The sequence below is a fragment of the Vanellus vanellus genome, assembly GCF_965231255.1.
Source record: "Vanellus vanellus genome assembly, chromosome: 2".
NCBI classification, from domain to species: Eukaryota; Metazoa; Chordata; class Aves; order Charadriiformes; family Charadriidae; genus Vanellus; species Vanellus vanellus.
This window is the reverse complement of record NC_138906.1, coordinates 79,268,935-79,393,360: the sequence shown is the minus strand read 5'-3', so window position 1 is coordinate 79,393,360 and position 124,426 is coordinate 79,268,935. Positions and strand designations below refer to the sequence as shown.

Below are 124,426 nucleotides of genomic sequence, written 5' to 3'. Positions count from 1 at the left end.
CTCTGCAAGGCTTATAGCATACCTGGGAGTAGCATCACTAAAATGTCGTAATTTCTACTTGTCTATTCAGGTTCCCTTCCTTTTATCATATTGATGGTATCTGAGCAACTACACCCCTGTGCCTATTATAAAACAGAACCTTGCTGAAGGATGTCTTTGTGCTAATCAGGCATTTAATAGAGCTATAGCTTTATCAGATACCACCATTCAAACTAGGCAGTAGTGGCCCCTCACCACCACCCTTAAAAGCCATACACAGTGACTGGAGAATTCACTTCTGCCAGCACATGATACTGGACACGGTTAAATGGCTGCAAATTCTTCATGTGGAAAAGTTATTTCTGGAGTTTGTAATATATATTATTAATAAGACACTTAATAATAGTGACTGGAAAATTGAAGTGTGTTTGACCAAGCTGCCTGAGGTTTCTTGCAAGGAATGCTGAACCACTCCAAACCTTTCCCTGCTCATTGCAGGGGGGGTTTGACTAGATGACCTTTAAAGGTCCCTTCCAACCCAAGCTATTCTATGATTCTATTCTATGATTATAAGCTACTTTTCCAAACCTCTTTCCAAATGGCTGTTGCCCTTTCCAGTCCATCAGGGATACTTTTGACCTGAAAGGCACAGGCTAGGGCAACCTCCCCACAGCCTGCCCAGGGTGCTGCTTTGCAGCACTCTGGCTTGGAGACGTGGGCACCACAGTGCTCTGCCTGGCAGGATTTGGCCTAAGAGGATGTCCATCCTCTGCTCCCCATGATGCTAAATGCCACATTCACTTTGGCTGAGTTGCAGTAGTATCTCTGGAAAAATCAAACTCATAATCCCGTGGCAGGCACAATCACTGCTGAAGCAAGGGGAGTACGATCCCAGGTGCTGATGGGAATGAGTCCCATTTCAGACTGAAAGATTGCCGTGAAATATGTTTCTCCTCTCTTCCTCTTGCCTGGTGCTGTCTTAAATTCCAGAATGAAGAGTGAATTGTTGCTATACAATGAATGATTTCTCCCAGAGCCTGCCATACAAGTTTACTCTGCCTTTGTGCTGTGGTGTCAATCATCTTGCTGAGTGGGAAGGTTGAAGCAGAAAACAAATCACATACTAACAGCTTCCTAACATCCCAGTTTATTTAACCTGTTTACATGGTGAAAGGTACTACTTTATGTACAGTTGCTGAGTCCACGTCAGCAAAATGTTGTAAGGGGCAAATCAAAGAGCAGCATCCTTCCCCCCCAAATCCAGAGGACGAACTGCTGTTGTTTAAGTGGTGTTGCTGATCACACATGGTGTCCTTATCTGAGGAGATGGTGCAGGAGAGATTCCTCTCTCTTCCTTTTTTCCTGTTCTTGTAAGGTTTTTTATACTTTCTGATTTCCTTCCCATTTTCACTGTATATGGGATGATTTACTTGAGCTGAACATATGTTATTTTCAGTCTTTGTTATGCCTTCAAACCCATTCTACCCAGCGATCAGGTCTGCACTCCTCAGTGAGCAATGTGCAGTTTTCGCATGTACAGTCAAGGGGTTCTGCTGTCATATGGTGTTTGTACCCTAGGGGGTTCCCATGAGGGTCCCCCCCTTGAGAGACCCTAGCAGATACTTTTGTTTCCCATTGCTCTCACTTCACTAAGTCTGGTTGCCAGTTTTTTCCTTCTGCTAGGCATCAAAGCTGGTTGTGGCCACCAAGTGATAAGTGTCTTCTCTGCAACAAGGCTTGCTAGCCCTCTGGTCTTGTCTTCAAGGCCCTCCAGCACTCTTGTTGCATTGTCAAGCATTTGTTGTGCTTTTTTCTGTAAAATGTGAGCATACATGATCACAAACATTGGGAAAAATGCATTATTACAATTCTCTCCGGCTTATGAACAAGGCAATGACAGAATAACATTAAGGAACCATGTTGTGGTAGATGAGTGTGCCAGTGTGTCCGCTAGGATGTGTTTTAACACTGCTTTTTTTCTTGTTCTTCTTTTGGCTAGCTGGCTTATGTTTGGGGTTTTTTTTTTGGCTGAGGATTACCACAGCCCTTATGGCTCATTCCTTAGCCTGCCTGACCACTTGATTGATCCTTGGGCATTGCTTTAGCTTTTACTTGCTTCAAAGTTGACAGGTCTGTCACATCATGCTTCTATTGGCAGTCTCAGATTTCTATGCATTACATGCATACAAATACAAATACACAAAATTGCTCCTGATTTCAACTTCCTGGGAAACTGTTAGAAAGGTTCCCAAGGAAGGCAACGGAGTTCAGGAGTGTTGGGGACCACCTGTATGAGCTGGATGTATACAAGCCAACGGGACTTGGCAGAATGCATCCAAGGCTGCCGAGAGGGTTGGTCAACGTCAGTGCAAAGCCACACTTTAACATCTTTGACGAGTCATGGAGTTTATGGGAAGTCCCAGCTGACTGGAAAAGGGCAAATATTACACCCATCTACAAAAAGGGCAAAAAAGAAGATTTGGGGAATTACAGATGAGTCAGCCTCACTTGAGTCCCTTGAAAAATTATGGAATGGGTCCTCATGGAAGCTATTTCCAGGCATGAAGGAGAAGGCAACTGGGAGAAACCAACACCTGCCTCAAATTAACCCTCTCTTACCTTCAGCAGTTCACTGTTTACTTTGTCATTGCTTCCATAAAGACTCGAGAGGCTGACCTTATTCGTGAAGATCAAGGCAAAGAAGGCATGAAGGAAAATCTTCAGGTTTCCCTCTGTCATTTGTAACTAACTTGCCAACCCTACTCAGCACTGGACCTACCTTTTCCTTGTCCTTCTCTTTGCTAACTTACATACCATATGTTAGTACTTTCTTGCTACTCTTGCCAGTTTGGGCTCCAACTGGGCTTTAGGCTTCCTCTCTGCATCTCTGCGTGCCCAAGAGGTATTTCTATATTCTGCTACGGAAGCTTGTTCCCTTTTCCATCTCTCTCATGTTCCTTTTTTGCATCTCAGTTCTCTCAATAGCTCACTGTTTAACCAGGCTGGTTTCTTGCTGAGCCAGCTTATTTTCCTCCTTAGGTGGATGGACTGCTCTTGGGCTTGGAGAAAGTCTCCCAATATTCCTGAACACCTTTGGCTTCCAAGGCAGACTTTTCTGGGATACCTTCTAACAGTTCCCTGAGCAAGATGAAATCTGCTCTTATGAAGTCCTGGGGCTTTAATCTGCTACTTACCTTCTTCATACTCCTTAGAATGGTAAACTCTGTGATCTTATCACTGCAGCCAAGGCTGCCATTGTCAGTCTTCAAATGGTCTGAAGATTTCAGCTGTTTCTTTCCCTATCAGGTCATCCATAGCAGACACCCACCACAAGCACTCCCTTGATGGTGATACCTCTGATTTTGACTCAAAGGCATTCAGCTGACCTGTCCTCTTGCCCATGTCCTCAGATTGCTCTTTTGCACACAGCATAACCCTTCCTCCTCTTCCACCTTTTCTTTCTTTCCTCAGAAGCTTGGAAGCTGTCACTTTTGTTCTAGTGGAGCTATTTCCTCAGCTGGTTTCTAAAATGACAGAAAAAATTACCATTTCAGCGAGCCCTCCACCGTTGTGCCTTTGTCTGGTTGTAGGCCTGAAAGCTTTATCTCGTGCCTGGGGATGGGCCATCAAATTTCCCACCTTTAGGAAGGGAAGGGTGAGAGGCAAAGGCTGGAGCTGGTACAAAGAGGAAAGGCTGAAAGAGCTGTGCTCCCTCTTCTCACTGCCCTGTGAGGATGGGGGCAGACGACAGCAACTTGCTGCTGCTGGAGACGACCCCTGCCCCTCTGGCAGAGGCAAGCTGGGTAGCAGCATCCCAGAGGCTTTGCCGTCCCCAGTGCTCAGCACCAGGTGTTACCTGGTGACATCTGGGTCCCCTTTCTCTCACAGGGGAAGGAGCAGCTGGCGAGTGATCCGGGGTTTCCATCAGACAAAATCAGCCCTGTTTGTGTCTCTCTCTCTCAAAAAAATCAGCGTATACAAAATGAAGTTAAATTGGCCATAGGCTACACATGAGGACCAACCATTTCAAATGCAGAAACTCTTGCCCTAATAGGCTGTTCCTATTGATCTTCACTGGATTTTAATGGCAGGCTATTTAAGCGAAGTCTCAATTATTTGAAGCATCTTAAATGAGGATTTAGAAGGGGTTTTTAGTATGCAGGCCTGCCATTACAGGTCTCAATTACTTAGCCTTTATGAAGCAGCTTTCTTGATTCTCTTTGGTTTTGATCAGTTCTAACATTTATTTCTCTCTCTTTTAGTGTTGTAGGCGCTTCTAAAACACAGAAGTTCCTGCTCCCTGTGGGAAATAGAAAACACTGTTTCCCCAAGGACATTTGCTTTTTTGCATCATTTCAGTACCTCATCAGGTTTTTTGCAACCTTAGCTGGCGATAAATGAGCTAGACAACAGATGGCAGAGCTCATGTTATAACACAGAAAATTTTTCTTTAACAGGGGTGTCCACTTAAAAATGCAGCTGCCCACTGGTGCACGGCCAAATTTCCTTCTGAGGACACCCTTTGAATGTATTGGGAGAATGGGATGGATGCAAGTGGCTCTAATGATTGTCTCAGCACGCTGCTTGTAAATGTTTCCTGCACCCCCTGTTCTTTTCATCCTCACTCTGTGGATCCAACCTGTCTGCTGGATGGGCAACACTTTGTGGCTACGTTAGAAGCCTATCCAGTTCATCATCTTCACATACACAAATAATAATTGCCAGGGGTTTGTCCCCTTTGTCTGAAAGAATACTCTAAGTATGACAGAGAGAGGTACATAAAAATAAATCCACCTCAATAGGTTATTTTCAGTCAGGCTAGCCTGCTATATTTAAATGTTGATGCACTTTAAGTCTGTTCTCTTCACAGTCGTATTCTTTGTCAGGTCCCATTTGGGTCTACTGCACTAAAGATTTTTATCTGCTCTGTAGTAAATTTTGCAGCTGGTGCTTTGTTGATGAAAAATACTAGAAATTAGTTTTTTTGTTCTTCTTCAGTAGAAGACTGAACATGAGGAAAAACAGACTCAAGAATTCTGTCCTGTTAACCATTTTTAAAAGTCTTGAAGACTTGTTTGCTTTTGGATCTCCATGTTTTGCTGAGCAGTGACTTTGAGAGCAAGCACTCTTCCATGCCACCATTTTGTTCCCTCACAGTGCAATTTTTTTGCTGGAGACGGCCGAAGAGCAGGATTGCCCTAAAGTAAACATAGAGTCTATTCCTAAATAAAATGTGCAAGTGGTTCCTTTACTGGATGGATGGATGCACAAAGCTTTGCCCTGCTTTATTTTGACCAAAATCTGCCTGCTGCAGGGACCACAGTGCCGCTGACATGTTTCTCTTGGAGTTCATGTGCATACACTAAACAAAACCAATCACAGCAACAATTTTTTTAGTTTGCGTCTAAATAATAGCAGCTGACTATGTTTCAAACAGCAAAGACATGCTTGGGTTTGGGTCCTTTTTTTAATTTTTGTCCCTCTCTAGTTTTCTTTCCCTCTCCTAAGCTTATCATTCCTTTTTTGGTGCAAATACAAAGGTCATGGTTTTCAGTATGGTAGGTGACTCATTCTCATGTTTGAGCAATGTGATCAAAATGGAAACTTAGAAGTCCCAGTGTGGCGTGTATTCCCTGCAGCCAGCGCGCGTGAAAAATGCCGTTGGGGATGCTTGCTATCCTGAGCCGTGCCAGTATCACGTAGGATTGCTTGTGTACTTCTGTGTGTGAGATCAAAAAAAAAAAAAAAAAAAAAGAAGCTTTGCTTTTAACCTGACAGTGCTGTATAGGAATAAGCAGATTACTTCTTGCCATTGTGTAGATGCAGGTTAACACCTTTAGCAGCCATGTATATATGTGTATACATGGGAGATGAGACTGTGCCTAGAGAGGCTGAGGGAAATGGGGTTGTTTAGCCTGGAGAAAAGGTGGCTGAGGGGAGACCTTGTCGTTCTCTACAACTGCCTGAAAGGAGGTTGTAAAGAGATGGGGGTCGGTCTCTTCTCCCAAGTAACCAGTGATAGGACAAGGAGAAATGGCCTCAGGTTGCGCCAAGGGAGGTTTAGGATGGATATTAGGAAAAATTTCTTCACCAAAAGGGTTGTCAAGCATTGGAGCAGGCTGCCCAGGGAAGTGGTGGAGTCGCCATCCCTGGAGGCATTTAAAAGACGGGCAGATGTGGTGCTCAGGGCCATGGTTTAGTGGTGGTTTTGGCAGTGTTAGGTCGATGGTTGGAGTCGATGATCTTAAAGGTCCCTTCCAACCTACGATCCTGATAACTCCTCGAGGTTGGGACCAACCACGCGCTGTGGCGATACCTCTTGTGTTGGCAGTCCTCGTAGTGCGTCAGGGTGACGGACCCCCAAGGCATGGGGGCAGAAATGGCGGCAGTACCCTGAGCTCAGCTCACTGAGCCCCAGCCCATCCCCCCCCCCCCCCCCCCCCAATCCACCGCCGTTTGCAAACGGCGTCCATCTGCAGTTGCTGCAGCAACACTGTGCTCTGGGGGAGGGGGGTGGGGGTGGTGTCACCGCCGCTCTCGGTCGCCACTCACCGCCACACACGCTTTTCCCGCCCCCCTCCCCGCCTCCCGCTGCCTCCGCCACCCACCGGTAGCTGCCGCCCCCGCCCGCCCGCCCCCCGGCCGGCAGCGGCCCGCCGCGCCGCTAGGTGGCGCTCCAGGGCAGGGCCTGCCCTGAGGGGAGGGCGGCTGCCGCTGCCCGGCGGGAGGAGGGGAGCGGAGGAGGCAGGGGGGTGCTGGGGTTGCCGGGCCCTTTCTGCGAAGGCTCCTGTCCTCGGGGAGGGAGGTCCCTTGCCTCGGAACGGCACCTTTAATATCGCCTCGGTAAGCGGGCGAAAGAGGGGGGAGCTTGCTTTCTGCGGGGAGAGTGAAGCGAGGTGCATCCAGCTAACCCCTCTGGTCTGAAACTGCACCTCCTCCTCTCTGGCCGTCAGCCATCATCATAGAACAGTCACAGAATGGTTGGAAGGGACCTTAAAGATCATCGAGTTCCAGCCCCCCTGTCATGGGCAGGGACACCTCCCACTAGACCGGGCTGCTCAAAGCCCCATCCAACCTGGCCTTCAACACCTCCAGGGATGGGGCCTTAACAACTTCCCTGGGCAACCTGTTCCAGTGCCTCACCACCCTCACAGTGAAAGATTTCTTCCTGATACCTTCACCTCACCTGGCCTCGCCACCGGGCAAGGTCATTCCTCTGCAAGCTGTGTGAAACTGCAGAGCCACAAAGTCAGAGGGGTGCTGAAGAGCCAGCCCGAAAGCGGGCATAGCTGGACATAAAATACTATATAACCTAACACACCCTTAAAAATAATCCAAAGATGGAAACCCTGCGGCATCCTACGGCAACGTAGTCCTGCGGGTCACTATCTCTACTGCTAAATAATTCCTCCGGATGTCTAAATTAGGCCATAATTCTGAATTAGGCCACACCACTACCACAGTTCAAGCCTGTGTTCTTGTTTTCAGGCCACTATATACACAGAGAATATATTATTCCTGTGCTCTTTAAATACATCTTTTAATCTGTTTCACCCGTTGACCAACCCTTAAGTGAAATGTGTAAATTCTGTGCCAAAAGCCCAAGAGTTTGCTGTCACGGAGCTTAACAAAGGTTTATAAATAGGGTAACTGGGATTCTTCAAGGAAATTTAAAGAATATGAATGTAAAGTGGAAAATGTATCTAAATCCCTGAAGCAGCTTTGAAATCGTTAGCCAATGAGGGTAAACACCCGCAACAAATAACATAACTGAAATCAGAATGGGAGGAATAATAACTTATGAACAGATGCTGATGGTCTTAAAATGAGATCTTATCAGCCGTCAAAGTCAGCGGGACCTTGGGCTGTGTGCGCACAATGCACATAATTATGTATTTTATCAAATGGATAAACTCAGGAGCTCAGCGAGCTGGGCTGCAGCCAGCACTGTGTGCCACTCACTAACATGCTTTACAAGAACAGACATTCAATTAGTAGAAAACAAAATCTGAAGAGGAAATGATTGGTTTTATCGGTTCTGTGCCAGCTAGAAATTAAACCTTTGAAGTCAAAGACTGTTTTGTGCTAGTATTAAAGCTTTCTTATCTGACTCTTGTGATATGGGGGCAAGAGTTGCCTCCATTTGAAATCCTTTCCTAGAAGTCTTTTCATTTCTGAGCTGCCTTTGAGAGTAGGAATTCTGGAAAATAACTTTTCTTAACAGAGAAAAAGAATCCCTGAAATTTACTGTATTGAAAATCACAATATGGAAGTAGTTTTTGGCTGTTGAGTCTAACCTGGACATACTTCCCTGGAGTGAGAATTGCATTCTGTGTTATAAACTCTACACAAAGAAAATTATTTCATTTACATCTACTGTAACCTCTGTACTTTTGAGTCTGCATGATGACAGTTATATTATTAAAGATGGAATACCCTTGTGTGTATTTTCCCATTGCCATTTCTGTAAAATACAATGTATGGATAAAATTTAGCTTATACGTGAAGAGTGTACACATATCCTAAAAGGGAAAGCATTAATATAATATTGTTGATTTGTGAACAAAGACTACGTGTTGAGGCAAAAAAAAAAAAAAAAGCATGGAAATATAACACAGCTACTATAAAAAGTTAAATTTTTAAAGCAAACATTGGAAGCCAAGTAATATCCTGATAGACTTTCATTGCACTAGCAGCTATCACACAGTGTTAAAAATGAGCAGAATATTTGTGTTTAGATTCAAATTTCATTGAAAACAACACAAACAGGACTTGGTTTTGCCTACAATAGCTTTTAACAGCAAAGCAGAGGCTTTACTTACTGTTGGTTAAAGAGTGTATGTTGTGATGTAATGCTGATAAGTGGTATTAATAGTATGCAGAAAATATGTAGTACTAAACCCTAAAGAAAATGCGGTCATTCTGAAACATTTTTTTCTCTGTTTTCCCCAAAGTTACATGCATATCGATTTAAAGACAAAGGCATCAGAAATGTTTCCTTGCTGAAGATCTTTTCTCACTTCCTAACTCCTTGAAACCCCAGGGTGAGGCATTTGGTGTCTCAAGGGAGGCTGGTGAGCCTCAGATGCTTGTTGGCCATGGAGAAGTCTGGCAGAACAAAAGGAGAAATGGTGAGACAGAGGGAGAGGCATCAGGTGCCCAGGTGAAGCAGAGGAAGAGGAGATGAAAGGCTGAGCAGCACCAGCAATAGACGACAAGGAATTAGTTATTGGGAGCAAAAAGAAGTAGACAAGGAAGGAAGTGAACCCAAATACAATGGATTAGATGGTCATGTGCAGCAGACCACCTCAAAGTCAGAAAGGGCAATGAGGTCCAGCTCAGGAAGGTGGAGATCCAAGGCGGTAACCGCAAGGGCTTCTCTGGCCCCAGCAAAACTGTCACAGCCTTTGGCAGTTGTTCAGACCCCTGTTTCACATGGCCCTCAGGATCAGTGCTGCTGAAGAAAGACCAGGATTTCTGAAAGTCTGTCTGCCAAAAGAGGAGAAACTTCACTGGAGGGAGCAGTAGCAGCACATCCTCTCAGTTGCGTGGGTCTCCAGGTGTGTCTTCCAAGAGGCAGAAGCACACTGGGCAGCACCTATAAAGCTACGACCTGGTTACACCACACTTGGTTTCAGAGCACATTATCCCTTCCTCTTCTTTTCTATACAGCAAGCTACCTTTAAACCAACCAACAGCATCTAAATTACTCGCTGAACCAGTTACACCTTGCAGCATTTAGGGACTCCTTGCTCTGGCAGAGGAGGATGGGGCATGTCTACATGGGCACTGCGTGAGATACTGCCACGTTCATCCTCTGATACACTGGTTGTTTTGTTCAGAGCCCAGGCAGCTATCACCACAGACCACCACACTTTCTCTATAAAAAGAGATGGTTAGGAGTTTTTTTCAGTTCTGTTTCTGATGGGTTAAAAAAATAATAAAATCAGTTGGCTTCTTTGTGTTCAAACCAGCCTCATTAATCCAGTTTTGTAAAAACCAGGTCTCATCACACAAAGCCCAGGCTGCTCTTTTGCCTCTGTAGACCAAAGCAGGGTTTAATGTCCCGAATATCAGGGAATGACACTGGGTACAGTGTTCAAACCTCCGTGTCTGACACTGTAAAGAACAAAACCTTACTTCACCCTGCTCCTTGAGAGACAGCTCACACAGAGGGCTTAAAACCCTCATCCCAGTAGGGATGTACCTTGTTCGCTGAGTTTTGAGTAGACTTATGTCTTCTTCTGTCTTTCCCCATGCTAGTTTTCAAGTCAGCTGTGAATATTTATAGTTCTTTTCACATAAGTTCTTGCCATAGCACTCAATAGATATAAATGAAGTAATCTTAGCTCCGCTACAGAGAAAAGATTCAATGTCACTTTTCAGATTAACAGTGAGAAAGACATGTGTCTGCAAAGAGCAAGACTTGAAGGCTCTCTTTTCCCTCCCTAAATGGATGTCTGATTAGAGCAGCTTATCCTCTATTAAGGTTGACACGGTACCAAAGACGTTATGTGCAGCTCAGGGCTCATGGATTCTGCAAGCAGCCCAAATACAATGTTCCCGTTGAAATCATGAGGTGTTCTGCACCTAGCAGCGCTGCTTATGTGACTGGCTCACATATGAATTTTGGCACATGTCAAGAAAAACGGTCTTGTAAAGGTCTTACAAAATTGAAGTCCGTAAAAAAAAAACATCATAGTGTTTCCTCACCTGAAATTTTTGCTCCTCCACTAAACTCCTGCGTTGCTAACAGCCCTCTTACCCCTCCTGTCCCCAGCGGGAACCATGCCCTCGCCTGTCCTCTGCCACTGCCTCAGTGGCTACAGCATTAACATGGCAACTCAGTGAAAGTGAGAAATAATCACCAACACTTTTACAGGGAAGAAAGATCTAAAGATGGGTTTAAATTGTCAGAAGGGAAATTCTTCACAGGTGAAATGCTAATTGACTTCTGAGAAATTTCTGTCTGGCTTAAGATTGCTTCTCTGTTTTCTGTTTAACACAGTGATGCTCTCGGCTTAACAGATATACATTGCTGTTTGACACACAGTGATGTTTCACATATGTACATCACTGTTTAACATACAGCGATGCGCCAGTATTCTGGTGGATTGTGGCCCTCAAAACAATGACTTTGCTCCTCTCTGCCAAGCCGATATGGTGTGACCCCATTCCTCTACCTGCCCTGCCATTTCAAACACTGCCCAGCTAATAGTACCCAACCAGCAGACAGTGGAGATGAGCTTGCTGCACCACTGTTGAAAGGTCTGAGCCATGTGTTGCCCATTGGGTGGGAAAAGTCTGTAATCTTTCCAAAGTGTCTGACAAGGTCACCATGTTTCCAGAAGGTCTTGCTGCTCAGTCCCGTTTGCATCTACATGGAAAGAGATAAATTTTCTATCAGTTAATTTAGGTGAACCCTGAGGGCTCTGGTTTCCCACACAACTTGCAATCCTGCTTGAATCTGATTATGTTTTTGACATTCATACTTCCTCTGTAGATTAAGGTTTTGCAGCTCTGACCTATATTCACTAAGCAAGCAGCTGCAGCTCTTTTATCATCACGTGCTTGTTACTACCCTCTTGTTGATGGCTTTCAACCCCATAGCGAAGCAGAGTGGAGCATGTACCCCGACTCCTAGCTGCCAGACCTCATACATCTTGCTGCATGGCCCCTTCTGTTCGGGTTTCAAGCTAAGGTTTCAGCCAGTGATGTGGGGTATGCCAGGAGTCAGCGCATACTCCTTCAACTGACTGCAGTGCGGGTACAAAATAGGAAAGGGTGGCCAGGTGGTAACCTACTAGACTGCCTTCACAGGATTCTCCAGGGATTTACCTTGCACAGTCTGTGTAAAAGTCTTTCCTTTTTTTATGTAGTGCACTTCCTATCTTTTAATTTGTTGAATATTCCCTATTCGTATCACAAAGAAGGAAAAGGAGAAGCTCCTGATCTCTCTTCTCCAGATCATTTCTTATTTCCCTTGCCCTCAGGTTCCCTCCTACTTTTCTGCCTCCCAAAGAATACAGTCTTGCTCCTTCAAATCTCTCTTTGATTGCAAAGGTTTCTTATTTGCTATTTTTTATGAAATTCCTCCAAACCTTTATGATACCTTTTCTGAAATCTTTTGACCAGTGAATACACGATATTATACCTGAGTCTGCCCAGTGCTTGGTCGTTTGAAATGGTCTTAAAATATATATTTTTATTTTTAACTTGCAGCCCATTCTTTAAACTTCCTAATATCTTGTCAGCATTTTTGATTGCATATTGAGCAACTATCTTCATTGAGCTATGTATTGCCACCTGGGTCGCTTTACAAAATTGAGGCAGTTAATTTAGAGCCCTTAAGGTGCCTGAATTGCTCTCACAACTTCTCCAGTGTCTATTACTTTACATTTACTGAGACTAAATTTCATTTCTGTTCATCTAACTAGTTCACCTCTGAAGATAAATAGCAAAGAATTCCAAGAGGGCAATTTGCTGGGAAAAATATGGCCTTATGTTAGTTACCAGCTAGCCTGTTTAATGAGAAAAACATCCTCAGGAAAACAAAAGTCTGTGCAGACTTCACTCGAGGAGCATGCTGAGGTGAAAAGGTGGGGACCTTCTGGTTTAGACACTCAGATTTCATATGTAAGCAATATAATAAGGCAGTGCCCTTTATGGTCGGGAAGATAGTGTTGCCAGGACTAATGAATGATGCCTTTCATTTGCCGAACTGGGGCTGGTTAGCTATTGTAACACCCTGATCTCACAGGTATTTTTAATGAAATGCAACAGATGGAGCAGTGGTGCTGGCTTTCTTCTGTTTCCCGATATCTGCAGTTTTGAGTCAAGTAAGAAATGAAGGCTTTGTCCTAGCTACGTAGAGAAAATTTCTGGGTAGGAATAATCCTGGTGAAGGATATTCAGACAGCATGCCGATCCAGCTTTTCGTGCAGACTTATTAACACAGCTTTTCCTGCAAGCCAGAAAAAAAGTCAGACAGACATTTTGGGCATAAACATGTCTTTCTAGCAGTCTTGGATGGTTCATTTTCAAATCTGGGAACACCCACTCCTCCCTGCTGTCTAGAGCAAAGAGGTCACTGGGATGTTTCAGTGCACTTTAATGACTTTCTACAGGGATCACAACCCACCATAAACAGCCTGAAAGCTGCTCACCTTCTAACATATTAACTAATTATTCTGAAAAGCACCAAAATAATCAGTAAATTACAAGTGTGCATCATTTTCTAATGTGTTTTGTTGCACTAGAGTACATGACATCACCAAGGTGTGGTGTCACTTGTGCCATTAAAGTCGTGATATTTAGGATGTGAGCGTGTTCAGGCTCACAGTGATTCTGTTCACCACAATCTTTTCTCCTCATGTATCCCCCTCTTCAGGTAGAAAACTGAGGATGACAACTTGTAGCTCCCAGCTCCTTCTTTTTTTGGGGGGGCAGGGGACAGGGACAGGATACCTTACTGTGAAAACAGCTCCAATACAAATACTGGGCATCCCTCTTTGAGTATTTCTAATGCACTCTGGCCAATAATCCTGCTGCAAGCAGATGTGAAGGACTAATGCACCCAGATGTTTACACAGCCTAATGCTAGGGTATCCTTCTGCCACGGCCGCCTTTGCCACTCGCTGCCCCACGGTGCTGTTGTACCCTCTGCACCTGCCTCTACTTTACGGAAAAGCTATTTTAGAGCCTGCCAAATTCAGTAATGTTGATCTATTTCTTATCCCTCTCCCTGTAATATCTAGTTGCCGTAGTTACCTCATGTATCTAAGGCAACCAGATGTTACAGACGGAGGCACTGAAATAGCATCAACAAGTGCAAAAATTCGTTTAACTAGTTTGCCCGAGTTAAGCCACTCAGGGTTGTTTCCCTCTCGGCTCCATAATTTGCTATCTCCTCTGATCAAACCTGCTGGCCTGTTCCCACCTTCCTCCCAAAGCCATTTGGGACTCCCCTTTCCCTGGAGTGATGGCAGTGGGATTGCTTGACCATTTTATCAAGGGTGTACTTATGGGGCAACAACATATTGAGGATGCAGCAGTGGGGAGCAAGGGGTGTTTACAGTTAGCGCAGAACTGGAAGCGATGACCTGATTTTATTCAGTTTGGGAAAAATCCACTCACAGAATGAGGAGGATTTATCTCATTACCTGTTTTTCTGGAGTAAGAAAATGCTTCCAAGTCAGTCAGATGGTTTCCACTTTCTAAGTACTGCCCCATGAGAACCTGGTGACTTCTAAGACAACAATATTGCTGTTTTCAGGGCTAAGTTTGTCAAACTCAGGCAGCTAATCCCTGTTCCCACCTGATTAAGGATCCCACTGAGCCAGCAAAGAGAAATGTAAAATGCTTCTTATGTTTCACTATTTTCCATTATAAAATAGCAGCTGCTTCAAGTTGCCCAAAAAGTTGAAAGACTGGGATGAGTCTCCCCACAGGTGTGGTGCAGCACACAGGAGGCATCAGAAATGTGGGAAGCACAAGCTGCTGCAAGAAATAAGAATGACAATGACTACATGTGTCCCAAAATAACTGTTTTAGGATAACTACTCTGGGTAAGTAACATTCTATATTCTATATTCTATATTCTATATTCTATATTCTATATTCTATATTCTATATTCTATATTCTATATTCTATTTACAAGCTATAAGCCAGTCCCAAAGGGAAGTGATTTCCCAGGTTGTGTGCAGGTCACACAACTTTTAAAGATTGGCATGCAGGGATGGTTATGTGTCCCCTCCCTGCCCTTCCATGAGGCTGTGTGATGGATGGAGAGGCACATGCGTGCCAGGTGATGAAGGAGAGGAATGTGCGCTTTGCTGTATGATGGGTAGGAGCTGTGTTACCAGACTGAAGTCAGAGGTGTCACCAAAACCCTCAAAGGGCTTTTTGGAGCATGGAGCCCCCTAAACAATTTTTCTCCAGCTGCATGCAGGGCTGTAGGGGTGGCTTTGCTTCTGCTTGCAGGTGGCATGCACAGGCAGGGCTGCTGCTTAGCTGATGCCAGCTGTGCCTGGCCAGAGGGTACCTGGAAGAGCAGGGTGGCTGCTGTGCCGCAGGGGAACCCCAGAACAGAGAGACTGCCTTGAAGAGTGTGAGATGGAAGCAGGCTGGGGGAGGTTCATCAGCTCTGAGCGTTTAGTGTGCTTAAATTCATTTTGGTTTAAACATGGAAAAGAAAAGTAATCCAGGCTGGAAAAGGAATAGCTGAGCTGAGCCATGTAAAGTTTTGTTGTGGTGTTGTGGTGTTTTTTTTTTGGTTGGTTTGGTTTTTTGTAATAAACTATAATGGAAAAGGAAGGGTTAAACATGGAAAACTACTAAGCTAACCATGGATGTATTAAGGGGAAAAGTAAAATTAATTCTGTAAGCTGGTGCCTTTATTCCTGCATGAGTTTCATCTTACAGCTGTTGTCTTTCAACTCCTTCATTTTTTCAACGTCTCCGATTTCCATGTGAGGGCCCAGGGAGAGCTCCTGAGCAATTAATTTCACATGGTAAAAGCACCTTCCTCTCAAGGTTGTAAAAGCACAAATTAGACATAACACCCTTCTAAGGCACCTTTCTCAGGATCGAAGGAAGCAGGTGTTTAGTGTTACATTAATTTTAAACCCATAATTAGTGTAACTTGAATCCTGGACCTCTTCCAGTTTAATTCATTATATTCCTCCAAAAGAGACTCCCCTGCTGACTTCACGTGAATGTGGCAGGCCAGGTTCTCCAGCTACCCAAGCCTTTTCTTATGCTGTTCAGAGTGCAGGAAATTAGGTGTCCCGGAGCTGCCATAGGGGTTTCTATATGGCCTCTGTAATCGAGGTGTGGCTGACATAGCCTGTGCTCCAGCTGCCCATTGGCTATTAAAGTGATGGCAGTGGCCCACAGGTGGTTGGTATAAGAGAGAGTTGCCCTTAGCTCCTCTCCTTGTTCGGTGAGTACCAAGATCTGAGCTCGTTGGAAGCTGCTTTAGTGAGGTTTCTGCTGTATGCTTTCCTCATTCTTGAGCTGGTGGATTCTTTTGGATTCCATGAGTTTGATGGAGAATTTTTTATTTCCCCAGTCTAGCTGATGTGAGAGTACTGGTAGGGCTGCTTCTGCCAGAACGGCAGCTACAGCTGTTGGCAGGGAGGAGGTATTGCAAACACCTTTTATTTTACCTGTTGCAGGGAAATAAAACACCAGGGTGAGCACTGGATAGAGCAAATCGCATTGTTATCATAAATGGTGTAAGGAATTGCCTTGGAATTTGCCCTCTTGGAAGCAAATTGATATCACTGGGAAATATTTTATGTTGGAAGATGTGAAGTGCACTGGCTGAGCCTGGGGTGAGGCAGAGAAGAGGGTGCAAACAAACCATACCTTGACTCACTTTTGATAACCACAGTGCTTCTGCAGTGACTATTAATAAGCAATGCTAACAGCAAAGGGTATTTGGTATCTTGTGTGTGTGTTTCCTCTGTGGGAAGCTGGAAGGAATTACAAGGGGGGGCTCCAGAGGAGCTGTACCTGCCAGGGCGCTGGCTGGGGCACTTTGGTACAAGCTCACAGCCTAGTTACGCATTCAGTTGGTGTGGGTCAAACCTGCCTCTGAGTTAGGGCTAAATATCAGCTTCCTGATTTAACCCTTGCTTTGTACAACTGTTGTTTAGCAAAATATATCTTGGATGTGAGCAGAAGTAGAAAGGAATAAGAGGGGAGATGGGGTGCAGGAGGGAAGACTTTGCATGTTTTAGCCAGGATTTAAACTTAGCTGAACCTCAGTTGATCAGAAGGACACAGGATAAAAGCCGTAAGGTCAATGTAAGGGAAAATGAAGGCCTGGGAGGGGGGGGCGTTGTGGAGGGAGATCATAATGCTGGAATAGGCTGGAGGATTTGCTGTCTGACACACAGTAGAAAACATGAAGTACCATAACTTACTGGATATTTACTGAACTTGGCAGGGTATGCATTAGGCCTGCATGAGCAATTAGTGCTGATTAGTAGTTCCCTCTGCTGGCTGAGCTAATGAAGTTATTCAATTCTACAGGTGTATTTCTGATATTGCAAGGGTGCAGTTAAGTTGAGAGATCTCCAAGGATCTCCGCACATGAATTAACAAGGATGGCTACATAAAGCATTGCCATAGGGGAACTGTGCAGCAAATAATAAAAACATGCTTCACTCTACAGCCATGAAACTCTTCTCTGGTAATAAAAAGAGCAGAGCAGCCACAGACTCTTGTTCTAGGAGTGATTCTGACATGCATTTCACTGGATGATTCAGAGCCATTGCTGATGATACTTTGCATTGGGTTGGCTGCTGTGTCATTTTGCAGGTTTTTTTGGTGTGTGTATGTGTGTACATACTGTTTGTTATGGGGCTATAAGCAAGGACATAAGTCTACCCATTATTTAAATCTTATAAAAATATTATTTTAAAAGACTGCATTTTTTAAATGGAGCAAAATACTCTTCTTTTTCTTCAAGGAACAATAAAGCAGATCATTAATTTGTCTTCTACATCTCTTAGACAAAATGGAGATGTGGTGACTTACGATATCATTAACAAGTTATGAGCTAATTGGTATACACCTCTGAAGGCTTAAGTAACCCTGAAATGAGAAATGAAGTCAGGTTACCAGCTTCCAAGCCATGCTTCTGTCTGTCCAAATGGTTCTTCCCGATGTGGTTCCTCAGGGAAGGAACTTGCTTTTCTCACTGTGAAGCTGCTGTCTGCTTACAGACTTAAACAACATCAGCTGGAGTCACAGCTCAAACAGTGATCCTATGAAAACATTTTTACAGACAAATGTGCTTTTTTACCTTCTATGGATTTTTTTTTTTTTTTTTTTAACGTGGGCTGTGAGTGAAAAGCCCTGGCTGCTCTTTACATTTGTGCCATTAATTTGCCAGGTGCTTTTGGACACCTCTGTCTGCTTCTGCTCTCTGCGGAACAAGGTTACTGTTAACTCACCTGTCGCAAAGTGCTTTACAAATAAACATAAAGAAGGCTATGAAACTGTTAAGTAGTTGTTTTCACTTCCAGGGAAACTGGCTGGAGCCCGGTGTCTCAGGCGGCCAAAGGCTTTCCATGAAGAGATTCCTGTGGGTTTCTGTGCAGAGCCCTCCCACCTCCCCTGCCACCACCCCTTGCCATTCAGCCAGGAGTCGGGTCTGAGGCGAAATGACTGCATTCTCCCCCTGCCAGAAAAATCCTGGTCTGCTCTGGCCCCGACTGCAAACTGAAATATGTGCTTCCCGTGCCGTGGCCTGAGCTCCTCAGGAAAACTTCAGCTACATCCAAAGTAATAACAATGCAAGCATCCCAAGCTAAGACTAGGATTACTGTGGGAACAACTGGATGCTGCCAGAGAGAGCAGCCGCCACGGGAGGTGAGGACAGCCAAGCTAAACAACCACTGTCTGGTCCCATGTTGTTCTCCTTGGGAGCAGCAGCCCTCCCACTGCTCGCCATCAGGGCACCCTGCTTGTTGGCCCAGCTAGCCAAAGGGCAAGGGACCCCTTCTACACCTGGCTCTGCTGGTGCCCAGGCTTTGGGCTTTGACTCGCCCCAACTGTGTGTGATGCTTGAGTACACCTGGCTGTGTGTACTATAAATCACTTTCGCTTTCTTACTTGTACCGTGGGAATTTGCATACAAAAAGCCCCATTAGCTCCAATCAAAGGATATTTAGATTACTGGTGTTAAACAACCAGAAGCAGACAGTCAAGTTGTGAATTGAACATGTTCCCCAGCTAAAAGTGAAACACTTGGTGGTGTCATAGGAATTTTTTACTAACCTGTTAATAATATTTATACTGCTTTTCTTGCTGGGTTTTCACCAGTATGTTAAAATTGAATTTCTGTAATGGAAGGAAGTTTAATTTCAGGAAAGGTAAAATGTCATACCATTTTCTATTTTAAATATTTTTACATAAGGTGTTGAGCATTATTTACAGATGCATTATGACACCATTATCAAATGAAATTAATTTGATTTATACTGCTAGTAATATTAACCAACCAGATGATAATGGTAATAGAACTGCAAGTGCAACTGCTTCTCTACAAGTCCTCATCCCCTTTGTGGTCCAAGCTACCAACTTCTTTGCAGTAAAGACTAGGTCATAGCTAGTTAATCACCCCTAAGTAACTCCTGATTTACTGAAGCACAGTCAACGCTTAACTTACTCATTGCTTTATATGTCGGGCTACTCGAACCATTAAAATTTAACCCAAATGGGTTGGGAGGTTTCATTAAAGGGGATAAAACAGAGACTAAGTGGAGCAAGCACATGTAGAAATAAGTTCTTGATGCATGTTTGCTTTCCGGCATGTACCCATACTTTATATATGTCAGTCACAGGGGAAATTCAGAAGTCCCCATGTGAAAACTTGGGAGTGTTGGTATGCAAATGGAGAAGCACTAGTAGGTAGTGTCACCACTTCCAGCATTTTACATGAAAAGTGGCAGTACTCGCACTGCAAATGTGGCATGCTGTTTTATACCTTATCAAGCCATTTCAACCACTGAGTGTATGTTTGGGGTATATGGATGGATCAAATTGAGGCTAAAAGAAGCACTTTCCCTTAATTAAACGATGTTTAAATCAGTTGTTCCTTGAGATTTGCTACTGAATTAACTCCTATGCTGTAAAAGGGATTTTCAGTTCTTCAGGATGGGACAGAGCTGACTCTGAGATGCCTGCAGTAAGAAAATACTCAAATGCACACAGGGAGGCTCAGGAGGAAGTAAGCTGGGGGAAACAGCCTAGGAAAAGGGATTCACTGGCAGCAGCAAGGAGGAAGTGGGTTGGTTTTAAGCAGCAGTTTTCCACCTTTTTCCATTTGCAGACCTGCGAGTAGCTAATTTTTGCCTCCTGCCAGTGGGCTGGGAGGCCCCTGAGCAGCAAACCTGGACAGGGCCCAGGAGCCTGCAAAGTCCAGCTGAAAACCACACTGGTAAGGGCCTCGCAGTTGCCTTTGGAGCAGTCCTGCCCTATGCTGAGAACCTGTACGGCCAGGCACAAGGATGTGACTGTGCCAGCAGGGTGATGCAGGAAGGTTTGGGTCTGGATACAGGAGGGGAAGGAGAGAGCAGACAGGTGGGGAGATGCTCAGCTGAGAAAGATGAGAGAAGAGGAGGGATTCCTAATAAGGTGCAGTAAGAAATTTGCATTGGATTTCAGAGACTGACATGTGCTGTCAATAAACCTGTGTGTTTTAGAGAGAAAAGGAATGAAAATTCATTCCAACAACCCTAAAAAAAAAATATCCTTTGGAGCAAAGCTGTATTTAATTTGGTTATAATCCCCTGAATTGAGATATATTTCAAGTTGACTGAAGACTCCCAAGCACAGCTCATAGAGGAAACCTGATCATTTTTGGCAGAGGGAAGAAAAACTGTCTGTTAGAACTAAGTTCTCGCAGCTGGCACGTTTATCACCCGAGATCAATGAAAACCAGAGAATAAATAAAAGCAGATTTTGAAAATGAACGGAGTGACATTCAGGCGCCAAAAATCTTTTCTTTAATTTTTTTTTTCTGGGTCTCTTTTATTTTTCTGCCTTGGAGAAAATTAAATTGAAATGTATTTTATTGACAAGCCTGTATCTTATTTGCAAGACTGATAAATGAGTGGCTAATGTCGTATAGGTCTCAGATTTGCTGCCCCATCAGACCTATTTGTTTGCCCTTCTAGATGCAGACACTTGAACACGGTGTGTCCTTCAAAGTGGGACACAATGTTCTGCTTTAACAGGAAGCATGTGGCCCAGTTTTAACTACATAGCAGGACTTAGACGGGACTAAAATTACTAAGCAGCATGCTGATGATTTTATAAAAGTTAACTGTATTTTCCTAGGGTGACTTGGTATATCTAAGGGAAAGATAGAGTAAACAATATGTTTGTATTTACTAACAAGCCCTGGAAATTTACTTGGAATGTGGACAAAGTTTTGGAGGTACAGGGGGTGAGAGTGCCCCACGCAGACACAGCTGTATCGCTCCCAGGATCTTATGCAATGTAGAAACATCCTTGATTGGTGTCCTGGCATGCATCTTCTTGTGCCTTTCTTTAGATTCAAGTGTACTGGAAGAGTTGAGCTTTTCTCCAGCGTCTGCCCCACCTGACCTCTCTCCTCTGTTTTTTTTTTCCTGTATTGAACAGCACAGGATTTTATTTCCATCCCCTTCAATATTATTGCCATATGTTGTCCATCTTCCTTCTCTCCATCTAACTGCTTCCACTTGGCCTTCCTCCTTGATTTTGATTCTGAACTCCTTTCTCCCTCGCTTCGCTGTCTCCTGTGCTCATACTCTGAGCAACACCATCCCCATCCCCACCAAAAGGGTTAATCCCTTGAGCTGTTCTCCACTAGACACTGCCGCCTCCACTTTCTAAAAAGTTTCTAATGAAATGAACACCATCAGTTTTTCTCTGATGCTGCGCTTCTTACTTTAATGGAGTTTACTGAAGTTTACTAATTAACTGCTTTCACTAGCTATCTTAAAGCACCCTGCTTTTTTATGGTGCTGATAAAAAGAAAAGACAAGGGCTAAGCCACCAGGGTGCTGAGACCAGGACATCTCACACAGATCAGTATCATTTCATTGGTTCCATGTATTTCCCCATTTATTGTCCATTGCATCTGGCCTCATATCTGTGCTGTAAACTCATCCTTTTGTTCTGGGTTTGTGCTGAGTAGAATGGGATCCACACCCTTGACTGAGGAACCCAAAGGCTTTCTGTAATTAAATATTTAAGAAGGGTGAGAGTAGTTGAAATCTATCCATTACTAACTCTTGTTATGGCTGGAGTAAGATTTTAATACAGAAATCAAACACGGAATTCTTTTATTCACTGATGTTTCTGTGCTTTTTGTGTATAAATTTATGCTTTAGTATGAATGGTTTACAGTCTAGGTAGGTTTGGATCTATATTTCTTCTGAGAAAATAAAATTAAAAAAAAAAGATCAGTGTGGAAAGGTAGAATCTGTTTGTGTAATACACTGTATTTGAACTAGAGCCTGTACAACAGCTGCTTCCAGTAGATAGATAAATCATTACGCAGAGAAAAAATTACAACAGTTTTGTGTGCTACATTTATAACCAGAACTCCATAAACTCCAGCAAGGGAGGGGAAATTCCAGTTGTGTCTTTGACGAAAGAATATGAAGACATTATGTGAAAGATACCTTGAAGCAGAGCTATGTGGTACTCAACCATCCTGGCTGTAAGAGTGAGAGGTCAGCACGCCTGGTAGCAGAGGCCTGTCGACCTATCGATTTTTTTTTTTTTTTTTTTTTTTTTTTCCTGAGAACAGCACCACTCCATTGAAGTCCCTAGATATTACTAGAAAGGTGTAATGCAGGGGGAAAATGAGCTTGGATGAAACAAAGGCTTGATTCAGTGAAGTGTCATGATAGAAGTCATATTTTTTCTAGGTGAAAGAAGGGCTCTTATCAAGACTGTCTCTTTAATTTCCCCATAATATTTGAAGCAGACTCCTAGTATTTAATGAGCTGCTGAACACAATGACAGCTATAATTTGGCTAATTAAAAGCGACAGGCAAAGATTCTTCCCCAAAGGCAGGAAAAAACCCACTCATTTCCCTTAATAGTTGGTTGGCAAGTCTGAATTTTCTCACTGGCAGGACCTAGTGAAGTAATTCTCCGACCAGATCAATGCCTGAGTCTGTTTGCAAGAGCACATCCTGGCCGTCCGATGAAGTGCCATGCAGAGATCCATGAGGTAGCTATGCGCCGGCTGACTTTGCAACCTGGAGCTGTGTGGTGGCATCCTCCCAGGTACCAAGCAGCATTAGATGCACTGGGAGGCAACAAGTCTCCACCAGTCCGCCGATTCTCTGTTAGTCTGCACTGCCACGTTTTTGTTGCTCTCATTACCTGTGGCAGCAGGGTTAGAGCCAGTCCATGTATGCATACATGCCAGTCACGCCACATATGTTTCCTTTATGCTTTTGCTGGACAGTTTATTGTTACGTCCAGTAGAAAAACATCTCATCAGTTTAATCCCACCACCTCTCCCTAGCATGCCTTCTGTCACTGCTTCCCTCACCTCCCCCCCCCCCATTCATTATCCCATTCTTCAGGTTCACATTACCTACTCACTCTAACTTAAAACTAAGCTTAAAATTTGGTCAAAGCGGCTTTCTTTTCTTGCTTCCTGTTTCAAGCTATTACGTCAGGGAAGTTAGATTTTGCCAATCTAACTCCAAGCTGGGAATTACTGGTCTGAGCTGTGCTCAAGCCTCTGTGGCTTAAACCAGGTACTTAACGTCTCTCAGCACGGAATCACAGAATCACAGAATCACGGAGTTTGCAGAGTTGGAAGGGACCTCTAGAGATCATCTAGTCCCACTCCCCTGCTAAAGCAGGATTGCCCAGAGCACATTACTCAGGACTGCATCCAGGCGGGTCTTGAAAATCTCCAGAGAAGGGCACTCCACAACCTCCCTGGGCAGCCTGTGCCAGTGCTCTGTCACCCTCACCGTAAAGAAGTTTTTCCGTGTATTTGAACGGAACTTCCTGTGTTCTAACTTGTGCCCATTGCCCCTCATCCTGTCACTTGGAACCATTGAAAAGAGCCTGGCTCCAGACCTCGACTTGCTATCTGCAACACAAGATGAAAAAAGGCCCACCTGGCTTACCACATTGCTCTTTGCAATTTGTTGTAAGATCATATGATGGAAGGTTTCGTAGGGACATAAAATGCTTTTTTTCTGGGTGCTGTTAATGGATCAGCAGTGCATTTTTTGTAACTATCTGTTTACACCAGTCAATAACCAGTGTAAAAACCAGCACAGGTGAGTGGTGGCAAGCATCTTGTGCTCACATTGCACTGCTTAAAATAGGAGTGAAAACCAGTGATTGGGACCGAATGCCTTTGTGATAGTATCCCACTCCTCTGTCCTGTGTATTTTTTTCACCCTTTATCTCCATGAAATATATCCATTACCTCTGCCCAACTGTTCAGTTAGTTTCTGCTTTTCTCTGATGTGTATCGATGTCACTTTGTCCTGACCACTTCTCCTATCAACCTTCCCATGTTGGTGAGCGTTACGGCTGTCAACTGATTGCTCTCAAGTCCCACTGGAGTGCTACTGTGTCAGAGCAGCCTCTTCCCTGCCTGCTGGCAGCTGAAAATGATTATTCAGACAAGGATGCAATAAGTTTTACTGTGCTAGTCCAAAGGGAATGGACGCCTCTTGGAACGGCAATGCATTCATAACTCATCCAAATCAAGTAACTCTGCCTCTTACAGCTCTTTAAGTAGAGAAAGAAAACTTACCTGTGCATTAGCACATACAAAGGGGGTATATATCCATGCTCTTCCGTTAATGTCTCTGAAAAGGGAGCACAAACAAAAATATTTAAAGTCCTCTGATCTTTCAGTCTTACGGGTGGGCTGGGATTCAGGAAAGGCTCTGGATTTGCTTGGATTTAAGCAAAGAACATTGAAGACAGAGAGTGAATAGTTCAAAGTATGTGTCATAGGGGATGAGGCCGCTGCCAAATCAATTGCTAGTTTAAGCTCAAAGGTGATACCTAATTACTATTATGTCTGTGATGTCTGCTTGGTGGTCTCTGCAAAAAACAAGTTTTGAACTTGAAGAGATTCCCAGTGTAGAGCTAGCAATAGCTCTAAAGCAACTAACACTGACCCAAGCCTGCAGATTTCACACGAGGCTTAGGAAACATCTTGGGTGTATTTCTGTGACAGTTTAAGCTGGTCTAAGTCAGCACTGGAACGAGCACAGTTCCAGCCAGCCACTTGCTTTGCCCCAACACAAAGTTTGTCTGATGGTGAAACAGTTCAACGAGCAAACCAGAAAATTAATGGATACAAAACTGAAATTACCAAATTGGAAAAAAAAAAAAAAAAAAAAGATCCAGTAACCTTTTTGCTTACTGAGCCACCCGGACCAATTTGCAGTGGGATCAGGAAAACACCAGCAGCTGCCACTGCTGTCCTGCACCCTTACACAGCTGAGGCAAGTGGACTGGTCAGAGGTGGGAGCAGTGCTCAGGCCTCTCGCCTCAGCGCTAGAAATTAGTTGGCAGCTTCTCTTGTCCTGTGCTTTCTCCTGTACCTTGCTCTCCTTCACAGCCTTTCCATCATGTCTCTCTCGGTGTGGCTGAAACCTGCCTGGTTTCCGTTTTTCTTTTTTTCAGCTCTGTTCTCCATAATTGCCTCCTGTAACTGATGCAACCTGCTTTCCTGTCAGCTACTTTTTCCCTCCGGTGAGGTCTGAGGTTTGAAAGTTTGAAGGACTTTGCCCCTCCCTTGTGCTGAAGACAGCATGAGGCTAGGCGACATTTTCCACCAAAAATATACATGCCCATTATATCTATAGAATCAGTATACCTATAGTATCCGGAATTTGCTACTTTTATGGACTTTCCAGAAGGACAGGAGTTCTGATATGTAAAATGATGATCCAAAGGATGGGGCAGGATCTATTTCTTTCAACGGTTCTTATTTTATTAGCTGCTCCTTGATGACACCTATGCTGATCTTCATAAGCTTCTTGGCATAGAAAGCCACATCTGTAAAAGTAAAGAGTATCCAATGCGTACACTGTGGATGTATAAGCAAACTTCATTTGAGATGATACTCCCCATGTTCTGAGTTAGTCTCATTTATACAACAGCAATTTGGCACCCTTGTAGTCGTGTAAATGGGCTTTAAAGAAGACACAAGTATAATTTGTAGCTAGCCTCAGGACATGAATTCCCTCCCACCGTTTGAAAATGTGTTCCCAAGCTGCATTAGGTTTGGAAACGATTTTTATGCAACAGAGCAAAATTGTGTTGAAGCATCTATGGCAAGATTGAAAAATCCCAATGTTTCATTTCTGTTTGTGTCCTGGTCGGCAGTAAGCAGGTAATGCTATTTTTCTGAGACCATCAAGAATTTCATCACAACTAATGCATCCCTGCAAATCATTTCAGCTTTGACAAAACAACATTTTTCAATGCAAATTCATTTTATTGGATGTTCTCATTGGTTCCAATCATCTCACTTCCATTCTAAGTTCCTTTTCATATGGCTACAGTGCAGTAAGACAGGTCTTCGTGTTGACCAGTGACAGGGTCAGGCAATGCAGGTTAGGAATACAGAACTCCTAACATAATGCCCTGCTTCTGCTGCCCCACTTACAATACAATTTGATAGAGCATTTAGTTCAAATAATTTTGTTTATGAAAAACAATACTTTTCAGGTCTGACATCATTCTCTGATTAGCACTGAATGCAATGCAGTATAATTTTCAAAAGCTTTGGTTTCTTTTCCTTTCTTGTTTTTTTTTAAAGTCAAAAGTTCTGATTGCTCCGATCATCCTTAAAAGGGGAGATACTGCTTAGGGATAAATCAGTCTACTTCAGCGCCTGAGAGCGCTGTCTCACATTATCTCATTGGCAAAGTTCCTGAAGTTGTATTTTTAATCTGCAATTAATTGCACACTATGGACCAATTCTGCCAAGCTTCTCAGCCTAAAGCTTTGACGTAGCCACAGGAGAGACAAGCCAGTGGGAAGCAAGCTATTAGACCTTGCCTACTGGGTCTTACAGCCAACAAGAAAACCACCACTATTCTGATGACACTGCACGGAAGGGTAAGTGTGTATTCCTCAGATAATGCTGTTGAGGTTTTTCAACCGGCACGGGTTTTTTATTGCAAACAAATACTTTGGCATAAGACAAAACAAGAGAACTGGCAGTGCTAAAGCATGTACCAGGTATGGATGTCGTTGCAGTGGCAACTGTAGATGGTGGTCAGTCAGTCTTTGGCTATCTAGAGGCAATGAGGTGCAGCTGTATTTCTCACTTCTGTCATTAAACACCCTCCTTTGTTCAAAGTTTTCACAGTGCTTTCATCCTCTCCCTGGGGAAATCTGCCTAAATAGAAGATCCATTTCACAGACAGGAGAAAGGAAGACAGAGACAGGAGAGGGTTAGTGCCACAGCCCCAGGCGGGCTGCGAGACTCGCTCTGTCCTTCGCCTCCTTTGGAGCATGCACACTCCTCTGAGGCACCGTCCTCACCTCCCCCTGCCCCACCAGACCAATGGATTTTACTTTACCGCTCAGGCATTCTATAGGTCTTCCAAATAACTATTCCCACTCCTGAGCATGATTCCCGTTTACATATTTTTCTTCCTTGATCTCTGTTCACCATTAAAGATCCCTTCCTCTGGAAACTTTCTATTTTCCCAGTTCTTCTCCTCTCCAATCGCTCCCTCCAGCCATCACTCCTGAAGGTGGAATTGCCAAAGAGATTACATCCACTGGGAATAAATTCCTAAATGATGAGGCTTAACCATGTTGTTTTCAATTTCTACACCTTGAAAAAGAACGCAGTAATTCCCCACCGGTCCCCCGGGAGAGAGTTAATCTTAAGTAAACAGTGTTTGAAAAGCACTTTGCAGATGTGTCCAAGCGTTTCCAGAGATCTAGCGAGAGGAAACCTCTTGTTAAGCTGCATGTCTCAAGTCAGTTTCAACAATTATTTTCTTTTATGGTTGCGAGCTTATTTTAAAAGGAAAAGAAGTGTTCACTTTTTTTGGCACTTGCAGTTTGAAATTCATGTCTCTGTCACGTTCCTTTGGCTTTTCTCTCGTGTTCATTACTATGCTCTGTGTGCTCCAAAAGCACGAGCTCCAAGGACAATAGAATTTTTAAATTAGTCAGTGTGATGTTCAGAGGAATTGAGTGAGCTGGGAATCCCTTGGAATTCATTAGATGCCAGATTTAAGCTACATAACCAAGCTAGATGTTCGCATTTCAAAGATTTTTTTTGAAGTATTTAAACAGAACGTTCAGGACTGAAGAAGGGCAATCCCCAGAGAGCCTTTAAAATGCAAAAGGAAGGAAAAGAAAGAATTGGGCAAAATTATCTTGCAACTGGCTTCCAACACTGATTAGTAATTAAATTGGTTAAAAGTGAAACTATTTAAATGGTTTAAAATGCAGGTACAGAACAACCTTTCCCAAGGAGCTGGAGCACTGTTTTAGGGATCCTGCAAAAGGCTGCAACAGTAAGTCATTTGATTTAACTGATTTTGCCACCTTTTCTCTGGGAGGTGATAAAACTGGTTGTCAAGATAGATAAGAATGCTGCATTGTGGACTGCGTGCTCACAACATTTTCCAATTTAAGCCTTCTATCATCGGGGCTTTTTCATCATCTTCAGGCAAACTCAAAGTATTATGGTTTGCTATTCTTTTGGTGTCTCAAAGTACTCCAGGCATATTAAAGATAGAGAAAGCAACATGTGTCCCTGACTAAGAGAGAATTTCTTAATTACTGTTTTATTATGTATCTTATTACTTTCTAGAGGCTTTGATCAATGCCTTGGCCACTGCACAAGTACAGAGGAAGGCTCCGACATGGCCAGATGAGTTTGTCACCAAAATGGATGATTCAAGCGCAGGGTAGAAGAAAAGAAAGTTCTTGAATGGGGTCCTAAGGCAAACACAGTGGTCTACACTGGTCCTGAGCTGGCCAGCTCTGGAAGCACCTTCTCCACCCTACTTGCCTCATCCACATTGTCCTTGAGGCAGCCTGACTTGCACAGATAATGTCTTCCCTTGCAGCAGGCAATATTGGGACCTCTGTGGGAAAGACACTGAGCAACCTTGTTTGGCCAACATTGCAAGAGCAGAAGGGATGGCTGGAGCTGGAGGGACTAAGAGATTTGGCACACGTCACAGCAAGAAAACATTATTTGGGCTAAGAAGAGATTTATTAAGAGAATGACTTTCAAAGGCCGTCAAAAGGCATCTGAAGCTCATTGACATCCAATGGTAAGTATTTAAGGAAGAAGAGCAGTTGTGAATAAAATGTCACAGAGAGGAGAAAAAAAGGGATAAATGCAGAAAAAGTCAGTAAATCTTGAATTGTTTTATTGAGAAGAAGATGCTAAGAGATTTTTTGACAGAAAAGTTTTTAAACTTTTGGCCACTTTAAACTTATTAATTAAAAGCCAACCTTTTACCAATGATTTTTCAGCCAGGCTTTTTAGTTCTTCAGAGCCTGTAATACTTTCCAGATTTCTGGGAAAGAAAGGGTATTCCTCTTTCAAATACCGATTGCTCCTTTAATACCTGCTAGAGAAAGCTAGGCATGACTAAACTATTATTCCAAGATTTAGTAGATGATTGTGGATGATAATTATATCCTGTTGAAAACATCCCTTGAGGTAGGGATGAAATGGGGGCAGGGTGAAATGGGGTAATTTGTGACCCTTCATTTGTCTTTGATTATTAAGGACAGCTTTTAACTGAGGACAAAAAAAAAAGTTAATAAGGCTTTGGGTGTCAACCACATGAAGCATCTCTCTCTGCTAAACAACGCACAAGCATCGTCACTTTTACATGCAAGTTCAAGTGAAGCACGTGCGGGAGTGCCCTTGCTGAACTGGAGTGGGAATGAGGTGAGTGAGCACCCACTGACATACGGAAGATGCCAGGTATCCTCCACATAAAAATGACTCTTATTCCTTCTGAAAAAGAAATATAGCTGCTCCTGAGACTGGGCACTACCACCAAAATAACGAAACCATCCGACCAGAGGAGGGCCTTTCGGTGGGAGTTTGTGATTCCCCAGGGGTGAGGCTGGAGACTGGCTGAGCTGAGGGCAGTGCTGCCCTCCCACGGGCTGCATCAGTAGCTCCAAGGATCCATGCTGGTGTTCAGTGCGCAGAGATGCTTTAGGTGTTTTCTGTACCAGGGTCCCCTACTTCAGGTTTGCTTGAGATTTTGTTACTGAACACCAAATTTGATGCCTTGGTCCTTTAAAAACCACTGAAGTGGGGCTATTAATTTCAGTAGGAACAAGAGCTTATGTAGGTTTCTTTTTTTTTTTTTTTCTTCCTGTAGGAGGTATCCACTTGACTGATTCATCAAATTACTTCTTTTTTTCCAGAATAAATTTTGTGATGCTTTTCTCATATACCCCAGATTGTAAACCATCCCGCTTACATGCCATAAATTCCTGATAAATACACATGACACTTAAAGAGCTTCCACAAATGTCATTATTTCAAGGCAACCTACTCATTCTTCAGAATTGTAAAGCCAGAAACACCTCCAGTAAGAAACACCTACCCATCAATAGATTTCCAATGCATTGTTTTATTCCTAAGAGGTTGCCAAATGGAGGATGCCTGCTTTACCAGCAGGGATTCACACCTGAACTGAATACTGGACATCCCCAAAGAGCAAATAGTAAAACTTTGAAGGACAGAGAATTTGAACTATGGGCACCTCAATATAAATACATGTATTGTGGGGCAGAGCATGAGGAAAGTGACAGTTGCTTCTTTGGATTTATATTTTTTCACAACCTACTTCAAAATAACTGAATGGCAGTGTGTAGCACCTGCATTATTTCAGGTTAACGCATGCAGCGGATTCAAACAAACAACAGTGTACCAAGGTGAGCTTCAGCATTTTTGAACAACAATGTTGCGCACCCTGAGCCAAACAAAGTGTGTGGAGCTGAAGACAAACGAGTAGTCAAATGAGCAATAGCTGCTGACCGTCTCACACCTCCAGTAGCACTGTCAGCAGTGCAGCTGAGAGGTTTTGTTTTCACCAGACCCACCACATCTCATCCATAGTTGCTCATGACAGCAACTCTCACCCAAGGAAGCTCTCTCCTTTTGTGCTTCATCTGGGCTTGCTGCTGAAGACCTGCAGGGTTGTGGCACTGACAAATTGTTTCTGGCAGTCGCAGCAACAGTTTCTCTTTGGAGGGCTTTGATGGGATGTAAGCCACGCTCAGCGCAAGGGGGTTTCCCTGGCTGTAGGTAAGATGCTAAGCGAGGCTCGAGCTACGCAGAACACCACGCTCTGAGTGCTGACAGCGACCACTTTGCACAGGGACTGTGAGAGCTGTGTGTCTAATTTGGGCAGCAGCAGATGGATCGTTTAAGACAGAAAGAGACTGGCACTACCAGCAGAGCGAAGGGATAACGTGTTCCTTCTGCAGCACAAATCTCACAAGTGACTCATGACTCTTCTGCAGCTCACACTGGCATCCCTTGGTCTTTGTGACTGTGACTGCACATTTTAAAGGTCAGGATGTAGTGCTTCTTCCCCCAGTACCTTTGAGTCCATACTGGCAAGATTTTTTGCTCTGAAGACTGTGCAGTGCATGCAATGGTTCCTTACGGTTTGATCGGCAGGTTGCTCTTCTCCTCCTCCTGGCCCAAGTGGAGAGATTATAAAATAACCTAGCCAATAAACCCCTCAGGAGGGTTTGATTCCCGGGTGCTCGTTGCATACATAATTATCATGTACATGACTAATATCAGGCAGGCCTGGTGCTTAGGCTTCTGCGTGCCTGAGCCACACCCACATTCCTCCTGTGAGCCCTCATTTCAGAACAGATTTCAATTAACTTTCATCAGATGTTTAAGGTGGCCTAAGTCTTTTCTTCTTTGTGTAGGTGTTTAAATTTCACCGCCTTACACTTAAGGACGTCCTTCAACTGCTAACTAGGACTGAGACTGGTTTGGGCACGTGATTAAATGGTCCTCTGTCTAATGGTCTTATTTAAGTAGGACTTGCTGTGACAGCAGCGTTCTGGCATTAGCTGAGCTGTGCGCGCAGGTTGTCCATGTGCACAACTTCGTGTGCTGCTCATTGTGAAAGCACACCGTGATGGCTCGCCTGGAACTCCCTGCAGTCACAGGCGTTTCACCACTGTCCTTGCTGGAATATTAGAAAGCCCAAAGCTGAACGGTGTTGGAAATCTCATTGCTTTTCTCCCCAAAACTGAATTGTCATCTAGATCAGGGAGTAGCTTTCTGTGAAAATTTCAGTTCTGGGTACGATGTATCCTGGTACCGTGCAATTTAAACCAGCTTGAATTCGGCCGTGATCCAAACCAGTGCAGACTCTGATCGGTGATAGCAAAATCCCACTGAGCATTTCCACCGGTGTAAGGAAATCGCTGGCCAGAAGATCCAAAGGATAAGAATATCCCAGTGCTACTGTATCCTTAGCTCTCCTTAAATTCTCTTGATGACTTTCATTTGTTGTTTTACATGGAAAAGTGAACCAATACAGACTGCCATGTGTACCACAAGCTGGAATGCCATGCAGGTAAGGCACCCACTCCATTTGCCCAGAAGTTGAAATAGGCCCCTCCGTCTTACCAGCTTGGTAATGTTTCCATCTTTCATATGTTTCTGAGCTGCATCCAGCCAAAAATAGTAATAATTCACCTTTGACAGTTATGTAAAAGAAAGACTGCAGCCTCCATTCAGTTTCCCTTGAACGGTGAGCTGAAATTTGCAGCCGTGTTTCGTAACAGTACCTCTATGGGCGAGCTTGCCAAGGAGGCCTGGGATGGGTGACCTTTGCAAATGAATAACCACCAACTCTGGCTTTAGAAATAGTCTTTCATAATGAAGTTGATCCTGGGAACACACCCTCTGCCTACACTGAACTTATTTTTCTGTAACTTTAAATCCAAAATGATGTTTAAACTCTTTAAACTGTGCTTAAAATTCTATGTTTATTCCTGCACAGGATGCTAACGTAATCAGGAGTACGGGTCATCTTCTACATTTTACTAGCCATAAAGTCCTAAAAATGCCTGACTTCATTCCATAAATGCATATTAAAAACATGTAATTTCTTAAACATATCTTTAGTTTTCAAATACAAGCTTGTTCAACTCCTGCTGAAAAAGAGGCCCAAAGAAAGAATAAACCAGCTCAAATATTCAAAACCCATCAGAGAAATAAGAATAAAAAAATAAGTAATAACAACCTATTGATTTGTCAGGTTTTATTTTTAGTGAATTTCAAGTTGTCATGTTCTCAAGACTTCTTCCAGACCTCAGGGCTAAAAGGTAGCTACCTCCTGTTTCACGAAAAGTAAGATACTCAAAAAAATGCCAACTACCATGAGATAAATGACAAATCATGAGTCAGCAAAACTGCTCCAAAGCTTTATCAGGGAACTGGTATTTTCTTCCAGGTTGTTTTTTGTGCGACATTTGTGTGACATATTGCCTGAAACTATTCCCTTACGCCTTGGGACTTTGGCTGAGAGACCTGACAATAGTCCACATCACTGACAATGAATTAAACACATTTGCAAACTTTGTATAAAGAGGCAGTTGATCTTCCTACAGTCTGGAAAAGGGGAGGAAAGGGAATAAAGGCAGAAAGGAGGAAAGGAAGCTTTTTGTTTCCCTATATACATATCTTCTACCCTATAGGATGGGAATCCATGCAAAGATCCTCACTGAGCATTTGTTAGAGCTTCTTGTAAAAGTGAGAACACTAATAGTAGAGACAGTAGCCGGGGAATGGTACCAACATGAAAAAATATATATTCTGATATATATGAAATATATATATATATATCCTACAGCCTCCCAATCTGATTTTTAAATGGGCCACAGATTAACCTCATTAACATCTTTACAAACCACTTTTAGCAGATCCTTAGCAGTGGTTAAGGAACAAACAAATGGAGACTATGAAACTGGTTTTATATGTCTCTGAAATTGATGGAAAGCCTTTGACTGCTTTGGTCAGAAGACAATATTGAACAAAAAAAAAGATAATTTAAAAACCAAAAGAAATGTACGTGCGTAGTGTTGAAGGTTACTCTGTTAGTTCTCCTTTAGCTTCAGCATTCAGTGCAGTGTCCCAATGTCATGCTTTTTACTCCTCTTAATGGCTTTCTCCCTTCTAAAAGCAATGCTGGAGAGGTTCTAGGCCTGCTGAACAAAAACCCCAAAATGCCAACGACCTCTTTGTTAAGACCTTAGTGAGGGAGGCCGTTACACTCAGAAGACACATTGTGGCTGCCTGTACACAGTGCTGTGACACACAAAGTACAGGAAAGCGGGGCTCCTGGGCTGGTCTGTTCTCCACAGCTCATTCATCCAAACTGGGATGGTCACAGCCGGGCGTAAAAGCTGAGCCAGCAGCCTGCGGCAGCCAGGTTAACAGAAGGATCTATCAATAAGGACAACAGTTCTTGATCAGGGCTGAAGCCTCTGTGTGCTCAGGAGGCTCCGAGGGGAGCATGACCAGGGGTCATGCTGGTGGAAAGACAGCAGGTGGAAGGAGACTCAGAAAAGTCACTAGTCCTATCACTGCAAATCCAGTTGTGGTAATGATGACTCTCTTGGACACGGCATCTCACTCTGTGCAGCACATCTCTGGCCTTGACCTGGGGTGTGGGACCAGACCCCTGCTGTGCTCCAACCAGCACCGCTTCCCTGAGCAGGGGAGCAGGGCTCCCGAACCGGCAGCGCCTTCCTGCCCGCTCCTCCGCCTGCCCTGCGTTGCATCAGACTTCATCTGGCTTTCAACTTAGATAGAGACTGCAGACATATTTTTCCCTCTAAGGCTCTGTACCATGCTCACCCTAAATCAGCATGACTGTGGGCCCGACAGTCATTAAAGATGTATGCAAGCTATACTTTTTTTAAGAAAATTGGATTAAAAAACCTCAAGGCCAGCTGCCCTGGGTAAGTAAAATTTTACAGTTACCTCTCCTGCTGTGCTGGCTTGTCTGTGTCTGTGCGTTTTCCCGCGGTGTCCTTTTTCCATTCACAACCCTAAGTTTCACTTTCGTTTCCCTTGGGCGCCTGAGTTTCAGTTCTCTTTCCGCACCGTCCTCTTCTTGCTGCCACCTCCCTCAGCTACATAAATACTTGTAAATCCACTTGGGATATCTTTGTCTTCCTTTTGCTTTCTCTTGCTGTTCCTTTTCCTTTTTTTTTTCCTGACTTCACATCTTTCAAATCTGTTTTTCTCAAGTATCGCAGTTTAAGTCATTAAGAAAGGGGAAATTAAGAAGGGCTGAGTTAATCAGGTTCTTAACCTTATTTGTGAAACTAAGTATCAGCTTGGGAACTGTCACAAATAAGGATGGGTTCAAGTACTCTCTGGACTCAAGGAGTGTATTTGCAACCACTACCCTCGTGCGCGTGCAATTTATCTTACCATTGTGAATTTATGAATGGATTGGTGGACCTTCTCTTTCTGTCATCCCCATCCTTCCCTTCCCCCAAAATTAAACACCTTTTTCACTCTCTGTGGAGTCACCTGTTTGGAACCATGACGTGTTTTATTTGAATCACTTATTGTTAAAGTATGAAATGTGATTTCTAACATTCATATTGTAATTCTGATTCTGCAAATTCTATTCAGACTAAATATCCGTTCAAATTATTAAGCAGAAACCTGAAGCCTTGTTTCTGTGCTTCCACGATTCCAGCTTGGCACATCCCAAGACAGTCACAGTAACTTTTCTTTGGAAAAAAAACATCATGACAATATGACAAGAATTACTGTAATTCTAGAATTACTACTTCGTAATGACAATGTAAGAAAATATTATCCTGGGGTATTATGATAGCTGCTTTGACTAATAACTGTAGGGTTTTGGAACAATTCACAGGCCCAGCCAGGCCCTAACCAGCAAACAGCATAAAATAAAGGAGGATAAAATGGGTTTATGAGGCTTCCTGTGCATATTCTTCACCTTCCTGGTCCTGGTCCCAGCAAAGGGGTGGTCTGGGATGAAAGGGTAGGACTCAAGACCTTTACCACTCTCCACTGCACTCCTGTAGCCACGTGTCCTGGAAGAAGCCAGGAAGACAGTGACAGCCCTGCAGTGATGCTAATGAGCAAGGAGAGCTGCAGTGAGTCAGGTTCAAGTCCCTTTGTGTTACTAGAAGAGGGTCAAGCAGCAATTAGGAACGTATAAACCTAACATATGGTGCCTACTAGCTAGTCCTTTTTTTTTTTAAATGAAACACATATGCTTGCTGCATATATATAAAAATGCAGGATATGGCTTAGTCTAAAACCACTATTCAAGACTGGTCCATAGCAAACCTGAGTGATGTGTACAAGATTATTATAATCTGCGTGGCATTTACCCAGTTGTTCAATAAGCAGCCTCTTTAATTGTAGTACGATCGGCCTCTGGACAGATAGATAAGGGGGAGTTAGCACTGGCAATTTATACTTTGTTGCTGTAAGCAGTTCAGGGATGCTGCTTTGCATAATTGTAATTAAAACACATTTTATTTTTCACTGTGTTGTTCAGCAAGCCACAGGCTTGATTCTGTTTTCAAATATACTGTCTTTATGTAAATGTGTGTGAACCGAAGCAAGGAGCATTCCAACTTTCTGATTACTCAGTCTACTGCTTAATCTTGTAATTGTAGGCTCTTCGTCGTCGTGGATCGCAACAGTTTGGAACAGAACAGGGAAAATGAGAATGAAGCAAGCCTGCTAGTTCATGACAAGCTGTCCCTAAGCCATTTCACCATACTTTTTTTCTGTAATATTCCCTGTATTTCCCCACTGCAAAAAACTGCCTAGTAGATAGCCACACGATACTGCAACAGTAGTAGTTTAAAAATAAAGACATCTTACAATAGTAATGTTTTCAATTACATTAGAAATGTAAAAGCTTGTAGCAGCCATGTTTCTGTCATTAGCATTGTTCTGTCAGCGTGGTACAGCTCTGGGCCCAGCCCTGCCAGCTATGAGGAAATCCATGTGCCCAGCACACCGCAGCCCAGCCGTCAGTCATCACACGGCCTTAGCGCTGAGAAATCTTTTAGCTCGAAGATAGGGAGATTTGTTCCTCCACTGGTCTCAGGTGAACCGTTCCCAATCCTGTGTGTAATTGGGTCTATTAGGCAAACATGGAGTTGCGCCAGGTGTCAGGCCTGGCTGACACCTACCCGAAGGGCCACGGCTCCGCGCCCACCACCACCCCGCGCAGCACGCCTCCGCCGCCCGGGGCACAGCCGCTTTCCACTCGTTCGGAGGTAAAAAACAGCCCCAGCAAGAGCTGCCTCGCCTCAGAGGCCCGCGGCCGGGCACCACCCTAATGCCAGCGGCGACGAGGCCGAGGCTTCGGCCCCGGCGCCAGGCCTGCCTACCGGCAAGAACCGAGCTGCTGTGCGGCCTAGGTGCTCGCCGTGCGGCAAGAGGGAGCCCCCGACTCCTGGCTGAGGCGGGGCGACTGCCGTAGGCCCCGGCCCACAGCGCGCAACACTGCCCTACCCCGGCGCCGCGCACGCTCGCTAGCGCGCTGACGTCAGCGGCGCCGATAGGCGGAGAGGCGCGCTCCGCCCGCCCCCTACCGGCCGCGCTCCGCCCCTCCCCCCCGCCGGGAGCTCGGGCTCAGTCCGCGCCGGCTGGGGCCGCGAGCGCCAACCGTCGCCTCTGGCTCTGCGCGCGCGCACACGGTCGCTGGGGAAAGTGGCGGGGGGAGGGGAGAGGAGAACCGCTGCGGGAGCCGCAGACGACGACGACGACGACACCACCATCGCCGCCGCCGCCGCTAGCGAGGCCCGCCCTTCCCCCACCCTCCCGCCTACTCCCCACGCGCGCGCTCGCTCGCGCACGCCGGGACCGTTGCTCTCGCGCCGGCCGGGCTGCGGCAGCATGAGCGGATCCCCCTGACCGCCGCCCCCGGTCGCGTCCCGCCGCCCCCGGCCGGGCCCCGTCCCGTCCCGGAGCCGGGCCCCATCGGATGCCCGCGTTCCCCCCGCGCCGAGGATGCTGAAGATGAAGCTGCCCCTGAAGCAGACGAGCCACAAGGCGGCGGCGGCGGAAGAGGCGGCGGCAGCCGCGGGGCTGGGGCTGAAGGAGCCCGGCGGTGCCCTGGACTGTCGCCTCCAGCTGCAGCAGGTGCCCCGGGCGCCGGCCCGTGGGGGCGCCGCCGCGGGGAGGGGTTGCGGGCTGGAGAGGCCGAGCCAGCTGCACGGCTTGGGGCCGGGGCCGGGGCCGGGGCCTGGCCCGCCGCCCCCCCCTGCGGCGCTCACCGCTCCGGGCGGCGGCGGGCCCGGCTCGGCGGCGGCCCGCACCGACAAGGAGACGGTGTACGAGTGGTTTGGGCTAGTGTTGGGTTCGGCGCAGCGGCTGGAGTTCATGGTGGGGCTGCTGGACCTGTGTAACCCGCTGGAGCTGCGGTTCCTGGGCTCTTGCCTGGAAGACCTGGCCCGCAAGGACTACCACTGCCTCCGCGACTCGGAGGCGAAGGCCAACGGGCTGAGCGACCCCGGGCAGCTCGGCGACTTCCGCGACCCGGCCGTGCGTTCCAAGCTCATCGTCTACCTGGCCCTGCTGGGCTCCGAGAACCGGGAGGCCGCCGGCCGCCTCCACCGCCTCCTGCCCCAGGTGGACTCCATTCTGCAGAGCTGCCCGGCGCGGCGGCCTCCGACGGGCGCTGCCGAGGAGGAGGGGGCTGAGGAGGAGGAGGAGGTGATGGTGGTGATGGACGGAGCTGGAGAAAACGGGCAGGCCGGCCTCCCCGCCGCCCAGGGCCTGGGCTTCGGCGCGCAGGAGGAGCTGCTCCTGCTCTTCACCATGGCCTCGCTGCACCCGGCCTTCTCCTTCCACCAGCGGGTCACCCTGCGGGAGCACCTGGAGCGGCTGCGGAGGGCCTTATGCGGGGACCAGGAAGAGGAGGGCTTCGGCCGTCACCAAGCCCAGGTAACGCCGGGTCCTGGTCTCTTCCCGCCGCGCCATCTCGTCAGGCGTTTTCCTCCTTCCTTCATTCCTTCAGCCCCTCCCGATTTCCTAGGAGCTGGCGGCGGCCACTCGCCTTTCCCCGACCCCCCCGTTGGGACGTGGCCCGACCCGTCTTGCCTCCTTGCTTGTCCTATTCCCCCCCTCCCTTCCCCCCAGCAGTGTAGGCCTCGGCCACCCCTATGAGCTGCTGTAGTGTCTAGTACCAATTTTTTGATTTCTTCTTGTGATGTAACAGTGCCTGACTATTATGTAGTAGAATCGGGGAGGGAGGACTTCTTTTCCTAGCCTGCCATGCTTTCTAGAGCACTGCTTTTTGAATCCTGCTTTGCTGGAGCACAGGGTGCAGAGTACTGCTACAGCCTGACCGGCAGCCTCGTAAGCTAACGAAATTGTGCCATGCAGAACTACAAGCGACAGCTTGACTAAACTAGTAAAAATAATAATAATGCTCGACAGAAACCATACGGCCTAAGAGAATGTTCTCTAGGGGCTTAGAACAATAGAACACGTTGAAATAATTTTTATATGGAACCTGCTTCCCACTCCCCCCCCAAATGAGAGTTGGGCTTGGGCTTGGACTTGGCAAGGATCAGGGCAGCAATCAGGGGTTGGTGGCTCTGTAGCTGGTTCTCTGAAAAGCCATGTTCAGGGAGGTGGCTGAAGGCATTTGGGAAAGGGTGTAATCATTCTGCTAAGGGAGCAAATTAAAATGTCATAACTGGGGCTCCTGTTCAGAGAAAAGCTGATTTTCTGGGTGGCTGTCAGGAAACAGCAAAGCACATCTTGAAAGCAGATGTGCCACTTGTTGCTAGAAGGTGGCTGTCACCGAGAATGAAGACTTTCAGTGAGTGGCACTGAAGCATTCTGTGCAGCAGCTGTGTTTAAACTAAGGTTTTCCCATAGTGCTGTTCATCGCTGCCCTCTTGGTGAGCGTTGGCTTTAAAACCTGCCCCATATTTGTGCAGCCAACCCGTTATCTTGGAGCTCTGCAGTTTTTGGTCCATAGATGGCCTCTCATGCAAAGGGGAAGAAAGGGCTGGAAGACAGGTGTTTATGATGCTGTTCAACTGAATGCATCAGGTTTTCATTGGGTAGTGAACAGAAAAAGGTACAAAACAGTAAGGGGTGGGGTTTGGGGATTTTGTTTTTAAGTTTACTTGCAGTGCTATCCAATTCAGCTACTCCTAGAAAACTGTTTTACATTGCTTGCCATATGAAAGGAATGGCTGGCTCCCTTTTCCATTTGGTAAGGACAGGGTATGCTCTTGAGGAGTACTTGGAGGAGTTGGGGATGAATTTGTAAGCCTTCAAATATATTGAGCACATGTTTGTGTCATTTTAAGGCCAAAGCACATTTGGCAGGTCATAAACTAAGTGGGTAGATGTTATGGTACTGAAATCATAATGAATTCATAGAGTAAGTCAAAAAAGTGTTTATTTTGGCTCATTGACCTGCATCAAGTCTAGCTCTATCCCAAAATGAATCCTGGAAGCCCATCTTTAGGGGGAGAAGATCGAGTTGCAGGAAGTGGTAAGACTGGACACTGCTCTTACTGGGTTTAAAGTGCTAGTAACTGGAAACATGCTTCCTGCCTGAAACTGGCACATCGGTTGTAGCTGCTCAGTGTGTCCTACCAAAAGTGTTAGGAGATCAGGCTCTCGTCAACTACTGGAATTGAAGTCTGGTTTGCACAGCATTCTGGCTTTGGTGTAAAAGCAGCCTTCCAAGCTGTGGTGGTTTCGTTTACTCAGGGAACACAGAGACCCAAGTCAGCTTGGCTGAACATGCACATCACATAGTCCCTAGTCCACGCAGGACTGAAACAGCATCCCTTCTGTAGGCTTTTTTTCCTTTCTTAATGTTAAATTGTAGATGCAGCAGAGTGTCTTCTGGGAAATAATGGCTGACAGGGAACAGAGGGGATTAATGATTTTCTGCTGAGTATTTTCAGTTCACATTTACAGGGACGGTGGGACCCTTGCAGATAAGACACTGGTGGAGATTGAGTTAGTAGCACGGTTAAAGACTTCCCTGGCAAAATGCAGCTGCACCGTTAAATTGGGCTTGATTTAAAATCATGTCAGGTGTCCACAGGCTTTTTATCCTCCTTTAATGTCTGAAATTTAAGTGCCCTCAGGGCTCTGCATTTGCGAACTAAAGCGTTTCATAAAGACCTCTTTGAATCTTTCCTCGGCTGGCCTCGGATCAGAAGGGCTGGGCTCCCTCTCTGCTTACTGCCTGGGCCGTAGCCATGCGGGCACCATCCGTGCAGCACCGGCGGCTTCGCCTCCCGCCCCGCTAATGCCGGCGGTGCCCCGTTCCCCTCCATCCTGCCCGGGCCGTGGCTTCTCCCCCCCGCCCCGAGCTGCCCTGCTGCCGCGCCTTATGGCCGCACGGGAAGAGCCCGCAGCGGGCGGTTCCTGTCACGTTTTGCAATGGCCGCACCTGGCAGAAGGACTTGAACTTTCTCCGCCCCCGTTAGAGGGACAGCCAGGTTCCGCGGGGGCGGAAGAATCGGTAAGGGGCGAGGGGACGGGCCCCGACCCGAAGAGCACCGTAAGGGCCCGGCGGTCTCTTCCCTTCCCCGGCCTGAGGGGGTGACCCCTCGCTTTGTTTGAGGGGAGGACGGGTCGATCATTGCTCTTCCCCGCCCCGTAAGGGCACAGCTCCCGTTCCCCTCCGCCCTCCCCTGCCACCCCTGTGGGGGCGAGAGGGCCGGTCCCCGGGCGAGCCGCTCCGCCAGACCCCTCGGCGGGCAGGGATGCGGCGGCTGATGGTCACCACCGCTTCCCGCCCCCATTCAAGATGGCGGCGGCGGAGCCTGCGCTCCTGGTCACGTGCCCGCAGGGCGGTTTCCTCTCCGTCCCGCCGGGGGAGGGGCGGCGCCCTCTTGCATAACGGGGAGGGTCCCGGCCGCTCCGAGCCCTGCCCGCCGCCCCTCGGCCCTTGCTCAGAGGCGCTGGCCCTGCCCGCAGGGCTGGGCATCCCGCAGCCCTTCTCCCGAAGGGAGCGTAGCGGGGGAGGAGAGGGGGGAGCCTAGGCCGTGGGGAGACCCTGGGGTCTTTGCGGGAAGGCTTTGCCGCAAGCACGGCCTGTCCCGGGAGGGGCTGCGGTGCGCCCGGTTTATCGAGCAGATTAACCACAGAAGTTTTGTGCTGAGAGGCTGCTAGCTCAGCTCTGGCCTTCCCTTCCTTAACACCCCTGAGCTTTTTCAGCTCATGTCTTCTGAACAGTCTGAAGATGTAGGAGAGCTGTCGTTCACATGACCCGTGAAATAATAGCACCTATGGCAAGTGGCAGTGACGTGAAATCAGCCTACAGAGGTGATGGAGTTCAGACCTGGAATTAAAACAGGAAGTTTATTTGACCAGTTTAGACTGAATTTCGTAGGGCAAGGACTGTGTTACTGTATGTGGCATATCTAACAAAATGGCTTGGTTTGAGGTTTCAAGGAGCTACAACATTTAGCTGTAACAAGCAACAAAACTTGGGAGTTTGTGGGTGGTTTACTGAAACATAAAACAGTTTGCCTTTCCCCGTGATCAGCATTATGTTTTCTGGATAGGATCTGTGCTGTCTGATAAGATTGAGCTCACATTTAAGTTGCTTCTTGACAAAGCATTAATAGGATTGCTCCTCTTTTTGGTCTCCTGTTTTAATGATCTTTAAGAACTTAACATTTCTTAATGATACATTTTAACAAATTTAGCTGGAAATGGCTGATAAATTCAAAAATTGTAGGAGATAGGACTGTTGGAGTGGGATGGGCAGAGGTAGGATTGCCTTACAATTGCATAAACTCTGTTTCGTTATGAAAATGTTTGAAATACTACTCTTTTTACTGAAGGTAGAAACACTTGATATTATTAGCAGATTTTTAAATGATGGTGCAATTTATAATGACACCTTTTGGAAAAAAAGTCATTGGTACATTAAGCTGTGCAGAATATGAACTTTGAATCCGAAATTGAAGTATAAGAATAAATCAGCAGCATCACAGCTGTAGTCGTAAAACAAGCATTAATGTGCAAAGAGTCTGCTGATACCACTATATGTCTTGGTTTAAGTAACAGAACACATAGCTTAATTCTTGTGTTGATTGTATTTGTTCAATAAGTGCATCAGTATCAAAGCTGTTTGACTTTATTGCTTATCATGTTCCATCCCATCCAAGATCTAAGATCAGAATGCTGAAACTGAAGGAGCTCTGAATATGTCCTAGAAAGAAATGTGGCTTGTGTTAGACACTGGAACGTTTAATCAGGCATACTTGATAGTAATAGAACTAAGGTTCTGTTGAAATAAGCAATCTCCTGGAGATAATGGTTTGCTGAATAGTATTCTAATTAGCTGGCTGGAGGATTCTTTACAGAAAAATTGTCTACTTGCAAACAAAGGGAAAGTTTCTATTTACAGAGTATTTTTCTTAGTAGGCTTCTATTTATAGGATATTTTGTCTGCAAATTAGAAGAGTGCTTTTATAATTGATCTTCAGCGACTTGCAGCAGAACGAGGTAGTAGAACTTAATTTTAGAATCTAAGAGCTCTGTGGGAACAAAAATACAGGCAATCCCATTTTGAAGCTGCAGTGTACTCTTTTTAGTGTCGTAGACTTGAGTATAAGGGAAAGCGTGTCTTCAGAGTCTGGTTTAAATAAGAGACAGAAAGATAAAAAATGTCATTTTACTCTTGGTAAAGATCTTTTAAATGGTAGTAAGCTTCAGGAAAGTACAAATGTTTTACAAGTTTTGCATACTGAGATAAAAAGTATTCCAGCTCCTTCAGTCAACCTTGTCTCTGAACAAGAATTTCTCTGACTCCAAACAAGAGTTAAGGATTTCCAGAAACACTACTGGAAGTCTTCTGGAAAGGAAGTCATAACTAGATAAAAGACAATGCCTAAAATGAAAGACTTCTATCTAAACGTGCATGCTAATGCTCCAGGAAATTGCTGAGTAAAAACTTACACTGCTGTCAGTTATTTTAGTTGTATGGCTCTAAGTATGAGGTGTTAGGACAAGAGAAGTTTGTAGCCTTGCCCAGTCCCTTTATACCAGGGTTAATCAGCCTCTCTTTGTTTTCCATGCCAGTTTCTTCTCCAACATATTAAATGAGCCCTGAGAGCATTGAAAATATACCTGTGACTTCCTAATGCTTGCACTTAGATTACTGTTGTTAAGCTGTGGTCCGGCTTTCAGTGTTGCCCGATGTTGGCTTATTTGTAGATAGCAGGATCTCACACATCTTGGAGTACCGGGACCTCTCCGCTCTTTCTGAAGAGCTGCAGAAAAGGATGCAGACAGCAGCAGTAACAAGGCTGTATCTGCGAAACCCCTGAAGTCCCCAGGATTCTGTCTACTTAAATCTGTCACCTCATTTACATGCTAATATCAGTGTCTAGCCATAGCTGCCCTAGAAAAGACTACATTTGATTCTCCATTAATTCCGTTAATACTAAATGTCTACTCTTCCTTCAAGACTTGGTGAATTTCTGTGGTATCCTCCAAGTCTAAGGGTTTATACTTGCAGGGACCGAAGCTTGCAGAGGACAAGCTCAGAGATCTGGCTGGAAACTGCATTCATTTATGAGTTTCTTGCCTTTCTTTAATCTCCTAATCTTGTCCTTTTTGGGAGAAGAAAGTGAAAATACTTTTAATAGTGAAAGGAGATTTAATGCCTTGGGAAGCGTCTTTAAGAGTGAGATAAGAACATGACAAAGAGATTTTCTGTTATTCACAACTTACAACTTTCACATACATGAAAGAATACTTTAAAACTATGCTGCTTAGACCTCTTGAGTTTAAGAATTGGACAAAAGGACGCATTACCCTCTGCCGGTAGTTAAAAGTAGTAATGAAGGCATCGTCACTCCTCAGTGCTAACTGTACTTCAGTGAACCACTCTTCAGGGGCAAATGTTTTTTAAATCTTTCCGTCACTCTGGGCCGCTATTCTCATAACTCTTTCTATCAGTCTGAACTGATGAAAATTATGTTCAAGTAATTTTCTTCTTACTGACTCAACAGGCAATTGTGACAGTACTGAAGTTACACAAAGTTGTTGGATGAGCAACCAACTGGCAATGCAGTAACATCTGAACTGTTGCATTGCTGGCTTTAGCTTGAAGTTCTCCACTTTCTCACAGACTAGCTAGGTTGGACTGAAACTGTGGTTTAAGTCCAGTGAAAATCTCGAATGCAGATGAGACTTATAGAAAGAATGCGCTGTGCTTCTAGCAAACACAAGGTGTGCTATTCCCCCAGCACTGTAAATCATTGCTGTAGCTGACATGTCTGGTACTTCAAGTGTAATTGCCACAGGCCTTGGTAGCTGAAGTTGTTAATGCTGTGTAAGAGGTTGGTATACCCTTTGTCTCAAAGTTGTCATGATTTCACAGTGCTACAGGTTAGTCAATATGTGATTGCTGAAGCTGTCATATGGTGTGCTTTTCCTTCCTGAATCAGCTGATGTTTTTTCAAAAGGTTTCTGTCTGTCTTCTAGTGTTTTGTTGCTGCCTCTTAAGGTGAGCTCTTAAAATAGTTTCACTAAACAAATATGCCTTAAAGTACTCTTGGGCAACTGTGCGTTCTCTGTATGCAGTCCAGCTTACTAGATACAAGTTAATAGGGCAGTTGTACATAATCCATTTGAACCATATGTTCAGACAGTCAGGCTTTTGTTTCACATATTATGGGATTTTATGGCTGGTCACAGAATCACAAAATGACTGAGGTTGGCTGGGACCTCTGGAGGTCATCTTGTCCACCGCTTCCCCCCTTAAATGGGACCACCTACAGCTGGTTGCCCAGGACCGTGTCTAGATGGCTTTTGAGTATCTCCAAGGATGGAGACTCCTGCAACCTCTCTGAGCAACCTGTGCCAGTGCTCAGTCACCCTCACAGTGAAAAAGTGTTTCCTGATGTTCAGAGATATCTCCTGTGTTTCCATTTGTGCCTATTGCCTCTGGTCTTGTCACTGGTCACCACTGAAAAGAGCCTGGCTCCATCCTCTGCACCCTCCCTTCAGATGTATGTATATACATTTTTATATGTATAGGTCCTTTTCTGCAAAGCTGCTTTCTAGCTGGTTAGACCCAGCTTGTGTGGTGCCTGTAGTTGTTCTTCCCCAGGTGCAGGACTTTGCATTTCTTGTTGAAATTCACGAGGTTCCTGTCAGCCCATTTCTTCAGCCTGTGATTCTATGTGGAATAAGCATTAGTGGTCTGGAGGTTGATTCTGCCTGTGAAAAGATAAGCTAACAAGGAAGCATTTAAGTTTGTTGGCTATTGCCAAAAGAGAGATCATTTGGTAGATCTTTGTGGTCTTAGATCTTGAGGCCGCTTTTGTTCTTAGTTTTGTAGGACAGCTCTCTGCATCTCAAATCAGTCAGACAGTGCCATTGTGTAGTTGAAAGCTTGCAAACTAAAGTGTAACTTAGCAGCAATGTCAGTTGGGTAATTGTCTTCAGTCTTGATCTTGCATTTGGCTGGCAGCTTGTCCAAGACAGTAGTGATTTTTTTGCATGGGAGACAATCTGTTGCATCACCAATTGCCAACATTAAACAGATTTTAAAGCGTTGCTGCCCTGTATGTTTGCATTTGTGAGTATTAAATGCATGTGCTGGATTTCCATTTAAGTATAAGATGGCATGAATGTTCCATCCCTATATCCAACCAACAGCAAGAATTAGGTGATAGGGTGCAGATATAGTTGCGCTCAGTCTTGAGTAAGGCTGATTCTTTGCTGCTATTGTCATCAAGAGAGGATTCAGCAGCATGCAAGTACGTGTACAGTTTCAGCTGATTGTTGCTTCTTAAGAGGTGATGTTTAGCCTTTGTGCTAAGGTAGCTACGTAACTATGTATCTGTATCACAGTTGTGAAACAATAAGGGTGGTAGCTTGTAAGGATTGTTTTAAGCAAATCATGGCTTTAGTCTTGTAACTGGCACCACATCTATTAACGATTATTCTGACATCACTCAAATTTCTCTAAGGTACAGATGCTGTAGTTGATAACTTGCGATCATGAGTTAGACTTTGATTCTTCCAAGATGCCTTCTTTCATACGGTTTTGTTTGCCATTTCCCACTTGAACCTGAATGAATGAGCTGTGCCAGTTTCCATCTGCACAGCCTACAAGGCTAAGTGTGCTGTCCCTAACAGCACATTTACTGAAGTCTTGCAGAAAAATAAGCTTTCATATTTGGGCATGTAGAACTAATCGAGCTGTCCAGCTGCTGTAAGCAGGTTTCCCTTGTTAGTGCTCATCAGAGCCGATGCATGAATAGTTCTTTCCTGATGTTTGCATTGCACTTTCAAAAGACTTAAGTGCATCAGTCACTTGCTCATGATGATTAGTAGGCTATCCAATAACAGATTTCATTATGTATTGCCAAACCAATAGCATGACATTTTTTTATCAGCCATCTATGTTAATAGAAGACAGAGCTTCACAGAGTCTACGCGTAGACTAGCTGAGATTTGCTCAGCTCACATACATTAGTTACACAGAGCAACATCCTTCCAAGCAGGATGGCTCTCCACTTCAGACATTTGGTGCTTGTCTTTACAGTCCCAGGAAACAAACATCTCGAGTGATAGGTGTTTTTTTTTAATATGGTACTTGCTTTCAACCATATGAGGAAAGACATCTTGGCTACAAAATTCTGGTCTAGGTTGTGAGAGCAGGCAATTTTTAGAGTGCTCTCTTAGCTCATTTCACTTTCAAGGAGACAGTAGTTAATCCTCTAGCCCGTCACAAAGATGTGTGTGATTACCAAATTAATTATCTGGCAACTGGTTTGGGGCTGCCCACATTTCTTGCTTCACTGTATTTTAATCATTAGCAGCAGCACTATGAGCTGCAGTGAATCCTTGCATGTGAAAGCTTTACAGTGGCAAAGGCTTATGCAAGAATTAACCTTACACTTGCATGTGTTGTATGAAAACATTTTTTTCATTGACAGGAAATGACTAGCACAGTTAGCACTGTACAGTATGACCATTGACAGGAACTCCTGTCACTTGTATGCTAGAGTTGTCTGCTCTGGCAATGCCACTTGTATTTTAGTTACTTGTGAGTGTTTGATGTAGGACTGTCACAGTAGCTAACACCAAATGTGAAGAGTTGCAATGCAGCTTAAGATAGGATCTGGAGCTGGCACAGAAATAACCCTTGCAGGCTATGACTGCCCTGGGTTACCCTACAGTCTACCTCCTGTGTTCCACTAGGTATTGTGAAAGCTGTCATTCACAGAGTACAGGCAGTATGTATTACTTGTTTAACTTTCTAGGTGAAGAATTTTTAAAGTGAATAAATTATGAACCTTTTTTACAGTTATGATGATTTATAAAGTCATCAATATAGGGGCTTGTTTAAATACAGGTTTGAACCAGATAATATTTTGCAATTTAGAGGGAGCCTTCAAATGTGGGTGTAGTTCACCTGGTGCAGAGCACTGCCATGGATAGAAAGGTAACCATTCTAGTACAATTCTATGCGAAAATATTTGAACACTGTTACAAAGACGATGTATATGCTAGGTGAGAAGCAGTTTTCTAGTATTAGGAGGTGTAGCAGCAATATTTAATGCTACTTTGAGATGAGCTGAGCAGAGTACATCTTTGAAATAAATTTTATTTCCACACCTCTTCTAAAAACTGCTCTCAATTTCTTTGACTGCTTAACTAGCGATTGTTTATTAAAATAGACTGTAATGTATTTTTCCATTAATCAAAATAAATAGCCTGACTTTGAATGCAAATTTGTTTGGTTTTAGATCCATTTGTGAATTAAAAAAAAAAGGGTAATTGATTAGATGGAAGTCTCAGCTTGTTTCTTAAAATTAATGAAGCACTGTCTTCAGCTCTTACAATCGTGTTTTCAGAGGTGGAAAAAGACATCTTAGAAAAGTAAACCAAATTGAATAGTTTGAGAGCCTCTGTCAGAGTTAATGCAAATGTCTGTCGTTGTCTTTATTCGGCGTGGAAGAAAGATATCAAAGTTGCTTTTGGCAAAGTGTGTGGCTGTAGTTTAAGGAAGAGCTTACTTCTTCCAGAGAATTGACATTGATCTTGTCTAGAAATCTTAGTTCAGTTGTTTGATTTCATGTCAGAAGGAAGTTTACTCCCATACCAAAATATGTGCTAAACTTGTTAGCTTACATAGTTTGGACACAGCCAGTTAATCATAGTACGAGTGTTTTTTATGAACAGTCTAAAATGAATCGCAGTTTAACAGGGTTACTTTAACGTTCAAATGCCAGCAGTTTTGTGAATAACGCAGTGAAGTACTTGGGTTTGGTTATGTCCACAGTCGTTATGAAATATCTGGCAAAACAGTATTAATGGGAATTTTGAGAAGATCTGTAAGTGGCTCTCTCCAGAGCATGCTTGTGATTATATTTTTTTTAATTAAACTAAACTGCATTTTAACAGCTTTAGCAAATCTGCAAATCTCATTGACATACAGCTATTTTCCTTTCTTATTCCAAGTCTGACATTGCACTCATAATTTATTAGATGTTTGAAGCATGAAATGCTGTTTTGATCAGTTAAGTTTGCTGAGATTGTTTACCGAGTGACTAGGGACTGGTATGAGTTTTATCTTGAGGAAACAAAGCATGGTCTATATTTTAAATCTGATTGCTTTGAAAACTGAAATTACTGATACTCAGTGTAGAACACAAACTGTACACTGATTTAGATGAAACAGCTAAAATGTCGTTCAGTTCCTCAGACCATCTGTAGTGCAGTCTAAAAGCACATAGATGTTCACTTGCTAATTGTCTACTGCTGTTAATGTGACTGAAGGTTAGATTAACAGTATGCCCAGGGCAGGCTTGATGCCTGTATACTTACTGGGTCCTAAATGAGTTGAACATATTGTTAGGAGTTGCCACAGTTTGTACCCATGCTGTAGATGATGTAAAGCTGGTTTAGTAAGATGAAGCAAGCTTTAGTTGGTACATCTGTCAAATCTGAAGAAATTCATTGAAGAATTCACAAACTGCAAGGGTATTCCAATATCTTTTAAAAGACGCCTCTGTGCTTCTTCATTCTGATCTGCCTGTTGTGACAGTCTTGGGGTCCTCTGTACCAAACAAGGTAGCTAGTCTTGGCTGCTGATTTGTCTCATCGTGTTGTGCAAGTCCATGGGGGGGGGGGGGAAATCACATATATTCTGGCACTTATTTCCAGAGTCTTACACTTCCCATATTTAAAAATAAGAGTACTGTCTGAAGATTTATATTTTTCCTTTACCCATCATTTATGAAGGTCTTTCAGTGGAGCAATGTTCCTCATCCTGAATGAGAGGAACAGACTTTGAACTTTAAATATACATCTACTCCAAAAAGTATCCATTTCTCCCAGGAATTTTATTTGTTTTATTGAGCTACTAAGAAGATGGATATCTATTTACCTTCTAGTTTTCATGCAGACCAGTTGCTAAATACTTGTGGTGCATTGAATGTCCTCTATTTAACTTGCTGCTTTTGAAAGATTTCCCGAGAAACCTACCCTCAGTTTTAGCTTCCAGTGCTTAATGAAAAACAGTATTTGGTTGATTTGTAGTGCTAAACAGAGAACTACCTTCTCTCCCCCTCTGCACTGCTGCCGCTGCTGCTACCATCAGTATGGTATTTGCATATTGATGGCATCTAGATACTTGCTAAGCTCATATGTTATACTACCTGTTACAGATAGAGGTGCCTCACTTAAAACAGGTTAATCCAGAAACTTGCTAGTATCTTCCAGTATTTCCTAGTTCTTTGTGGATGTATCTTTTTAGGGCAATTTGTCATTTCCTTGAAACATGGAATTAGACTGGTCAACTGTCCAATGACTTTAGATGCAACTGGTTTTGCCATCTTAAAACATTTCTGAATTTTACCTTGGTTGGTCAGTTGCTTATTCTAACACGTAAATTAATACATTAATGCCTTACCTTAATTTGGGTAAAAATCTATAGGCTCTTGTTACTCTGGAGAAACCACATGAAGTCCATGCTAATCTAATACTTCTGTGTAATTTATCATTGTTAGCCTAGTTTGTTCTTTCTTCCATTACTTATCTGTCCATATTGTCTGTCTTATATGATCTAATGGAATCACAGGACTGTTTAGGTTGGAAGGAACCTTTAAGATCATTGAGTCCAAACATAAACCTAACACTGCCATGTCCACCACTAAACCATGTCCCTAAGCACCACATCTACACATTTTTAAATACCTCCAGGGTATTTAAACTCCACCCCTTCCCTGGGCAGCCTGTTCCAGTGCCACTGCCACTGTTCTTTCAGTGAAGAAATTTTTTCTAGTATCCAGTCTAAACCTCCCCTGGTGCAACTTGAGGCAGTCTCCTCTTGCCCTATTGCTTGTTACTTGGGAGAAGAGACTGACCCCCACCTCACTACAACCTCCTTTCAGGTGGTTGTAGAGAGCGATAAGGTCTCCCCTCAGCCTCCTTTTTTCCAGAATAAACAACCCCACTTCCCTCAGCCACTCCTCATAAGACTCGTTCTCCAGACCCTTCACCAGCTTCCTTGCTCTTCTTTGGGCACACTCAAGCACCTCAACTTCCTGTTCTGACCCTCCTTATGTACTGTATTAAAAGAGTAGTAATTCTTGGCATATAATTTTGAAGTCTGCATGCAAATGTGGGGGGAGATGAGCTTTCAGTCTATCCTTTTCTCTATGGAAAAGAGGGTGTTGGTGGCAACTGGTTGCATTCTGAATGTTTAGTTAGTAAGAGGTGCATGAATTTAGCTGTTAGGAGCATATGTGCTGATAGACCGTCTGAACAATTGTTCATGATTTCCTATATAGAAGAGGTTGCACGCTGAAGATACAAGGCATGAATATATAATTGAGGAGAATATGTGTAAAGCATAGTCAGTAGATGACTTCACAGGTTATTAATTGAAAGAGTTCCTATGAACAATAAGTTAGCACTGAAGTTCTGAGCTAATGATCTTGAATTGTGCAGCTTGAGATACCCTAAAGGTACATGAGCTGTCCCCCATCCTGTTCTTTTTTTTTAAATAAGGTTAGTGAAACATTGCAGGTTATAGTTGACATTTTGTAAATAAATGAAAAAGTAAGAACTGAAATCGCTAATGACCACCTTTTTGCCACTGTCAAGCTTCAGGTTTTTCTCCTGTAGAATGCCAAATAGGGAACTTTTTTTTGTTTGGTAATTCCTGCTGTTTAGAACAAGCTTCGATAATAATACATTCTATTAAGACACTTCCCCTTTTTTCCTTCTCGATTTAGAATGACTTTTCCCATAGTGACTGCATGTCAAGTAATGAGACCAGTTTGCCAGGACGAACCACAGCACCTCATGATGGACCACCAATGGCTTCACATAGACCTCAGCGAGAAGGTACGTTGTCTAAGGTTTCTTTTGAGGAACACTTTAAGGTTTTTTGAATGCTAAACTCTGCCTGGAGTTGTAGAAATCTTGCACCTGTCTTGCTGTTCACCTGAGTGAGAAACTGCAGTGATTGCTAAGTATAATAGCTTCTCTGCTGCCTACTTGGTCTTTTTTTTTATTATAACAAGTTGTCATTCTTGTTAGATACTAACTACTAATGACTGTGTGCACAGAAATTGATGGCAAATGGGCTTCCTCCTGAAAAAAAGATGTTGGATTTTGGAGAAAACAAGAAAATGTAATGCAATTTTATTAACGGTCTTTAGATTTTTGAAGCAAAACTAAGCATGAAGATAACTGTGAAACAGTGGATAGCTTTTGCTACTTGATTCAGTTGTATTTGATTAGTCTTAAAAAACAAACAAAAAAAGAAAAAACACATATTAGGAGGTTTTATAGAAGTGGTAGTTTGGAGAAGTGAGAGGCTTTCCATTGAAGTAAGTTGTCTTTTGGCTCTGTTGTGGAGAATGAGAACAAGGCATCAGAGCGTAAACAGAATTCTGTGCAGTTGCCAGCACAGTTTCTTCTCTTTAAAGAAATGAACATTATTGAAAACAGATTTATTCTTACCCTTTATTCTCCAGTAAGATTAGCAAATCTCTTGTCTACTAAAAATTAGGCTACACTACTACAGATAGCGAAGAGCTGGCAATCTGGGAAAACTATTGCTATTCCTTTTGTCCTCATAAATGTCCTTTTGTCTCTACTGTGGAGATTTAATTACACTTTGAAGGCAGGCAATTTGAGAGTTTTGATTCCTTGCAAGAAACACAGAGAAAGATTATGGCAGATTACAGACAACAAACCTGTTTTAAATCCTTTTACAGAGTTCAAAGTGTTCATATTCACAAATTACAGACACACAAGGGAGACTCTCTTTAGCAACACTCTTGAATTAAGTAACAGAAGCACAGAAAAGTTGAATAACTTAATCTAGGAAAGAGCTTAAATATTTCTCAGCATTTGTATTATCATAGTTAGAAACTACAGTGATCAGAATCATTTTATGATAGTTGCTATATAGATATGTGATAGAAAGGGAGTCCCCGCTACAGAAATCTCCTTACTGGGTTAGCAATAGCACTGATAATAAAACATGGGGTTTTTTTATTCTCACCTGTGATTATTATGATTTTTAGAAATCTTAACTCATACTTACAATGGAAATGGTGTCATGTATACACACTTGACTTAATCTTCATTAATGCATGTGTTATGTCCAAAATAAATGTAGAGATGTAGCATGCCTCATTGGCTTGTATATTCAAACATTTCTTCTCAGTCTAGCCATTTAGAATATTTAAAATGTGATTGTGTAAACAGAATTTTAAAGCGGTCTATTGAAACTGTGGAACTAAAGCTGTGCAGCAACAACACTGTAATTACCTGTTGTATCACTTATTATGATGAAGCATGCAACAGCAACAAAAAGGAGTTAAAGAAGCTGAAAGTATTACATTGTATAATAAAATTTCTGTGTACTTGAGGGCAAATATATTTAGCATTGAGAACATTCAGTAGTTTAAAATAAACACAGTGTTGTTAGAAAAGAGGCTTGTCTGAATGTTAACGGTGTTAGTTTCCATAATTATGTATGCTAAATATATGCATATAGTGAAATGCAATTTAAACCACTATTCTCAGTTCAGTCATGGGAATCAACTTTTTAATTAACTTATGAATATCAATTCAGCTGATGGTATCAATTTTAACACTCACCATTAAAAAACTTGGCTGCATCAAAATTCATGTTAGTCCTTTTTCTAAGTTCTTTTATCTATACCAGAAAGGTAAAAATTAAGGTCACCAAATATTCAGCTTTTCACAGTATATAGATGTATGTTATTGTCTGGCATCCTTAGCGTATCTGAGATTTCTTTGCTTGATAATAATTAATCTTCATTGATAAAATGAACTGATCATCTAAGGCTCTAACTCCCAGGTAGAGGGTTACAACCAGTGTACACCAGCACACTCAGATTTGTGTCTTTCTACTGAAAGAATTGGAAGCTTTAACGCTATCACTAGGCTTATATGCTGGCTTATTATTCCTTTAAGCAAACTGCTAATACTTACTTGTCTTAGAACTGGCATGTTCGATGGAGATGATACTTTAATTGTAACTTTTCAAAATTCATTAAAGACGTTTAAGTTAGATGAAATGGCAATTAGCTAATCTCCAAGAATAGGCTTTGTAACATACAGTTGTAGGAGGTTGATTTTTGATTTTTTTTTTGTTTGTTTTTATTGTTATGCATAGTTCCCAATATATCCCATGTAAACATGCAGTTAAAAATGGAAAGGAAAACGTTAACTGGTAATACCACCCTCCTCCCACCTTCTCCCAAGAAAGAAAAAGTTTCAAAAGCACCGAAAGGGAAACGTTGATGGGGTAGGGGGGGTTGAACTGTTTTAAAATAACTTTTTTTTTTTTACATGTAAAGATGTGTTCATGCTTGTAAATGAATAAAATCCTGTTGAATTCCTAAGTCAGCATAGCAGGAAAAGTGAAAAGCCTGTTTTGGCTACGTGTGAATTTTTGTGTAGAGTATTACCTGAACAATGTTATACGCTCTCAGGAAAATCTCCAGGCCCTGAAAACCATACAGTGTTGCTTCTTACCAGGTCACAGCCAGAACTTGCCTATTCCTGAGTACAGTAGACTGTGGGGAAGGAATGTTAAAGTAGCAAGTACTTTAAAGTACCCTTCTTCCTTTTCAGTTCAATTTAATGATACAGTACAATTGTAGTAGCCTTTTGCTTCTCCTCTTCATTTTCTGTTTGCTAACACTAATTTTTGTCTCCTTCAGGCCTTCCCCAAGTGTTTCCTTCCACCTAAGTGCCTTTCAGAAATGTCATTCTTCTGCCTTAGTTTGCTCTCATTACTACTTGATGTTTCAGAAGCTTGGATGTGGAAGGCACTGTCACTGGCTTTTAACAGCGCTTGTTACTTCTTGGAGTAAAGACACAATTTGACTTCCTTTCATTGTTTTTTCACTTATAGTGGTTATATTGTGTCTGTGAGACTTTCAGTCTAAATAAGCTCCTGGGTAATGCACAGTTTCCCATGATCTGCAATGAAGGGATTGTGATCAAGCCAGAGAAACGCTTTGTAGAGAACAAGGTTCCACCTGCTCCCTGCAGTTTGCTGTATTAAAGTAGTGTCTGAGAAAGACTGGGGTTGTGTGAGTCAGAAAATAGCACGCAGTGATTCTCAGAGTGGCTAGGTAAGTAGATATGCTTTCAAACTGTAATTTTGGCATGTACAATAAGGTGTTTTTCTTTCAGCTGTACACATTGAGAAGATAACCCTGAAAGGAGTACCAAGAAAAAGGGCTGACAAACATTTGGAGTATACATTCAAAGTAAGTAAATAACCTCCAAAATAAATTGTCTTCATGATATCTATGTATTGTAGATATACACAACTTGTTTCAAATGCCTGCACAGAAGGCAATTTTGAATTACATGAGGGTCTTCAGAGATTCTTGGAATTCCCCTATAATTATCTTGGATTGTGCGTGTAGATCAGGTGTTTTACGTAATTGTGGACATAAGGTGGGAAGGTATAAAACATCAACCAGAGCCAGGTGTGTGACACTTGGCTTTTGCTAATTTGGGGTAAGCATTACAAAGAATTCTAAAACTAGCTGATTGTTTGTTCAAGTGGCAAAGGAGTGCAGTTCTTGTCTCTGCAACTGTACATTGCTTGGAGTCATATGGTCATCTTAGGTCTCTTTCATGACTGTTTGCCATAAGAGGACGGCTCCTGTGTTTTTTGACAAAACTGGGGCTTGGTTGGTTTGTTTTCTTCGGGTTTTGTTTGTTAAGGTAAAAGCAAACAAGTTAAAAAATGTCAACAAACTTGAAGCCCTTCCTAGTGTAGTCTTTGTGTATTATAATAGGCAGAAGCAACATTAAAAACAATTATGTGAGTGAATTTTAAACAAAACTGAAATGCTGCTTCTTATTGCTTTGGAAGAGAAGCTTTCGGTATTCAGTTCTGGTATTAAAGGCTGTAGGTGTTAAATAATAGCTACTAAGGCCATTGGTGGCCTTATCCAAGTAGTAATTTTCTTAGCAAGGACTGACGAACATTATGAATTATTTGGCCAATAGATGTGAGTCTGGTAGTGTACCAGATTCGAACATAGAGTTAAGTTTTACCTTTTTCCCTCAAACAAAAGAATGTTTTAGATCAAACATTATAAGTGGCCGTTTGAGTTGGGTCGTGGGAGCTCTTTGAAGAAGCAGACTTAATGAAAATGCCATTTTAAGCTGAAAACTGACGTGTTGATCCCAAAATTTGATATTGTATTCTGTAAGTAGATGTTGTAGAGTTTTGTCTTTTCTGTTATTACTAGAAGCTTAAAATTAGAGTTAAATTGATATGTATACTATTTCAGTTTTTGAAGTAAAGTAGTGGCAAACAGATGCCTTGTTGTTGATCATGTCTGAAGGTGAAATTTGCAAAAAATTCTGCACCCTTCTTTTGCTGAGGACAGTAAAATGGAATTTAGCCTTCAAAGTCTTAAAGGTTAACTTGCCCAAGAATTTCGACCTTGTCATAGATCTTTTGCCAAATAGTCTGTGAACTGAGTACTAGGTGAAATGCAATAGTAGAAAGGAGAGATTTGTACAGAATGCCTGTATGGATTATTAATACTTAAAGTCACAAAATTATTTTGAAAATTGAGTACATAGACGGATTTGACAGTGGTTTTGAATTTCTTTGTTAAAGGGGGAATGTGGAGATATTCTGGGAAGTATTTGAGTAAGCTTGAAACTCCTTCACCTCAGTTCTGTTAGGAAAGAGTTTCCTCTCCTCATCTGTGCAGGTATATGCTGTGCTCCTCACTGCAGATCATTTTGTGCTTGCCCAGACACTGCTTTTTTTAAGGTGATAACAGCAATTACAGTCATGGCTTCCCAACTGAGGGCACAAGGAGTAGTTGGCATTTCTGAGGACTAAGTTGAAGGCAGTTGGTGGTTGACATTTTTCTATCAACTCTTGGGAATAAATGAATGTTTCTAATTGCCGTGTCCACTCCCATTACACAGAATCTTCCCATGCATGCAATGGGAATCTTAAGCCCAAAAGTGGGCTTAAATCCAGGCAGCACTCATCTAACCAAGCTTATTCCTTTTTTTTCCTCAAAGTATGCATGTGAAGGTGCTGTCTTACTACTTGCATGTTGTGTCAGAACAATAAGCTACTGAAATTTTATACAAGCATATATACCAAAATGCTGTCTGATTCTTGAGTAACTTCTTTAGTAACTTGCAGTAGTTTTTATGCATTGTAAACTACAAGAACTTCTCTATGACCATGTAAGATTCAACCCTGAGGCAGATAAAATTATTTTATAGGTAATATAAACAAAGAGATATTTTTGTTTTGGTTTTTTTTTGACTCATGATAATGACAGCAAGTGCTTAATCCAGTATATCTGACCTACAGTCCTTTTTTTCTGGTACCTGTTTTTTGCAGTTAATGATGTCTCTTTGATAGAAGTCCTGTAATTACAGACCCTTCTGCCTGGCTCCTTTTGGAGTCAGTAATCTTCGGGGACTTCATTGCATTCATCTGAATTTGTTCATACTCCCTTTAGTCACAAATAACATGAAGGTGACTTTAAAACGTACACTCAAAATTAGTATATCTCTTTGAAAAGGTACACCATTATCCCTGTTTTGCCTGGTATTTTCTTATCTGCAAGTGTTAACTCTTATACTGAGATCATCAGATTTATGGAACTGTTAAGATCAGCTAACTGGTATGATACTTGGAAAAGCAAACTTTCTCCATTCTCGTTTCCTTCCTTACTAGGTAACCTGGTCCGATCTTTCGGTAACATGTGTAACAAAAACACACCAGGAGCTTCAGGAATTCCTACTAAAAGTATGTATTGAAATATAAAAGAAGTGTTTACACATCAGGTTTCTAATTGCAGAAGTAGTCGAGGAGAACTGTGATTTCTGGAGTGTAATTACAGAAACAAAAGTGTGCTACCGGATATTAGTACTTCACAATGGTATTAATCATTTAAATCATGTAGATTGTGGTGGAGCATCTTGACAGATGAAGCTCAACAGAACGTTTGGGGAGTTTCCCAGGAGGAGATCATTTGTCTCATGTGAAATTGCTCTTATAGTTTTAATTGAACTACCATAAAACTACCAGATGAGTTTTTAATATTCCCCAAAGAGTTAATGTATAGGTACAAGCACTGCTTGTTTGCTTATTGGTGTGCCTGTTAGAATGACATTTAAGAATATCGTTTGTTGTTTTTAATTAATGAGGCAGAGCCATAAGCATAAGAGTTCTTCATTTTACTGTTGTATTCTTTGGTAGAACAAAGGCAGGCCTACTCACTGTCACAAGGAGTTAGATTTGAGGAAAATCTAGCAACTAATTCATGTGTGTGTTTAAAAAAAAGTAAAAGTTCTCTAAGTTGTTCTTGGCCCAGCCTCAAGCAGGGAATGCATTTGTGTGCGTAGGCCATGTGTAGACCCCATGAAACCACATGTAGACCCTCAAACTGTGCGTTTCGTTGCCAGTGTTTAATATTTTGGGTTTCACCTATTCTGGGAAATTCTCTATTTAAATTCCTCACTGTTCGTAGCACAAATGAAAGATCTGTTTTGGGTGTGTTTTGATGGCATCTTGTGTTCTGAACTGCAGTGTTAATTGCAAGTGGAAAGTCAGTTACTGTACAAATGTCATTGTCTTGTTCGCTCTTTCAGTTATCAACATTATGTTTCCCAGCATTGTATAAGTGATGCAGTGAGTATTCACTGCTGCTTTAATCTAGTTGGAATATCTAGTTCCAAGAGTTCCCAGACCTTGATTTGTGAGGATTTGAATTATGGATAGCATGTCTCGTTGCAGATGGAGTGTCCCACAACATAGGATATATGCATCTGCTCCTGAAGAGAACTTTAAAAGCAGGACTGTCATATGGGGTACTATGCAGCTCTGGGATGAGTGTTCAACTGCATGCTTCCTGTTCTCTTAAGAGTAAAGATGAACACCAGTTTCTGAAATGGGCCCTCTAGTACCTGCTTCCTGCCAGGAAAACAGACAGAATCTAAAATGTTGCAGAGCTGTCCAGTTTGATGGCAGCTCTTCAGATGTGGAGTGTTCCATGTGCTGGCTTGGCTGCTTCAGCAGAGTGTAGATATACTGAAGATGGCAGGACAAGAGGAAGATAACCACAGGCTGCTATGAGCTTGCTGAGGTGTTCCTTGGAGAATGTGCACAGCTGAAAAATATATTTGGTTTGTGTTGGTTTGATAGCCATAAATAGAGAATAACGAGAGAATTGTTAAATAAAGCAGGGTAAAACTTAGACCTTGCTTTAAAAAGCAATGTAGAAGTATGAATGCTGTCCAGTTAATACACACTTGCATTTTGGCTTTTTGTTATTCTTATTTCCAGTCTGCATGACATTAAGTAGTACGCTGTATTTCCTAGGGACAGAAAAGAATGGTCAAAATACTTGACAGGAAATTCCCAGCTTGTGGATTGCAGGATTAAGATAACTGTAAAAATTGTTTCAGAATAGAAGCATCAGTGGGAGAAGCTAAGGTAGTAAATGGGATAACTTGGATGCTTTATATTTAAATAGCACCTTCTCTTAGGTGATAAGCATAAAAAGTTCTTTGTGTGTTAGAAATTACCCACATATGTGGAAGCACTAATAAGCTTGTAAGTAACAACGCTATCTCATTACCTGAAGTTAAGATGAGTTAAGCACCTAATCATGGGTTCGAATAAGACAAATTTAAATACAAAACACCAGGACAGGAGGTTTGCTCATATGACCCCATGCTTCTGCAGTAACTTTTTGGTACCTTTTGGTTAATACTGACAAATTCTTCAGTCAGAGTTCCTGAGTAGTGCATATTAAAGCCAAATGGGTGAGTTAAGAACAGCTGCTCTCAGCACTTCTTTCTGGTTTTATATTTAATACCCTTCAGGTCCTATAGTACTGCACTAATCTAATCCTAACAGCACCTATCTGTCTGTATACCAGAAGTTCCTTTTGTGTATGCTACCAAGCAATTATCTACATTAGACATAGTGTCTCTCAATTAGTAGCAATTCATTCGGTGAACGAATTACTTAGTGCGTTGCTGTTGTACCACGAGCAGGATGTAATATCCAGCTGGCAGTCTGGATTGGGTGTATTCCAGATATGCAAAAGGAAGATGTGGGTCTAGTGTAAATTGCTTAGTGCTGTTGATCATAACTGATGGCAGATGTTAACCAAATTAGCAATAGCTTTTAACTTTAGGAAAAAGCGTTTTTGCTGTGGTAGTTTACTTTTAATTCCCCAAAATTAAAATACTTTTTTTTTTAAATATAAGTTAACGAATTTTATCAGCTTTCATGTACTTAGGTATGTTATTTTGGAAGTAGTAAATGTGAAAAATCTTTGTTCTAGGGAATATTTTTCATTTAAAATAGACATGTTCTTTAGATGCAAGAATTTTGCCTTCTGAACTAGAACATCAGAAGACCTCACTCCAACACTGGCATTGGAAAGAGTTATAATGAATTTTCATGAGAAGTTTCAGTGTTAATAGCAACTGGAGAAGGACTTGCTATTGATTAATCTCAATATTGCCCAGTCTATTATATTACATAACCGAAACAGTCTCCTTTCTACTTCTGTTTCTTTAAAATAATTTAATCTAGCTAAGTGATGATAATGAGCACGGTGCATTCAGTCCTCCCTGGTAGCTTTTTTAATGTTGTTTCAGACCTGCTTTCTGTGTGTGAAAGATTTAAAAAAACAAATCAAAAAAGGCTCTAAATTGCTCTGGAAAAGAACATAGTATTGGTAGATTTCTGAATGTAGTTCTTTCAAATAGAGCTTTAAACCGTCTTACACTTGGATTTGATGTGAGGCTTTATAGTAAAGTGTTTCTGTAGCAGAACTAAGTTAGGATGATTTGTTGTACCTTTAGTCTGTAAATTACCTCACTCAAACTGGAATGGTAGAGTTTCTTGTTGATACCAAAAGATATAAAGGCTGATGCTGAACAAATATAGTCTTTAAAATGTCAGCTACTCATTTTTTAACATTAACCTTTTTCTCAGCTCCCAAAGGAACTGTCTTCTGAAGCATTTGACAAGACTATTTTAAGAGCACTAAATCAGGGTTTTCAGAAGAGGGAAGAACGAAGGCATGCTGATCTTGAGCCAATAATCAGGTAAATATTTTAATATTTTAGTAAATAAACTAAAATGCATCACCTGAAAAGTGATTGAATCAAACTAGATGACTTTTAGGGACAGTGGAAATTCTGCTCCCTAAACACATTTTGTAAAGAAAATGGGAAGGCAGTGATGAAATAGATACCCTCAACTCTTTTTTTTTTTTTTTTTTTAATTTTTTCTTATTTAAATTGAGACTCTTATTACAATTTAATAGATAACACCTTTAGAAGTAATCATACAATTATGAAAATATTTGTCCTGAGCAGTGATGTCCTGAGCAGCAATATAGCAATGATTGGCACTTCAGCGAGTGTCTTACATCCATTATACAAGGGTATATTTAGAAATATTAGAAACAGTAACTCAAAACGCATATGTTCTGATTTTATGACAGGCTAGAGTGAGAGACAGAACAGAATTTGGAAAAGAATAAACAGTAATAGTGAAGCATGTAGATAAAATTAAATGTCACTCACACATTTGTAAGAAAATGGCCCATACCTCATAACCTACTATTTAGTGATGAGGGTGCTTGATGGGATATGGGACATGTTGGTCAAATCCTGGAACTCAGAGCAGCAATATGAGTTTGGGTGGGCCTCCCTGTTCTTTGTTACAGGTATCTTGTTACGTTTGTTCTTTCCTGTCAGGGTTGTTCAACGTTGTTCAAAATAGCTTAAATTATTCATCAGGTTAACTAGTGTCTCTTGAGCTAGGGGACTTGTTGAAGAATCAGACACCGCTTTTCAAGCTCCTGCTCAGAATATGCTGCGGGTCCAAGCATATCAGATCCTTGGGTTCTGTCTTAATAGCTTAGCTATAGAAGATCTGGAGCTGCTGTGTGCTTCAACGTCCCCCTTCCCAATTTTCTTTTATTTTGATCTGTAATATTATTTGTCTGTCTTTATTGGCTTGATTGTCAAGACAAAAACTAAATCTGTGCAAACAGTTTTTGGCTGATAAACATTTTGGTTTAAAATTAATAAACTTGTTAAATAGATGTTGACTGAAGAGAACATATCTGTAATACAGAAAGGTTTTGAAGCCTCACTGCTCAGTAATTACAAACCCAAGAGATTCAGTTTGAGGATAACCTTTAAACATAACCAACCATGTTATAGTATGGAACTATACTTATGATTTGCAAGCTAAGTTGTGAGTATACTGGAATTTGTGAATAATCTTGTGATAATAACATTACTGTATACAAATTTAGTTTTCTTACCGTATCAGTTTAGGATAAATGTGTATTTATTTGGGAGTCTTAAGTATGTGCTCAGTTGCCAAAAATTGCTCTCCCCTGCCCCACCTCAAAAAAAAAAAATAGAACTGCCTCCTGGCAAGCAGTAACTGAAAACTTGGTGTGGGATGTGAAAACCATTCATTCTTGGCCTATTTTCTTAACTGAAGCTAATAGAAGTTGTCACTGACCTCTTGGGAACAGACTCAAACCAGTGGAGAGCAGTATTGAGAATCCCACCCTTTTCTCTTGGAGATAATTATGAAACTCAAATACTGATTTATAGGTGAAGTCAACTTTGTATTTAACCAAATAAGTGTGTTTAAGGAACAAGTGCATTGTTTGGGCAAATTGAATGTTAAAAATATGAAGTCCAGTGCTTTTTTGCCTAAGTCCAAACTCCTCTTTGATTAAATGTTACAGGTGGCTAAAATGTTTGAATTGGAATGGCTCAAAAGCACATGCCTTTTAAATTAAAAAAAATTCATCATACAAGTTTCTTGTACTGGCTGTACTCTGACCTTAAACTAGTACTGCACAACAAAGCTCAAAAGTAGCATTTAACATTGTTTAAGCTGAATGTGCAAATTGAAGTGTTTGGACTTCTTAAGAACTGCCTACTTTGCTCTTAAATGGTACTGTAGTAAATTTTTGTATTCTTCCCATGGAATATTACTTACAGGTTAACAAACTCTCACTTAAATTTCAGGCAGCTATTTTCAAATACATCGCAAGCTTTTCTGCAGAATCAGAGAGTATACAACTTCTTCCAATCAATTTCATCAGAATCTTTGCACACTCACAGTAAGAAATATCCTAATACTGTTTTATGTAACAAAAAGTCTATAAAAAGCTGTTCCTCCCATCATGCCTAATTATGCTTTTATAATTATGTATCCACTGGTCATGTTTGAACTCCTTGCCAATGAACAGTCGCTTCAGCATATACTCATGCTTTTGACAGTAGGAACATGCAGCTTGTCCTTCTGTCTTTCTTTCTTCTCCTCTGTACCATCATGCTGTTAAAATAGATAATTATGAATTGAATATGTGCAACGGTTTGGGACTTTTAAGAAATCTTAAACTTTGGAACAAAAAGCTTGAGCTGACCCAGAAAATCATAACTGTTTTTTATTTGGTTTCTTTTGGACGTGAAGCATTTGTCTTGATATTTAAACTAAGATTTTGGGTATATATAGTACATAAATAGTGGGATGGTCCTAATTTCGTAACATACCTGTTCAAAGTATGTGCATTACAGAGATTTCCATTGTGGACCTCTTACCTACTTGTGTATTACAAATTGTTTGTACAACCTAATCTTAGCTTCTCTGTATGGATGCCTTAGGATGTGCTCTTTGTTTCTGTTGAATCTTTTCTTCTTTCAGTGCATGTTATACACAATGATAATTAAAGCAGTACTGTGAGGCCATTGCCTCAGAAGTTGCACAAGACCTTAGTAAGGAATTGGATAAGTTGCAGTTTTCAAACACTGTTCATATGCACTTGGAAGAAAATAGAAGCATGACAGCTGACTTTAATTTGAAATGATGGGTGTGATCTGTGACAAATGTGTTCTTTCCATGATGAGATATAGGCCTTGTGATTAAGGTAGAAGCTCTAGGTTGTTTTGTGATTTTTATTTTTTAGTAACACTTAGGACGTTCTTATGTGGCAGTTTTTGTGAAAAAGTTATGCTAAAGAGGTCTAGGATGGTTATGAAACTGGCTGGAATTTACTGCTGTGAAAAAGCTGACATCGCTGTTGTAATGAAAGGCTGTATGGGGAGTAAGGAGTTTCCAAAGTTCAGAAAGATTCATGTTAATGATAGGCACACTGCACAAAGTATGCATATTTTAGTTTTTAGACTACCTCTAAGAAAAACTCGGAGATGCATTTTTGTGCATGATTATAATTTGAAGCAGTCTGAAAAAGAACCAGTGCCCGATTCCATCACAATAGACTTGACGGGGTTATTGCTGTGCAGAAATGATCTGCAGGGGTAGGTAGATTAGAAGGTTAAAATGGATAAATGTAAATTCTGTGGGAAGTCTTACAGATTATAATGTGATCATAAATGGGAGATAATTTGTATAATAATAAATAATTGGGGACGTGAAAGTTCATGAGGATTTGTCAGGTCTAGAATGCATGACAGATGGAATGAAGAACTTAATTGTTTAGCAGAGAGGAGGAAAAACTCCAATGGAAGATGACTTAAGTCTTCAAATACCAAAGAGTCATAATGTAAAGAGGATGATCTGTTCTCTCTGATGGATAAGACAGAAAGCACTGGGCTTAACTTGCTATGAGGAAGATTAAGACCAAGGTCAAGCAAGGACTAAGGTCAAGCAGACAGATCCAAAGCAGTGAGGCAGGTCTGAGGCAGAAAAACAAGTGAGTAGGTCAGGCTTAAGAACAGGATCAGCGAGGTACATGGCCAGGCATGGGCATGGCTGCAGTGCAGCCCAGGCAAGGGCCTGAGCTCAAATGTGGCTCCCAAGCCAAAGGATGGATGCCCCAGATGAGGCCTCTGCCTGCTCTTTTTCCACCAATCTCACCCAAAATTGCAAAACTGAACTGTATCAGATTGGATCTTGAGCACAGGCAGGTGAAGCCCTTGAGAGAGCAGGGGAAGAGATTGCAAAGTCCATTGGTGTGCTTCAGGGCCCTGACATTGAGTTAGGTATTAAGAACAAGTTTTGTGAAAACAAGTAGCATGGTAAATCTAAGCATAGTTGTTTTTCTTTTGAGAAGGGAAACTGAATGACTTGTCTGGGCTAGTTCACCACAGGTGGCCTCTGTTTTTCTAGGTTTCTTGTTTGGGATTCCTGAAACCCTGGTAATACTTGCAATTGCAGGTTAGCCCATGGTGGCATATTTTGAATGTGATGACAGTGTAGGGGGAGGGGGGGAAGCGTATCTTTAAGAAAAATCTCATCATAGTTCTCTAATGGTTGTGCAGAATTAATTGGAAGACAAAGCAATTGTGATTTAAATTAGTCTTCAGTCACTATGTAGAGTTGGGGATGAAAATACCTCTTTGTGGAAGTACAAAAATATTCACTCTTTCTGAAGGGTATAGTTTTAGTAAAACCGATGTGTGGAAATAAATTCTATGTTTAATGAAGGGTCCATATACCTTAAATAATAGTTGGGATCTTACACTAAATAATATATTCAGTAAACGTAATTATGCTGCTGTGGTTCCATTAAGGAGGAAATCAATTAGCTCCCTCCTGGTTCATAACATTAGTTATTTTAGACACTTTTTCAGGCTGGAGTAGACTTTTGATTCCAACAGACTTTATTAGAGCATGATCTTGGGGAGCTTAGTATGTTCACTGCAGACAATATTCAGAAGGATCTTCCTATCCATGTTTCAAGCTCCTAAGCCACAGCTTTCAGGTACTTTTACCTGCACTAACTTGGAACTTTTTGAGAGGGAAAGAGTAGACTCCTAAAGGTAGATTCATTACCAAACTTAGTCCTTTTTTAGAGCATGGCATTGGTATTTTTGCAACAAAACTATAATTATTGCCACTTCTTTTTCCATCCAGGCAAAAATGGTGTGTGAAGACTGTATTAAAGGCACCAGGAAACTTTAGCCCAAATTAGGTCTCTTTCAGCAGGTGAATGATTTCACAATGGAGGAGTGTAACTTCTAGTAACTATCATTGGTCTCCTCCCATTTCCTGCTGTAACACAAAAAAGATTATAAAAAAAAAAAATCTGAAGTGCAGGATAATAGGGATATTTCTAATACTATAATCACGATCCCACCCATTTGAAAGTGCACCATAGCTTTAAAATTGTTTTGCACACTTTTCAAAACAAAAGTATCTCCATAGGGCCTTTTACTCTTGGAGATGGCCTGCTTTGAATGAAACGATGTTCAAATTATTGTCACATGCAAACCAGTAAGTTCAGTCTTCCATTTCCCTAGCTCCCACTTTAGTGCAAGCATTCAGGAACTGTCTAGTTGTTCAAGATCTATAAAGTTACTACTACTATAAACTTTATTCTCTGCAGGTAATTTACAACCCTCTTTGAAGACGGTTAAGGCACCAGAACACTTCAAGGAGGACAGTTCAGAAGCTTCAAGTCAGGAGGAAGGTAGTTGTGTACTCACAGGTGGTTCTTCTCTGAGAATTTTACCACACAGTTCTGGAAATCATATAGTTGACTGATTTCTTCATTGGTACAAAGCTGAGAGATTTGTATGAAATCTGCTATGTAAATGAAGAATTTTTGTATACTTTCAGCAATTTCCTTAGGAGGTTGCTGTATAATCCAAGGAGTGGGAGTGTTCATAGACAGCTCAGAGGCAGAAGTTCACAGCTGTGTTGAGCAACCAGGAAGATATACTTTACAATTTACTTGAGCCAACGTTGTTTGTAGCTTTTAATGTCTTTACCTATTCTTCAGTTACCAGGGTTAGAAGCGGAGTGCAGCATTTCAAGGGTTGGAGACTGTTTTGCATTAAATGTGCCAAATTTGTCTAGCTTTGTTTTACACAGAAATGATGTTCCAGTTTTCCTCCTCTTATTCTTAACCTATGCTGCTTTTATACTCTGGACTGTTAATAAGGACTGTTTAGGACTGTAGGGAGTATTGATTACAGTCTGAAAGCTGGTGTTCTCCAAATATCTCAAAAACAGTTCACATGTGGAAGCAGCAGCCTAGTGGCTGGTCAGTCATTTCATTCTGAAAGGAATGGCAAACCAGTTTTGCATTTGTTTTCAGTAGCAAACAAGTATAAGCTTCTGGTAGGTGGAAAGGAGAAATGGGACTGATAGGTGAACATGGACCACTGAACACTTACACTAGCTTTCTCAGAATGACACCACTCTTGCCCTGTTACACATTAATAACTAATAAGAAGTTTGCGGTTGATCTTATGTGCAATCAGTAATCCATATATGCAGTTTAGACAGCTTTTTCTTATTTAAAAAATCATTACCATATTATTCTGTAGAGTTTGGAATATACCAAGTAGATTTACCATATATTTGGAAATTGCTCGAATATTGTTTTATATACTGGTCTTAAAAAATATTTTTTTTTCACCTGATGAAACTACAAATGCACGTCAGAACACCTCTTGTGCCATTTTAATGAACTGCTACCAGAAGTTTAAAAATGGTATTTTTTAATTTTTCTTTTTTCTTTTTTCCAAATTATAATTTGGCCTTATGTGTAGCATTGAGAGGAGTTCAGGCAGAATGATAGCTACGAAGAAGGCTAAGAACTTCAACAGTTGGAATTGAGAAGAGTTGCTTTTGTTAAAATTTAACAGTTGCCTTAAAGAAAAGGGTAGACCATGTCTCTAAAGTTTTTGTTTCCTGTTTGAGGCAGTATTTCTTTTTACGTCAACTGTAATTTGTAAAGCTTTACTTGCAGAGTGCAATACTTCTGTGTAAAGCTGGTCTTAATTCACTATTCAGAATGTGTGACATAGTTTTGAGATAGATTTTAGCAGTTCAGAAAAAAATAAAAAATTCTATACTCTTCTGACTGAATCCTTTCTTCTCTCTCCATCCTGTCATACTGCATGATACTCAGTCACGCATTTACTGCTTATGTTTAAATATAGACATGGGCAAATATAAACGTTTGTTATAGTTCCTGTTTTTCTGTTACGTTCTTGTGTGAAATGGAGGGTAAAGAGTCTTGATTATACACTGTCTGTAAAAACTGATCTGTTCTTTATGCAACACCTGTTAATTTCAGCACTGTAAATTAAGCCTAGTCTATTTAACAGACATGTCTTCTGCTAAGCGTGTGGTAGTGATGGAAAGATGAATTTGCTGGATTGATCTAAAAGAGGAAATAGGAATTTCTATTGAAATTATGCTCTGGTGGTTTGTGTTTTTTTCCAGACGTAATGCAACACACAGCAGTTCACAAGAAACATAACGGAAAAAGTCCTGTTGCCAAGTAGGTACTAGGATGTAATGTTACCATGCCACATTTCTGAACTTCATTTGTTAGTGCTTTGAGAGTATGCATTTCCTTCTAGATTAAAGCCTATTTGTGCAGTTTTTGTTTGTTTGTGATGGGTTGTTCTTGTTTAATTTTGTATTGTTTTGGGGGGGCATTATTAACTTATTTCTAAATCTGTGAGTCTAGGTCATTTGGAACTCTCTTCTTTCCCAAATGTTGTGAATCTTCACTACTTGAGTTGATGTTTTGATTTGTGTTTGATTATAAGCTGAGTAACATAAATTTGTATTGCATGTATTTTTCCCATGTGCACACACACCCATGCATATACTGAAAAATTCTGGTGCTGTTGATTTTAAGCTTTTCTTCAGTAGCTTCAAAGATGGCCTTATAGGATAAGGTAGTCCATTCCTTCCCTTGCTTAGCAGCAAAAGCATGTATACCTTGCTGGTTTATGTCCACTGTAAGTGGGAGCACTTCTTAACCATATTAAAGTAGTTTATATATGCTTTCAGATATATGAATTATGTAATGTGAATTCACCTATTGTATTTTGATCGGAAACTTTGGATATGTTTGCACATAGTTGTGCAATACTTAACTATATTAAGAGAAAAAGTGGATACAAAATTTATTGTGGTTTACAGTTCTGTTCTGTGTTGGTTTATCTGTAAAATGTATTTATCTTGGGGGGGGGGGGGGGGGAATTACCTGGAATTACAATAGTCAGAATATAAACATACTACAAAACAATGTTGGTTGAAGTTCACAGATCTTAGATAAGATTCTTGTGAAATGACCAATTGGACAACTTAGTGGTTTGTTTCTGTTTTGTATTTTGACCCTACTACTTACACTCAACTTACGTTTCTTCAAGAAAGATTTCTTCATCTTGACAAAATCTCTGATTATACTAGTGGATATACAGCCTACTACGAGGTTGTAAGAGTGGGATCCAAACTTACTAGCGTATAGTTACTACTAACAAAAAAAAGTCTTTTTCTTATTGATTGTATAATAAAGTATACTAAAGCTGACTGTAGTTTAAGATCTGTGTTTCAGGTAGGAAAGACAGGGACAAGCCTTTCCACAAACGTCCGTGATAGAAACTCCTCTTGCTAGCTATAATTTTCGGTTTGTTTAAGAGGGGAAAATGTGTTTACTACTTGACTACTAGAGGTCTGATAGTCCTCTCCTGTTCACTTTATGTGTCTGTCTTCTTAAAAAGTGTGCCTGCCATTTATGGATTCTAAAGAAATTGCACTGAATGAATCTTTTCTCTTTTATGTATATATAAAACTGTCTAGAGTCAAAAGCAGTTCATCTCACGTACCACTGGTACATTTCAAGAAAACTTGTACATTCCATCTGTCTGCCTTTTGTTTTTATTCAGTATGGCAGCCTTTCTCTTGAAAAGGTCCAAAAATTTACTGGTAGGAATGAAATAGGACATATGAAATAAAAAATTTAGTAGTATTACAGCTTACATGAAATGACTGGAAATTTGGCAGTGGATTCACTTAACTCCATTCGGCTGAAGTTTCTAAAGTGGCCTTGCTTATATCCCTGCAGTCATGGGCTCATGTCTGTATTTTGAGACCTTCTTGGGTTCTCACCATTTTCTTAAACTATTTTTTTAATATTCTATTGTACATCTTTTAAGTAGTTTGAGAAATTATTTCCAGAGGTATTTGGTAAGTACCTAACTGGAGCTTGAGCATGTCTTGTGCTTTGGAGTGAGCTAGATTTCTGCCATCATGAGAACTGAGTATCGTTTCACATTGCAGTAACCTTCATGATGCAGCTTGCCAACAGCCGTGAATTAAAAGGCAATTCCAATTATCAGCATTTTGATGTGAATTTAAAAGTGTTAACTTTTTTTTTTTTTTTGGCATCCAGTCAGGCGTAGGGCGTTGTTTTGGACAATAGATGAAGAGTTTATAGGTCCCTGTGCCCTACTGACCCAGTCAGAACTCTTACTGTTTTTCCACCAGACTTTGTTGACCAGTGCTCTCAAACATAGTTAAATACAGCTTCTGACCGGCTGCTGTTGCGGGCAGCTTCAGTGGAAGGCATTATAAGGTCCAGATTAAGTGCCAAAAACAACTCCCCTTTTCCAGCACTACTCAAAACTAGCAGTCCTGAAGGTAAAATACAAAGATGACTATATTGAAATTCAAACACACTCACCTAAAGTATGATCTGTAAGTAGCCATGTGCTTCTTTTCTTAAATGTCTCATGAATTCTGAAGTAAGGAGTACAAAGTAATTCCAGTTTTGTCATTAACGATAAGGAAGAAAGAAGATGAATTCAGAATACATTTCTATGTGGAACATTTCCCAACGTTTGATATGGAAAAGGCAAACAAAAAGACTTTGTGTGCAGAAATATCCATGGAAACTCTTCTCAAGTATTGTTTTCTACAAATTCTCTTGTTCCAAATTTTGCGTCAAATTATAGTAGACAAATGGAAAAAGGAGCTCCAATTATGTTCAGATCATTAGTATAACTTTAGAGCACAAGAACTCCTATAATTTACATCTTTTAAATCTCTTGAGGATTTCTAGGGTTTTCTGAAAGCAAAATACTGCAGTTTCCTAACATGATGCAGAAATGCGTATGTTGTTAGGAAAAGCCTGCAAGCTTGTTCACATCGGCATAACTTTTGTTTTTTCCTTTCAGCAGCACTAGCAGTGCGAAATGTTCTTCACTGGATAGCCTTAACATACAGCACTCTGAGCAAAATGGGGTAATGGACTGGAGAAGAAAAAGCTGTATTGTCCAGCAGCACCCAGAGCACTGTACAAACCTACTTGACCAGGTGCGTTGCTGTTTTTTCTTAAAGCAATATTCTGAGGCACTTGAGAAGACTGTCCACTACACATGATTAGATTTAGCTTTAGAAGGTGAAGATCCCTGCTACAATTGTACAAATAAGTGTCGAAGTTCAAGTTGCTACTCACTTATCTTGGTTAGAAAACCCCTCATAATTAATTACCACTGTCTCGAAGTTGCATATTTTGTTTATGAATTTGTAAATAAAATTTCCCAGTGGGATATAAGTAATCAGAAAAGTCTAATGTTCATTTCTAATCAGACACTTTCCTGTTATTGTAACTTATTGTCACCAGAGAGCATTTCAGAACACCTGGGGAATTTCTATATTATTGCAAGGAACAAACTAAAAGCTGTATTAATAACTAAACCATATTAATGCAACAGTAGGAACAAAAGGTTAAAACATACTCTTTCTCTCTTACCTACATTGTCTGAGTAACTTAAGTATTAATCTTTGTTGAAGAAAGTTAATAGTTAGGTGCGTATACACTCCTTGTGAGATTTGTTTCTCTTCAGTGGTCAATTTTGGTGTGAGTATAGTTGAGAAGAATAATTATTTATAAATAAAATTATCCACTGAAATTGGGGGAAGGAAGGCTGCTCACTGCTTACATCTGAAAAACCTTGAATGTGAGTATTGCTTAATATTACTCTTATTCTACATGCAGAATTTGGCTATTGATTATTATGTGGGGCAAGCAAGCCAAACAAAAACGGTTTCCTTATTTCACGAAGCAGAGAAACAAATCTAAATTCATTACTAAAGATTAAATGGTAGACAGCATCAAAGCTTGAAATATTGCAAGCTTGAGGCAAGAAAAAAATTAATATGCTAAAGCAGAGGAAAAGCAACTTCCTATTTAAAGGATGTCCAAATACAGCATATTTGGACAGAGATTATTGCTGAATTTCCATAAATTTTAATTCATTGCCAAAAATGAGGTATTACTAGCAGCTAGTAATAGTATACATAAAGAACTACGCAGATGCTATGTCTTTTCTTCTGCGCTTCTAGGTTGTATTCCAGAGTTTAGTTTAGCAGTAAACTCCAGTTCAAGGCTGGGTACATGCTTTGTCACTACGTAAAAATAACTTGCTACATGTACTTCCCACCCCTCAACCATCAAATAATTCCACTTAAATAAATTCTGTAGTCTCTTAAGTCTTGTGATTAGCCTTTTAGTGGGTATGTGATGAAACACATTTGTTTTTATCCCCAAGAGGAATGGCAGCATGTAAACAATAATTTGATTGATATCTTCGGAATATTTGCAAATAGTAATTTGCTGAGTATTTTGCTGATAATAGCATAAATGCAAGATAACGCACATTATTCTAAAGGCCTGGATGCACCATACAAGTAGTTATTTGTATGGTTATAGCACTTGTGAGCGCACTAGTCTTGGGATCATGGACTGATCAGTCTAGAAGGATTTTTTTTGTTGGGTTTTGTGATACAAATTCTGTTGTTTGACTGGCATCTTTGTATTTTCTGTCTAGCATACAACAGAAAAACGAAGTCTGTCTACAGTAAGCAAGAAGAAAGGAAAGCCACAGCTAGAAAAGTAGGTTTCCAATGTAACCAGTAATCCAGAAAGAAAGTGTAATGCATTCACTCTGATAAAGAGAGTCTACAATCAATTCGATGCTTTTTTTTTTTTTTTTTTTTTTTGCTATTGTGGAACAAGATCTGGCATAGTGTGACGCCAGTCCAAAAAAATAAAATCCTTATAATCCTTCTGAAAAGAAGTAACTTGAAAAATAGAATGTAATTGAATGTGTTCATTTCTCAAAATGTCAGTTGTCATTTAGCAAAAAGATGAAGGAGCAGAAGTAGGTTCTTAACCGTTACTGAATTGCCTTTTTTCACTTTATTATTTATTATATTTTAACTTTATTTAGAAGTTAAAAGGTGTAAAGCTGTCCAGAAAACACTGAAAATCAAATAAGGATTGACAGCGACCTTTAACATTACGCAGTGGGTGGTAACTTGCTGAAATGTTTTATTGAAGATAATTTGCACATCAGAGGGCTTCAGAACTTTCTGTGGGCTACACAATCCTGCACTGCGAGGAAGTGAAAACACTTCCACCCTTATCTAATACTCTGCCTACTTCCAATTTGACTTTCTGTCATTTTGTTACTCTGTAGCCATCTGCTTTTATACTAGTCTGGTGTATGGCTGCATTACATGCATCAGCTTTCAAAGACAACTTTAGAATCAGATGCAGCAGTTCTATTTTTGTGTGTTTTCTTTTTTAGATCTTTATTCATAATGTTAAGTAACACTGCTTGCAGTTTAATTCCTGGTATATTGCACTAGCAGCCTTTACCTATTTGTTTATTATCTACATTTGTTGTTATATCTATTAAATACACATTTCTGGCCTGGAGTCACTGCCTTTTTTTACTGTGGCATTATATGTTCATTCATGGTTGGTTATTTGGGCCCATGCATTTGGAAAAAAAACCATGAAAAATATTTATACAGGGAGAAAGCAAAGAAAACTGACTGCCGGTTGAATAATAGGACTAATGGAGTTAGAGTTGCAGCATCACAGCACATCCGTACAGGTACAGCAAAAGGTAAGGTGTTTTTTCCCATGCTGTTTGTAAGAAACAGAATTTCCAGCTTTTCTGATTTATTCATTGTTCTGCTGTAAAGGGGAAATCACAAGTCTGAAATCTGGTTTGGTACAAGTCAGCATGTTGGCTGTGTAGTCTGTGATTTGACTTGCAGTATTGAACATGCTAGACTTGGTCTTCTGTAAACATTTGGCTTAGGGAACGTCTCTCTTCATGCATAACTGGAAAAATCCTAGTAAAGTCTCCACAAGTTGCCGTATGTGGAGTAGTAGTTGCAGAAACAGTTGATGTTGGGCTACTTCTATATGAAATTTAGCAGTCTGAGTGTGTGGAGGTCCAGCATTTCGTCATTAATGTTCTGTTTGCAGCTCACTAGTTTCTTCAGCAGTTGTGGAATGACCCATGAGGAATCTCCATAAAAACCCTCTGGTGCGAACCATTGGTGAACTGTAGTGACTACTGAGCTACAACACAGAACTGTGTATGCTGTCCTAACAGGGTTTTCAACTTTGGTTAATCCATCAAAATCTAGTCTCTAGGCCAGGATTTATGTACATCAGTCAGTCATAAGACAAAATGATATTTGTGTTCCTTTAGTAAATTGAATCACCGAGCTTTATTACAGATTTCTGAAGGGCTACATTACCCATTGACTTTGCCATCTTGATGTTTTCTAAGCTCATAATATCAGTTGCGACCTTGCCTCTTGTATACTTGGTTCTCATGACAGAAAGTTGACAAAGAATTTGCCTTTTTCTCCACCATCTAATTGGGATAAGTGTTGAAAGGACTCTTACAAAGTGCCTTGTCTTGCTTCCACTTGGGGTACAGTCTTGATTGAGCTTTCATTCTTTCTTCTCACCGCTTCTCACTGTTGTGAGTTCCAGGTGGATCCCATTCCTGTTTTTGTTACCTTCTACAAACAATATTTGACTAAAGCTTTAAGAATTCACGGTTCGCAAACTTAGCAAAACCAGGACAATTTTAGAAAGTTATGGCTAAGGGCTGTACAGGCAGAAAACATACTCTACAGGACAGCTTTGCCGTATACACTTGTGATTAATTACTGTTCTTGCCGTCAGGCAAAACGCACTGATATTTTATGAACTGATGATAACTTTTAAGAGGTGGTTCAATTGTGTGACGTAGTGCCAAGTGCTTTGCCTTAAGAGTTTTGCCGGCTCACTACCCACTACTCCACAGATGTGAAACTGCCTGTCTGATACTGTTGGCTGGTTAAGGCCACTTCGAGGACAAATTGCAACCCACAGAAGCTGGAAGCAATTAAGTCCTGCTCAGACATGAGCTTTCTACCTGTGCGTTTGTGTACAAACTTCAAAAGGTCTTTTGAGATACCCTATCGGAGAGACAGTCTAAAGAAAAAAATTCATGTTTGAATCTCTGACTAGCTTTATATATCTAGGTTTGGTTTGAAATGCTCTAATTTGAGTAAGTAACTCTTAACTGCATTATGTTTTCTTCCATTTTTTCCTGCCTATTTTTAGCTTTTCTGAGTCAACAGTTAGTTACACTTGTAAATTTGAAGACTTGATACTTTGTCACTAGCAATTTAGACACTTGCTTTCAGTGATGTGAGGTTGACACTGCTACTCCAGGGTTATAATAGGTATTCAAAACACTTGTTAAAATAATTTTACCAATTACAGGTTTAATCCAGGAAATTATTTCAAAATTTGAAGCATTAAGGCAGCTTTTTGATGACATTGCCAGTATAACAGGTTGGGATAACAATAATAAATTAATAAAGTAATAATTTATTAGAATTAATAAAATAAATAAGTGATCTAATTTTTGTCCTGGAATTCTGCCAACTAAGGTATTTGGGCTTGGTGTTTCCTTGAAGCTAGTGCCTGGCATATGTTTTGAGAGAGGGTGCATCCTTTGGACTCTCCTGTCTCGATCCTTCATCTCTGAAGCTGAACCTGAAAGCCAGAGCATACTAGCTACCTACCTGAATTCACTAATATGATCTAAACCCACCCTGAAAGCTGGTTTCCAGCAATTAAGTTTCCCATGATCCCATTCGGAATTGATTAGAAAACAATTTTGCACTTTCTTAGTTCACCTCTTTACCAGAAAAACCTGTTTAAAGAAAAAGTTTGCTTAAAACCTGTTCCAGAAGAGCTAAGTGTAAACAGTTGTATTATTTGGATGTTGCCCGCTGAGTTAGCTTTCTTCCTTTGCTGGTATGACCAAGGAGTATTGCATCTCTTTGAATGGAACGTTTGATCGCTACCATTCAGAGGGAATTATTATTGTAGTACAATTTGGTATAGGCATCACAAAATTTATTAAGGAAGACTATTCTTTTCACTACTTTGGATAAATATGACTTCTCAGTGTCACCACCTTTAACACCAAGGATCAGTCATCATGAATTTGGGGACCAGTCCTGACTGCTGGGAGTGGGAATGTTAGGAATACAGAGGACAAGCAATTTAAGTAGGAACAAACAAAAATCTGAACTAGTGTGAGATGTGAGCAAACCAAAATAACCTCACTTCCATATACTGAGATTAAAAATAAAAATGCCAATTTTTATTTTTAGATCTGAATTTGGACGCTGGATCTGGTCATGATACATGTGGAGAAACATCATCTGAAAGTTACAGTTCTCCTTCTAGTCCACGACATGATGGGAGGGAAAGCTTTGATAGTGAAGAAGAAAAAGACAGAGGTTGTATTTATGGAGAGTGTGCATGAACGTCTGTGTTCCTATTAATTTCAATTAGTTTCTCAGTTTTATTAGCTGCTTTTATTTCTGAACTAGCCCCAGAACACATTTTGCTTTGTGGGTTTTGTGACTGGATGGTTTGAAGGCTTCTAGCAAGTAGCAGGACTGTTTAAAGGCCATGGAGTTTTAGATTACTACATACATGCAGTAGTTTTCTGACCACTGTGGCATAGCTGTCTTGAGAAATTTCAGCAGTACAGTAATGGGAAAAACTTTGGCATGAAAAGGACTGGTTTTATATTGAAATATGTATGGCATGTCTGAGAGGTCCTTCTTTTTGTATTGGCAGTTTAACTAGCCGCTCCTTCCACATTTGAGTAAGCTGTGCCAATGTCTTTCTAGGTAGATGCAAATTCCTAACTTGGTCTGTGTTCTACTCTTCGCATTTGCAGATACACACAAGTCAAAGACACAGTAGCTAGTCGGGCAGTTTGATACAGGCAAGCTATAGAGGTTGGCCTAGCTTGATTTGGATGAACGAAAATAATCTCAAAAGTTATTCTGATTCAGGAAGACATAACTATCATTTGCATCATCAAACTTAGGAAGTTTTATATGGGTAAATGAGTCCAGGGTATGACTCTGTATTGTTCAGATTCATTCTTCTGACTGACAAATGCTTTTGTCTCCACAGATACAGACAGCAACTCTGAGGACTCTGGGAATCAAAATACAACCAGGTTTACAGGCTACAGTGCTGTCAGTTCATCAAATATGAACAAATCATCTGCTCAGATCTCTTCAGTGAACAATGAAAATGGAAGCCTTTCAGAAGATCCATTGAATGCAAAGTTTCAACATATTTCCTTCATGCCTGCCTTACACTGTGTGATGCACAGCGCTGCCCAAAAGCCTGAAGCAGTTGTCCCACCACCCATATCTGCAGATGGTAAAACGATGGGAATGCTTGTTACCACACCTGTTGCTGTCTCGCCAGTGAGAGAGTCTGCAAATTCACCTCCTGGTGGAATGGGCCCAGTGACCTCTGGCGAACCTGAGAAACGCCTTGAGCTGATGGCTTCCCCTTTGCCAGTCCCATCCACTTTCCTTCCACATTCTGTCCAGCCTGGTAGCCCTGCTTTGCATTTGGCAATACATAGATTGAAAATGCCCTCTCCACAGGGATCATCGGAAAGTTGCACAGTTAATGGACCGCAGCAGCCGACAGGAAGCTTAAGTATTGGATCACCAAATACTGCCTTTATCCCAGTCCACAATCCAGGTAGTTTCCCAGGATCCCCAGTTCCTACTACAGATCCCATCACAAAACCTGCATCCCAGGTGGTAGGACTGAATCAAATGGTGCCTCACATTGAGGGAAACCCAGGAGCAATCCCTCAGCCTACCAATCTAAAGGTAGTTCTTCCAGCAGCTGGTCTCTCCACAGCAGCACCGCCACCTCCACCAGCTTCATACGCTTTGCCAGGCAGTCCTCATGCTACCAGTGTGTTGCCCAACCAGAATACAAATGTGCTAAACACTGTAGCAACTTCCTCACCACCTCAGTCAGCTGGTTTAGGTGTTGGTCAGGTCCAGTCCACTGTTCCTCCTGCAATACCTACACATACGCCAGGCCCTGCCCCTAGCCCAAGCCCTGCTTTAACACACAGCACTGCACAGAGTGACAGCACATCTTACATAAACGCTGTTGGAAATAATAACACTAACGGGACAATGTTACCTCCACAGCAGTTGGGATCTGGTCCTTGTGGTTCTTGCGGACGTAGGTGTAGCTGTGGGACCAATGGAAGCCTTCAGATTAATAGCTATTTTTATCATAACCCACTTCATGGACAAGTCTACAGAGTTCCATCTTTCTTCACTCTGCCATCCCTTTGCAATGGCAGCTACCTCAATCAAGCACATCAAAGCAATGGAACACAACTTCCTTTCTTCCTGCCTCAGTCTCCATATGCAAATGGGCTTATGCATGACCCAGTGATGGGGAGCCAAGCCAACTATGGTATGCAGCAGATGGCAGGATTTGGGAGGTTTTATCCTGTATATCCAGCACCTAACGTAGTTGCCAACACAAATGGGTCGGGACCCAAGAAGAATGGGAACGTTTCATGTTACAATTGTGGTGTAAGTGGACACTATGCGCAGGACTGTAAGCAGTCATCCATGGAGGCCAGTCAACAAGGTAATCATGATAACTCCCAGAGGACTTGCTTTTGAGTTTAGCAGTTTCTCTTTACCTTTCTGAATGTGCTGTTTCTGGTCTTGCAGAAAGGTTGTGCGTGTGTATGTTTTGTGTAAATGGTTGTGCACTAGTGACCTGCTCTAAAACTGCAAAGTATCTTATCTCTGCCTGAAAATTTTGTAGAACAGTGCAAGGGAACGGGGTTCACAGCGTGAAGTTGAAAATGGGAATGATTCGGAGCTATATCAGTCCTAAATTGTCATTCTTTTTTCGCTGGTTTGTTTTTGGCATTATGTTGAGACTTGCATGTTGTTGCAATTTTTCCATTCCTGCTCAGTGTTTTTGTGGAGAGAATAATTGGCAAAAAATGAAAGGCTTCAATTACTGTCTATGATATGAACTTGGATTCTTAAAACTTGTGAGAATTTAAAAAAACCCAACAGACTGGCCATTTGGTAGTTTAACTTTTTTAAAGCTTACCTTTCCACAGTCAATCATCCTTCTGTGTCCCATCACGCAATACATAAATGAAACATGCTTTAACTTTTCAGACAAGTTGCAGCAAAAAGGCAGAAGCCAATTGGAACTAAAAATCAAAGGAATGGCTTCAGTCTTATATGCTGTTCCTCTCCCCATCCAGAAGAATGGGGGAAATGCAGTGTTTGTGTAGAGCATGAACTACTTTTGATTCTTGGCCTGTGCCCATTCTGACTTTACTTGTTTGGTCAGACTGGAACAGAAAAGACAAACCTTTATGGGGGTCATCTTGTCTTTGCATCTTTCCAGTAAAGGTTAAGTCCTATATCTACGATCTATATCTTTTTTAGGCCTACAGTTTTAGCAAGCAGATGAAAGAAAATAGTATAAAATCTTAGGATCTACTTTAAAAGGACTGGAGGATGATAGTGCCTTTTGAAGAGCATGTCCATTTTGATACCTTGTAGTGGTTTTGTAATCCATTTTAATTGTGAGCAGTGACTTAGTAGTTCTTTTTCCTGTTTTAGGCACTTACAGACTGAGATACGCACCTCCCCCTCCCCCTTCCAATGATACCTTGGATTCTGCAGACTGAAACAAGTAAACATTGCCTACTTAAACTGAAGCTTGGGGAATTGGGGGAAGGTGTGTGTGGGAGGGGGGGGGGTTGGTCTTGTGTTTTGGGACATTCCCGGTTCTATATTCTTTTGGAATTTTTCATTGCTTTTGCACCTCTGTTCCATTCAAAAGAAGAAAGCTGAGTCCCTGGTCTCCTCCTGGTTCTACAAAAGGCTTGCGTAATGCATGTAATTCAAACACACAGCCAAACAATCAAAAAGAGCATTCGAACCATGCTTTTGCACTGAAGACTTGAGACATGTGCAATGTTTACTGCATTTTTTTTTTTTTTTAAAAAAAAAAGTCCTCTGACCTCTGACATCACTGGTGGAGCAGCCATATGGTGAAAGAAGAAACTTGGTCATGTTCCCCACCACAATCTTCTTCCCTCCCTCCCTGTTCTCCTTATGCTGCTGGTTTATTTTCTTTCCCTGTTTGTCCACGTGGATTCGTTGGACTTGCATGAGTGTTTAGCAGTTCATACAGACCCTGCCCGTACTCCAAATTAATGCTCATGAATTGAGGGGAGATGTTCAAATGTCCTGTTAGGAGAGTCCAAAGGAACACACAATACTGTATGTGTACTATATCTGATAATAATACATATACACAGCTCTTGAGTCCCAAATAAATGAAACTACATAGAGCAGGAAGGGGCTGAAACTGTGTGGACTGGACCAGATTTAGAAAAATGAACGAGCTTAAACTGAGAGATTTTTCTTCCATTGTAGCTTTTTAGCCTGTATGTTCAGCAACAAAGGTGAAAAAATGGTATGAATGTTGTACTCAGTGTGTTTGCATTTGTAATGAAAGTTGACAGCATTTTTTCCTTTTTTAAAGCTATTCTACATTGTGTCAACACAGAATGAACATTACTTGATTGAATATTTTTTTCCTGAACTATTACAGTGTTGCATTGTACTTAGAATGTAAATGTTTTATTTCAAACTGAACAAAAGCTATGGTTTTCTACAAAATAGTCAGGTATTAGTATTAGAACCTGTCTACCAAATAGCAAAGTCACTATTTTATAACAATTTACCACTATGCGTAATTACGGTATAATGTGAAAGACTGAAATGAGTGTTAAGATGGTATTAATCATGTCAGTATCATGAGTAAGTAAGTTTAATGCTGCTGTATTTTTTATTTTATTTTTAAAAGCCAATATATGTACTAAATTGCTTCCAGGTAATATTTGATTTCCTAAAGTGCACTGAGGTTATCTGGAAGATGAGTGTATTTTTTGACTGCTGCATTCAACACCGATGAACAACTACCACTGTATATCCATAAGGTTTGGCATTCCTCACAGTTCATGGCAGAAATGTTTTTTCTTAAAATCAGACCTGGTGTCCGGTAGAGGGATGAAATAAAATCAATCTTTGGTTCAGCCGTCTAATAAATTGCTAAACAAACAAAAAACTTGAAGAAAAAAAAAGCTTGATTACTACATTTCTTCATAGGTAGCATTTATATTTATAGCACCAGTGTACATTTTGAAACTTTTTTCTTGGAGGGGGGGAATGGGGAGGGAGGTAGATGAAAGCTTTAATTTAAAAAAAAAAAAGTTTAAGTAGTAAATGAAAATTATTTTGATTAAAATTTTTATTTGATCTGGGTATTTTTGGACCACTTGAAATGAATGACCTGCGTTTGAGTTGAAGTGAGGGTGTTAAACCACCAATGGACTTGTATTGTGAATTACCTGCCAGTTGTACTTTATGGAACTTATTTTATGATTTAAAATACTGTACTGTAAATAGGAGGTATGTTACCTTCTCTTTATTTGTATGTTTACCATATACTTTGATATTTGAAATGTACTGGAAAGGTCACTTATATTTCTAGAAGAGATTGGATTTTATGCAACCTTTTTCCTTGAATTAACAGCAATAAAAAAAAGAAAAAAAAGAACCGGTGTGCAAGTACTGTCCTTTATCACTGAGAATAGCGAAATAAGCGTGATGCTCTGCCCCTGGGTGTAGGGATGGGGTTGCGGTACGTTTTGGCAAACTACCATTTTGGTTGTAATCTGTCACTTTTAAGACAAAGCTGAGTGTGTTTGACTTAAGGTAAGGTCAGTCTTGTATCTGAAGTCAGGAATACTTGTCTCTTGATTTAAACTTCTTTAAGATAGATAGATATCTTGGGAGAAAGAGGATGACCTTGTGTGATAGACCCAGGACTTTGACCTAAGCTGTTTCAGAACATTTAAGCCTGTTTTATATTCTGATGGCTCCTGGATTTGGGCTAAAACCCAGTTTAAACATGCTTTTTTTTTTTTTTTTTTTTTTTTTTCTTCTCTTTTTTTGACCGCAGTGCAAATAATGTGTGTGCTGGTCATGTAGTAACTGGAAAGTGAGATCTTTCTTCCGTCTGCTAAAATAGATGGAAGGACAACAGGAGTTGCCGGGAGTAGGGAGGAAGCTTAGGAACGTGCAATTACAGCTGAAGTGTCTGATGGGAATGTAGTACCTGAATGTGCTCGGGTAGTACTGAGAAGGGTACCAATTACTCTGTCACCTCACTTTACTGTATAGACAGTGCTTCTAATTCTCACTGCTTAGCAGCAGCTTATCTAGAGAGTCTGAGGCTCAGACTTAAATCCTTATCCCAGCTTACTCCCCAGAACAACCTACTTCCTAAGAAACCAGTGAACCTGATGAGAATGCTCAGAGTTGTCAATAAACCCAACCTTCTTTCTTCAGGCAACTCCCATAGTAATTTGCAGAGGGTGGGGTGGGGGGGTGTTGAGCCCAGGTGTCATGCAAACATCATCGTACAGCTTCCATTTCTGCAAGTGCCTTGTGTCCCATCCCTGGACACAAGGGAGTGCAGGCATCTGTCCAAGGAATGTGTGAATTATCGTATTGCTCTGAAAATGAAATCAGCCACTTACTGTGCCATCTGAGTTGCTGATACTGTTGTTTGCCTGCATGCTGCAGGCAACCCTGACTTTAATAGATCCTGGTTAGATCTATCAATCTAAAAATTCTAAAATGCATATCCTCTGGCACAGCAAACAGTATAACATGCCTCATTCTTCTGATGCTTGTTTTGCCAGAGACCTATCAGCTGTCATACCTAGCTGTCCTTTTTGGCTCCACCACTGCTATCTGGGCCATCGGGTTCAACTACAACTGCAGTTCAGGAGAGAGGTTCTCTCTCCCACCAAGTGGCTTGGAAACAGTTGAATGCCCTAAAGAGAAATGAGAAAATCCCAGTAGCTGGTTGGCCCGAGCAGCTGTCTGGGTTGTCCGAGATTGACTCCCGAGTACTGCGCTGCTCCTGTTTTGTATTGCCTGCTGCAGTGCTGCTGCAGCTGGAAACCTGTTGTTTGTACAAACGGTTTGGTCGCTAAAGCTGGAAGAAAAAATGAATGATGAGGCAGGCATGGACAGGATGGGAAAGATGAGTGTGTAAGGGAGTGCAATGATGCACGCTGCTTATGAGTGAACAGATGGCCTCGTTTTCCCAGCTAAGCCACCTTAGGGTGGCAGTGATGGCCTAACACCTAGATCTTGACTTAGCTGATGCTACTGAAGAGAGGTTAAGGAAGAGAAGGCATGTGTGTCATGCCAGGGTAGGTGGAAAGTAAAATGCGTAGAAAGGTACACTGATAACTGCGAAACTCAACCAGTGCCAAGCTACTCTAGTTGTAGAGAGATGGAGGTGCCATCGTAATATGTTTCAGTTTTGCTCACGGCTGCTTCCAGAGACCTGGACCTCCTGCAGGTGCTCTCCTGAAATAAGGTTGCCTAAATTCTGCGCCCACAAAAAAGTAGCTTTGGGCAATAGCGCTTCCTGCTCAGGGCTGGTAACTACAGCTGCCAGAATCGAGCATAGTATGTATAAAGGGTGCATGGACTGCACTTGTGCTTGCGAGGAAGAAGGGGTATCCTACAGGCGTAGTCCTGAGGTTATATGAGGGCTGAAGTGCTGTCTCAGTTACGCGGATGGGATCTAGGTACTAACCTACAGTCCTGCGCCCCTCTAACGAGGTGGGAAGGAAAGGCACATCTCGAAGCGTTTCTGCCAGGAGAGCATGCTGCCTCTCTGCCCGTGGCTGCTGTGTGCCTCGGCTGCTCATCAGGGGAGAGAAACGGGGTTCTAGGTTTGATCCAGCCTCTGAGCTAACAGCTGCAGCTGCAGATGGTCGGGTTCTGTATGTTACTGTACGCTGGAGTAGATGAGAGACCAATATGTACGAACAGCTGTATTTGGCCAGGCTGAAAGTCCACCACCTATGGCTGCATCCTGTCTCCAGCAATGGTCAGTAGCAGATATTTAGGAACAAAGTACTGTTAATAAAAAAACAACAAACAAAAAAAAAGACAAGAAAAAGAGAAAGACAAGTGGTAATTCTTGCAAACGTGTGGCCTAGCGAAATGAAATGTCTCTTAAGTTCATCTTCACAATAGGTGGCAGCATAACTCTGCCAGTGGAATATATGGGCGCTTCTGAGGCACCATGTAAGATGCTTCAGTTTAATTTGGTTTTAGCTTCTCCGTGCCATCAGAGTAAGCTTACTCGGGATTTCTTTGACTTGTGATTTTGTGATGTTAGTTTCTGTAGGGTTTTCTCGTTTTTACATAATTTTCTCATGTGAAGAGCATACTAATTGTTGTCTCAAAAAAAAAAAAAAAGCACGCTAAATGTGTATCTGAAGTATTAACTACCTAGACCTAAGATAGCCCCGGTCTCATAGTGAAGACCCAGAGAATTGCAGCCAAATGTGAAAGCTGTGTCTTAAGAACCGCTGAGCATTAGAAATGGTTCTAGACATTTGTATTCATACAGCTTTCTGAAGTCCATACAGCTTTGCTTTTTTTTTTTTTTCTTTTTTTTTTTCAAAACAGAATAATTCATGAGGGAGTCTTGTTACCTTTCAGGATAATTTCTCTTATTTGTCTCTCTCTATTTAGTCTGTAGGTCCACAATACAGTATTTAACATCAGATCAGATATTTATCTGGAATGTCTCATGCTCAGGAACGTGTTTCCAAAGAGATGGAACATAATAAACCCATTATTTTTAATACCGATACATGCTTCCTGACTAGCATAAAGGGTCCCTGTTGTCTGAATGGGTCAATAAAACAATGTACAAAAGCACATGCTGAAAAAAAAATTGCTGAACTTGGTAAAAGGATAGAATATCTGTATCTTAACCATTAGTGCGTTCATTTTAGACCTCCCCTCTTTGATCTAAAATGGCCATTTTGATTGACTTCTAAAGTATGTTTTTTTCCGGAGACAGAGGATGTTGATGACTGATACAAAGTTAAGAATTAACTCCTACGAAGCTGATTGGTGTGACTGATGAAAGATGGGGATTGCCGCTTCAAAAACTTATTTGCCATTTAATTTTGGTTTTAAAGTACTGGGCAGGGACTCCTTAGAAAAAATAGAAGTCTACATAATAAAATATCATTTGCAGAATAAAATATTATCCTTACATTATAATAGTCTTATTTTACACCATTTGTAGTTTGAAAATTAAACCAAGGTATTTTCAACAGCTTCAGATCTTTTTTTCTTGTTTTGACTGAAACTAAGTTGGGAAGCTGATGGCATGTCTAGATAGAGTGGTCAATATAACGTATACAATTAATTGTGTTGCTATCAAATTGCTCTTTTTTTTATTTTTATTTTTTACAGGATATGCACATGCGCCAGCAAAAGAGCAGACGGCTTAGCAGTGGCAAGACTTTTGGGTGAAAACACCATGGGACTTACTTTAATTGCTCCTTAAGGACCAGGTTGGCTCTGAGGTGCATGTTGACGAGGACTTCTAGGTATTTCAAACTGAGCGTGTAATCCAGGAAATTCTGGCCTCTGTCAACAGATGAAATAAAAACCTCAAGTGAAAAGATCAATAAAGCGTAAGGAGGGGAGGGGAAAGCAACAGCAACGCCAAAAAAGTACGAACAAGTATTGGGGTGTGCTGGAGGTGCGACCGTTTTCACACATCTCTCTATTTCTTGCTGCAGCTCAGATCCATTTCATAGCAAAGAATCACGGAATCACAGAATGGTCAGGGTTGGAAGGGACCTCTGGAGATCATCTAGTCCAACCCCCCTGCCAGAGCAGGGTCATCTACAGCAGGTTGCACAGGATGAAGAACTGCACAAAGTGATTGCATCCATTTGGTACAAAACCAGCTGAATTCTGCATTTCACCGCAGCACAGTTGACCACATCAGACGTAACAGAAGAGATGGGCACTTCCAGCAACCTACATAAGGCTGATTTATGTGGACTTTCAACAGACTATAATAATACATTTAAAATCTTATGGTGTTTGTAATTCCTGTGGCTGCACAGAATTGTCAGCTACCTAACACATCTTTTAGAGTGTTGTCTCCCTTTGATTTGTTTTCCATGTTTAATTTATGCGTTTGTCTTTTTTTTTTATCTTGATTTTGCCCTGATAGCCTTTCAAAGCCTCTTTTACATGTATGCTAGAACCGTGCACGTGATGGAGGGCCATTTGAAATGCTTTAATCCATGGTATGCAAACTCCCAAACAATAATATTGACAAGTTGCTAGTCCAAAAAGGAAATAGCCTGTGCAAGGGGGTAACTATTGCAGTGTGAGCCTGTACCAGAACCTGCCATTGCAAAGGCAGCTAACTGGGAGCTGGGACTCAGCATTGCACTGTGAAACCACTGCATTTTTCTTCCTTTGTAAGGAAGGATATCTTATTTCTAGCAAGTTCTCAGGTGGAGAAGGCAAAGAATGGGATGTTAATTTAGAGTTAGACAGGAAAACAAATGCGCTTGGCTACTCTACAATTAAAGCGTGCTGCCCAAAGGCTGTTGCGCCTCCAGCACCGCTGGAGAGAGCAGCTACCCTGAGACGTGACGCGGCTGTGGCTTTGTCCAAGCCGGAGCTGCCTAGCCAAGTTGCTGGAGACTTATGACAGCACTTTCCTCATTTTTCTTCTTGACTGAGAATACTGTAATGCTTTTATTGCCCTCTGTTGCCAGCAGGTTCCTAATGCCGATGCCCGGGTGGGACAACCGGAAGGACAGCCATCCTTCTCCCCCGCGTCGCGCAGACCTGGCAGGTTTGCAGAAGGAGGGCAGTTATCTCCCCGCCAGCACTCTGCCTCCTGGCTAAGGACAAGGGGACTGCTGCCCAAATCCTGGCACAGGATTTTAGGGGAAGAGGATGCTGATGTCCATTTTCTGAAGGTTTGTTTTTTTTTCAGGCACCTGGGGGACCTCTGTTTTCCTTTGCACCGGCAGCCCCATCGTTTCTGGTAAAGACGGCAGAAGCAGGAAATGTTCAGTAGTTGGAAGATTAGTTCACTTCAGCAGTGACCGTCCTGTGGCTTACAGGTTATATAGAATCATAGATTCATGGAATTATTTAGGTTGGAAAAGAGCTTTAAGATCGTAGAGTCCAACCGTAAACCTAACACTGCCAAGTCCACCACTAAACCGTGTCCCTCAGCATCACATCTACACCATGCTGCACTTAGCTGGTGATCTGCCCTGACCCCCCTGCTCTTCCCAGAGCACCTCAGGTCCCCTCGGGCTGGGGAGGGACACCTCTCGGTCAGTGGCAGGTGAATGGGCTGCAGCTCCATAGTTTTAAGGCAGGTTTTGATTTGAGCGTGGGTGGGGGTGTGCAACATGCTGCGGGCACTGGGATCAGGAGCCAGAGGGGACCGGGGCTGCTCGGTGGAGGTCTGGGCTGCAGAAGCTTCGTTTCCAAACTTCAGTCGTTTCTGCTTTTTTGTTTGATTTTAAAAGCAAAAACCTTCCTAATCGGTACTCTTCTCGCAAGCAAGTACAGCGAGACAGAGGCCAAGTCAGCCCGACAGTACCAATGGTGTATACAGCCAGAGTGTGGGCACCAAGAAAGTTTAGTCAGTTATTTGGATCCTTACTTTTTTTTTTTGGTCCCTCCAAACCCTCTTGATTTATGCCTTTAAGTTTCATCTTTCAGCTCTTCAGTGCACATCTTTAACCAGTTTTAGACAACTTCTGTATTCAAAAGACTTGAGGCTTACTCAGGCAGAGGGAAAGGCTATGTGAGCGCTCTCCCCTCCCCGCTGTGCATTGTCACTCACCCCCAATTTTTTAGCGTTTCTTTGTTTGGAAATGTATCTAATTTCCTTCTGAACTCTTTAAAGCTCCTTCCTTCCATGACGGACGTGGGTAACGTGTTCCATATGCGTATTCCCTTTGGTCGGCGAGCTCGTCCCATCTCCATCTCTGATGGAGGGACGTGCCAGGCTCCTCCTGTTGCCACTTGAAAGCTGGGAAGCGCCCTTGGTTCTTTAATAAAATTAAATAAAATTAATTTTGCTTGAAACGCTCTTTCTCTTGAGCTGTACGCAGCGTCGCTTTGCTCTGCTTAGGTGTTTGCATATTGTGCCGTGATGGTTTCATCCGTGCCAGGATATTATTTTTACAGCTGGCTGTGCCTTTGATATGAGGAAACGTGAGAGTTTAAAGGCGGGAGAGGGAGCCATGGCGGGGGAGCCACCGCAGCTGTCTGCGCCGTCCCCGAGTGGGGAGCCGTGATTCACCAACCCGCCACGCAGAGCACCAGCGGGGTGTTTATTCAATAAAGGATGAGGAAAGAAACAAGCCAAAGCTAATGCAAAAAAATGAGCAGCTGGCATTGTCGGGGCCTTGGGAGCACTAATAGGCCTTAATGAGCCTGCCCAGCCTGCCTCAGGGTCTCCACCCGCCCTGCCCTGGGCCCAGCAGCCCCAGTTTAGCTCAGCTGGGGGCTTTGGTGCCTCCTGGAGCGATGCTGGCTGTGTGCCTCATCCCAGTTAAGTAGTGGATGGGTCTTCCCAGGTGGGTCTCAGACCCATGTTGTAGGTATCCCCCTCTCCTCTCCAGACCTCCTGGGTGGACCCTGGACCTGCCCCACCACTGCCCCTGGTCTGGGGCTGCTGATGGACCTGTGCCCAGCTGGTGGATCTGCTGGGGGGCTGCAGGGTGGCTGGGGTCACCCTTGGCTGCTGGCTCGCTCTCCTGCAGCTCCCTGGTGAGCATGGTCCAGTGTCTTGCAAAGTTCACCTCTTCATCTCCTGAGAGCGTCTTCTGCAAAACCCCTTCCAGGTAGGAAATGGTTTCCTTCTTACTCATTCTGTACCAGCTATGGGCTAAAGGACAGTGGGTAGCAAATAAAGAGAGATGGAGGTCATCCAATTTGTAGAAGACACCGTTTTAAGTGTTTGATAATTGCAGCAAAAACAAAGAGCAAAATGCAGCTGAGGAAAGGGAAGAAGAGAGGGAAAGAATCAGACTAAAACATAGCTGTTAGAGTCACTAAATACTGCTTATTTAAGGCTGGTTCAGGTTCAAATTCAGTCCCAGGTACTCTTGAGGTAACTTCTGTCACGCAACAAACGGAAAGCCAGAGCAATGCGGTGCTGATTGAGCCGGCTGTGTCTCTCCGGCGAAGTAAACAGGGCTTTGCAGCTACACTTCTATGCAAGTATTTTCGCACCAGTGCGGAAGCCATTAAACTCTGTGGTTATGGATTTCACCGCTCATTTGAGACCTATTAAAATAAGGTATTACATAGTGCGCCTGAGGCAGCAGGGACAGGTGAAAGAGGGCAGATTTCGCTCTGGACCGCCATTGCCTTATCAGAGAAAGCAAAACACATTTCTCTGATGTACAGGTACCATAGTCTCAGCTAAAAACTCATTTGCCAGCACTTGTCAGCACACAGGGTCTAAAACGTCACTTTTCCCTCCCTGAGACAAAGAGCAGTAATAGTCCTGTGGCACTGCCTTACCCACATGAATGCAAATGCATTTGGTGTGAGGGTGGTTGTATTGCCAGAGATGTTTCCGGCCTACAAGCCAGTTGTTCCCGATCTGGGGCTTTGCCCACCCTTTTTGTTTTATCTGTTAAGAGCCGGGCAGCTCCAGCCGGGCTCTCGCAGGTGGGGTATGTGGGTAGCACCTGGGAGGAGCCACTTGGGCTCAGCTGGGCACAGTTATCCAAATGAAAGACAAGGTCGTTTGTCCCTTCATTTCCATTGTGCTGCCTCTGTTGGGTCTTCTCTCACCTTTGGCCTCAAACCCTACTGTGCTACCACCTCCCATGTTCTTCCTTGTACCTGTTTGCTTCCAGTGATGCTATGGGGTCAGCTGCAAAATCCCTTCTTCCAGGTCTGCCACTGGGCGTGTTGGGCAATACTTTCTCTTCTCCAGTTACATGGTTTTCCTGTGGTTTCCCTCCGTTTCATCCCCTTACGAATGCTGTACGCTGCTGTTTGTCTGCCTCAGTGCATCCACAAAGACCCTGCGCTATCCTCTTTTTTTTTTGATTTCACCAGCTCTCAGTTATTTCTCAGAGCTATCTTTTCACTCATTTATGTGTTTTTATTCTGTGTTGTTTATTTTAGCATTGTGTTACGTTAGGATGATGTCATGTTTTGGCTGGATGAGCTTTAAAAGTTCAGCAAATGTAATCAGGGACAAGCTCACTCTCCAGATTCATTTTCTTCTGAGCATCAAGCAGATTGGTCTTGTCTTCTCACACATGGTGAGCATCAGTTACAGTGGGGAGACAAGGCCCAGCTGTGTCCGGGGCACAGGACACTGGGCAGCAGTGTAAGTGTGGATTCTGTCTCTAGTGGGATTTAGGTGGAAACTCGGGCACAACTGAGATCATAACTTCAGTGGTCACTGGAGCTAACTGGGTGGCAGGAGGACAGCTGACCTCTAGACAAGCACGGCATGAGGTGGAAGTGTGTGTGTATTCAGGATGCTTCTGCTGCCCCAGAGACCAAACCAGAGCCAAACTTTGCTGTGTTACAGCCCATGGGAAACGTGAGGCTTACACACGAGTAGTGGCACATCTTGGTGGCTCTGTGGTGCCCTTGTCCTGCTTGCTCTGCCTGGAAACTGGATGTTTCTTCCTCTCCAAGGTATTTGGGGCATCTGCTTGGGGCAAAGCACTTCTGAAGCCACCATCAATATGGGGGGCTCAGGTTTTCCTCCCTCGACAGGCTTATCTCTCTTTTCTATTAAAAACAAAACCTAACAACTTGGTTTTTGAAGACGGGCTGAGAGCGCTTCCCCTTTGCTCTAAAATTTCCTGTCCTCATGCTGAAATTCCAGATGAAAACAGAGCAGCAATAAAAACCTCTCAGATGAATGTATGCAGGTGAACTGCAAGCTAAGAAATGGGGTTCACTCCTGCCCTGCCCTCGCGGTGCTGGATGGCTTTTGCTCCTGTACCTCTTGCAGCTCCCACTGCTGGGCTCAGCAGCTCCCAGTGAACACCTGCGAGGTGGGAATATGTTTCCATCTCCTGCCCTGACCCAGCCAGTGCTGCAAGTCCCGCAGGTCTCAGCTGTTCCCCAGGACTATGCTTCAGCTGGTGGCCTCCCATCCCCATCACTGATATGTCCAAGCGCCCTCCGTAAGCATGCAGAACAAAATCTGTGGGACATCCCCCTTCTAGATTCATCATGGCAATTCCTTAATAAGCCGCTGTCTTCTCCTGTCCTACTTAATGCCGTGTTCGTTACCGTTGTAGACATGGGGCTCAATTCGGTAGCCCACACATAGATGTGTATCGTCATTTGAGAAACCTTGGCACACCCCAGTGGACCTCCAGCTGCCTCTCCAGATACATCTCCCATATGTCTTTAGCCTTATTTTCTATCCTTGCACTGCTGCCACAAGGAGCTGTGGGTGACTCGGGTGGCAGTAAGTGAGACAGCCCAGTGCAGGCAGTGGAAGGAGGCCCCTGCTGCACGCCCTTAACTGTGGAGGCAACGGGCAAAATTAACAATTATTAATTGATATCAATTAATTATCAATTTTTATCAATTTTTTCCCCTCCGTTGTTCTAGCCACAAGTGGAATAGCATCCGAGCAGAGGCACGTCTGCTGGAGTCTGATAGCCAAACTTGGCACCAGTGCTTCTGACGGGACTCCTTCCCCCCTCCCCAGTGCTGCGCGCTCCCGTTCTGTTTCTCTTGCTTTTTCCTTCTCTCTGAACACGTCTTGTCCCTTGTGAGGAGGCTGCACGCAGCCATGTGCCTCATTCCCTGTCCCGCTCAGAGGGAAAGCTGCCCTGTTCTGCATCCTGCCAGTATCCAGCTGTGGGGATGTTTGTGGCACAGGGATTTTTTTCCTTCTCTTTTTAAGCCTTGAGGATGTAGCTATGGTATGTAGAGGGGTCCTAAAAATCCAGTTATTTGAGCACTTAGGAATTCGCTCTATAATTAATTCCATCCCTCCATGAGACATAGAGATGCTTTTGTCCCCTGATTGTAAACAGAGGTATGAAGCTGAAGGCATAAATCACGTTGTCTGCAACAGGCATTGGCTTTGAGAGAAACGCGGGTGACTGAAGCCCAGGGCTATGTCCATGCCCTTAAATCAAGCCTGTTCCCTGACCGTGGGATGGAGTGCACCACGCCACTTGACCCCACTCAGCTGACCCCTCTGCCCAACCATGCACGGTGGCCGCCCCCTGCTGCCTCTTGGTCACCTGCCCACACTGTCCCTGGGACCACTGAGGGGATGGTGCATCTGGGCTCTGGTGGGGTGGTGCTGCGGTGTGTGCTGGTGGTGGACTCGGCTCCTCTGTGAACCTTCCAACCTGTGTAGGTACATCCCTGTGTCCTCAATGTAGTTGGGGAGAAGTCAGAGAAGGAAAGGGGGGATGAGAGCACCCGAGTTAGATCCCAAATGCAAGTTTAAGAGAGTTAAGAGAGTGTGAATCCCCTCTTTCAGAGAAAAAAAAAAACAAAACAAAAAAACACTGATGAGTCATTCTATAGGCAATTAGGCGAAACTTCTGGATCAGTAGCCCTTGTCCTTATGGTAGATTTCAACTTCCCGGACATCAACTGGGAATATCATACTGCGGTGATGAGCAGGTCTCGGAAATTCTTGAATTTTGTAGGACATAACTTCTTGTCACAGGTACTCAGTGAGCCAACTAGGAAAGATGCCCTCTTAGACTTGCTATTTGTGAATAGAGAAGGACTCATGGGAGGTGTGATGGTAGATGGCTGTCTTGGTCACAGTGATCATGAAAGGTTGAGTTTAAATTTTTCCGTGTGATGACAAAGAAGGACAGCAGAGGTGCTACCCCGGACTTCAGGAGAGCAAACTTTAAGCTACTAAGGGAGCTATTTAGCAGAGTACCCTGGGAATCTGCTTTTGAGGGCTTAGGTGTCCATGAGTGCTGGTCAGTCTCTAAGAACCACCTTTTAGAAGCACAGGAGCAGGCAATTCTGCTGTGTCATAAGTCACCATTGCAGAAAGCAACTGGAAAGTGGAGGGAGTAAGAGAGAATGGAGGTACTACCTGTGCTGGAGCTTGCAGGTAGTTTGACACTGGTTGGGCTGCTCTTGCTCATCCTGGTGAGGTTTCTGCTCAGAAATCTGACACAGGTGCCTCAAATACCAAAATGTATTAATTCCCTGCCTTAGACCCATCACTTTAATCACCCATCACCCTTGTTGCCATATGTGTCGATACAGCTGCTGAGAGAGGGTCAGTGCACTCACTTCAGCTGCACTGTGGGTAATGAATCTGGTACTATCTCCCCCAAACTTAGCCCCCTCTTCCCCCCTCTGAAACCTGAAATAAGAAAAGCTCCTTTAAGTGACAAAACAAAAAATGAGAAAATAGCTGCTTTGTAGACAAAACTGGCCGCTCTCTCTTTGTACGAGTCAGTGGTGGCTTCTGCAAAGGCTTCCAAAATTTCTTAAGAGCAATGGGGTTGTGCCTATAGAATATACGGGCAGCTCCGCCATATCCTTAGTCTGAGATGCAGCATAGGTTGTGTGAGTTGGGTCGCCCAGAAATAGAGGGCAGAGTTAGCCCTCAACTGTGTGCAGCCTTTCTGAATGGGGAAATGAGTACAATAGTAATTGGCTTAATTTCCGTACTGCCTCCAGTCTCCCTCACAGAGGGGTTTTAATGCTTTTCCTCATGGCAATCACTCCTGCAAGTCCTGGGTTGGTGATTTTGTGAGCAGGAGCCTCGGCTTTCATTTTCTTCCCATACACGGTCCCTTTGCCAGCGTAACCACCCCGCTGCCAGCACCAGCTTCCTTGGCTGCGTGTGGTCCTTTTGCCGAATCCCGACGCTTTATATTTGGTTAACATCAGAATGGAGCTGCGGAATAATTGCTCTTTCACTTTCCTCTTAAATAGGCCACACTGCTTGTCTGCATAAATGTTCTCTTCGTACATCTTGTCGCTCTGCCTCGCAGGCTGCCTTGGAGGGGGAAAAAAAAAAGCCAAACCAACCCACTTTATTTTTTAAAAAGACGCCTTTTCTTCCTTGTGAGTTGCCCTTGCTCTGTACGATAGCCAGCAATTGGCCCCAAAGGATGAATACTAAGCAGCTTTGCCAAGGTGCAATTCAGCTATAAGACATCCCGTAGATCCGGGGCTGTCCTGGAAGACCTTGAGGACCAGGGGGATTGCAGCTGGGCGGGGAGGGAGGGAGGGGGGGAGGGAGGCCACCTTGGCAGCTCCACCCTGCTCAAGCACTCGACCTAAAGCCAAAGCCAGGTTTGAGCCACCGGTGTGCAAATCCCAGCAGCGACATGGGAGGAGGAGCTGCCAACGCAAGTCAGCCTTCTCCAGCATGAAAGCCTTTAGTGTCAAGCGCTGTTCACAGAATCACAGAATAGTCAGGGTTGGAAGGGACCTCTGGAGATCATCTAGTCCAACCCCCCTGACAGAGCAGGGTCACCTATAGCAGGTTGCACAGGACAGCGTCCAGGTGGGTTTTGAATGTCTCCAGAGTGGGAGACTCCCCCACCTCTCTGGGCAGCCTGTGCCAGTGCTCTGCCACCCTCAAAGAAGTCCCTCCTCATGTTTAGATGGATCTTCCTACATTCAAGTTTGTGCCGATTACCTCTTGTTCTATCACTGGGCACCACTGAAAGAAGACTGTTCTCATCCACCTGGCACCCTCCCTTTAAGTATTTATAAGTATTGATAAGATCCCCCATCAGTCGTCTTTTCTCCAGACTAAAAAGACCCAAGTCCCTCAGCTGTTCCTTGTAAGAAAGATGCTCCAGTCCCCTAATCATCTTTGTAGCCCTTTGCTGGACCCTCTCCAGCAGTTCCCTGTCCTTCTTGAACGGGGGAGCCCAGAACTGGACACAATACTCCAGATGCGGTCTCACCAGGGCAGAGTAGAGGGGGAGGATGTTTCAAAGGGAAACATCCCCAGGCTGAAATCTGCTGGTGTGCACCAGTGGCTCCCGCTCCGCAGGCTGGCCGCCTGCCTCGGCTCGACTCAAACCCACAGCCAGCAAAGGGCAGGGAGGGATGGAGGGAGGCCTGGGGGAAGGGTAGAGAGGAGCAAGAGAGGCATTGCAAAGCTGGCCACAGCGCCCCGGCCCTGCTCCTCCTTGCCTGACTGCCCGGAGGCAAGTGCAATCATCTCAAGTACGATAGAACTTGGCCACAGACCGTGCAAAGCTCTGGCTCCACCACGAAGCATAGCACCAAGCAGTTTTTCCTCTTTGCTCAAGTAATCGCCTGCAGAGATGGCACAACCAATCGTGTCCAATAACGTTTTCGCGACCTGATTATTTACCAGAATAAAAGCCAGCTCAGCCTTCAATGCTGGTTAGCTTTTATTGCAATGCTTTCCTGATGCAGAGAGGCCACCCTGAAGGAAACGTGTGGAGAAGACCAGACCATGCACCACACTGGGCTGAAGCTTATGTCATTCTCATGGAGCCAAGGTGGAGCTTGTGACCAGAAAAACCAAAACAAAGGTGCAAGTTGGACCACAGGGAAAAATAAAGAGCGTGGAAAGGGGGTGATGCATGTGGGAGCAGCACCCACGGCTGGAGGGGCGAGGAAAGCGGGGTGCAAGGAGCTGCTTGGCTCACTTTGCGTGACTCTGCACGTTTGGAGGAAAAAAGGAGCAGCACAAAAGCACGACCTGAGATCGCTGCCACAGGCTGTGCCTTGCTTTACAGGCGCTGAGGTAAGGGCAAGCACGGGTTTTACGTTTTAAAATGGCAAAGAGGAATATAGGTCCTTAGGAATAGAGACGTCCTGAGACTCCAGTCTGAGACTGCAACCTCTACCGTCACCCACAGCTCACTGTAGACTTCAGTCCCAGACTGACCTAGCTCTGTTATAGAGGCAATTAGGCTGGATTTTGTCCTGCTTCGCTCAGGAAAAGGTTGTTCAGGAGCCTCCTTGCTCTGACGATTAGAAACCACTTAAGAAGGTGGGAGCAGCCACATGGGGTCAGCTGAAGGATCCTTCCAAGTATCATATGTCCAGCGTTAGTCAATAGCATATTTAAACAGGAAAAGCAAAATCTCTTAAATTAAGAGAAGTTAGAATATAGCCAAATCAAACAATCAGTCTCTCTGGAAGAAAATGCACAGAATTCGTGAGGCCACATCTAAGTGTGCCACGTCCAGTTGTAGGGTCCTTGGTACAAGAGGAGCATCGATATGCCAGAACAAGTCCAACAGAAGGATGCAGCATACCGGGAGAGGACGAGAGAGCTGGGTTTGTCCAGCCTGAAGAGGAGATGGCTGAGAGGAGACCTTACTGCTGTCTGCCGCTACCTAATGGCTGCTTACAGGAAACATAGAGCCAGGGTCATCTTGGAAGTGCACAGTAAAAGGATGAGGGGCACCAAATGCAAGTTACATAGAAGGAAATCCCAACTAGACATTAGGAAACAATTTTCACAGGGATGGTTGTCAAACCATCTCTCACGGAGATGCACAAAACTCTCCCAGACAAAGGCTTCCTCTGACTTTAAAGCTCGATGTGCTTGGAGTGGGGATTGGGGATTGTGCCTTCCAACCTTAATTATTGTGTGATTCTATGTTTTGTTTACAGGTACACCTGATTTTATTTTTTCATTTATATGCATACCTGTACTTCAGGCAACTGCAAGTGTAACCACCATTGTCCATCACCTTGCATAGTAAGACCCTGTTTTCACTTTCTTGTAATGTTACTGGACAGCATTTAAGTTGAAATTGTCAGAGACACTCTGTGCAGCACCTCTTCTTTCAGTATGTTCATGTCTTTCCCTTTGCTATTCCAGTTTACGTGCTCTAACCATTTCAAAGAACAAGATTTCTGAAAAAGTCATGACCAAGAGCCAGGTGGTGTCTTGGAAACCAGGCAGCATCTCCAGCAGATGTGGCCTACAGGGCTATCGGGGGACTGATGCTCTGATCAAGGTCTGCACTTGAACTCAGCTCCCGGGTCTCCTTTCTGTGGCCGTCTAAACATAAGGTCTTTTTTGGAGGGTGATACCGACAGCCAAGGGTGGGTGTTTCTGAGTACCAGCTGGTGATGCTGGGAGCCCTGCTCCACCACCTCTAAAACCTGGCCCCAGCCTCCACGGTTTGGTGCTCAGAGGCTGTCTGTGGCTCACATGCACACTGGGGACAAAGTCCAACCTCTCCATGTCAAGAAGACCAATTGGGCAATTACAAACTGAGATAGGACAGCAGGTCCAAAAGGAAGCAGGTCCTTCCCCTCTGCCACCTGCAGAAGGCCAGTCGCTCCAAATTCACTGCTCTTTGAACTCACCTGCATCATGCTTGGTTAAAATGGCTATGACCTTCACACAGCCCTCTCTGTGCTGCTTTAACTACATCAGATGAAAACTGTATTTCAGATGAAGCTGGTGGGGGCTCCAGGGCATGAGCAAGCACTCTGGCATAACTGTCCATATTGTCATTTTTGCAGCCTGTCCTTTAACACTTTAATGCAGAAGGTGGCGTTTCAAATGGACAGTCACACCCGAAGGTCCATCACTCTCACTTGTGAACCCTTCACGAACCCAGGAAAAAAATCAATAAAAACTTTAAAAAACCCAAAAAATCATATTTCATCTCCTCAGCATATCTGCAGAGCAGGTTTAGGGCTGTTTTGCATCTGGGATATATATAAATAAAAAAAATATATAAATAAAAATTGCAGTGTAGGATTCCCTGTAGGCGATTACATTTCATTTTAAAAATTTAAACAAACATGGAAAACTTAGCATAAGCTTCTCGAAGAGTAAGCATTCTGGCATGAACTTAGGAAGAAAGAGCATAAGGCTGGGACTCGGGAGACTTTAGGATTGCTGTCTTCTCTACCACTGTGCAACCTGCAGTGTGACCATCTCCTGCTTCATTTAAGCCAGGTCTTCCAGGCTAACTTCTGCCTTCCCATTTCAGTGGGAGCTGAGAACTTAAATAACATTACAATATCTATTTGCTTTGGTTTTCTCTCTTTCATTGCTGCCTGCTCATCTTTGAAGTGTTGCAAGAGCTCTGGGACAAGAACTGGTCCCTACATGCTTGTAAAATGATGAGCTCTGATCTTTATTGCTCTTCCCAGAGGGACATTATAAAGAGTCGAGTCATCACGTGCTGGTGTCACCACGTGCTGGTGTCACCACTTCAGCTGTATCTGGTGTTACTGGCCACAGCTTGAGGTCTGTGGCTGTAAAGAGCCACACCAGTGTTAATGACGCTGGGAGGGCTGTGGTCAGGTGCAACCAAGGTCTGCAGCGAGGCTGAAACACTTTGTCATGTGGTGTGGTGTTGTGTTCTGTGACAGGTGCCAGAGCCCTGAGCCTGCTGGGAGCCGCTGGCGCCAGCGCCCGTCCCTGGCATGCACAGCCCTGCTCCATCCATGGCTCCTCATCCTTGGGTGTGCGTCCATGGCATGCGTAGGAGGAGGTACATAAATGAGGTGTCCCCTCCTTTTTATTTTAAATGGAATAATGTGAGGCTAAGCTTGGCTGGAATAAAAGAAACCCATTATATCAGACCACATTTTCCTGTGGCCACAGAAGGCCACAGCAGAGTTGCCACTCACTCGGTCCTGCAGCCCAGGGCAGTGCTAGCGACCCCCACATGCTTTTGTACAGCGGTGTCCAACTCGATCCCTTCTCTGGATGGAGCAAAATGTCTTGTGTGGCTGTACCCTCGCCGACCCTGGGTACAAAGGTTGGCCAATGCACAGGCGTGGGTGGCAGGAGCAGGTTTTCTCCTCTTCTTTGATGTGGCGTAAATGGGAACGACCCAGGGTTTAAGAATCCCAAGTGGAAAAAGTCAGGAACGGAAAGCAGAGCTGGCCCAGAAGTTGCAGTCCCGACAGGCGATTCGTATTTGCTTTCGCAAGATTCATTTTTGGCATGGGACATGTGGGGTTTTGATACTTTAGGGCAAGGGCTGGTTGTCTTTCCTGGGTGTAAAATGGCATCCACCCATGCAGTTCAAATACAAAATCTAGGGTGGTTGTGGACCTACTTCAGCTTCTGACCTCATTTTCCTCATGCTTTGCGGGAAAAAGAGGATCGTTCCCTGTTTGCCCAAACAAGCAAGCGGTGTTTGGTGTGTGTATCTGTGCACAGTTGGGCAGGGAGAGGTATGTACGGTGTACAAATATGCTCGTGCTTGCAATACAGCTTTGATTGCACAGTTGTATCGCGGATGGAGGTGACACCAAATAATATTGTGTAACAACAGAAGGTTTTTCCAGAGTTACGCAACAGTTGGATCCTGTACGGGAGATCAAGGAACTCTGACTAGTTGATTTCAGGTAAGGAAGCACACCCTAGACACTGGAAACTTTGTACATTACATACACACATCCCCCTCACAGAAACTGTCCCGCACAGTCGACAACATTTTAATTTGTTTTGCATCAAGAGTAATGTGCTTGGCATAATTGAGGGAACAAAGATAACACATCTGAACTAATACCTGGTGTCTACTACAGCAGAAAATGCAAGGCATCTGCGAGCAACAGGGGGAAAAAAAGTCGAAGCAACAGCAAAGGCAATGGTGACGTCTCAACAGAGCGAACTTGTACACGTGGTCACAGTGAAGCCCAAATTTCCCACTTTGAATAGCCAGGGGAAGCAATCCCTGTCAAACCTGGCTTCCCCAGGATATATCAGACATATCCAGGGCCGCTCATGCTGCCACAGAAGCATAACCTAGACAAAAAAAAAAAAAAGAGGAAAAATACCTTAAAAACGTTAGTTGTTCCTATTTATCCAGCTTATGGAAAGAGAGATATTTTAGAAGCAGCGCCCTGGTGAGCTTTGGCTTCGAATCCTTTTCCCATTGCTTCTAGAGAAATCCTGCTGTAAATCCCTCGCAGTCGCAGCATCTTGGTTATTTCTGGGAGACAGATGAAGTTGCCATCTTCTGACATATCTTCTAGGGGACAACCGCCTCCAGGCAGATCCAGCTGGGAGTCCCGCAAGACCAGACTAGGAGAGCTGAAGGCTTTTCTCTGCGTAACACACATTGCAAGGCTTTTAGCAAACGCACCGTAGCTGCCACAGTCAGTGTTGGCAGCCTCTCTCTCCCCTCGCTGCAGAAACACCCCTGCAAGGCGGCACCGGTGGGTAACGTAATTTGGGGTTCTCTAAGACAAATGCCAAAAAACCTCCAGCCCTTACCAAAAACAAGGGTAGGGTTACACAGAGACCCAAGTTACTCTCTGCTCCAGGAAAATCAGAAAATTATTTCTGCCTTGCATGGGAAGCCAGGGAGAGCCTGGCACCAGAGCCAGGTGGGAAAAATGAAGAAGAAGAAAGAGACCCAAGTGAACTCTTCAGCCACAGATTTCGGCCTTCAGCCACCAAATGCCCTGCTAAGGGGACGTTCATGAAGGTGGGGATGCCCACCATTCTGATACGAGGTTTATTTGCCCCTGGAGCTGTAGCGTGAATCTTGCGCAGACATTACAAATTGAAAATACGTGTCAGGACTTATACATTTCTGCAATAAAAAATGAAGTCAGGAGTTGTCCTCCGTTGCAAGAGAAGGTTCTCGTAAAGTTGTGAGATTTCATGTCATGTTTGCAGCCCGTGCATTTTATATCAGCTCTCCGTGATTAAATTAAACATACCGCATGGTTTTGTAGGACAGCCTGAGCTTTTCATAAGATGTCTTGGCAAGAAAGAATCTTTCTCAAGATATACAGTGAAAACAGCAAGGCTTTTTCCATAACCACCAAATAATTGTTCTAGATATATCACTGTACCAAACAGAACCTCTTCTCTTTATATCTTTTGTTTCTTGGTAAACACAGTGCTCACTGCAATGAGGAACATTTGAAAGGCAAAAATCTTGCGATAGGAGATGTTATCTGAGGTATTTTTGTGTTCGCAGGGCACATTACTGACAGTTGCTGTGTGCTTCATGACAAGCTCAGAGAATAATAAATTACCAGGAAAAATGTTTCTATTCCAAAAAATGTGTTTATGCGCCTCAGTCAGAACCTGGTGCTACTTCTTAAAGCTGGTCAAAAGAAATTTTGTAAATTGCGTATTTTGTAAAAGTTTTGAATCGTTTCTACTTCCCTGCATTTTTTTAACTTTTCTTAAAAAACTTTGCAAACACCCTTTCCAAATCCTAAGATCTGAATTTTAATTTTTTTTTAGAAGAACCACCAAATGCCAGAGGAGGACGTCACCAGGATTTACGATGTACCAGTCCAAATCTGCGCTCTGCCTCAGGCAGGCCAAATTCTCTTTAGGTTCAGCCAGAGATACGATTCTTGTTTTCTTTTTTTGTCCTTTTTTTTTTGTCCTTTTTGATTCACCACCTTTGTCAGCCCCGCACACCAGGTCAGCTTAAGGACTGTGGCAAACCGAAAGCAGTAACTCTCTGAGCTGGTCCCCAGAGGAATGGCTTCGGCTGTTCTGCTGGGAGCGGGGAGCATCGCTCCTGCTACAAAAGAAGTTGTACGATCACACGTGTTACAAGTGGGATAGAGCGGTTAGAAAACTGCTTTCAGACAGCACTTGTTGCATGGGTACAGTGTATGTGGGTAAAAATGCTGGTGGCGTAACATCTTGTCTCCCTCATTTTTCTTCTTTTCCAACCCCAAATGACCCAGACAGAAAGAAAAGCGCCTGTGCTTTACTCACCCGCAATGAGGAAGGAAACGAGTTTAAACCGTGCGTGTTTGTGTGTGGCAAAGGGAGGACTTGTGCTTCCCAGTCTGCCCCCGAAATTACTCCTAATAGGGCTAAACAGTGTTTTGCAACCGGGCTCTCGGCATGCGATAAGCTGCCGTCAGAAGGCGCGCCTGCATACTACCGCCAAAACGCCAGCGTGCTTTTGCATGTATCACGCTATTGTTATTATAATGGACAATAACTAGCTGTAAACAAATTATATGACTCGATACAGCCCTTTAATGAGTTTAGCTGCATACCTAGTGGTAGGTAAAAGGTAAAAACAACAGCACTAGGCAAGTCATTTCGGGACCCTTTTCAAGTAATTTGCAAGCGCAGGCATCCCAGTTTTGCAATCTCGCTCATCTTCGTTTCCTTTGAACCCTTCTCGCTGGTCTTCGTGCCAGCGTCAGTGTGCCCCGGCTTCTTTTTCGAAAGGGTTTGCCTTTACTCAGCTCTCGTGCTCTGGCTGTGCTTGCGCAAGCGTCGATAAACGTTTAACTCCATTGATACTTATAGCCTGGAGTAAAAGAGAAAAGCAAGCCTTCCATGGACGGGGATTAATATTTTCCCCTAAATTTGCCCTTTTAAGTATTCAGTGGAGAAAGTAGGGTTTGCCTAAAGGTGCTGCTTTTGTTATGTGCTTCGCATGAACCTGAAATTGTCGCCGCCAGCTTCACCAGGCAATTTTAGCAAATCGGAGCACGTTTCTGAGCCCGTCCCTCCCTGCTTATCCCGCTGCCTCATGTTTTCGTAATATCCCCTACACACAGGGAGTCGCTGCGGCACACAGGGGTCCTGACGAACAGAACTGAAAGCAAAAAGGGATGAGCTCAGCGGGTGCCCGTTGTGTGAGACCCTGTGAGTTTGGGCTGCGGGAGCCGAAAGTTGTGCGGGTGCCTGGCAGGCAGTGCGATGAGGGGACAGCAGGGGCACAAAGGCAAACTGGGGGAGCCCTGTCTGTGGTGGGCGCCGCGGGGATGCCGGTGCGGAGGCAGGGTCAGCCCCGAGCGTGCTGCTGCTTGCTGGAGGTGGCAGGACAAAAGCTCGGCGCGACGCCGCGCTCTCTGGTTTCACCTTCCTAGGAATCTTAAAGGCTTTTTGAATCGGTAGCCCATTCCCTGGCCTTTATAGGATATTTCCTTAGCATGTTGCCTGGTGCTTTGGGAAAAAAAAAAAAAAACAAACAACAAAACAAACTCAACCAAAGGCAATCCTCCAGCCCCGCGGCTTAGGAAAATCACGCCGGTTCAGCTGATCTTACCACTGGGAGACACTGGTGCCTGCTATAAGAGGAAAAAAATAGAATAAGGAAAGGGTGGAATAAGAAAAGAGGAAACACACAGACTGTTTTACAGCCAGGGCTTATGAACATCTACCTACAACAGCAGCGCCTGCACCAGCCCATGGCACAGCCGGCACGAGCAGGGGCTGACGGCCGGCATTCTGCCGGTGCACAGCTGCGGGCGCCTTCAAAGGGGAGCCAAAGCCTCTTCACATGCCGGCTTTGCCCTTTGGGGAAAGGCGGGCGCACACGCTGTGCAACGTGTAGGTCAGGGCCATGGGTCAGTCCCGGGGTGCTCTGCAGGGACTCGCGTGATGGACTAACCAAGTTGCGCAAAGCGAAAACACATCAAGACGCCGTAGAGCTGGCCTCCGTCTGCATCGCCTGTTAAATATTTGATGAATGCTAACTGCCTAACCTACTTTACCCTCTTCCTCCTACCATGGCATTGACTGGCTTCTCCGTTTTTCTCTATTATTGATGTATTTTGGGGAAGACAGTGTCTCGCGACAGAACAATGATCTTAGATGGCAGGAACAAAAGAAAAAAAAAAAGGAGATACAAAAAACCCCAGAGACAACTCTAGGAAGAGGAAAGTGATATGTGGGCAAAGGAAAATATAAATTGAGTGGCAGGACTCTATCACCAGTTTACCATAGAGAGGAAAACAACAATGTCTGGGGATGAAAGTGTATGGAGAATCCCATTAACTGTCTATCCCCTCCTATCCCTCCTAAAAAATATTTGGATTTCACCCTGGGAACTGCACATGCATGAATTTTATTGATACATATATATGGAAGAATTGCAGAGGAACTTCATTTTATACGAAATTGCTCATTGCAGATTCTTAAAATTCTGTACTAATTCAGACTATATCTAGTTTTGCCACCATAAATATTCATGAAGGAGAGAGAAAAGGGGGTGCAGGAAGGACTCCAGATGGCAGAAGGGTTTTTATGTGGCAGGTGCCTCAGGAAGGTCAGTCTATGAACAGTTTTCCTCGTACCGCTGAGAGCAGAGATGGCTGAGCCAAGGTGCTCTCTGGCCCTGTCAAAATCAGGGAAAACAGATGAGGAGCAATAAAAAATAACCCACAGTTATATTGGATGAAGCCCCACAACAACCCTTGCTCCAGTATTTCGGAAGTCAAGGTTCAGTTTAATCAAGTGTAGGTCTCCTGAGAGGAGCAGCTCACGGCACATCTGGGGATGGGTAGCTGCGGCTCCGTCAGCAAAGAGCCATTTTTCTTCATTATTAACAAAATGTGGTTGGTTTTGTGTAGTGGTTTGGGGTTTTTTTGTCATCCAAAGAGAAGAAAGAAACGGTGGGCAAGTGGCAAAGAACAGCCACTGGCCTTTTCCAAAGATGATGTCAAATACCCGTAGGTTGGCATTCCTGTTACCCGCTCCCCGCCTCTCCCTGTGCTGCCTCAGGGATGTCCCTGGCTCCCTGGCTCAAAACGGCACAGCAGCTCCGGCGTTAATCATGAGGCTGAGCACCGGGTTTCCTTAGGGCTGATTTACACCGCTGCAGAAGAGAGTTTTTCATTCTGAACTGACTCCTTTCAATGCGAGCGGCGCTGTGAAAAATGGGCCTTGTCGGTCCTGCAAGCGAGGGTGGGCATCGCACGCCTGCGACGGACGCGTTTGCGCGGGTCTGTGGATGCGTGTTATCTGTTGTGCTGTTGTGCTGGCTCTGTGAGCAAAGCCTGGGCTGTGCCGTTTCCCAGAAACCCGCTGATTTATTGCTTTATTTTATTTGTAGAGATTCACTTATTTGCTCGCTAAAAGCTCCACCTTTTATTCTTCAATTGTTGTCACCTTCCATCCCTGGCACAAGAGGGAAGTGCCCGGGAAGAGGAGACCTGGCCAGCCCACAGGCAGCGCGTACAAAGCATCGCCCCAGCATGCAGGGGCAAGAAAGGGCCGAGGTGTAAACTGAGATGGGATTAGCAAGGGACATCAGGTAGGCCAGGTATTGTTCTGATCTCTATTCACTGCACTAAGAAAGCTTGCATCACTTTCCTTGCTGTAGGAGAAGCGTTTAGTGCCTTGTAGTTTCTACTTCTCTTCCCGAAAACACCCGTTGCACGTGGGTGGATAATGCAAATAGCAGCAGCGCCAAAGGGTAAGAGAGGTGCCTCGAGTAAGGAAGGGACAGGGGAAAGAGTTCATGTAGAAGTTAATTATTTGCAAATTGGCATCTATACTTCGACCTCAGGTACTTGAAGGCCTGGCTAATGACACCTCTGGGCCACGAGTAGTTAGTTGTGAGACTTGATGGAGGATGAGTCAAACTGCAACAGTCAAGAAGGACAAATAAGGTGGCTGCCTTTAAAACTGGGGAGAAAGGAGAAGACTGGCCAACTTCATTTCAGTGCCCAGGAAAATACTGGAGCAAATAATCAAATGGACCAGTTCACACTTGGTGATAAAAGCAACGAGCACAAAATGAGCAAAAGCAAATTTATTTCCTTTTCCAGCCAGTCACCAGTCTTACAGAAAGGAGAGGCAGTAAATGTCATGTATCTTGGCTTCTGAGTACCTTTGACAGTGTCTCTGATGTCATTCTCATCATAAGTAAGCTCGAAAGAGAGATTTACGAGAGGGTGACACAAAGCTTGTCAGAAAACTGTAGCAAGAGGGTGAGCGGCAGCAGGCGCGGCGGCGAAATGTACTGGGAACAGCAGGGCAGGCTGGTGCCAGGGCTGGCACCACTCAGCGTCATCACTGGTGCTGCCGAGGGCGGCGGGGACGCCCCACTGCTCTGCACCCCCCACCGGTGGGGTGGGATGGGCAGAAACAGAGGGTGCAGTTCAGAGCAGGGACAAGGTCATACAAGATGGTGCTGTCGGGCAGGAACGACGGACAAACCCGGCTGGGCAATAGCCTGTCTGGCAGATGGCTGCACAGGACCAGCGTGTGAGCTAAAGCCCCGGAGCGCCGTGTTTCTGAGACAAAGGCAAACGCCACGCTGGGATGTACAAACAAGGATGCAGCTTGCGAAGCACAGGCAGAAGCTCTTTTCCTCTCCCCTGCAGGGGCAGAGCTGCAGCTGGAGGTCAGGCAGTTGGTTTTGGGGTATGGCACCCCAAGAAGGAGCGCACCCCGGTTGGGTGTGATGTTGGGGGCAGCCATGGGGCTGACAGGGGGCCTGGAGAACATCACCTACGAGGAAAGACCAAATTCCCTGACTGCAGTTGTTCTGCCTGAAGAAGGGAAGAAGAGTATTTCAATGTGTAGGGCTGCAAAGCGGAAGGGAATTACTCTACTCTCTGCCTGTGGGGCAGCAAGGAAGTTTCTGGTTAGTCACTGGGTAATAATTATAGCTGGTAAGGGCAGAGAGGCAGAGGACAGAGGACAGATGACAGCGATGGAGGTGGTGGAGCCTTCATCACTGCATATCTTCAAAGACAATCTGTTGGAACAATGTGCATGCAGTTCATATATTATTATTTACATTGTACTATAAATAATATTTTTGTATGGTATATATAATATCCTAAGTAAGAGACAGTTAATATCCCAGTGGGGTCCCTTCCAGCCTGCATTCTTTACCAAGCACAGCTCAGGCTGAAATTCTACAAGTCACAAATCGTTTGTAGGAGAAAAATCACCCACACAGAGCATAGCGTGAATGCCAAGTGGGAAGTATCCCCCACTACAGTGCACTAGCCCATAATCTCCGGGCCATGGGACATATCCAGCTTTGGGGCGTCCATCAAAGGCTCCAGCAAGTCAAGATCTGTAGAGAGTGAACTGCAGGAGGGGAAAATCTGAACCACCCCTAAGTACTAAAGCAACACAGGCCAGGGACCCTGCAGAAAGATTTGCCTACACGTCGGGGAGGTGGAAAAACTGGTATCGCTTGGGGTTTGGAGCTCTTAGGGCAAGCTTTGCACATACTTTCAAATGCACCCCCCTTTCTGAACAAGCAAAGACAATGTTCAAGTCCTTACCTAATCCCAGGACTCCAGTAGCCGGAGATTTAGGAGGAACAAGGTAATTTGTGACTCGTGCCGTAGCTGTGGCTGCTGGACATATCTGCGGTTGTCTCTTCTCCTGCCCGCGTGCCCGGGGTAGCCCAAATTTGAAACTTGCTTTGGAGGGTGGCCTCAGATGCTCCAGTTTGCTTCTAAGGGGCTGCTGGCAAGAAGAAATAAATTGAAAATCTTTTTAGCTGTGGGTGCACGGCTGGCCTGCGCAGCTCTAATTGGTATGCCGCTACAAACAGTGAACTACATTCTAGGAATTACGCTGTGATCCTTAACGTTTTCACCAGCTAATGAAAGGTATTTTGATAATTACGTCAAGCATAAGGGAAACATCTCTATAGTTACTCAGTAACTAAGATACTTTGTCAACACAGAAGTGACAGGGTTCTTATTGCCTAGTTAGCTACTCAGAAAAATTGAACTATTTACAACAGAGGCATTCAATATATTTTATTTGCTAATGCTGTATTTCAGAGGGTCGGCCATGGAAATCAAGACACTTTAATATCCTAGAGTTTGTCATGTTTGAATCACGGTGGAGCCCCTCTAGAAAAAAAAAAAAAAATCATGCTTGCAGGGAATGTTTTATATATGCAAAGTGTATATTATTGGATGGAGAATTAAATTGACTTAGTGAATCAGAGGACACAGGTATTGTAAAGTTAACGATCTTTGGCTCCCAATTCATTTGTAAAGACGTGCACTGCTGTGCAGGAACCTACACCCCCAGGGACATTTGAATGCCTCTGAGTTTATTCAAGGCAGGGTAAAAAAAGAAATTTCTGCTAAATAGGGTAGAAGAAAGAGTAAAGGTTATTCGGAGAGGCCACCTCTGTCTGTGGGTCAGCGAAGTTGCCTCCTCCTAAGCATCAAGCAAATGAGAGCTGAGCTGTGAGAAAACAGCTATTTGGAAGGATCCTTTTAAACATGGATGCTTGCATACTGCTGGGAGGTTGGCTCTTTTTAATGTTTCGCTGCTGCCTTTTATTCTACGTACCTTTCTCTCGCCCTTCTGTTTCAAAATGAATGAAAGAGATCAGCTGCCACGAGCAGTATGGGGAAAGCCCGCGCGAAAGAGGTGAACCTTTAAAGTACTAAATAAACCACAGCATTCGATATTTTGCCGTTGGATTTAATCAGGATAATTAATTGTTGCTCTTTTGCAAGTGGAACGAGGGGTGCGAAGCCACAGGCTAAAGACAAGTGCCTCGATGGGGCTGGAAGGGAGGGGGACGAAGCCACCAGCTCTGCTGGGGGCCAGTGAGGAGACCTCCCCTCGCCACAGGGAAGGGGGGTGGTGGCATAAATCATGGCTGCCTTCGCACATCTCCCCATAACCGCACGCTGGCCCACACCCTCCTGGGCTGACACGCACCATCCTTCGCTCCAGCGGCTCCCGGATTGCCGGCACGGTCTCCGGCTGCCCATCCCCCTCCAGAGGGACAAAGGGGGTCTCCCTTCATTAAAACTCCCTTTAATCGGCAGTGCGCATGGAGTATCACGCAAGCAAATTTCACTGAAAATGGGGGAAAAGAGGAAACCGTTGGAAAAGAAATGCCAAGCTCCCCTGCTGCTCTGAAGCAACTCCCTTGCTCTTTCTAAAGTAGGCTGCATAAATATTGATCTAGCCGGGATATGCCCTGCATTCATTTGCACAGACATTATAAATGTGCTTAAGAATGAGAAATCAATCTTGTTTTCCTGCGCGGTAAACATTTACAGCCAAGAATGCTGTCCAGATAATGCAAATCGCGGCTGTCAGGCGTGCCATCGAAACACCGAGTCGGAAAAGGTGTTCTGGGGGAATGCGTGAGAGAAAGATCTTCTTACCTGTTCACTTATTTTCAGGTATTTCCATTAATCCCTGTATGGACTGTTTAAAACACGATCCCACTCCAATTCCAGTTATAATGTATCATCTAACTAGTTTTCTGTATTTTGCCTGCTGAATTTGTTTAGCTTACTTTTCATAACCTTCTCCAAGCAAGGCAAGGTGTAACCTTAGGCGTCCCTACAACATTATCACTCCCTCTGCCATTAGCCTTCCGTCTGGTAGAGCACTGCAACACCGCAGCCGGGAAAATCATATCGTTAGGTTGCAAAAGCAGTAGAGTTCCTGCTCTAGAGAGCCACGGGGTGGCTTCTGAATCACCGGGTGATTAATAATTAATACGTAATTGTTGGGTAATCTGTTTAGACAGTCACAGTGTAGGAAATTTATTAGTATTTTCTCTGGAGAACACTGCTACTAAACCAATAAAATTTTAACAAGCCCCCTCTCGTTATAATCCTACTGAATTACCAAAAATAGTGCAAAGCTGCCTCATCTTGCTATACATTGTGGCAAAAGATTCTGCCTTTTTGCCAAGCAAAGTGTATGTGTGTTCATAAAGCAGGAGATGTGGCAGGCGTTGAGTGATAGAGATAAGCATTTCCGTGTTCAGCTGGATTTTAAAAGAAAACGATTCAGCTCTTTTTTAAGCATCCAATTTACTTTGTTTGAGCTACTATTTGGCCAATTCCTCTGGCAGTTTTATTGGCTTGACTCATTATTTTCAGTTATTTTCAACTTCACTTGTGCATTCTAAATTACATATCCTCTTCAGAAAGCGTTTAAGATGTTTATGTTGTTGCAAAGAGAAAAAAAACTTTACATTAACAATGCAGAGTCCCCTTTCGTAAACATAACTCCAGCACAAGCTGATGCAGTAAGTGAGGAGCAGAGCAGGCTCTAGATGGTGAAAATGGTATGTTTAAAGACTTGGCAAAGGCAGGAAGAAAAAATGAGTCAAGTGATCCGTATTTCTTATAATTATTTGCCACACTGACAGGGCACATCACTGTTGGCCTCAGAATGAAATAATTGTCATGCTGCATTTCAAAGCTGTGATTCAGGAGCTGCGGGATGTGTCTTTCTGTTTCACAACCTTGTTATATATGGAGATAGTCACCTGCACTGTCAGGATGCTGAACAGAGGATATTCCTGCGTTACACAAGTGTGGTTTATTTGAACACTGACCAAAATATGCAGAACTTGATAATTTATCATCTTATTCTTGGTGACTAATGATCCTGTGTTAAAACACTGGATATTCTTATAATGGGCAGATACTCCATATTATAAACCACGTTTTGTTCAGCTGTACATTCCATGTGATTTGTGGCTACGCTGCAGAAGCAATCCAAAAAGATAAATTTGCTTACTGAAGGTAGCTGCCAGGCTCTGCTACGTGGAAGAGCAGAAGCACCAGCTTACAGAAAGCAGCGTCTTCCAACAAAATAGTTTCAGCCAAAGAAACGGAGCTTAGAGAATAATGCAATGTTACAGCTGAAGTACCGGGATAATTGAGCCTATAACATCTGCTCGAATGTAGTGATACCAAAATAAGCACTTCTGCCCGTGTTGTTATTCCTTGTTAAAACGGAGTGTAAACATGTGACATGACCCCAGCACATCAGGGAATTCGAGAACAGAAGCTGCTTGCTATCACAACTACCCTTCCCCTGCCAAAGAAGGTACTTTCCCAGCAAAATTTTATTAAAGACATTGTACGGGTTGTTTTCCAACAACTCTTATGAGAAGGAAAACGGGATCGTGTACTTAATTAGCACCTCTAATAAGGGTTGTTCTTGTGTCTGTTTTACAGCTGGAACAAAGGGTTAGGGTGTTTGCTTGATTTTTGCCTTATAGTAAGAAATTGTATTGAATTGTTCCTGGAAGGCAAATTGGGTGGGGAAAGGGGGCTAAAAAAAATGTTTGCTGTGCTATAAGAACTAACTTTCTTAAGAAACTGTTCAAGATTTTCCCTTTGTTGCAAATTACTATTGAGTTTCATTAAGCAGAACCCTTAATTTGCTTATTCTACCCTGTTGTGATTTCTCCTGATTGGAAGCAGTGGGAAGCTAATCCCAGCCCCTGTCCAGCAAATCTGCTCATAAATACATTCTGCTAGTTCCCCTTCCACTGTGTAAACACAAGGGAATATTCAATTAAGTTGAAAAGGGACACATTTAAAACTGATAAAAAAGAATTAAATTTTTTGCACAACATGCAATTACTCAGCCGAATCCCTTCCTTCCTAGTATCATCACAACCAAAATCTTAGCGGGAGTCGAAAGAGGACTGGTAATACATACATAAAAATAAACAAGAGCTTTGGAAGGGATTTATACTCTCATGCTTCTGGGAAGAAGCCAGCATCCAACCACTGCAGTTTTGGGAAAAGGTTTCTGAGGCTGGTTATCCCACGCCATCTACCATCACACTTCTTGCGTCTTTCTTTGAAGTGTGTGGTAACAGCCACTTTGCAACAGGACACTATCTAGAAGGACCATTAGTCTAATCCACCTATATTCCTGAAAAGATGTAGGTAGGAAATCTTGCCAATTATTTACAAATCCTGTCTATATCTCAACTCTTGCAAAAAAGAGAGCCATTGGTTGGGTATTCAACAATCTGTCATTACACTTGTTTGACAGCGACCACATTGACAACCGATTTCTTGCTGCATGACTCAGGCTGCTAATTTCAGCCCGACAAGTCTTGCCTCACTTAGGTTTTGTGCATGACCTCCATGCCTGGCCTCCATCACTCTGCGGTGACTCTGGATCTGTGTGACCACTTCCTTTGACAGCTGGTCCACACCACTGACAACAGGAGGAGAGTCAGCAGAGCCTTTCTAGACACGGCTTTCTGCATGTCCCTGCACAGCTCCCCTGAGAGCTCCTGAGCCTGGCTGCTGGTTTTGGAGAGCTACGTCGTCCATCTGATTTGAAAGAGCATTCATTCTCAGAGTAAGCAATGAGCAGGCGTGCCTGAAGGTAAATGGTCCCTTCAAGGCAGCAGAGCTCCGGCTAAAGCACCTGAAAACAAAGCGTCACACACTGGAAATGAGCAGATACTTTTTGCAAGCAATGCCACCACGCGGGGGAATGATGCGGTAAATGGTTTTCCGCCAGTCACCTAAGAATCCGTTGCAGGTTCCTTGTACACTGTGGCATCTGATACAGAGAAAATATAAAAGGGCAGCCAAGAATGGTAGGACACAAAATATGTGGCTACCACACAGAAATACGTGCAGCCCAGCTGCGCTAAGTCATGCCAGATGTGAGCCCTGCCAGCAGCCCATCTGCAAATGCTGTGGAGAAGAGCCCTACGGCTAGGTGTTATTTGCTATGCTAGAGACCAACCACATGGAGAAAACATCACTGCTGCTGGGGTTTTCTTAAAAGGCTGATAGCTCACAGTTGCAGGTACCAAGCTAGCTCCCTCCTGCCACCTCTTCAACTCTGCAAGAAAAGTCTTTCCCATGTGCTCCAGGCAACACCTTTGTCAGAAAACACGTGCTTGAAAGCTTTGGTTCCCAGCAGTGTTGAATCCCAGACCCATTACTGGCACCGGACTGATCTGTTTGGTGCGGCAAAGACATGTCTCAGGTGGGTAGAAGCTGAAGTTTGTGACACTATTATGAAAACAGCTTATCCGTATCTGTTGGCAGAAGCAACATTCCTAAAAATCCATCTGACTTTCAAAGCACGGCATTTCCCAACTGTGTGGGGGCCGCTGTTGGGTTTTCACGTATTCATCGCCTGTCTTCTCAAGAGGCCAATGAATATTTTAACCACAAGACGTGTCTTGATCTGTGGAACAGGTAGCTCATGGGCCCTGAATATCTTGGAGAGTGTGCTATAAGTGACAGTGCCTGGGTATTTACGTGCTTGGGAAAACTAACACCTTATTCTGCGCTAGCAATGAGAATTCACGCCACTTTGGAGAACCTGGTTTATCCTTGTTCTGACCAGAGTAGGCTGAGTCTCACAGAGCATTCAGCTCTGTTCTTGGCACTTACAGAACAGCTGAGGACACCTCTGGAAAGCCAAAAGCAGGATGATGCTGCCTCTGAAACAGTTTGGATGCCAAATAAATACACGTGACTGTAGTTTATTGTGCCCCGGCCAACATTTGCAAAGTTAACACAGGTTTTCACCTCAGCGAAACCTGGATGCTAAAATACTATCTGTTCTCCCTTTCCTATGGCTTCCCTCCCCACCAGTCCCAGGTCAGCTTCTGCACAGTCTGATGGAGAGCACAGAGCAGCAGGGCCCTACAGTGACCTGGGTGACTGCGCGAGGAGACGTATGATCTGTCGGTGAAATGGTGGACGCATTTTCCTGGAAGTTTTGTTTAGCCTCACCCGTAAACACTGGGCTCGTTCCCATCGTTCCAGTGTATTACTAAGAGCGCTCTTAATCTCACGCAACAGCATGGCACAGCCCCATGGCTACGCAGTCACAGCTGAATTGGCCGAGCGAGTGAGCAAGGGAGGAGTGGAGATGTTAAGCGTTTTCGGTAGGCATGCTCACGCGCAGCCACCTGCGTGGAAGTCAATGGGCATTTTGTCATTGTAGTAGCTAACGAAAAAAAAAAAATCCCTGCTCTCCTAGATTTAGGTCCTTCTGGTCCTTTTCATCAAAGACAGCTCAGATATGTTCCCTGCTGATCTCCTGAAAGCCCTTCTGAGAGGGCTGCTTGGGGAGCTGCAGATGTGAGAGTGAGCTATTTTAATATTAACTTCTAGGTTGATCCGGACAATATTTTAATTATATAAGGCTTTATTTTATTAAGCTTCTTAGCGGATTTCTATGTTTACTCTTAACAAGATACACCTTTGGCGTTGAAGAAATAAAGTTAAAAAGGTTCCTTCAAAGGGCATAATGAGCATCTTTGTTTATACTTCCAGTAAATTACTGTAAGTGCAGCTGTTGATAGCACTCTGTACTACGATAAATCATCAGTAATACATATTTTGAGAGTTTAGCTTCCACTATGCTATTCTCACTTCAGCGCTTATGCCATTCACAAGTAAATAACACGCATTTATGTGATAGGTTCTCACTGTACTAAAGCGATACCTGAGATTCTTAAGACGTAATTCATTTTAATGCAGAACATTTCCGTTACTCGACTGACAGTGCAGCTCCAGTCGCACTGGCATAGTGGACTGGGCAACACACCGTGCAGAAGGGGCAATTACAAGTGAATAAGGGCATGAACTTTCTAAGCCAACTTTGTTGCCAAACCTACTGTATGGTGGAAAGATATCCTCAGTCTTGCATGAAAGGCCTTTATATACAGCCTTTTAACAACAGACAGTGCCCACTAACATATTTACAAGCAAATTAATGGGAGATGACTAACCTCATGAAAAGCTGATCGCAAAAATGTCTGAATCTCCCGGGTCACTTCAAATACGCCAGACATGCTATTTAGAGCTATATATTATGTAAAACCATTGCATTCAAGTCACTGTGTTGGCTGCAGCTTAATGAATCCACATTAATCTATCTCTATCAGTAGTGATGAATACTGTACCTCGAGGAGTTGTGGGGCTCTAAAACAAAAAGGGCTTAAGACGCCATATGAGCATGAAAGATAAAAGGAAATAATTACAAGGGAGGATTTATAAAGTTCTGGAAGAGAATATTTTAGTGCATTAATATCTAACAGGCAATGAAACTCTTCTTCTTTAAAAAAACCCCACAACCACCACAAACAAAACACGTAGCTTAAAATGGAAGAGCCGAAGACACAGTAAGAGGATTAGTGTATAGGGGTTGCTGAGTCTACTGGCAATTACAAGGTCTGGCTTTGCAGCAGCAACACAAATTAAAAACAAAATCTGTAAAATACTGCTTTAATTTTATTGCAGTATTTAATATGACACCAGACTATCTAACACAGACGTGTAATCAATCCAGGTAACAAAGCTGGCGTTTCTTTTTCTCAAATTTGTCTCCCTGCAGGGGGCTTTCAGCCGTATGGTTAACGCAGTGTCAGCTGCTCTTGAACAGCAATGGAGAAGCTGCTATTTACTTCTGTAAATTGCCTTCTTCATATGTGACAGGAACAGTAAGTTTGCACCGGAGAAGAAATTCCAAAATTTGCTAGGGAAGCTGCACCTCCCAGCTGTTCCACTGCGATGCTAAAGTAACACAGCCTGCGCCTGTCACAACTGAAAACATTTGTGTAATTAATTGAAGGATCTCCACATCACGCCACTGACAATGGCTTAGGAAAACCTTACCTTGCTGAAAAGAGTACAGTTTAGCTCTAGGAGGAACTGAAATTCAAGTGGCCACGTACTGCCAGCGAGTAATGCTGCGTGTCAGTCAAATGACCTGACATCGGGATTCTGCACCAGCTCCAGCCTCACCGCCCAGAAGAAGCTGGGACAGGACTTTCATTCAGCAAGAAGGGAGCTTCAGAGCCTGGTGCTCCGCTTCTGGGACGCATGGAACTGAGTTCTGCCCATCGCCTTGAGAGGGGATTAATGTGCAACCAAGAAGGTACTTGCTTCTCTTCTCATCTCTTCATAATATGGAAATAGTTACACTTACCCACATTTGTAAAGGACTCTGAGGTGCATTGCCAAAGAACATGTTGTAGGGGTCGATGTTACTTGTATGGAAATGGTTTAGGAATCAGAAATACAGATCAACCCTTGCTGAAAATTATTTAGGGGGCTGTAGGTGCAAATGACCTTCTGGGTAATGTGAGTCCAGTGTTCCTGAATATATAAACATAAGGGCAACTGTAAAATAATTTACAGCCTAATTCTATTTCAGGCATCGTTTAATGGAAACTTCCCAGTTCAAGAATAGTTCTTAATCATATGCTCAATCTAAGAACACGTTTAAACTTAAGAGTTTCCTTGAATAAGCACCATCTTAAATGCTTTACTACTCTGACGGCCTTACACGCCAAGATGAGCACAACTAGCACAGAACATATACACACTGTTGTGCTCAAGCTCAGAGCTGGAGCAGCAATCAACATAAATTTTCAGTTCCTTGTTATCTGCATATCCAATTTGCTCCTACAGTTGTGGCAACTGCACATATGGATGAGAGATACAGGTGCATACCCAGCATTTTAAAAAATGAAATTAATCCCTACTGATAAAATTAAGTATTACTTTGAGAACAGCTTCCATAGGATAACATTCAATTTCTCTTTACAAAAAAGGATATTATTATATTGTTTAATTGGAAATGGTCCCTTTGCTCATCCACCTCCTGCTCTTTGAATTACTTGTACATGGCAAATGTTTTGTCTTTTGCTTCAGCATTTTGACATTGAAGTAAGTCTCTTGCTTCCTTGTCTGTAGGGAAATTCTCCCTTACTAGAAAAACAGGCTACTAAAGAAGAGAGCTGAGTAAGCTCCCTAACATTTTGCAGGGTTGAAGGACATTCAATTCCTTCTTTCTAAGCTCCCTTCCCACCTTCAGGTTAACTGGAATCACTGATTCATACCTTCTTAAAACACAGATGAACATTTAACAGCACCACTGATGATGATTTATAGCAGAGAAAGTATAAATATAATCTTTCCCACACTAGTATTTCTCAGCACTCATCAACTTTTGATCCAGAACTGACTTGTCAGTCAAGTTTTCTGTAGTCAAGGATTGGAGATTAAGCAATTCCTGTTTAATGAGGGCATACTATTCTGAAATGATATCTTTGAAAACAAAAACCAAACTAGGTAATCATTGCATATTTGATATAATTGAAAAATTCTCTTTGAGTATAGTTCATGATAAAACAGAGTCTACAACGACTCTACTGTTTGTACTATACCATTGCAGCAATTTTCAGAAAAATTAGACAGTACCAGTAAGGCATCACTGAATTGCCCAGCAAACTATTAATTGTAGCTAAACCACGGGGTTACATGAAGTGAAGTGGTATAGTGTTAACAAAGAACGGAACAGAACTGGCAGTAATATGAATCGAAGCTGGACCTGGTCCTCTCTTCTATATTCACAATGAAAGAGTAAGGAAAACCACAGACATCAGCTGATGCCCATAATCTGTCCCTTCCCTTGTGGAAACATCTAAGAACAGCACAGTGTATCCCCAAGGGCTTCACAGGAATTTGTGGGAATCAGGGGAGCCATATTTCAGAAGCAGCTGAAGAGGAGTTAACAGTTTTCTCCAAGCACCGTTGCAGTTACTCAGTCAGCTCCACGGTTGTGTATGGCAGCCTGATGTCTCCTGCCGGATCTGTAGTAGCTGCAAGCAGAGATGTAGGTAGTAAAGATCATCCTCCATCCTCTGCGAGGATTTCAGCTAAGCTTCGGTCTGCTCTGTTGCTCAGGGGACCCTTTGGCTCCGATAACTCTGGATGTAACATCGTCCACAAAAGACATCTCCTGGTTTCAAGACCGTTTGGCATTTTCCTGCCACTGTCTGTGGGAGTGTATAATTTGTTCATTCAGTATAAAGAGTTTTGGTATAGAGTCATTTATAGTAATCTGCAATAAATTACTTTTTATTCCCTTATTTTTTGTTGACAACTCCTATAATCAGAAAACTCTTCTTCAAGGTTGCCAGACTCTGGTTGGAAAACTGCAGATTGCAGCCATCATCAATCAAACTTCAGGAAAGGGAAACGTGTATTTCACCCTTCCACTTCCTCCCCACAAACAGCAATTTCATAAGCTCCGTTCCCATGCCTCACAACAGCAGTTAATCCCTATCAAAATTCACAATTCCAGGAGAGTTTAAGAGTATCTGTCAGTTACTGGGAAACAGTGGATAGCGTAGTTTTCTCATAAGCCTGAAAGTTCAACTTAAATATGTGTATACTCACAGATTTCAAGCACGCTTCCCTGCATAAAGCAAAAATAACCAGGCTTGGTACCACTAACCCTTGGAGATGCTGGCTCACTACAGAAACCGCTGCCTTCTATGAAGAGCAACGCTGTGGTCCCTTTTTTCCCCATGGCGCAACTCAGGGCTCACAGGATGGTGGGAGCCTCATTGCAGCCTCCTGTTCCTCAGCAAATTCCGCAGGGCTGTGATAAATCCAACAGTTTTTCCCCCCTCAGGACTTCAGTACCGCTACTTTGTTTTTTTTTAATTGCACGAAACCCTTCATTAGTAAGGCCGCTGGCAGTGGTGAGTTAGCCGGGCAAGAAGGAGAGCGAGGTCAGCTCAGTCCCCGGCCACTTCTTGGCACTGTATTGCAGATGGTGGCTGCTCTGTGCAGACTCAGAAAGCGGCGGCGTGAATCCAGAGCTGGAGCTACACCAGTCCACCCCACGGAGGATCTGACCCAAGGCTATTTAAATGACCTTAACTGTGTTCCTACACTATGTGGACTATCTCACCAAAGGAGACAAAAAGAGTGTGTTTAGTCTAACAAAGAGAGAATACAAAGTCTCCCAGGGGGTACTATTGCTGCCTATAAGTGCCTTGGGGTGTAAACACTCTGGAGTTATGAAAAAAAAAAAAGCTATTCGAGTCAAAGGGCAATGCAATGCTGACGTGAGCAAATGGGTATAGACTACCCGCGTGTAATATTCAGACCGAAAATTAAAAGGAAGTTCCCAACTGTGAGGGAAGGGTGGCCCTGGAACAGTCTTCCAGGTACAGCGGAGGACAAATCAGCTCAGCTCATTTCAAAATGTTCAACTTGTTCATCTACCCTGTTAGGGGGACCTCACTAACATGTAGGATGCAGTATCTCCAGCCACAACAGAGAAAACTGGATATCCCAGGAGACCTCTCTTCGGTTCTGTGCTCCTATGTAACTTCAGAGAACCTCTGTGTTCTGGATTTTTTATGTGTGTGCATGAACATTCAGGTATTTGAACAATTTGAGAAATGTAGAGGTTCTCCAAAGAAGAGAAGGTCTGGAAACTGTTTTCTAGAAACTCTCTTTTATTTCAAGTATTACCGTTAACAACTATAATGTCCCTAGAGCTTGCTGTCTCCTTCTTCTGAGTGTGTCTCTGTGTGTGTGTTTGCACGTAGAGTATTTTTCTCACACATTTAAATCAGGAGACCTGGAATAACCTTCATGAAGTAGGTGGTGTGAGGGTGGTGCAAAGCAGTAGAAATAAACCAGAATGTACAAAGCAGCCAGAACCAGAGCTCAATATACTCAGTGCTGCACTTCTGCTGTGTGCTGCTACTGTCAAAGGAGGTTTTGGGCACCAGTTTAAGCCTTTAACGGCCAAGTGCTGCCGTCATCTTCTGTCAGTTTGGGCTCTGGATGTGGTCCTGGCTCTCTCGTGCAGCAGGAATTCCAGAGATGCTCTTGCTGGTGATTGCAACTCCAGATGCGGGCCAGGGAACTGCATGGTCAGATCATAATTAATTTACAGATTGTTCTGTTCGGAAAGTGGGTGGTTTCCATATAAAGGTAAAACATCAGCTTCGTTGTTACAAAAACTTTTAAAAGGTAGTCATGCATTTCCATTGCAAGTTCCTTGGGGAATACCTCTGTTTTCTGTGATGTGTTTCACTTGCTTATACAGGGTACAAAGATAGTAACGTGGAAGTGTGGAGGAATGTTTTATTAGGAAAGGTAAACTTTAGTTTTATTATGGTTCTGGTTTATTTATGGTTCATATATTATATGTATGCACTAAAAAAACCCACCAACTAAAAATAATGTTTCACCAAGTTTATCTTGGGGTTCTCGGTGATGATTTATCTCCCCTAACATTGATGTAACTGGTTAATTGCCCAGAACTCCCACTTTATTGCAGTCTATAGCATTTTTGATGAATATCTGGCAAGATGCTTCACCGTGATTTTACAAAATGTATTAAAAAGGAAAGATCTCAGGCAGTTACAGCCCTATCCAACCAGCATTACTCAGCTCAAACATCCCTAGGAGCATAAGAGATTTCTCCAAATAAAAACTGCAGTATGATGTCCTTAAATTATGGAAACTCACACTTGCACAACGCGAATTGAATTTACCCAATTCCAACTTTCCTTTGCAGTAATTCATTTAAAATCACATTTTGGGGGAAAGAATGTTGCTACTTAATGGCTCCTTCTAAGCAAGCTTCAGTCAGTATTTTCAGTAATTTTGGTCCCTGAAATACAGCAAGACTGATAGCACTGAAACTTTCTGTGACTCTACTCACAAAGCAGCTCTTTTTGGTGTGTGTGGGGGTGCCTGTGTATATGTATTTCTCACATGCATTTCCATGTCTCTCTCCATCTTGGATCTGAAGAGGCCATCTCCCAACTCAGAGAAGCTTGCCCGGGCTGAGTGCTTGGCTTCTACGCCGAGACCGCCACCAGGGAGAACATCTCAGACGGGACAGAGTGGAACAGGGATGGTCACTGAAGCTGTGACAGGGTGTTGCGTGTGCTGCCAGGTGGCCGTTGGACCACCATTACCGTGCACCACCCATGTCCCCCGTGAGGCACAGTACGAGGGTGACCGCCCGCAGGTCCCACTACCAGCGCTGGGGGCCACCCCGTTTCACTTCACCAGCTGTTTCTGGAAAATCTTCTCATAAGACTTAAGGAATACGGAGCGTAGGACAAAGTCCCGGAACCGTTTTAAGACAGATTCGGGCCCCTACGGGGCGGCGGTACACTGCGCCTCCCCGGGGGTCAGCGAGGGGGAGCGGCCGACTTCCCGGACTTCCAGCACATTCCGCGCTCCCGCCCTCACGCGCGGCCGCCCAGCGGGCTCTCGCGCCGGCGGCGGGGCGGGCGGGGAAGGCAAACGGGCCGACGGACCACGGGCAGGGCGGGAACGCACCTCGGGGCGGGCCTCACACAGGCAAAGCGGCGACACCCCCCGCGCACGCTCCCCCTCCTCCCGCCTGCTGGGACACAGCCCGGGAAAGGCCGCGACGGGAGTCCCGCCGGAGGGAAAGGAGCCCCGCCTCCCCCTCCCCCCCGCCACGGCCAACGGCGGAACGGCCCGCCACAGCGCGGCGAGAAGCCGAGCGGCGGGGAGCAGGCGCTGCCGGGACTTGTAGTCGGCGGCGGGCCGGCTCAAGACTACACTTCCCAGCAGCTCCCGCGCTCCCCCACCACCCCCTTCCCAGCCCTAAGCGCCGTCAGGTTGTGTTTATCGGCCGGGCCTGGCCCCGGCCCCGGCCCCGCCCCGCCGCGCGAGCGGTGGCGTCACCCCTCGCGAGCCTCCCTCGCGCGCCGGCCCCTGTCAGCGGCTAGGCGGGGGCTGCTTAATATTCATGAGGCGCCGGGCGCGGGCGCGCGGGGTGCGGCGGCGGGCTCACTCGCTCTCTGCCTGCCTAATGGCGCTCGCGACAGCTGGGGAGCGGGGCTGAGCCGGGCGCGAGGGCACCGGCGGAATGCTCCCCGCTGCTACGTAATCCCCCCTGGCACGCGGCGCCGCGCTCCGCTCGCCCTCCTTCCCCCTCCCCGCGCCGCGGCGGGCCGCCGATCGGCGCTCCCAGCAGGGCGGCGGCGGCATCCCCGGCCCCGCGGGCGATGGAGCCCGCGCAACAGCGAGCGAGAGAAGCCTCGGCGGCGGCGGTCAGCGGTCGGGGGGAGCCGGAGAGCAGCTCCCCGGGCAGGAGGAGTCAAGCAGCGGCCGGCACGGAGAGCGGCGTGGAACCGTCGGGCGGCGGCGGGCAGCTGGACGGCAAAGGAGCCGGCGGCCCGCGGCGGAGGCGAGGGGGAGCCGGCGGTTTCGCTCCCGCCGCGGCGCTGGCGGCCAGTGGGACTCCGGCGGCCCCCAGCGGGGCCGGTAACGCCAACTCCCTGCTGCTGCGGCGGGGGAGGCTGAAGAGGAACCTCTCCGCCGCCGCCTCCACGGCCGCCGGCGCTGCCCCCGCCGCCTCGCTGGGCACCCGCAGCCTGGACAGGAAAGCGCTGCTGCTGAAGCCGCCCCGGCAATTGCAGCCCCTGCAGCCCCCGGAGCGGGACTGGGTGCGGCGGGACCTGCAGCGGGGCTGCGTCCACGTCTACGAGCGCCACATGAACTGCTACCTGCGCCCGGTGCTCTGCACCCTGGAGACGACGGCGGCCGAGGTGGCCGCCCGGCTGCAGCAACTCGGCCACCGGGGCGGCAGCAGCGTGGTGCGGGTGCTGGGCAAGGCGGGCGCGCCGCCGCAGCCCCCGCCCGAGCCGGCGGCGGCGACCCCCGCCGAGGCGGCGCCCGAGCCCGCGGCGGAGGGGCAGCGGCCGCAACCGGAGGAGAGGCCGAGGAACCGGCGGGGGACGCGGAGCGGGCTAGCCGGAGGAGACTGCGGGGAAGCGGCGCGGCCCGGCCTTTTGCCGCTGGGCGGCAGCGCCGAGGAGAGGGACTTGGTCGGCAGCCGGCCGAGCCCGGCGCCCCCCGACCTCAGCCCCGGGGCGCCGCCGGCCGAGCTGTACCTGGCGGGGCCGCCACTCTCCTGCCCCTCCCTCCTGGGGGAGCTGGGGCCGGCCGGCTCCGACACCGAGAGTTTCAGCCCCAGTGCCGAGAGCGTCTCCGACCGGCTGGATCCCTACAGCAGCGGCGGCGGCGGCGGCTCGTCCTCCTCGGAGGAGCTGGAGGCGGAGCCGGTGCCCCCCGACGGGGTGGAGGCAGGTGCGGGGCCGGACCGGGCCCCCCTCTGCCCAGGGGAGCTGCCCCCCGGGCGGGCAGGGGGGGCGCCGGCGGGCGCGGCGGGCGGGCGGGAGCCACCGGCGGGGGCCGCGCCGCCGGGGCCGCCCGCCCTGTACGTGCAGCTCCACGGGGAGACCAGCCGGCGGCTGGAGGCCCACGAGAAGCCGCTGCAGATCCAGAACGACTACCTCTCCCAGCTGGGCTTCCGGGACCTGTGGCGGGTGCAGGAGGAGGGCATGGACTCGGAGACCGGCTGCCTCATCCGCTTCTACGCCGGTGAGTGGGGAAGGGGGGAGCGACCGTTGGTCCGGCGGGCGCCGGCGTGAGGGTGGGCGGGCGCGGCCGGTTGGGCGCTGCCCCTCCGCCGGGGCCGGCCCTGGGCTGTCTCCTCACAGGGGGAAGGTGGCCCGCGGGTATCTATTTCCCCGCCGCCTCAGAAGACATCCCCGGCTTCCCTCGGGAGTCGACTCGGGGCTGCCCAGAGGGGGCGGCGGCGGCCGGGGCTGCCCCGAGCCGACCGCCGGGGGAAGCCGGCGGTGTTCGCGGCGCTCAGAAGCTCCGGGCTGCCCCAAAGCTGAGGCTGTGCCAGGGCAGCCTCCCCTCCCTTCGAGGCGTGGGTAATGGAGGTCGCTTTTCCGTTGTTTTCCGTTTCCAGCAGCGGTATTGGGCGTTCGGGGTTAAATCGGCCTTAATCTACTGCTTTCCCTAGTGACGAGAAGTGCAGGGGGATGGAAGGTCGCAGGCGGTTTGGAGTGTTTGTTTGCAGGATGCCGGGCAGCTGGCTTGGGGTTGGGTTTGAGCTGCGTGCTCCGGCGTGCTCGGAGACCGCCTGACAAGGGAGCCGAGGGCAAGGCGGGCTTGTTCAGAAGGGGAAAGCTTCGGGGCAGTTTTGCCCCTGAAATAGGTTGCAACTGTGCAGGGCGCGCAGATTCCTGAGCTGAGAACGGTGCATTCCTGCAAACAAAATCCTGGACTTAGCTTTCCGTGTTGTTAGTGCTTGCGGTCAATTTTCTCGTGTGTTAGAGCAGGAGGACTTCACTGAGGGGCTGAGGCAGTAAGCGAGGAAAGCATGCAAGTAGAGGAGATAGCCTTTGAAAACAGGGTGGTCAGAACCTTTAAAATGAGAAGGCAGAAGCTTTTTTAATGCAGCTTTGCTGTTACAACTTACAGTACAGAATCTGGGGAGTATTGGGTGGAAAAGTTAGCTCCCACGTTGTAATTATGCAACCTTCTGCATTTTTAGAGAGGTTTAAAAATACCTTGTGTGTCAGTTGAATAGGTTTGTGTAAAATACTTACTGTGATCTCGGAACTCCGTGCGTTTTAACTGTCCTGTGCATCTGTCCAAGAGGCGGAAATTGTTTAATGTCCAAGTAAGCGTTCAAATACCTAGTAAGCTTTCCTGTGAAATAGGTAAATGTATCCAAAGTCATGCTAGCAAAGTAGCAAATGCCATCCGTCCCCTTGCTGGGTTGCCTAAGCAGAGTGGTCCTTCACTGAACAGTGAGAATTCAGTGCCTTAACTCTGAAAAATACAGAGATTCTTCTCTTGAGGGAATTCCGCTGAATGTCAGAGGCGGTAATGGCAAGGTGGGAAGGAGAGCACTATGCGAAATAAGTGCTCTGCTTTATTCAGAAGAGAATGTGGGAGTGGTGGTGAGGGGTCAGTTCCGCTTTTCTTCAGATTTCTTGGTCAGTTGTATAACGACCCCGGCATAACAAGTGGAGAAGTAGTATTTATTCAAGGTATCATCAGAAATAGGTTAGGTATGTTGGGGTTAGAAAAGAGCTAAAATATCTTTTTTCAGATGATGCTGGTGGTCTGTGTGTTTCTCCGTTGCGCTGTTGAGGGTGAAAGTGAGCAGGTGATGCTGGTAGGGATGTTGCTTCCTGTATTTCCAGTCCCACTGTTAAATGGGGATGCACAGAGACACTTGAAAATGGGACAACCATGTGCCTCCTTTCCTAATAGGATGTTTTCTCAAGAAAACACAATGAGAAAACGTAGCCAAGTGTTACACACA

General features: G+C 43.9%; 2 protein-coding genes across 2 annotated transcripts in view; both read left to right on the top strand.

The window, feature by feature from the left end:
• Nucleotides 1-37,559: 37,559 nt before the first annotated feature.
• ZCCHC2 (zinc finger CCHC-type containing 2) lies at nt 37,560-81,713 on the top strand (the record flags this gene model as incomplete). The annotated part of the gene is made up of 13 exons (XM_082479598.1): nt 37,560-38,495; nt 51,809-51,920; nt 55,260-55,336; nt 57,802-57,873; nt 61,081-61,193; nt 63,150-63,244; nt 68,323-68,380; nt 71,070-71,208; nt 72,726-72,790; nt 73,717-73,811; nt 76,381-76,509; nt 77,201-78,709; nt 79,714-81,713. 13 exons carry the CDS (start codon nt 37,560-37,562, stop codon nt 79,779-79,781), a joined length of 3,468 nt encoding a protein of 1,155 aa, XP_082335724.1. The 3' UTR covers nt 79,782-81,713.
• A 39,573-nt stretch (nt 81,714-121,286) lies between these two features.
• The window catches only part of PHLPP1 (PH domain and leucine rich repeat protein phosphatase 1), a 141,448-nt gene continuing 138,308 nt past the window's right edge, over nt 121,287-124,426 (top strand). Inside the window, exon 1 of the mRNA XM_082479084.1 lies at nt 121,287-122,679. Within this exon, the coding sequence (XP_082335210.1) occupies nt 121,302-122,679 (1,378 nt within the window). The 5' untranslated portion in view covers nt 121,287-121,301. The remainder of the gene's footprint in view (nt 122,680-124,426) is intronic.